Source organism: Cherax quadricarinatus, chromosome 14 (assembly GCF_038502225.1).
Source record: "Cherax quadricarinatus isolate ZL_2023a chromosome 14, ASM3850222v1, whole genome shotgun sequence".
Classification (NCBI taxonomy): Eukaryota; Metazoa; Arthropoda; class Malacostraca; order Decapoda; family Parastacidae; genus Cherax; species Cherax quadricarinatus.
In genome coordinates, this window is record NC_091305.1 from 22,531,438 (window position 1) to 22,675,616 (window position 144,179).

The 144,179-nt window shown below is 41.4% G+C and overlaps 3 protein-coding genes across 5 annotated transcripts in view; 2 read left to right on the plus strand and 1 right to left on the minus strand.

Moving 5' to 3' along the window:
• The window catches only part of LOC138851030 (uncharacterized), a 16,230-nt gene extending 10,691 nt beyond the window's left edge, over window positions 1-5,539 (plus strand). Inside the window, exon 2 of the mRNA XM_070084922.1 lies at window positions 1-5,539. This exon is cut by the window's left edge and continues 3,413 nt beyond it. Coding sequence (XP_069941023.1) covers window positions 853-2,688 — 1,836 coding nt within the window. The 5' untranslated portion in view covers window positions 1-852 and the 3' untranslated portion in view covers window positions 2,689-5,539.
• A 25,585-nt stretch (window positions 5,540-31,124) lies between these two features.
• LOC128695155 (monocarboxylate transporter 12) lies at window positions 31,125-55,449 on the minus strand. 3 transcript variants are annotated; one of them, XM_053785625.2, is made up of 6 exons: window positions 55,280-55,449; window positions 44,249-44,512; window positions 35,313-35,583; window positions 33,770-34,426; window positions 32,142-32,333; window positions 31,125-31,951 (listed from the first exon to the last, which is right to left on the minus strand). In XM_053785625.2, exons 2-6 carry the CDS (start codon window positions 44,507-44,509, stop codon window positions 31,806-31,808), a joined length of 1,527 nt encoding a protein of 508 aa, XP_053641600.2. In that variant the 5' UTR covers window positions 44,510-44,512; window positions 55,280-55,449; the 3' UTR covers window positions 31,125-31,805. The 3 variants fall into 3 exon arrangements, with proteins under 3 accessions (XP_053641600.2, XP_053641610.2, XP_053641620.2); XM_053785635.2 differs by lacking the exon at window positions 55,280-55,449 and adding an exon at window positions 35,690-35,822 and having other exon boundaries at window positions 44,249-44,378; XM_053785645.2 differs by lacking the exon at window positions 44,249-44,512.
• A 5,154-nt stretch (window positions 55,450-60,603) lies between these two features.
• Rbm13 (RNA-binding motif protein 13) lies at window positions 60,604-100,017 on the plus strand. Its single transcript, XM_053785659.2, has 8 exons — window positions 60,604-60,754; window positions 63,854-63,900; window positions 64,076-64,219; window positions 65,376-65,558; window positions 67,419-67,548; window positions 81,613-81,792; window positions 82,909-82,992; window positions 98,839-100,017. Exons 1-8 carry the CDS (start codon window positions 60,740-60,742, stop codon window positions 99,058-99,060), a joined length of 1,005 nt encoding a protein of 334 aa, XP_053641634.2. The 5' UTR covers window positions 60,604-60,739; the 3' UTR covers window positions 99,061-100,017.
• The last annotated feature ends 44,162 nt before the right edge of the window (window positions 100,018-144,179 follow it).

Genomic DNA, 144,179 nt, shown 5'->3' on the forward strand with positions numbered 1-144,179 from the left:
TCCAAGACTTGGTAGTTTGTTTTCCAAAATTCATCAAGGCTTGTGTTCTTGTGTGATTGTATTGGTCTGAGGAATTAGACCTGTCGGTCTTCTTCCTCAGACCGAACCTAATTACCCCCCAATTTCCCCTCCCCTATCCCATCCTCCCCTTTTTCCTTTCCTCCTCCTCTTCCCCACCCCTCCCTTTTGCCCTTCCTCTTTTTGGCCTTTGGGATTTCTCCCACAGGCTCGCTAGTTCCTAGGTAGGGGAAAGAATACCGGGGTCCATCCCATTCCGTTGAGGTTCTTGGCGGTGGTGTAGTTTGCCGTGGAATCTGGATCGCCTGGGGATGTCCCGATCCCTCTCCGGTATCCCGGAGTAGCTTTGGGTGTCTTTCGGGTGACGGGTGTATCTCTGGAAGCCACCTTTCGGATTCTGGGGATGGTGGCCGAAGGAGGTATGCTTTGTGGCGGATATCCGGCCACCCTCTCTTTTGTCCACCGAGGTAGCTTGGCAGTTCTGAGGTTGCTATCCCGGATTGCTGGTTTACTGGCACGAAGGGTAGGGTATGGCACGGGTTCCATGCTGCATCTGCGCTACTAGCGGTGCTGAGGTCCTCTTGGGCCCGGAGGGAGATTTCCGGCCCTTTCATTCCTCCTGGGAACTATTCCTCCCCGCTCCCCCCATTTTTTATTCTTTTTTTTATTTTTATTTTCTTTTCATCTTCCTTTTTTTTCTTAAAAACAAAAAGCAAAGGAGTAACCTAACCATGGAGAACCCAATCCATGAACCCACTACCCCCGGGCCCCTTCTTGATACTGCACCCCATTCTGACCCTGCCTTGTTTTTAGACCACTCTTCGGACACTCCTGATGCCCCCTGTACCTCTTGCTGGTGCTGTTTCCTCACCCGCTTCAGTTACCGGGGCTTCGACTGACTCCTTCGATTTGTCTGAACTCCACTCTCCTTTGACTATGCTTTCGGCTTCTCACTCTAGGGTTCGGCAATTTTCGAATCGCCCACCCATTTCATGCCGGACCAACTCCGGTCCTACTCCTAAACGCCAACGTCAATCTCCAGATGATGCTCCTTCGTTACCTTCCCATTCTACTCGGAAAAGACCGACACTTCATGCACTCCCTCTCCACGCTCAGTTTCGGACCACACAATGGACTAAATTCTTTACTTTAAGACCGACTTCTTCTTCTGCCTACCTTTCTGACCATAGTATTGGCAAAGCGCTCCTGCGTCATGTTGGTAGAGATATTTCATTTCATGCTCTCAAGAGCAGTATGCGCATCGTCACTGTCCAGAATGCTACCCAAGCTCATGATCTTTCTCTCCTTTCGAATATCGATACTACTCCTATCACTATTGAAAAACATCTTTCTCTCAATTCTTGTAGTGGTACTGTCATTCTGCCCCATACCATAGTCCAACAGAATTTCCAGTCATGTGGCAATGACATTCTTGAACAGCTGGAACTCCAGGATCTCCCAATCCTCAAAGTAGACACTTATGTCCTTCCTGCCCGTGGGCGGAGACGTTACCCTTGCAATGTGGCTCGTTTAACTTTTGACAGCCGAGAACTCCCGTCCTCTGTATATGTTGCGGGTCATCGGTTACAAGTTCGAAAGGTGATCCCTACACCGCAACAGTGTAGAACTTGCTGGCGTTTTGGTCACCCAGTAAAATATTGCAGATCTATGGCCGAATGCCCAGTCTGTGGTGCCGACAACCATTCTAATACATCTTGCAGTCAACCTCTATCTTGCCTTAATTGTAATGAGGCTCATCCTTCGTACTCTCGCCGTTGCCAGGTCTACTTGAATGAGCGTGAAATCCATTGCCTCAAAGAAGCAGAAGGTCTCCCTTATGCTATGGCAGTTACTCATCTCCGCCTCCAAGGGAGACTACCCCGTGTTTCTTATTCTCGTGTTTCAAAACGTTCCCCCACTCCTGGAGTCCCATCTTCTGCAGCCTCCTCTGTTGTTACCCCTCCCATAGCCACTCAGGCATCTAATCATTTTGCTGTCCTTGGCTCTGACGTCCCGACTACAACTCAGTCTGTTCTCACATCTTCACGTCCTTCCTCACAAGCCCCGGTATCGACAAGACCCCGTACGACACCTTCTACCAATCGCCCCTCTACTTCTCAGAAGTCCAAAAAAAACCCAGTGCTCAAATCTTCGTTGCCCCTTCCTTCCCTTCTTCCACCTCCACACTTTACCTTTCCAGTCTCTGTACCTAGTTCTTCCCCTCTATCTGGCTCTATTACAAGTGTGGAGGTTCACCCTCCTCCTCGTACTATGCCTTCCACCCTCGTCCCCTCCCAAGTTTCTCCCTCTTCTGCCACCTCCCAGGTTTCTGCCTCTTCTGTCCCCTCCCACACTTCTTCTCCAGTCCCCTACACTCTTTCGTCCCCCCCTACTTTGGTACAGTCCATTACTGCCCCAATCTTTACTCACTCTCCTCATCCTACCTCCAATATTGTCTCCCATACATCTTTGAATTCAGAAACACTTGAAGCCATTTCAGAATATATTGCAGAGACTAAACCTTCAATGGACACTGATCCACCTCCTGTTCCTTCTCTTCCCTCTCCTCCATCTCCACAACTCCACTCTTCGCAACGCTCTGTTCCTTCGCTACTTGAACGCCTTCCAATGCCACCACACGTTGACTTTTCTAACCCCTCTAGTCCATAGGTGCCCTTCCTTACGGATTCCTGGTATTTTCTTCATTGCCAATCATGGCCTATTTACAGTGGAATATCCGCGGCCTCGGGTAATCGGGGTGAGCTTCAGCTGTTGCTTTCCAGGTTTTTCCCTGTTGGTGCTTGCTTACAAGAACCAAAATTACACTCAGCTGTTTTCAAACCTCTCTCAGGCTATAATTTATTGTATTCTTCGGATCCTTTCTCAGATGGGACCTTTAATGAAAGTGCTCTTCTTCTACGCAATGATATTCCGTACTGTCAACTATTTGTCCATACCTCGCTGCATTACACTGCAGCCCGTATCCACTTGAATAAGTGATATACAATATGTTCTTTATATCTCTCTCCTTCTCGAGCATTTTCTATCCCAGATTTTGCTTTACTAGTTTCATCCTTACCACCGACACTTCTGTTACTTGATTTCAACGCCCACCATTTCCTCTGGGGGGGGTCTCATTGTGACTCACGTGGCATCTAGTTGGAGGCTTTTCTCGCCTCTCACCCCCTCTATGTTTTAAATACGGGTACTCCCACCCATTTTGATCCTCGTACTCGTACTCTCTCTTGCATCGATCTATCAGTCTGCTCTTCCTCCACTGCACTAGACTTCACCTGGTCTGTTCTATCGGATTTACATGACAGCGATCATTTTCCTATCATTCTTACTTCACCTTCCTATTCACCACCTTTCCGTAGCCCTCGCTGGCAATTTGATCGGGCAAATTGGGACCTTTACTCGAAACTCACTGCTTTTAGTGAGGTTCCTTCTTCATCCTCCATTGATGAGCTCCTACACCTCTTCTCGACGTCAGTTTATGCCGCAGCTTCTCATTCTATACCCCAAACCTCAGGCAGGCGTTCTCAGAAGTGCATGCCTTGGTGGTCTCCTGCTTGTGCTCGTGCAGTACGTTTGAAACGCGCTGCATGGGGCAGGTACCGGTACAGCAGAACCGATGAGAGACTTCTTGATTTTAAGCAGAAGCGTGCGATCGCTCGCCGTGTCATCAGTGACACTAAACGCACTTGCTGGCGAGACTGTTTTCACCATCACCTCTGCTTCCTCTATAAGTGCAGTCTGGAAAAAAGTGAGGAAATTGAGTGGTAAATACTCTCCTGACCCGGCTCCTGTTCTACGGGTCGCTGGTGTTGATGTAGCAAACCCTCTTGACGTTGCCATTGAAATTGGCACTCATTTGGTCCGTATTTCCCGGGGGCTCCATCTATGCCCCTCGTTTCTTTCCTCAAAGTCTGCCAGAGAGTTAGTGCCCTTGGACTTTTCTTCTCTCAGAGAAGAACAGTATAATGTACCTTTTACATTTCAGGAACTGGAGGCAATGCTCTCAGCTTGCCGATCATTGGCAGCTGGGCCTGACGACATTCATATTCGTATGTTACAACATTTACATCAGTCAGCCCTTGTAGTCCTCTTACACCTCTTCAATCTTATTTGGGCACAAGGAGTTCTTCCCCAGTTGTGGAAATCTGCCATTGTTCTCCCCTTCCGCAAGCCAGGTACTACAGGACATGATGCCTCCCACTATCGTCCCATCGCTCTTACTAGTGCAGTTTGCAAAGTGATGGAACGTCTGGTAAATCGACGTTTAATGTGGTATTTAGAGACAACAGTCTCTCCGCTAGTCAATATGGCTTTCGTAAGGGCTGTTCTACCATAGACCCCTTACTACGCTTGGATACATACGTTCGTAATGCCTTTGCGAATAATCACTCAGTTATTACCATATTTTTTGACCTTGAGAAGGCATATGACACAACTTGGAGGTATAATATTTTGGCCCAGGCCCACTCCTTAGGCCTCCGAGGCAATCTCCCATCCTTCCTTAAGACCTTTTTAACCGACAGATATTTCGGTGTTCAAGTCAATAATGTGCTTTCCCCAGACTTCATCCAAGCTGAAGGTGTCCCTCAGGGATGTGTTATGAGCACAACGCTTTTTCTCCTTGCTATAAATGATTTGGCCTCTGTTCTCCCACCCAATATTTGGTCATCACTCTATGTTGATGACTTCGCTATTGCTTGTGCAGGCGCTGACTGCCATCTTATTGCCGTTTCTCTCCAGCATGTGGTCGACCGTGTTTCCACTTGGGCCACCACGCATGGGTTTAAATTTTCCAGTACCAAAACTCACCAGATTACTTTCACTAGACGCTCTGTCATCTCCGATCATCCTTTGTATCTCTCTGGCTCCCGTATCCCCGAACGTGATAGTCAGGTTTCTAGGCCTTCTCTCCTCTTCAAGGGGGGCTCCTTGGCGTGGTGAAGAGGCTCTTGGTCTGAGGAATTAGCCCTGTCGGTCTTCTTCCTCAGACCGAACCTAATTACCCCCCATTCTCCCCTCCCCTATCCCATCCTCCCCATCCTCCCCTTTTTCCATTCCTCCTCCTCCTCCTCACCCCTCCCTTTTGCCCTTCCTCTTTTTAGCCTTCGTGATTTCTCCCACAGGCGCGCTAGTTCCTAGGTAGGGGAAAGGACACCGGGGTCCATCCCATTCCGTTGAGGTTTCTTGGCGGTGGCGTAGTTTGCCGTGGAATCTGGATTGCCTAGGGATGTCCCGATCCCTCTCCGGTATCCCGGAGTAGCTTTGGGTGTCTTTTGGGCGACGGGTGTATCTCTGGAAGCCACCTTTCGGATTCCGGGGGTGGTGGCTGAAGGAGGTATGCTTTGTGGCGGATATCCGGCCGCCCTCTCTTTTGTCCACCGAGGTAGCTCGGCAGATGTGAGGTTGCTATCCCAGATTGCTGGTTTACTGGCATGAAGGGTAGGGTATGGCACGGGTTCCATGCTGCATCTGCGCTACTAGCGGTGTCGAGTCCTCTTGGGCGCGGAGGGAGATTTCTGGCCCTTTCATTCCTCCTAGGAACTATCCCTCCCCGGTCCCCCCTTTTTTTTTCTTTTTTTTTATTTTTATTTTCTTTTCTTCTTTCTTTTTTTTTCTTAAAAACAAAAAGAAAGAAGTAACCTAACCATGGCAGCCCTAGTCCATGAACCTGGTACCCCCGGGCCCCTTCTTGATACCGCACCTCGTTCTGACCCCGCCTCGTCTTTGGACCACTCTTCAGACATTCCTCATGCCTCTGTACCTATTGCCGGTGCTGTTTCCTCACCCGCTTCAGGTACTGAGGCCTCGACTGACTCCTTCGATTTATCAGACCTTCGCTCTCCTCTGACTATGCTTCCGGCCTCTCCCTCTACGGTGCGGCAATTTTCAAATCGCCGACCCGTTCCACGTCGGACCAACTCTGGTCCCACGCCTAAACGTCAACGACAATTACCTGCTGATGATACTTCTCCACCTTCACCTTCTCGTTCTTCTCAGAAACGATCGACACGTCCTTCACTACCTTTCCACGCTCAGTTTCAGACTGAACAGTGGACTAAATTCTTCACTTTACGACCAACTTCCTCTACTGCCTATCTTTCTGACCATAGTATTGGCAAGGCACTCCTACGCCATGTTGGTAAAGATATTTCTTTTCATGCTCTTAAGAGCGGTACGCGCATCATTACCGTACAGAATGCTACCCAGGCTCGTGAGCTCTCTCGTCTTTCCCATATAGATACTGTTCCTGTCACCCTTGAAAAACATCATTCCCTCAATTCTTGTAGTGGTACCGTTATTCTGCCCCATACCATAGTTCAACAAAATTTCCAGACATGTGGCACCGACATTCTAGAACAGCTGGAACTCCAAGATCTCCCAATCCTCAAGGTAGACACTTACGTTCTTCCTGCCCGTGGGCGGAGACGATACCCTAGCAATGTGGCTCGTTTAACTTTTGACAGCCGAGAACTCCCATCCTCCGTTTATATAGCAGGACATCGGTTACAAGTTCGAAAGGTGATCCCTACACCACAACAGTGTAGAAATTGCTGGCGATTTGGCCATCCAGCGAAATATTGCAGATCTATCGCCGAATGCCCAGTCTGTGGTGCCGATGACCATTCTAATACGTCTTGCAATCGATCTCCCTCTTGCCTTAACTGTCATGAGGCTCACCCTTCGTACTCTCGCCGTTGTCAGGTCTATTTAAACGAGCGGGAAATCCGTTACCTCAAAGAGACAGAAGGTCTCCCTTATGCCATGGCAGTTTCTCATCTCCGCCTCCAAGGGAGACTCCCACGTGTTTCTTATTCCCGTGTTTCAAAACGTCCCCCCACTTCTGGTATCCCATCTTCTACACCCACCTCTGTGGTTACCTCTCCCATAATCACTCCTGTATCTAATCCTTTTGCTGTCCTCGGCTCAGACGTCCCTACTTCAACGCCTCAGTCTAATCTCGCTTCTTCGAGTTCTCTCTTACAAGCCTCAGTATCGACGAGACCTCGTACGACACCTCTTCCCAATCGTCCCTCTACTTCTCAAAAGTCAAAAAAAGGTCCGGTAACACCTCCTACCCATCTTCCACCTCCTCATTTTACCCTCCCTGTCTCTGTCCCTAGTTCTTCCCCTCTCACTGGCTCAGTTACAAGTGCAGAGGTTCACCCTCCTCCTCGTAATGTACCTTCCTCCCCTGTTCCCTCCCAAGTTTCTTCCTCTTCTGCCACCTCCCAGGTTCCTGTCTCTTCTGTCCCCTGCCACGCTTCTCCAGTTCCCTCCACCCTTTCGCCCCCCCCTACCTTGGTACAGTCCAATACAGTTCCAATCTTTACTCATCCTCCCCCTACCATTCCCAATATTGTCTCCCATACGACATCTCTGAATTCCGAAACACTTGAAGCAATCTCTGAATATATTGCAGAGACCAAACCATCAATGGACACTGATCCACCTTCCGCTCTTTCTCTCTCCTCTGCTCCATCTGCGCAACTCCTTTCTTCACAGCGCACCGTTCCTTCGCTGCTTGAACATTTTCCACTGCCTCCGCATGTGGACTTTTCTAACCCTTCTAGTCCGTAGGAACCCTTACCTGCGGATTTCAAGTATCTTTATCATTGCCAATCATGGCCTTTTTACAGTGGAATATACGCGGCCTCAGGGGTAATCGGGGTGAGCTTCAGATGTTACTCTCCCAGTTTGCCCCTGTTGGTGTTTGCTTACAGGAACCAAAATTACACTCTGCTGTTATTTCTCACATCTCAGGCTATAATTTATTGTATTCTTCAGATCCTTTTCCTGATGGGACCTTTAATGAAAGTGCCCTTCTTCTCCGCACTGATATTCCGTACCATCAGCTATTTATTCATACTTCGCTGCATTACACAGCAGCCCGTATCCACTTACATAGGTGGTATACGCTCTGTTCTTTATATCTCTCTCCTTCTCGGGCATTATCTATTCCGGATTTTGCCTTCCTTGTTTCGTCATTACCGCCACCGATTCTGTTACTTGGTGATTTTAATGCCCACCATTTCCTCTGGGGAGGGTCTCACTGTGATTCCCGTGGAATTCAGTTAGAGGCTTTTCTTGCCACCCACCCCCTCCATGTTTTAAATACAGGTACTCACACCCATTTTGATCCTCGGACTCATACTCTCTCTTGCATCGATCTCTCAGTTTGCTCTTCCTCCGCCGCATTAGACTTTACTTGGTCTGTTCTCCCGGACTTACATGACAGTGATCATTTCCCAATCATTCTTACTTCCCCTTCATATTCGCCACCTCTTCGCACCCCACGCTGGCAATTTAATCGGGCAAATTGGAACCTTTACTCACACCTGACTGTTTTTAAAGAGGTTCCTTCTTCGTCCTCCATCGATGAGCTTTTACACCTCTTCTCGTCCTCCGTTTTCACCGCAGCTTCTCATTCTATACCCCAAACTTCGGGCAGGCATTCTCAGAAATGCGTGCCTTGGTGGTCTCCTGCTTGTGCTCGTGCAGTACGTTTGAAACGCGCTGCATGGGGCAGGTACCGGTACAATAGAACCACAGAGCGACTCCTTGATTTTAAACAGAAGCGTGCGATCGCTCGCCGTGTCATCCGTGATGCTAAACGCACTTGCTGGCGAGATTGTCTCCACCATCACCTCTGCTTCCTCTATGAGTGCAGTCTGGAAAAAAGTACGAAAACTGAGTGGTAAATATTCTCCTGACCCGGCTCCTGTTCTGCGGGTTGCCGGTGTTGATATAGCAAACCCACTAGATGTTGCCAATGAAATTGGCAATCATCTGGTCCGTATTTCTCAGGGACTCCATCTATGCCCCTCATTTCTTTCCTCAAAGTCTGCCAGAGAGTTAGCACCCTTGGACTTTTCTTCTCTCAGAGAAGAACAGTATAATGTGCCTTTTACACTTCAAGAACTGGAGGCAACACTCTCAGCTTGTCGATCATCGGCAGCTGGGCCCGACGACATTCATATTCGTATGCTACAACATTTACATCAGTCAGCCCTTGCAGTCCTATTACGCCTTTACAATCTTATTTGGTCACAAGGAGTTCTTCCACAGCTGTGGAAATCCGCCATTGTTCTCCCTTTCCGCAAACCAGGCACTACGGGACATGAAACCTCCCACTATCGTCCCATTGCTCTTACCAGTGCAGTTTGCAAAGTAATGGAACGTCTAGTAAATAGACGTTTAGTGTGGTATTTAGAGACACACAACAGTCTCTCCACTCGTCAATATGGCTTTCGTAAGGGACGTTCTACCATAGACCCCTTACTGCGCTTGGATACGTATGTTCGTAATGCCTTTGCGAATAACCACTCAGTTATTGCCATATTTTTTGACCTTGAGAAGGCATATGACACAACTTGGAGGTATAATATTTTAGCCCAAGCCCACTCCTTAGGCCTTCGAGGCAATCTACCATCCTTCCTTAAGAACTTTTTAACTGACAGGCATTTCCGTGTTCGGGTTAATAATGTGCTCTCCCCGGACTTTGTCCAAGCTGAAGGTGTCCCCCAGGGATGTGTTCTGAGCACAACACTTTTTCTCCTTGCTATTAATGATTTGGCCTCTAGTCTTCCATCAAATATTTGGTCATCACTCTATGTTGATGACTTCGCTATTGCCTGTGCAGGCGCTGACTGTCACCTCCTTACAGTTTCTCTCCAGCATGCAGTCGACCGTGTTTCCAATTGGGCCACCACACATGGGTTTAAATTTTCCAGCACTAAAACCCACCAAATCACTTTCACTAGACGCTCTGTCATCTCTGATCATCCTTTGTACCTCTATGGCTCACGTATCCCTGAACGTGATACAGTCAAGTTTCTGGGCCTCCTCTTTGATCGTAGGTTATCCTGGAAACCTCACATTACCTCTCTGAAGGCAACTTGTCACAGCCGGCTGAACCTTCTTAAAACCCTTGCTCATCTTTCGTGGGGAGCTGATCGTCGAACCCTCCTTCACCTACATTCCACCCTTATTTTATCGAAACTTGATTATGGTGACCAGATCTATTCAGCGGCATCTCCTGCTACTCTCTCTAGCCTTAACCCCATTCATCACCAAGGATTACGTTTATGCCTTGGTGCTTTTCGCTCTTCCCCTGTCGAAAGCCTCTATGCAGAAGCGAACGTTCCATCCTTATCCGATCGCCGTGATGCCCATTGCCTGCGCTACTATGTACGCTCTCATGATCTCCGCAATCCTTCCATTTATAGAATGGTCACTGATATTAGTAGACATTCTTTATTTGTTCGCCGCCCCTGCTTACTCCGTCCCTTCTCTCTTCGCCTTCATTCGCTCTTGTCTTCTCTTCAACTACCACCTTTCTATGTACATGTAGCATCTCACTTTTCCCTACCCCCCTGGGAAGTTCCAGCTGTTCGAGTCTGTTCTTTCTCCCTCCCTTGCTCGAAAGCCCAACTGTCTACGGTCGCTTCCCGCTCTCTTTTTCTTGACCACTTTCACTCTCATTCTCATGCCATTGCTGTGTACACAGATGGCTCTAAGTCTTCTGACGGCGTAGGATTCGCAGCAGTGTTTCCGGACAGCGTCGTACAAGGGCATTTACTATCTTCAGCTAGTATTTTTACTGCTGAATTATATGCCATCCTTACAGCACTTATCCGTATTGCATCTATGCCTGTGTCATCATTTGTGGTTGTCTCAGACTCCCTTAGTGCTTTACAGGCTATACAAAAATTTGATACACCTCACCCCTTAGTCCTCCGTATCCAACTTTGGCTACGCCGCATCTTTACTAAGCATAAAGATATTGTTTTTTGTTGGGTCCCTGGTCATGTTGACGTACAGGGCAATGAACAGGCAGACACTGCTGCGCGGTCAGCAGTACATGACCTACCAGTTTCTTATAGAGGTATTCCATTTACGGACTATTTTGCTGTAATATCTTCCCACCTTCACACCCGTTGGCAACAACGTTGGTCTACTATGCTCGGCAACAAACTTCAGTCTATTAAACCGAGTATAGGTTACTGGCCGTCTTCTTATCACCAGTGTCGAGGTTGGGAGACTACTCTCTCCCGTCTTCGCATTGGCCATACTCGTCTTACTCATGGATATCTCATGGAGAGGCGTCTTGCTCCTCTCTGTGAGAATTGCCAAGCTCCATTATCAGTCAGCCACATTCTGTTGGACTGCCCACTTTATCAACGAGCACGCAGAATTTACCTCTGTCGTCGTCTTCGCTCCGCTGCTCTCTCTTTACCTTCCCTTCTCGCTGATGGACCCACCTTTCATCCGGACTCTCTCATTGACTTTTTGACAACGACTGACTTACTTCACAAATTCTGATACCTTCAGCCCTTTCTACTTGTATCTCTTGCTACCCTCTACCCCCGTACTATCCCCTGCCCCGCTGTTTTCTGTAACCTGTTGATCATCCCTCCTCCCTTCTGCCATCCAATACCCTTGCTTCCTTCCCTACCCTGCAGCACTGTATATCCCTTGTGGCTTAGCCCTTCTTTTTGATTATAATAATAATTTGACCGTCGGTTATCCTGGAAACCTCACATTACCTCTCTGAAGGCAACTTGTCACAGCCGGCTAAACCTTCTTAAAACCCTTGCTCATCTTTCCTGGGGAGCTGATCGTCGAACTCTGCTTCGCCTACATTCAGCCCTCGTTTTATCGAAACTCGATTATGGTGACCAGATTTATTCGGCTGCCTCTCCTGCTACTCTCTCTAGTCTTAACCCCATACATCACCATGGATTACGTTTATGCCTTGGTGCTTTTCGCTCTTCCCCTGTTGAGAGCCTCTATACAGAAGCGAATGTTCCATCCTTGTCTGATCGCTGTGATGCCCATTGCCTTCACTACTATGTACGCTCTCACGATCTCCACAATCCTTCCATTTATAGAATGGTCACCGATATTAGACATTCTTTATTTGTTCGCCGCTCCTGTTTGCTCCATCCCTTTTCTCTTCGCCTACATTTGCTCTTGTCTTCCCTTCAGTTACCACCTTTATATGTTCATGTAGCATCTCACTTTTCCCTACCCCCCTGGGAAGTTCCAGCTGTTCGGGTCTGTTCTTTCTCACTCCCTTGCTCGAAAGCCCAACTGCCTACAGTGGCTTCCCGCTCTCTTTTTCTTGATCACTTCCACTCTCATTCTCATGCCATCGCTGTGTACACAGATGGCTCTAAGTCTTCAGACGGCGTCGGATTCGCAGCAGTGTTTCCGGACAGCGTCGTGTGGTGGCATTTACTATCTTCGGCTAGCATTTTTACTGCTGAATTGTATGCCATTCTTACAGCACTTATTCGTATCGCATCTATGCCTGTGTCATTTGTGGTAGTCTCAGACTCCGTTAGTGCTCTACAGGCTATACGAAAATTTGATACGTCTCACCCCCTAGTTCTCCGTATCCAACTTTGGCTATGCCATATCTCTACCAAACATAAAGATATTGTTTTTTGTTGGGTCCCTGGTCATGTCGACGTACAGGGCAATGAACAGGCAGACACTGCTGTGCGGTCAGCAGTACATGACCTACCAATTTCCTATAGAGGTGTTCCATTTCTGTACTATTTTGCTGCAATTGCTACCCACCTTCATACCCGTTGGCAACAACATTGGTCAACTCTGCTCGGTAACAAACTTCATTCTATTAAACTGAGCATAGGTTACTGGCTGTCTTCTTGTCATCAGTGCCGAGGTTGGGAGACCACTCTCTCCCGCCTTTGCATTGGCCACACTCGTCTTACCCATGGGTATCTCATGGAGAGGCACCCTGTTCCTCTCTGTGAGCAGTGTCAAGTTCCCATATCGATTAGCGACATTCTGTTAGACTGCCCTCTCTATCAACAAGCACGCAGAATTTACCTCCGTCGTCGTCTCCACTCTACTACTCTCTCTTTACCTTCCCTTCTTGCTGATGGACCCTCCTTTAATCCTGACTCTCATTGACTTCTTGACGACTGATTTACTCCACAAACTCTGATGATGATACCTTTCGCACTCCCCTCAGCCCTTTCTAGCTCAGTCTCTTGCTGCCCTTTACCCTTTCACCATCCACTGCCCCGCTGTTCTCCATAACCTATTACTCATCCATCTCCCTTTTACCACGTGATACCCTCGCTTCCTTCCTGCCCTGCAGCGCTGTATAGCCCTTGTGGCTTAGCGCTTCTTTTTTATTATAATAGTCATTCACTGAAAGGAGTGGCTAAGGTTCAATCCTCTGTTATTTATGCAACCCTTGTTGGTTTAGCACTTAGTTTTGATTGTATTAATAATAATAATGATAATGCGTTCATGGGGAGTACTAAACCCATAGGAATCAAATAGCGCCTGGAGGGATGGAAAGCATTCAGACTTGATTAAAAACTGGTGCACAGGTTTAATTTCTTACATCAAGAGGCTCTCACCAGCATCAAGGATCTTCCCTTGAGGCAGTCCTCTTGCTTTCACTTGTTTAGAGCAACTACTTACCCAAATTAGTCACAGGAATTTACAAGAAGACTTAATAATAAGAGTGGCAAAGAAGTGGATTGACCCAGATAATTGACAAGACGTGTTCCTGAAAAATAATGTGTATCATTTCATTTTTTAACAAAATAAATATGTATTCAACTGAAATATGCTCCTCTTCCCTTCTTTACCACTTTCACCCCTTCCCTTCCAAGTCTCTGCATATAACACAATAACATACTTTACATGTGTTTCCCCCATCCCTTCCCTCACTGTTGTGAGGTTAGCCGGTGCCTGGGCATGTGGAGAGTTTAAACTTGGACCAGAGGGCAGCTTCATCCAGTAAGGATACAGGTCTACCTCCAGCCCTACACCTACCCATACCACTACTTTTTTTAACTTGATGGCTGTCGCCTGCCAAGGCAGTGACCAAAGAAAAGAACGAATACCATAGATATTAAATTTAGTCTTGACCAGTCTGCTAAATAAATGAGCCTTCTACATATGCACAAAATGAACATTCACACAATATTGATGCATTTTGTGAAATCAAGCATTCGGTTTCACCAAATCATGCCCATTCTATAGCTCTTCACCTACCTCTGCCAGATATGAGTCCACTACACATGCATAAAATATAGTATGCCAATAGTCATAGCATATGGTAAAAAAAAATAATCTCAATATTCACAATATTTGTATCTGCCACTTATAAGAAAATTGATTCCAGAGTGCCCTTATTGCAACTGCTGATCACCCAAACTTAAAAAAAAAAATCAAGTTGGTAATCCCCTGTAGAGAGTTACAGAAGTTATGACAAATGTTTTAAGCAGGTGTTAAAAATCTAAGTTATAGTAATGCTGTTAGTGGGGAGACCAAAGAATTCATTCACAGCTGCAAATTATGTAAAATTTTGTGAAAAAATGCTTATAAAATATTTTTAGACGAGTGGTATATTGAACAAGATGAGAGGACTTGTTGGAAAGTTAGTGTCTCTCTCTCTGTCTCTCTCTCTGTCTCTCTCTCTCTCTCTCTCTCTCTCTCTCTGTCTCTCTCTCTGTCTCTCTCTCTCTCTCTCTCTCTCTCTCTGTCTCTCTCTCTCTCTCTCTATTTATTTTTACAGAGGGTTTGACAAGGTTAAGGATCCCTAGCTTTTATTGATAAGCTATTTACAGGTTAAGGATTCCTAACTTTATTGGCAAGCTAAGAGCTGTTACCTACATCAGCTCATTTGAAAGCATTTTTATTGTTATGAGACATACAAGTAGGGAACAGGATGAAGTTGGAGCCATCTGTGGGCCAGCCTTTTCATTTGATCAACTGACTTTATCTCGTTGACGTCATTATGCTGTACGAATGTGTTCCATACTCGAGTCATCCTGGGTATATAGGATCACAGATGGAGTGATGTTCTGGAGAAGGGTACAGCCAGAGTGAAGTTGCTGCTTTCTGCCCGTCTTGTGGCATAAAAGCTTGTTTCACGCTGTCCTCGAAGTGGATCCAAGTGTGGTGCTTTGACAATATTGGCCTTGTACATAACAGTAAGGCCACCCACATCCCTCCTATGTTGAAGGCTCTGCTGAAATGACATCTATCCAGGATGGGTCCAGGCGAGAGATGAGACGTCTTGCTCTGTTCTCTACTCTGTCAAGTAGTCGCAAATGAGAGGGGGGGGCAGGCAAACCAAGAAAGTGGAGCATACTCAAGGTGTGAGTGTACTTGTGCCTCGTACAGAATCTTGCAACCCCTACTGTCAAGCAGATGCGAGATACGGCGAAGTGCTGTAAGCTTCTTGGCTGCCTTGTTTGCAAGATTTACAACATGGTTCTTCATGGTTAGTTTGGAGTCAAATTTCACCCCAAGGATATCAACTTCTCCAGGTGCCAACACCCTCCCATTCATCCTTACTACTGCACCAGCATTACCATCATGGTGCCTAGAGACGATCATTTGCGTTTTCTCAGGTGCAAATGTTACTTGCCATCTATTTCCCCAAGCTGATATAGCTCTCAGCTGGTGATTGATGTAGCTTAGAGCAGCTGACATTTCTTCTCTTGGAAAAGTGAATGTCAGTGTACAGTCATCTGCATATGCATGAGATTCTGGGACGAGATGAAGGTCGTTGAAGTAGACATTCCATAAAAATGGTCCCAGCACGCTTCCTTGTGGAACACTTGCCCCAATAGGATGTCTTGCTGATTCCATTCCATTGAGAAATACACTTAGAGATCTACCATGAAGGTAATCACTGAAGAGACATAGCGTAGAGCCTGCAATTCCCAGTGCTTGAAGTTTTGCTAAGAGGCCCTGGTGCCACACCTGGTCGAAAGCGCCAGCAATGTCCAGTGCTACCACACAGCTGACTTTGCATTCATCCAGTGACTGGTGCCACTTAGTGGAGAGGTTTAACAACAGATCAGTTGCAGAGTAACCTTTCCTGAAGCCATATTGACGATCACAAAGTAGTGAGTGGTAGTCAAAAAACTGTCATTTGTCTTGAGATTGTCTCGAAGATCTTGCCAGTGATTGATAGAAGTGACACTGGTCTGTAGTTGCTGATTTCTGCTCTGCTCTTCTTTTTGTGAACAGGGACTACATTTGCCTCTTTCCATAGAGAGGGCCATTTACACTGTGCTAGGCAGTGCTGCCCCTCAAGGAAGGTTCCTTGATGTTGGTGAGGGGCTCTTGATTTAGGAAATTGGATCTGTGCTCCAGTTCCCCGAATTAAGCCTGAATGCCTTCCACATCCCCCCCCCCCCAGGCGCTGTATAATCCTCCGGGTTTAGCGCTTCCCCTTGATTATAATAATAATAATAGGCAGTGCTGAAAGATGTGAGTTAGAGGTGCTGCTAGCTGGTCTGCACATCTCAGCAATCTTGGGCTCAACTTGTCTGGGCCCACAGCCTTTTCTTGGTCAAGTGATTTAAGAAGGAAATGCACCTCCTCCTGCCTTATTGTCACCACTGACAGTTTTGACACACTTCTTGCAGCTAGCCAAGGAGGGTCTCTCTCTGTCTGTCTCTCTGTCTGTCTGTCTCTGTCTCTCTGTCTCTGTCTCTCTCTGTCTGTCTGTCTCTCTCTCTCTCTGTCTCTCTCTCTCTCTGTCTCTCTCTCTCTCTCTCTCTCTCTCAAAAGGCAGGGTGACCCAAAGAAAAGAAACACCATCATTCACATATATCACTGTCTCTGCAGACACACTTAGGTATGACAGTTCAGATGTCACTCCAATCAGCAAATATCCCTAACCCCTCAAAGTGTAGGCATTGTGCTTCTCACCTCCAGGTAAAGTCCAGCTAACCAGTTTCCCTGAACCCCTTCACAAAATATTACCCTGTTCATACTTCAACAGCTCGTCAAGTACCCAAAACCATTCGTCTCAATTCACTCCCGAGATGCTCATATTTCCCTACTGTATGTCCAAGCCCCTTGCACACAAAACCTCTTTTACCCCCCTCCTTACATTTCCTGGGACAACCCCTACCCCTCCTTCCCTCTACTAAAGATTTATACACCCTCCAAGTCATTACTAAATACAGTGGTACATTGGGATACGAACTGCTCAAAACTCAAACGTTTATGTAAATGTATTTTTGTAAGTGTATTTTTGGGGGTCTGAAATGGATTAATCTAATTTACATTATTCTTTATGGGAAGAAATTAGTTCGGTATCGGCACTTGAACAGCCTTCTGGAACGAATTAAGTTCGTATCCCGAGGTACCACTGTACTGATTATTATTATTATCAAAAAGAAGCGCTAAGCCACAAGGGCTATGCAGCGACCACTGAAATCTGTACACTAAGAGAATAGCACATGTACCACCTGTTGTAGAATAACTAAGGGGATGATTGATCCAAAATACTCTAGGGCATAAACAAAGCTAGATTAGCTGTATAGTCCTTGTGGCTTAGCGCTTCTTTTTTATTATAATAATAATAATAATAAAGCTAGATTAATATGGAGGAATTAAGAGCAAGAGGCCCAAATAAACCAGATGGATATTTAAGAACATTATAAATAAGGATGTTGAAGTAGAATGAACTGGAAAGTGAAGTTTACTGAGCATGGGTTAAAAAGTAGTTTGACAAAGTATTTCACATCAGGCATTTGAAAGTTGGAGCTGGGATCAAGGGTGATATGCTCACCTGTGAACAGATCGTTAAACACATGCATTTTTTTTTTCTATTGCTTTAATAACCGCAAACATTTTTAGTGGGTAGGATAGCATCTGGCATAATCTCACCTGTTAATGGGCACTAGAAAATTAAATAATTTAGATCCTACGTGTATGAAAGTTGAAATTTCCCAGACAGACTTGAACTGTCCAGGTCCTGCCATTTGTTTGGCTGTTCATACAAAAAATATTACTGAATGTTTGAACAAATTTTTAATTTTAATTTTTCTGTATTTTTTTCTGTACCTACAGAGTCTACTTAACCTTTGTCATTTTATGTTCTCAGTCATTTATAGCATACTGTATTTAAATACTGGTTCTGTTAATGGTATTATTTTGGTTGGTATATGTATATTATTTAGCAGCAGATTTTATTCCCTAGTTTTACTTTTCACCCCTTTTCCCCACTAATTGTCACTTGTGGAAGTTAGTACACTTATTTTTTTTTTTCCTAACTTTTGCTTGCTTTACCTTTGCCTCTTATCTCAGTTGTGCTATCATTGGAATTAATCTGTTTATATATATGTATATACATACATATAATATCCATACACACACACACACTGTATATAAAACAAAAGTTGGAAATATGTTAGCAACAGTACTGTATACCATATTTAATCATAGTGTAAGATTACAATAGGTTGTACACCTTAAGGGTTTATTTATTGACTAATTTTATAGCAGTAGTGCATCATGATGCTGTATTCCAGTTACTTGGTTTTGCAGTCATAAACCATTTATTTTTTGAATTGTGCATCTGTACTTTGGGATGGAAATTTTTAAAACATTCTAGTGTTGGGGAATTAGTTGTGAATTTTTGTATATATGTATGAAGGTAATTGGCAATATTTGTTCATTTTTTGATACCAGTAGATGTATGTTATGTTTACCTGGAGAGAGTTCCGGGGGTCAGCGCCCCCGCGGCCCGGTCTGTGACCAGGCCTCCTTAGGTCAGTGTCCCAGGATGCGACCCACACCAGTCGACTAACACCCAGGTACCCATTTTACTGATGGGGAACATAGACAACAGGTGGAAAGAAACACGTCCAATGTTTCTACTCTGGCTGGGAATCGAACCCAGGCCCTCACCGTGTGAAGCGAGAGCGTTAACCACCAGGCCACCAGAGATATGTGAAGGAAAGAAGAAAATATTTTAAGAGTACTCTCAGCAGTGGCACTTCTGAATTCATACGGTCATAACATTGCAAATTTTTTTTTTTTTACCTGTAAAAAGTTTGCCTTCATTGTAATAGGATATTATTTCTATATTACATGAAAGAAGTAGGTTGTTGGTAGGACATGGCACAAACTGGTCGGTATCTTTATGCTAGGGATAACTAAATTTTCCGTGTAATTCCTAACCTACAGTGTCTCCAAAATCTACATTGACAGTTGAAAGTGTCTGAGGACTAACAGTTTGCTTTTTATAAAGAAATATTTCACATAGTGTGTTTTGTGATATGTATAGTATGATATAAGCCCATCCCAAGTATGGGCATTGTAAAAAAAAATACCAGTATATGTTCTTATATTACAATTTATTTATTAACCTAATGAAAAAAAATGCTGCGACTACTATTGGCTAATGCTTGGCTGTTTTTTGGGGGGAAGCATTAATAACCCTTTACCAGGCCGTCCCTCACATTTGAGGCACGGCCTAGCTGTAAGACGGCTGTAAGACCCCCATATGGGGGTCTTACAGCCTCTAGGGAGTTCCTTGATGCAGGTGAGGGGCCCTTGATCTTGGGAATTGGATCTGTGCTCCAGTTCCCTGAATTGAACCTGAATACCTTCCATACCCTCCCCTCCCCTCCATGTGCTGTATATTATTATTATAATCAAAAAGAAGGACTATACAGCCATGTGCTGTATAATCCTATGGGTTTAGTGCTCCCCCATGATTATAATATGAGGATTAAGTGTGTGCAAGTTTATATAACGGTATTGTCCCTTCCATGGGGGGTGCCTTAATGATATTGAAAGGCTCTTGACCTAAATACTGGAACTTCCATTCCTTTCTACAAAACCTGATTGTGCTTCTCCCTCTCGTCAGTCCCTAGGCAATGTTATCCTTGTGGGTTTAGTGCATCTTCATGAATATTGTAACAATGCTAAGTCAGACACAAAGGCAGGGTAATGCAATCCTTTGTTGACAGTGTTTTGCGCATACAGCAGGCTTTATTAACTCAAGACCTGGCTCTCGTTCTTACAGTTGCTGGTGTCAGCATTGCAGACACTGCTGAAGTTGCTGCAGAAATTGGACGTCATGTCTGTATATCCATGGCGCTCCATCTGTGCCCCTCGTTTCTTTTTCTCCAAAACTGCCAGAGATCATTTTTTACAGCCGAGTTGTAATATGTATAGTGGCCATGAAATTACATCACTGCCTATCTCAGCATTTGTAGTAGTTTAACACCTTTAGTGCATAGCAGTCTATCATTCCATCGTTCTTTGTATACAACTTTGGTTGTGCTTCATTTCTAGTAAACACAAAGACCATTTTCTGCTGGGTTCCTTGATGCTTGGATGTTTGGGGCAACAAGCATGATCTGTGTGGTCAGCTGTTCATGATCTCATTTCGTATGGGGACTATTTTGCAGTAATCAAGACAAGTTCACAACCATGGCAGTAATGGTGGTCTGAGTTGGTCCAAAATAAATTGCATTCTGGTCATCATTGCCATGTCTGGGAGACTGCTGTCTCGCTTACATCTTGGACACGAGTCTTTCTCATAGAGAAATGCTCAGCACTGTTCTGTAAAAATCACCAAGTTCACCAACTCCTAATAGACTGTCCTGTCTATCAGAGGGCACACACAATTCACTTACAAAGTCATCACTGCCCTAATACAATATGACCTCACAGAGCCCCAACTGTGAAGACTTCCTCTGATTTTTTGTCAGCAACTGCCTTATTACACCAACTTTGATTAAGGTATATTCTAACCTTTAGTGCCCCACCACCCTTTATAACTTGGCCTCTTGCTCACTCCTAACCTCTCAGCGGTCTCTGATCTTTGCATATTTCTTCTTTAGCACATCTTACCCTTCATCACTGTATGATCCCTGTGGGTTTAGCACTTCATTTTGATTTTATTAAGCAGCAAACTGATCTACCATGGAAGAGAGGACGTGTGTGTGTGTAATATATATATACTGTATATATATTTTTTTTTTTTTTTTTCAACAAGTCGGCCGTCTCCCACCAAGGCAGGGTGACCCAAAAAAGAAAAAATCCCCAAAAAGAAAATACTTTCATCATCATTCAACACTTTCACCACACTCACACATTATCACTGCTTTTGCAGAGGTGCTCAGAATACAACAGTTTAAAAGCATATACGTATAAAGATACACAACATACCCCTCCAAACTTATATATATATATAATGAAGCATAGTAATGTGATGAGTCTAGCAAAGTATGTTGAAACTAACTTTTGGGGAGACTTGTAACAGATTAGATGAATATATAGCTGACTAGATTATTACCATCATGGAGTGCTAAACCCATAGGTTAGCTGACTATAGGCTAGATTCGAGGATGACATGTATATACATACACAGTGCTGTATGACCCTTGTGGGTTTAGCACTTAGTTATAATCATTATAATAATTATATACACATCCTCTCTCCCCAGGTTGATATGTTTATAACTTTATCAAGTTCAGTGTGTGGACAAAACATCAAAGAATCACGTTATAAAGCATGTTTGTCAAGTTGGTGTTAGTATTTTATACCATTTCCTTCAACAATGCACAATTGAAATGACATGTTGCTGATAAGCAGAAATACAAAGGCCCAAGTTGCACAAGCTCTTATTGGGGCTGTTTGCCTCTCAATGCTGTTTAACCCATAGAGTTAAGCACAAACTGATTATAATACATTTGCCTCTGAAGTTTATTAAGTTATGGAGTTTCTCTCTCTCTCTCATATACATATATATATATATATATATATATATATATATATATATATATATATATATATATATATATATATATATTTTCAACAAGTCGGCCGTCTCCCACCGAGGCAGGGTGACCCAAAAAAGAAAAAATCCCCAAAAAGAAAATACTTTCATCATCATTCAACACTTTCACCACACTCACACATTATCACTGCTTTTGCAGAGGTGCTCGGAATACAACAGCTTAGAAGCATATACGTATAAAGATACACAACATATCCCTCCAAACTGCCAATATCCCAAACCCCTCCTTTAAAGTGCAGGCATTGTACTTCCCATTTCCAGGACTCAAGTCCGACTATATGAACATAACCGGTTTCCCTGAACCCATTCACTAAATATTACCCTGCTCACACTCCAACAGATCGTCAGGTCCGAAGTATCATTCTCCTCCATTCACTCCTATCTAACACGCTCATGCACGCTTGCTGGAAGTCCAAGCCCCTAGCCCACAAAACCTCCTTTACCCCCTCTTTCCAACCCTTTCGAGGATGACCCCTACCCCTCCTTCCTTCCCCTATCGATTTATATGCTTTCCATGTCATTCTACTTTGATCCATTCTCTCTAAATGAGCAAACTACCTCAACAACCCCTCTTCTGCCCTCTGACTAATGCTTTTATTAACTCCACACCTTCTAATTTCCACACTCCGAATTTTCTGCATAATACTTACACCACACATTGCCCTTAGACAGGACATCTCCACTGCCTCCAACCGTCTCCTCGCTGCTGCATTTACCACCCAAGCTTCACATCCATATAAGAGTGTTGGTACTACTATACTTTCATACATTCCCCTCTTTGCCTCCATAGATAACGTTTTTTGACTCCACATATACCTCAACGCACCACTCACCTTTTTTCCCTCATCAATTCTATGATTAACCTCATCCTTCATAAATCCATCCGCCGACACGTCAACTCCCAAGTATCTGAAAACATTCACTTCTTCCATATTCCTCCTCCCCAATTTGATATCCAATTTTTCTTTATCTAAATCATTTGATACCCTCATCACCTTACTCTTTTCTATGTTCACTTTCAACTTTCTGCCTTTACACACATTCTCAAACTCATCCACTAACCTTTGCAATTTTTCTTTAGAATCTCCCATAAGCACAGTATCATCAGCAAAAAGTAACTGTCAATTCCCATTTTGAATTTGATTCCCCATAATTTAATCCCACCCCTCTCCCCAACACCCTAGCATTTACTTCTTTTACAACCCCATCTATAAATATATTAAACAACCATGGTGACATTACACATCCCTGTCTAAGACCTACTTTTACCGGGAAGTATTCTCCCACTCTTCTACACTCCCTAACCTGAGCCTCACTATCCTCATAAAAGCTCTTTACAGCATTTAGTAACTTACCACCTATTCCATATACTTGCAACATCTGCCACATTGCTCCTCTATCCACTCTATCATATGCCTTTTCTAAATCCATAAATGCAATAAAAACTTCCCTACCTTTATCTAAATACTGTTCACATATATGCTTCAATGTAAACACTTGATCTACACATCCCCTACCCACTCTGAAGCCTCCCTGCTCATCCGCAATCCTACATTCTGTCTTACCTCTAATTCTTTCACCCCTCAAGGAAGGTTCCTTGATGTTGGTGAGGGGCTCTTGATTTAGGGAATTGGATCTGTGCTCCAGTTCCCCGAATTAAGCCTGAATGCCTTCCACATCCCCCCCCTCCCAGGCGCTGTATAATCCTCCGGGTTTAGCGCTTCCCCCTTGATTATAATAATAATAATCTAATTCTTTCAATTATAACCCTACCGTATACTTTTCCTGGTATACTCAGTAAACTTATTCCTCTATAATTTTTACAATCTCTTTTGTCCCCTTTCCCTTTGTATAAAGGGACTATACATGCTCTCCGCCAATCCCGAGGTACCTTCCCCTCTTTCATACATTTATTAAACAAAAGTACCAACCACTCCAACACTATATCCCCCCCTGCTTTTAACATTTTTGTCATGATCTCATCAGTTCCAGCTGCTTTACCCCCTTTCCATTCTACGTAATGCCTCACGTACCTCCACCACACTTATATTCTGCTCTTCTTCACTCCTAAAAGATGGTATACCTCCCTGGCCAGTGCATGAAATTACCGCCTCCCTTTCTTCCTCAACATTTAAAAGTTCCTCAAAATATTCTCGCCATCTACCTAATACCTCCCCTCAAGGAAGGTTCCTTGATGTTGGTGAGGGGCTCTTGATTTAGGGAATTGGATCTGTGCTCCAGTTCCCCGAATTAAGCCTGAATGCCTTCCACATCCCCCCCCCAGGCGCTGTATAATCCTCCGGGTTTAGCGCTTCCCCCTTGATTATAATATAATAATAATACCTAATACCTCCCTCTCCCCATCTACTAACTCCCCTACTCTGTTTTTAACTGACAAATCCATACTTTCCCTAGGCTTTCTTAACTTGTTTAACTCACTCCAAAATTTTTTCTTATTTTCATTAAAATTTCTTGACAGTGCCTCTCCCACTCTTTCATCTGCTCTCCTTTTGCACTCTCTCACCACTCTCTTCACCTTTCTTTTACTCTCCATATACTCTGCTCTTCTTATAACACTTCTGCTTTGTAAAAACCTCTCGTAAGCTACCTTTTTCTCTTTTATCACACCCTTTACTTCATCATTCCACCAATCACTCCTCTTTCCTCCTGCCCCCACCCTCCTATAACCACAAACTTCTGCCCCACATTCTAATACTGCATTTTTAAAACTATTCCAACTCTCTTCAACCCCCCCACTACTCATCTTTGAACGGCCCACCTTTCTGCCAATAGTCGCTTATATCTCGCCCGAACTTCCTCCTCCCTTAGTTTATACACTTTCACCTCCCTCTTACTTCTTGTTGCCACCTTCCTCTTTTCCCATCTACCTCTTACTCTAACTGTAGCTACAACTAAATAATGATCCGATATATCAGTTGCCCCTCTATAAACATGTACATCCTGGAGCCTACCCATCAACCTTTTATCCACCAATACATAAGCTAACAAACTACTTTCATTACGTGCTACATCATATCTTTTATATTTATTTATCCTCTTTTTCATAAAATATGTATTACTTATTACCAAATTTCTTTCTACACATAGCTCAATTAAAGGCTCCCCATTACATTTACCCCTGGCATCCCAAATTTACCTACTACTCCCTCTATAACATTTTTACCCACTTTAGCATTGAAGTCCCCAACCACCATTACTCTCACACTTGATTCAAAACTCCCCACGCATTCACTCAACATTTCCCAGAATCTCTCTCTCTCCTCTACACTTCTCTCTTCTCCAGGTGCATACACGCTTACTCTAACCCACTTTTCACATCCAATCTCTATTTTACTCCACATAATCCTTGAATAAATATATATATATATATATATATATATATATATATATATATATATATATATATATATATATATATATATATATTCAAGGCAGAGAGCATGCATAGTTCCTTTGTATAAAGGCAAAGGGGATAAAAGAGTGCAAAAATTATAGGGGGATAAGTCTGCTGAGTATACCTGGTAAAGTGTATGGTAGAGTTATTATTGAAAGAATTAAGAGTAAGACGGAGAATAGGATAGCAGATGAACAAGGAGGCTTTAGGAAAGGTAGGGGGTGTGTGGACCAGGTGTTTACAGTGAAACATATAAGTGAACAGTATTTAGATAAGGCTAAAGAGGTCTTTGTGGCATTTATGGATTTGGAAAAGGCGTATGACAGGGTGGATAGGGGGGCAATGTGGCAGATGTTGCAAGTGTATGGTGTAGGAGGTAGGTTACTGAAAGCAGTGAAGAGTTTTTACGAGGATAGTGAGGCTCAAGTTAGAGTATGTAGGAAAGAGGGAAATTATTTCCCAGTAAAAGTAGGCCTTAGACAAGGATGTGTGATGTCACCGTGGTTAATATATTTATAGATGGGGTTGTAAGAGAAGTAAATGCGAGGGTCTTGGCAAGAGGCGTGAAGTTAAAAGATAAAGAATCACACACAAAGTGGGAGTTGTCACAGCTGCTCTTTGCTGATGACACTGTGCTCTTGGGAGATTCTGAAGAGAAGTTGCAGAGATTGGTGGATGAATTTGGTAGGGTGTGCAAAAGAAGAAAATTAAAGGTGAATACAGGAAAGAGTAAGGTTATGAGGATAACAAAAAGATTAGATGATGAAAGATTGAATATCAGATTGGAGGGAGAGAGTATGGAGGAGGTAAATGTATTCAGATATTTGGGAGTGGACGTGTCAGCGGATGGGTCTATGAAAGATGAGGTGAATCATAGAATTGATGAGGGGAAAAGAGTGAGTGGTGCACTTAGGAGTCTGTGGAGACAAAGAACTTTGTCCTTGGAGGCAAAGAGGGGAATGTATGAGAGTATAATTTTACCAACGCTCTTATATGGGTGTGAAGCATGGGTGATGAATGTTGCAGCGAGGAGAAGGCTGGAGGCAGTGGAGATGTCATGTCTGAGGGCAATGTGTGGTGTGAATATAATGCAGAGAATTCATAGTTTGGAAGTTAGGAGGAGGTGCGGGATTACCAAAACTGTTGTCCAGAGGGCTGAGGAAGGGTTGTTGAGGTGGTTCGAACATGTAGAGAGAATGGAGCGAAACAGAATGACTTCAAGAGTGTATCAGTCTGTAGTGGAAGGAAGGCGGGGTAGGGGTCGGCCTAGGAAAGGTTGGAGAGAGGGGGTAAAGGAGGTTTTGTGTGCGAGGGGCTTGGACTTCCAACAGGCATGCGTGAGCGTGTTTGATAGGAGTGAATGGAGACAAATGGTTTTTAATACTTGACGTGCTGTTGGAGTGTGAGCAAAGTAACATTTATGAAGGGGTTCAGGGAAACCGGCAGGCCGGACTCGAGTCCTGGAGATGGGAAGTACAGTGCCTGCACTCTGAAGGAGGGGTGTTAATGTTGCAGTTTAAAAACTGTAGTGTAAAGCACCCTTCTGGCAAGACAGTGATGGAGTGAATGATGGTGAAAGTTTTTCTTTTTCGGGCCACCCTGCCATGGTGGGAATCGGCCAGTGTGATAATAAAAAAAAATATATATATGTATATATCATAGAATTGATGAGGGAAAAAAGGTGAGTGGTGCGTTGAGGTATATGTGGAGTCAAAAAACGTTATCTATGGAGGCAAAGAAGGGAATGTATGAAAGTATAGTAGTAGCAACACTCTTATATGGATGTGAAGCTTGGGTGGTAAATGCAGCAGCGAGGAGATGGTTGGAGGCAGTGGCGATGTCCTGTCTAAGGGCAATGTGTGGTGTAAATATTATGCAGAAAATTCGGAGTGTGGAAATTAGGAGAAGGTGTGGAGTTAATAAAAGCATTAGTCAGAGGGCAGAAGAGGGGTTGTTGAGGTGGTTTGGTCATTTAGAGAGTGTAGTGTAAAGCACCCTTCTGGCAAGACAGTGATGGAGTGAATGATGGTGAAAGTTTTTCTTTTTCGGGCCACCCTGCCTTGGTGGGAATCGGCCGGTGTGATAATAAAAAAAAATAAAAAAAAAGAATCAAAGTAGAATGACATGGAAAGCATATAAATCTGTAGGGGAAGGAAAGAGGGGTAGGGGTCGTCCTCGAAAGGGTTGGAAAGAGGGGGTAAAGGAGGTTTTGTGGGCTAGGGGCTTGGACTTCCAGCAAGCGTGCATGAGCGTGTTAGATAGGAGTGAATTGAGACGATTGATACTTGGGACCTGACGATCTGTTGGAGTGTGAGCAGGGTAATATTTAGTGAAGGGATTCAGGGAAACCGGTTATTTTCATATAGTCGGACTTGAGTCCTGGAAATGGGAAGTACAATGCCTGCACTTTAAAGGAGGGGTTTGGGATATTGGCAGTTTGGAGGGATATGTTGTGTATCTTTATACGTATATGCTTCTAAGCTGTTGTATTCTGAGCATCTCTGCAAAAGCAGTGATAATGTGTAAGTGTGGTGAAAGTGTTGAATGATGATGAAAGTATTTTCTTTTTGGGGATTTTCTTTCTTTTTTGGGTCACCCTGCCTCGGTGGGAGACGACCGACTTGTTGAAAAAAAAAAAAATATATATATATATATATATATATATATATATATATATATATATAGAGAGAGAGAGAGAGAGAGAGAGAGAGAATCACTATATCTCTCTCTCTCTCTCTCTCTCTCTCTCTCTCTCTCTCTCTCTCTCTCTCTCTCTCTCTCTCTCTCTCTCACACACACACACACTGCCTCACTCTCACACAGGCCAGGTTAGTTAGTTACCATTTTGTCCTAGGCACATGTCGATTAGACACCAGGCCTGCTGTATATATGTGTGTGTTTGTGTGTATAGTGTGTGTGTGTAGTGTATGTGTAGGGTGTGTGTGTATATAGTGTGTTTGTGTGTATAGTGTGTGTGTGTGTGTGTAGTGTATGTGTAGGGTGTTAGTGTCCGTGTGCGTGTACATAGTGTGTGTTTTTGTGTATAGTGTGTGTGTGTGTGTAGGGTGTGTGTACTCACCTAGTTGAGGTTGCAGGGGTCGAGTCCTAGCTCCTGTGAACCAGCGATTAATTGGTATTACTGGTAGCGGGGTGTATGAATGATACACGTCTTCGGAGGCTTCTTTCTTTATTTGCAAAGTCGTGGTGGGTACACAGGCTTGTGTGTTGTGTCCATGGCCCGGGAGGGCCATCCCACGAGAGGAGAGCTACTAGGCCTTGTGTCTTCCTGCTAGGCCGCTGTGTCAGAGTGTGGGACCAGCTTCCCAGACTTGGACAGGCCCAGAGGGCAGCACTTTAGTGGTGCGAAATATGAACTAAGCTGGCAGACAGCATGGGCTGTCTGTGCAGACAGTACAGGCTGTCTACATATGCTCGGCCACCTGCCATATGGTCGTCCCGGCCATGTCTGACGGTAAAAAAACTCAAGTCTCTCTCTCGTAGGAACAGGGCACAGAACACAAAATAAAAACATGTATATACATATGGACATGGAAAAAAGAAAACTTCCTACAGGTAGGGAAGAAAAATACATGTGGGGTGTGCTAAACATCGTGGTCATAGGCAGTGAGCGTAGAAGGGCATCACTGCATGCCTTCCTGCGTCTGGACAGATACTGCAACACAGGAGACATCGCTGCTGCTGAACTGTGACGTAACAGGGTACGGTGTTCTCTGGAACGGTGAAGCAGTCATTGTAGGAGTCGCTGCAGGTTTCATTCAACCTGGGGCACATGCTGGTGCCCTCGAGTGAGGCGTTGACAAAACTCAGCAACTGGGCAGGACTTCTGGCAAGTGACTCAGGAGGATACTTCTCGACTTGTACTGTCGCTGGGCTGTCACTGCTGGTGAGTGTGGAGAGAGTCGTGGCAGAGACGACTGGGCGAAACATCTGGGAGTCATAACATCATGCACCAGACTGCAGTGAGCGAGCTAGCAGTCAGTGACATCATCTTTGTGCAGGCTGCTCACTGAAGCTTGTGACACGAGGCTGACACACCGCCTGCCGACAGGGCTAACTGCGGCTTGACGAGTGTCATTCTCTCGGCAGTTGGAGTTATAGCAGAGGTTAGTCTAAGCATCCCCAGACTTTTCTCTACATATAACTGCACTCTGAAGGTCTGGAGGCGAAGTGAAACAAATCTCTATGGGAATCGTAGCAGGTACGATTCTGCAGAACATCACGGCGACGAGCATAAAAGCTTTCTATACAAGAGGGCTTGGGCTCAGAGCTGACTGATAACAGCTGTCAAACACTGGTCACATCAGGTGACTTAGCACAGTGGTGCTACTCAGGTCTGGCTCAGACCTCACTGGACACACGGAAACTACACACACCCGCAGTACATGTGGTAAAACATGGCTTGAACTAGCAAATGATGCTTTTCTGTGCACAAAACTGACACTAAGCCATACACTAACATGTGAGAACACTGACTGAGAGGAATTAACACATGTCATATATCTTCTCGACAATACTGAAATAATTACTAGAACACTGACGTGATGTCGCGAGGTGACGTCAGCAGACATCGTGACGTCATGAAGTCGGGCAGCATTGTCGGTGACGTCAATGTGATACGGGCAGCAGACCACAGCATGTGGCCTGGGACATCTGGCTCGGTAACCCATGTGGCTTGTAGATCCACGTGACATCGCCCACACCCCACATGGTGTCGGGATCCATGTGGCATGCTGATCTACATGACAAGTTGATCCACGTGGCTTGCTGATCCACGTGGCTTGCTGATCCACATGGCTTCGAGTGACCTCGGGCACTCGGATACACAGCTCTGGCAATGAATTCACATGGAAAACAGCAGAAAACACAGTAGAGGGAGTGTGTACATTGTGGTGGAGTGTGGTGGTAGGCTGGTGAGGTGTGAGTAGGGTGAGCATGGGTGAGTGTATGGCGAGGGAGGATCTGGCCACTTCCTCCTCTCCTACCCACAAACACAGGGAGACACACTGGATGCAGAAATCACCACAAAACTCACCTCTGGCTTGCTGAAACAGCTGTGCTGAGCTGAACAACAGCAACATACAAGTGACACTGAACACGTGACTTGAGAAACAGCGTGGGACGCTGTAGCGTGGAGTCACTGGGATGCCACTTACAATTCTCGAAGAAATTCGGCAAATTTTGGCTAGATCCTGCTTGTACCTGTGTCTGGATGCTCAAACGTGCAGACACGACATCAGGATAACTCGTTGAGAGACGGATGCTTTTTGTATAGGGTGATGAAGTGAAGATGACTTTCATACCTTCCTTCCTCTCTCTCTGCGCAAACACAATTGCTGCGACCACCGCTTCCCACCAATGTGAACCACGATTAATTGGCATTATGGTAGCGGGGTTCAATGATACGTTTTAGGAGGCTTCTTTATTGTTAAGTCGTGGTGGGTACACAGGCTTGTGTGTTGTGCCCATGGCCCGGGAGGGCCATCCCACGAGAGAGAGCTACTAGTAGGCCTTGTGTCTTCCTGCTAGGCCGCTGTGTGAGTGAGAGTGTGTGGGACCAGCTTCCCATAGACTTGGACAGGCCCAGAGGGCAGCTCTTTAGTGGCACAAAATATGAACTAAGCTGGCAGACAGCATGGGCTGTCTGTGCAGACAGTACAGGCTGTCTACACTCCTGGCCCTGCGTGTGTGTGTGTGTGTGTCTACTGATAAGTTCTTTTGACAACTAGTCGCTACTACTACTAACCTCTCACTCCTGTGAAGTAAGGTAAAATGCAATCATAAGCAAGGTGCATTATAATTGTTGGCTACCCTAGTCAGGACCATTGATGTGTGAAATACAAAGGTCTATACCTAGTCTCACATGCTACACTTACAAACACAAAATTAGACAGAGAATTTGAGGTATCAATCCTTCAGACACTGACTGATAATGATGCCACTAGCATCCCTCAGCTCTTTCTAAGTCTCCTGCTTGCTACCCTCTACCCCTGCCCTAATAATAATCCCTCTCCCTCTTGCTACCCAGTACCCCTGCACCCTTCCCTGCCCTGTTGCACTGTATGACCCTTGTAGATGTAGCACTTCTTTTTTATTATAATCAATCCTTCAATCTTGATAGGTAGTCAGTCCCTTAACATAATACAGAGGTACAAGACCAGAGACTGGAAGTGCAATAGCTGGAGATGCCACAAAGCAAGCAGGGGTCCATTAGTTGTAGTAGTCATGCTGAATAATAGAAAAGATATCCCTTGCACCAAGATGCCATAGTGTTGCTGAGCTGCACAAGCATCATAACTGATAGGACACGTTGACAAGACATACAATTTTTCAATATTATATACCATTTATATATTTGTGACACAGCATCACCATGGTATCTGGACACAGGGGATGTCTTCTCAAACTTTTGTCAACAACTGTTTAGCTTAGCCTACTTCCACTTTGCTTTCAGCTTTGGTATACAAATCTCTGGCCTTGTGCCTTTGCTTCTTATGTAGCTTCAAGTGTTCTTAATGTAGCTTCCAGTTCCTGTGCTCCTGATATGGCATCCAGTGTTTTTTTTTCCCCTTAACTTCTTGCTACTATGGTACCACCTCCATATTAGGAGAAATTAGGAGGTATAGCCATGAGAGAAATTGCCCATCTCTTATAAAAATGTTAACCTCTCATCAGAACTGTTTTACATAATTACTTAGCTGAAAAAAGAGGTTTTCAATGTGCCTAAATCACGTTTTCCACAACACTCCTCCGGGTATCGTAAGTTGAAGCAGCAGGCATGAATAACCAGAGGAAGAAGCTGCAAAATACTGTGGAGGCTAATACACACGTAGTAATTTCGTACCTCCCGGTGACATCATGTATGTACCCTGAGTGAAAGAGCAAAATGTGTTTTTTAATGATCTGCCAAATATACAATTTTCTAGCATGAATGACCAAAATGTTGGAGAAGTGAAATTGATATCGTGAATCAAAATGTTGATTTAAGAAAATAGCCGAGGCAGGATAACAGCTCTTAGACTGTACATGCAACAGAGTGAAAAACAAAAATATTTTTACCAATGAAAGGGCCAATTGTGAGGTATCCTCCAGCAATACACAACATAGTGGCCCCGAGCATTGCCATAAAGTTTTTGAGGCCCATGTAGTGAACCATAACCAAGTTGAAAATACTCATGAAGGCGCCCACGCCACAGCCCCACACGCCCATCACCACCGTCACCCACATGATGTCCCGCACATGAATGAAGGCTAAAGAAGAGCAACATACATTATATGTATTGACCACAATTATGATATTGACTTGTAATATTTTTCAAAACATTAATTTCAGTTATATTCAGGAAGCTCTAAAACTGTATGAGCCATGTAGCACTTGGGAAAATGGGAGCTAATCAATTTTGATTCATGGAAAGGGCAGGGTAGTTTTGTCATAGAATCAAGAGCCCTTACTGGTGTCAAAATAATCGTTCTTCCCCCCCATTCTCCCCAGGAAAGAATTTTTTCTTTGAAAGTTTCACCAAAGATTGATAAAATTAAAAACATCTGCCCTGCATGTAGTAGGAACATATTCGAAACTGTATTAGGGTGACCTTGTGTTTATCCCATTCACTGTCACAATCCCTGAAATTAAAAGCTCAGAATGTTGTGATCTTCAAAAAATAAAAAAAAAATCTAAAATGGTAAGAGTATATTTTTTCTAGAGGTAGTTTAGTGCTTCATCGAACCAATGTACGAACCACAGCCCGGCTAGTCAGGTACCGACTTTAGGTGCCTGCTTGAAGACAGCCAGGGGTCTATTGGTAAATCCCCCTGATGTATACTGTGTTGTCTCCTATCGTGCTAGTGGCACCCCTGCTTTTCACTGGTCTACGTAATCAATAGCTCCAAATGTCTTCTCATATATGTCCTCAGTGTCCGAGTTGCTCAAGGTGAACATGAGGTCCAATCTCGCTGGTTCATCCTCTCTCACTCTCTGGTAGTGTCCCTAACATGTTGGTGCACGAGGTTTTCCAGTGCCACATCCATCATCTTGGCTCTCCATGTTTTGGGACCCCCATGTGGCTCCAGGTTTTTCCCAGTCTCCCTGTGGCTGAAATACCCCATAACCAGTAACTTTGCTCTGCTCGAATGAGCCCTTCTGACCACCTTAGCTAGTGTGTCCACCATTGCTCTGTTGCTCTCTTCATATTCATCTCTGCCTCCTGCAGGTCTGTGGTGGATTATACATCACTGCAATGACGATAAGAATGCGTACTCTAACTCAAAGTGCTGACCGACTCTAGTAAATGTTCTTGGATTCCTCTATCCTGAAAAACAGCCACATACCAAACTATCTGGGAATTTGGAACCATCATTGTGCGCAGCTACAGTACGAACATGTAATTGAAAGAAGGTTTGTATTAAGCCTTCGGTCATGGAAGGTAAAAGGATCGAACTTGAATCATGGAAACCTCGCAAGCAGGGAGGGGACAAAAAAAAAAAAAACAAGATATGGAGTGAACATAAAGAGGGGTCTCTAGACCAAATTATTCATGTTATTTATATACTGCTGAATGTGAGATCTCAGAGTATTAGATAAGCAGTTCCTCTGAAGATGCATGTGTAGGCACATGAAATTGCTTGGGTTTTTCTGTGGTGAAAAACCTGATAAAAAGTATAAGCCAAAACATTGCATATATACTTACCAATCATAGTGATGGTGATAGTTAAGCTACCCATAAGGTAGCATGTTCGAAAATTGAAGAAACGAGTATCGGAGAGTGTAGAGACAATAATCCGTGTTAACATGTTGCATATTGCGGACACAGAAACACACCATGCAGCATTTTCCAGACTGAAGCCAGAATCTTGCATTGCAAAGGGGACGAAGGCCAGAAAATTTAGGTATCCATTGAAAATAAGAGCAGCACTCGTAGCTATGATGACCGCCCTTGCCGACCTAAGGATACACAGGTCAGCAATACTGGAATGAATCAAGCCTGTCAAGATTTCCCACTGACATTTTGAAAACTTGGGTGGACGACCTGAGCTGTGGCAACTCTCACCAACTCTTTCATGAACCTTTCCTATGTTTTCGGTTTCACAACCTTGAGATTTTAAGTGCCATTCAATGGGATGGAAGACTGCTGCCCCCAAACAACAGTGGAGGACTATACCGCCAAGTATGAGGGTGGCGCCTGAAAAGGCATACTCAGATTGTAAAAAATAAATCAATGGAGGTCCCAGCAGCTGGCCTCCACAATCCCAGGACATTATGATGCCATTGGCTAATCCTCTCCGCTTTCTGAAGTAGTAAGGCACAATCGTGTAGCTGATGTTTGATAATATACCGCAGCCAATTCCTGTAAATAATAAACTTAAATCCTGATTGGTTAAAAGGAAATGTATTAAGTTTTTGCTTTTATAATATAATATTCAATTTTAAATAACACTGGACATATAAGAGACTTAAAACATATATTATTATAATCATGGGTATGCGCTAAACCCGTAGGATTATACAGTTCCTGGGGGGGGATGGAAGGTACTCATGCTTAATTCAGGGAACTGGAGCACAGATCCAGTTATCTAGATCAATAACCCCTCACCAGCGTCAAGGAACCTCCCATGAGGGGTTAAAATGTGTAATGTAACCAAAAGTTTAAATTATCTAAGAAACATTTCATTTGCCCTAACATAACTATCTGTCGCCATGAAATATATATACTTTGCTTCAAATCTTTCAGTCAGTAAGAACAATAGATATTACAGATTAAGAAATCAGCTTTTTTATAATTTATTGCAATAAATTACCTTTAGAAGGTTATTTAATATTCAAAAGCTATTATTATAAGAAGCTACTTTGTATAATCTTACATAACCAGTGTTAGGATCTATGGAGACAAAAAGCAGTCAAAGGCACTATTTTATCACAATTTTTTTAGAGTAATTCAGAAATTTCAGGAAACGCCCACATAGACTTATATATTACCTACACTTTACGAAGTCTTTATTCTAAGTCTGATTTGTTATGTTCCATGAATAATGTCCTCTTGAACCTGCGATCTACCTCCGATGTATAAATGGCTATTAGTAGGTGTGATTGTCCTATCTTGGACTACTACAAAGAGCATATGCGGGTGCTCTTAGAGTTGCGTCTTATTTTGTCAATATGTTTGTGGCCTTTGAAAGTGTAAAGTCAGATACATTACAAAGTGTCATTCTGGCATGTACGAATAATATTCTCACCTCCTAGAAAAGAATAGGTGAAGAGGAGGGCCCAGGGAGAGGGGACGAAGGCTGAGGCAATGGTAGAGAAGGAGAGCATGATGGATGACACAAAGGTCACCTTCCTCCAGCCAAACTCAGACACCAACGGTCCCAAGACTGGCCCAGTCATGCACCAAGTGAAGCCAAACATGTTGAAGATCAAGGCGGTGATAGTGGAGGGCGTCTGTAGCTCACTTAAGAAGGTGGAGAATATAATTCCAAAGCACTGCCCAACTGTATCAACCATTACCTAGGACGTGAAGAAAGCGTCAGAAATTCATAGGTTATGGAAATGTATGTATGGTTTATGCTTTTAAAAATTATTCTTACAGAATTATTGTAACTTAAATATTTACCCTTTGGAAGCCAGGATTAACAGCTGCCACCACGAAATGATACAGGAAGCACTAAACCAATAGGGGTCAAACAGCTCTTGAAAAATGGGAAGTAATCAAGTCGAATCCAAGGAAGAATAGTAGATCCATTTACCTAGATTAAGAGATCTTAGTCAGCATCGTGACATCATCCTCGAAGAACAATAATGAATTTTATGGATCGCAACTTCTCCGCTGGTTATCTTAGGACAAACACCTGTGTGCAACAACCTGAGGAATGGAAGGCTATAAGATTCGATCTAAGGAAATGGAGGGTATTTTCAGTTCCTTTAATCAAGAACCCTTCCCCTTGAAGGGTTTTCTTGTATTTCTAAAACTGTTTGTGAACACACGATAGCGCTCTGTTTCCACACATCTCCTAATGTTTACCACTGAAAGTTGTAGGAAACGTAATATCTTTCTTTCTCTTAGGCCATGACAAATAAGAATGGAGGGAGGTCTACTGGGATAAGATAGAGTAAAAAGGAGAGTTGTGGGTAGAGAGGAAGAGGTAAGTTGTGGGTAGACAGTAAAAAGGGCAAGAATGACTGTGGATAGACAGCAAGAATGGTAGGAAAGGTTGTGGACAGACAGCAAGATATTAGAAAAGGCTGTGGATAGACAGCAAGAGTGGTAAAGAAGGTTGTGAACAGACAGGAAGAGTGTGGTAAAAAAAAGGCTGTGGATAGACAGCAAAATTATTATAATCAAAAAGAAGCGCTAAGCCACAAGGGCTATACAGATAGACAGCAAAAGAGGGGCAAGAAATGCTGTGCATAGACAGCAAGGGATGGGTAAGAAGGATTAAGTGGCCATATTACTTGTTAGGTTTTAAGGTGATTTTTGTCACACACTGAAGAGGATATTGACGCAGCTGAAAAATTCTTTATAATGTCAACCTCAACAAAGTGGGAATCTAATTGTAATTTTATTCTTGAAAAGGCCAGAGCTACTCATAAGCCTCCACTCAAGGGAGGTTCCTTGGCTCTGGTGAGGAGCTCTTCATCTAAGGAATTGGGCCTCAAGTACCCCCTCCTTAGCTCGAACCTGACTGCCTTTCATTACCCCATGCGCTGTATGATCCCTACGGGTTTAGCCTTCTCATGAATGTAGTAGTAGTAGTTATTATAATAAAAAAGAAACACTAAGCCACAAGGGCTATGCAGTGCTGCAGGGTAGGGAAGGAAGCGAGAGTATTGGGCAGTAGAAAGGGGGAGGGATGATCAGTAGGTTACAGAAAACAGCGGGGCAGGGGATAGTGCGGGGGTAGAGGGCAGCAAGAGATTGAGGTAGAAAGGGCTGAAGGTATCATCAGAGTTTGTGAAGTAAGTCAGTTGTCAAAAAGTCAATGAGAGTCCGGATGAAAGGTGGGTCCATCAGCGAGAAGGGAAGGTAAAGAGAGAGCAGCAGAGCAAAGACGATGTTGGAGGTATATTCTGCGTGCTCGTTGATAAAGTGGGCAGTCTAATAGAATGTGGCTAACCGATAATGGAACCTGACAATTCTCACAGAGAGGAGCAGGGCGCCTCTCCATGAGATAACCAGTATGGCCAATGCAAAGACAGGAGAGAGTAGTCTCCCAACCTCGACACTGGTGACAAGAAGACGGCCAGTAACCTATACTCGGTTTAATAGATTGAAGTTTGTTACCGAGCAGAGTAGACCAACGTTGTTGCCAACGGGTGTGAAGGTGGGTAGCTATTGCAGCAAAATAGTCCATAAATGGAACACCTCTATATGAAACTGGTAGGTCATGTACTGCTGACCGCGCAGCAGTGTCTGCCTGTTCATTGCCCTGTATGTCAATATGACCAGGGACCCAACAAAAAACAATATCTTTATGCTTGGAAGAGATGCAGCATAGCCAAAGTTGGATACGGAGGACTAAGGGGTGAGGTGTATCAAATTTCTGTATAGCCTGTAAAGTACTAAGGGAGTCTGAGACAACCACGAATGATGACACAGGCATAATTTTATGCAATACGGATAAGTGCTGCAAGAATGGCATACAATTCAGCAGTAAAGATACTAGCCGAAGATAGTAAATGCCCTCGTACGATGCTGTCCGGAAACACTGCTGCGAATCCTACGCCGTCAGAAGACTTAGAGCCATCTGTGTACACTGCAATGGCATGAGAATGAGAGTGAAAGTGGTCAAGAAAAAGAGAGCGGGAAGCTACCGTAGACAGTTGGGCTTTCGAGCAAGGGAGTGAGAAAGAACAGACTAGAACAGCTGGAACTTCCCAAGGGGGATAGGGAAAAGGGAGATGCTACATGAACATAGAGATGTGGTAATTGAAGAGAAGACAAGAGCGAATGTAGGTGAAGAGAGAAGGGATGGAGCAAACAGGGGCGGCGAACAAATAATGTCTACTAATATCGGTGACCATTCTATAAATGGAAGGATTGCGGAGATTATCATGAGAGCATACATAGTAGCAAAGGCAACGGACATCATGACAATCGGATAAGGATGGAACGTTCGCTTCTGCATAGAGGCTCTCAACAGGGGAAGAGCGAAAAGCACCAAGGCATAAACGTAATCCTTGGTGATGAATGGGGTTAAGGCTAGAGAGAGTAGCAGGAGAGGCTGCTGAATAGATCTGGTCACCATAATCAAGTTTTGATAAAATGAGGGCGGAATGTAGACGAAGGAGAGTTCTACGATCAGCTCCCCATGAAAGATGAGCAAGGGTTTTAAGAAGGTTTAGCCGGCTGTGACAAGTTGCCTTCAGAGAGGTAATGTGAGGTTTCCAGGATAACCTACGGTCAAAGAGGAGGCCTAGAAACCTGACTATCACGTTCAGGGATACAGGAGCCATAGAGGTGCAAAGGATGATCGGAGATGACAGAGCGTCTAGTGAAAGTAATTTGGCGAGTTTTGTTACTGGAAAATTTAAACCCATGTGTGGTGGCCCAATTGGAAACATGGTCAACCGCATGTTGGAGAGAAACTGTAATAAGGTGACATCAGCGCCTGCACATGCAATGGCAAAGTCATCAACATAGAGTGATGACCAAATAATGGAGGGAAGACCCGAGGCCAAATCATTTATAGCAAGGAGAAAAAGTGTTGTGCTCAGAACACATCCCTGAGGGACACCTTCAGCTTGGATAAAGTCCGGGGAGAGCACATTATTAACCCGAACATGGAAATATCTGTCAGTTAAAAAGTTCTTAAGGAAGGATGGTAGATTGCCTCGAAGGCCTAAGGAGTGGGCTTGAGCCAAAATATTATACCTCCAAGTTGTGTCATATGCCTTCTCAAGGTCAAAATTTATGGCAATAACCGAGTGGTTATTCGCAAAGGCATTACGAACATATGTATCCAAGCGTAGTAAGGGGTTTATGGTAGAACGGCCTTTACGAAAGCCATATTGACGAGTGGAGAGACTGTTGTGTATCTCTAAATACCACACTAAACGTCTATTTACCAGGCGTTCCATCACTTTGCAAACTGCACTGGTAAGAGCAATAGGACAATAGTGGGAGGCTTCATGTCCCGTAGTACCTGGTTTGCGGAAAGGGAGAATAGTGGCAGATTTCCACAGCTGTGGAAGAACTCCCTGTGACCAAATAAGATTGAAAAGACATAATAGGACTGCAAGGGCTGACTGATGTAAATGTTGTAGCATACGAATATGAATGTCGTCGGGCCCAGCTGCCGATGATCGGCAAGCTGAGAGTGTTGCCTCCAGTTCCTGAAGTGTAAAAGGCACATTATACTGTTCTTCTCTGAGAGAAGAAAAGTCCAAGGGTGCTAACTCTCTGGCAGACTTTGAGGAAAGAAACGAGGGGCATAGATGGAGCCCCTGAGAAATACGGACCAGATGATAGCCAATTTCATTGGTAACATCTAGTGGGTTTGCTATATCAACACCGGCAACCCGCAGAACAGAAGCTGGGTCAGGAGAATATTTACCACTCAGTTTTTGTACTTTTTTCCAGACTGCACTCATAGAGGAAGCAGAGGTGATGGTGGAGACAATCTCGCCAGCAAGTGCGTTTAGCATCACGAATGACACGGCGAGCAATCACACGCTTCTGCTTAAAATCAAGAAGTCTCTCTGTGGTTCTATTGTACCGGTACCTGCTCCACGCAGCACGTTTCGAACGTACTGCATGAGCACATGTTTGGGGTATAGAATGAGAAGCTGCAGTTAAAACGGAGGACGAGAAGAGGTGTAAAAACTCGTCAATGGAGGACGAAGAAGGAACCTCACTAAAAACAGTTAGTTGTGAGTAAAGGTTCCAATTTGCCTGATCAATTTGCTAGCATGGGTTACGAAGAGGTGGTGAATATGAAGGGGAAGTAAGAATGATTGGGAAATGATTACTGTCATGTAAATCCGGGAGAACAGACCAGGTGAAGTCTAATGCGGTGGAGGAAGAGCAGACAGATTGATGCAAGAGAGAGTACGAGTCCGAGGATCAAAATGGGTGTGAGTACCTGTATTTAAAACATAGAGGGGGTGGGTAGCAAGGAAAGCCACTAACTGAATGCCACGGGAATTACAGTGAGACCCCCCAGAGGAAATGATGGGCATTAAAATCGCCAAGTAACAGAAGTGGTGGCAGTAATGACGAAACAAGAAAGGCAATATCTGGGATAGATAATGCCCGAGAAGGAGAGAGATACAAAGAACAGAGTGTATACCATCTATGCAAGTGGATACAGGCTGCTGTGTAGTGCAGCGAAGTATGAACAAATAGCTGATGGTATGGAATATCAGTGCGTAGAAGAAGGGCACTTTCATTAAAGGTCCCATCAGGAAAAGGATCTGAAGAATACAATAAATTATAGCCTGAGATAGGATAGATAACAGCAGAGTGTAATTTTGGTTCCTGTAAGCAAACACCAACAGGGGAAAAACTGGGAGAGCAACATCTGAAGCTCACCCTGATTACCCCCAAGGCCACGAATATTCCACTGTAAATAGGCCATGATTGGCAACGATAAAGATACCTGAAATCTGCAGGTAAGGGTACCTATGGACTAGAGGGGTTAGAAAAGTCCACATGCGGTGGCAAAGGAAAACGTTCAAGTAGCGAAGGAACGGTGCATTGTGAAGAAAGGAGTTGCACAGATGGAAAGAGAAGGAACAGAGGGTGGATCAGTGTCCATTGATGGTTTGGTCTCTGCAATATATTCAGAGATTGCTTCAAGTGTTTCGGAGTTCAGAAACGTCGTATGGGAGACAATATTGGAGATGGAAGGAGGAGGAGTTTGAGTGAGGATCGGAGCTGTAATGGACTGTACCAAGGTAGGGGGGGGCGAAAGGGTGGAGGAAACTGGAGAAGTGTGGGAGGGGACAGAAGAGGCAGAAACCTGGGAGGTGGCAGAAGAGGAAGAAACGTGGGAGGGGACAGGGGAGGAAGGCACAGTACGATGAGGATGATGAACCTCCACACTTGTAACAGAGCCAGTGAAAGGGGAAGACTCAGGTACAGAGACCGGGAAGGTAAAATGTGGAGGTGGATGAAGAGAAGGAGGGGTTAAAGGAGATTTTTTGGGCCTCTGAGAAGTAGAGGGACGATTGGGAGGAGGTGTCGTACGAGGTCTTGTCGATACCGGGGTTTGTGAGGGAGGACACGAAGAAGTGAGGACAGACTGAGGAGTTGAAGTAGGGACATCTGAGCCCAGGACAGCAAAAGAATTAGATACAGGAGTAACTATGGGACTAGCAACCACAGAGGAGGCTGCAGAAGATGTGATCGCAGAAGTGGGGGGACGCTTTGAAACCCGAGAATAAGAAACACGGTGCAGTCTCCCTTGGAGGTGGAGATGAGAAACCGCCATAGCATAAGAGAGACCTTCTGCCTCTTTGAGGCAATGAATTTCCCACTCATTTAAGTAGACTTGGCAACAGCAAGAGTACGAAGGGTGAGCCTCATGACAATTGAGGCAAGAGGGAGTTCGACTGCAAGACGTATTAGAATGGTCATCAGCACCACAGACTGGGCATTCGGTTATAGATCTGCAATATTTTGCTGGGTGGCCAAATCGCCAGCAATTCCTACACTGTTGCGGTGTAGGGATCACCTTCCAAACTTGTAACCGATGTCCTGCTACATAAATAGAGGATGGGAGTTCACGGCTGTCAAAAGTTAAACGAGCCACATTGCAAGGGTATCGTCTTCGCCCGCAGGCAGGAAGGACATAAGTGTCTACCTTGAGAATTGGGAGATCTTGGACTTCCAGCTGTTCAAGAATGTCAGTGCCACATGTCTGGAAATTCTGTTGGACTATGGTATGGGGCAGAATAACAGTACCACTACAAGAATTGAGGGAATGATGTTTTTCGATAGTGATAGGAATAGTATCAATATGTGAAAGAAGAGAAAGATCATGAGCTTGAGTAGAATTCTGGACTGTGATGATGCACGTACCACTCTGAAGAGCATGAAAGGAAATATCTCTACCAACGTGGCGTAGGAGCACTTTGCCAATACTATGGTCGGAAAGATAGGCAGTAGAAGAAGTTGGTCTTAATGTGAAGAATTTAGTCCGTTGTGTGGTCTGAAGCCGAGTGTGGAGAGGGGGCCTTAGGAATGTCCGAAGAGTGGCCAAAAGACGAGGCGAGGTCAGAACGGGGTGCGGTAACAATAAGGGGCCTGGGGGTAGCGGGGTCATGGATTGGGTACTCAATGGTTAGGTTACTTCTTTCTTTTTGTTTTTAAGAAAAAAAAGAAAGAAAAGAAAAATAAAAAAAGAATAAAAAAAGGGGGGACCGGGGAGGGATAGTTCCTAGGAGGAATGAAAGGGCCAGAAATCTCCGTGCGTCCAAGAGGACCTCAGCACTGCAAGTAGCGCAGATGCAGCATGGAACCCATGCCATACCCTACCCATCATGCCAGTAAACCAGCAATCCAGGATAGCAACCTCACATCTGCCGAGCTACCTCAGTGGACAAAAGAGAGGGTGGCCGGATATCTGCCACAAAGCATACCTCCTTCGGCCACCACCCCTGGAATCCGAAAGGTGGCTTCCAGAGATACACCCATCGCCTGAAAGACACCCAAAGCCACCCTCCGGGATACCGGAGAGGGATCGGGACATCCCCTGGCGATCCAGATTCCACAGCAAACTACGCCACCGCCAAGGACCTCAACGGAATGGGATGGACCCTGGTACCCTTTCCCCTACCCAGAAAGTAGCACACCTGTGGGAAAAATCCCCAAGGCCAAAAAAGGAAGGGCAAAAGGGAGGGGTGGTGAGGAGGAGGAGGAAAGGAAAAAGGGGAGGATGGGATAGGGAAGGGGGGATTGGGGGATAATTAGGTTCAGTCTGAGGAAGGAGACTGACAGGTCTAATTCCTCAGACCAAGAGCCTCTTCACCACGCCAAGGAGCCCCCCTTGAAGAGTAGTAGTAGTAGTAATAATAATACATGTACTCGTAAACCTAGAAACTGATAGGATATATAGTGTGTGGTATAAGTCACTTGGGTCAGTCTTGTCACGAAACAGGACAAGTGTTTCCTGACGCAGAATTCTTTAGTAAATATATATATATCTTTCTTTCAACACACTGGCCATATCCCACCAAGGCAGGGTGGCCCAAAAAGAAAAACGAAAGTTTCTCTTTTAAATTTAGTAATTTATACGGGAGAAGGGGTTACTAGCCCTTTGCTCCTGGCATTTTAGTCACCTCTTACAACACGCATGGCTTACGGAGGAAGAATTCTGTTCCACTTCCCCATGGAGATAAGAGGAAATAAACAAGAACTAGAAAGAAAATAGAAGAATACCCAGAGGGGTGTGTATATACATGCTTGTACATGTATGTGTAGTGTGACCTAAGTGCAAGTAGAAGTAGCAAGACATACATGTTTATGAGACAGACAAAAGACACCAGCAATCCTACCATCATGTAAAACAATTACAGGTTTTCGTTGTACACTCACTTGGCAGGACGGTAGTACCTCCCTGGGCGGTTGCTGTTTACCAACCTACCACCTAGGAAATATATATATATATATATATATATATATATATATATATATATATATATATATATATATATATATATATATATATATATTATATATATATATATATATATATATATATATATATATATATATATATATATATATATATATATATATATAATATATATATATATATATATATATATATATATATATATATATATATATATATATATATATATATATATATATATATATTATATATATATATATATATTATATATATATATATATATTATATATATATATATATATTATATATATATATATATATATATATATATATATATATATATATATATATATATATATATATATAGATAGATAGATAGATAGATACACTGGCACAGATTTAGCAACAAATACTTGGGCACCCTGGTTGCAGCAATGAGTTGACATACATTTTAATAGAAATTCCATTCCGTGCAGTGTTAATTCTTTGTATTGCAGAACTGTGGGATGAACTAAAAAAAAATATTACTAGTAAAGCGACTCACGCCACACCCTGTATTTTGAAAAAAAAAAAAAATCAAAGATGTTAGGTCGCACCAGAATGAGGGAAGCTCCGGTAACGACCATCCAACCCCATCCACCGTCTGGCTCCACTTTTTCCTTCTTAGCCTCTTCATTTCTTAGTTCCGATCCGTTTCCGCTTATATCCTCATTTGAAACTTCACATTCATTGACGTCTTGCAACTTCGAGTCTGCCTCTTGCAGACTTAGCTCGTTCTCATATTTTTCTGAATTGGATGTAAGGTACTGGTATGTTTGAGCCTTCACACTATGTGACCCAGTGCTGCCATGTGACATCTCCTGAAATGGAACATTTTATTAAATATATTCATGTTGTTTTGACAAAAAAAAATAAGAAATGGACGCGTTTGTGTTCATTTAGACTAAAACGTGGCCAACAAGTGGTTATAAAAAGAGTTTGAAAAAATGAGATATTGTGATTTTTCACATATACGAAACTTTACAAATAAAGTAATAAAAATGTCTTTTTTCGTAAGTTTCTTTTTTTTTAACCTGTAAAAAAAAGCACAACACTAAATAATTTCTTTAAAAAATTTTTATAAATGGTTTACAATATCTACAGGTTGATGAGTAAGACGTATACCACTTACGTATCCTTAATTAATGTCGAACCGGTTCTCCTGGACAGCAGGCTTCAGTCAAGTACGTAATTATAACATGCGAGACAGTAGAAGTAGAGGTAATTTTTAGGTGATCAAGAAACCCAAAATATTTCTTTTCTTACGCCAAATCTAAAGCGAAAATAACATCCAGTATTGGACCCCTGCTTAAACGAGATTGATACACGGAGCAAGGAAATGAGTGAGAGAATTAAAGTCCCAGTATGACTCGATGCTTAGTGAGCCGCTAACCAGAGAGTCGACAACCTAAATAATTTTTTTCATGAATTTGGTCAATTCAAACTTCTCTTATATTATCCTAACATCACATGATTTCGAAAAGATAATAAATGACATGCCCATGCACTCTGCCCGAGGCCTAGACTCGTGGAACTCAGTGTTCATCAAGAACAGCAAGAAGCTCCCATGACGTGCATTTAGCATTCTATGGTGAGGGAGTATTACCTGGAGAGAGACCTGGAGAGAGTTTCGGGGGTCAACGCCCCCGCGGCCCGGTCTGTGACCAGGCCTCCTGGTGGATCAGCGCCTGATCAACCAGGCTGTTGCTGCTGGCTGCACGCAAACCAACGTACGAGCCACAGCCCGGCTGATCAGGAACTGCCTTTAGGTGCTTGTCCAGTGCCAGCTTGAAGACTGCCAGGGGTCTGTTGGTAATCCCCCTTATGTGTGCTGGGAGGCAGTTGAACAGTCTCGGTCCCCTGACACTTATTGTATGGTCTCTTAACGTGCTAGTGACACCCCTGCTTTTCATTGGGGGGATGGTGCATCGTCTGCCAAGTCTTTTGCTTTCGTAGTGAGTGATTTTCGTGTGCAAGTTCGGTACTAGTCCCTCTAGGATTTTCCAGGTGTATATAATCATGTATCTCTCCCTCCTGCGTTCCAGGGAATACAGGTTTAGAAACCTCAAGCGCTCCCAGTAATTGAGGTGTTTTATCTCCGTTATGCGCGCCGTGAAAGTTCTCTGTACATTTTCTAGGTCGGCAATTTCACCTGCCTTGAAAGGTGCTGTTAGAGTGCAGCAATATTCCAGCCTAGATAGAACAAGTGACCTGAAGAGTGTCATCATGGGCTTGGCCTCCCTAGTTTTGAAGGTTCTCATTATCCATCCTGTCATTTTTCTAGCAGATGCGATTGATACAATGTTATGGTCCTTGAAGGTGAGATCCTCCGACATAATCACTCCCAGGTCTTTGACGTTGGTGTTTCGCTCTATTTTGTGGCCAGAATTTGTTTTGTACTCTGATGAAGATTTAATTTCCTCATGTTTACCATATCTGAGTAATTGAAATTTCTCATCGTTGAACTTCATATTGTTTTCTGCAGCCCACTGAAAGATTTGGTTGATGTCCGCCTGGAGCCTTGCAGTGTCTGCAATGGAAGACACTGTCATGCAGATTCGGGTGTCATCTGCAAAGGAAGACACGGTGCTGTGGCTGACATCCTTGTCTATGTCGGATATGAGGATGAGGAACAAGATGGGAGCTAGTACTGTGCCTTGTGGAACAGAGCTTTTCACCGTAGCTGCCTCGGACTTTACTCTGTTGACGACTACTCTCTGTGTTCTGTTAGTGAGGAAATTATAGATCCATCGACCCACTTTTCCTGTTATTCCTTTAGCGCGCATTTTGTGCGCTATTACGCCATGGTCACACTTGTCGAAGGCTTTTGCAAAGTCTGTATATATTACATCTGCATTCTTTTTGTCTTCTAGTGCATTTAGGACCTTGTCGTAGTGATCCAGTAGTTGAGACAGACAGGAGCGACCTGTTCTAAACCCATGTTGCCCTGGGTTGTGTAACTGATGGGTTTCTAGATGGGTGGTGTCATCCCACTGTCACTTAAAACAGACATAGCCCCACTTCACAAAGAGGACAGTAAAACGATAGCTCTATCTTGACCATCGCTACTGGGTCAGCTGGCTACACGAGTCGGTACAGAGTTTTACGACTCGCTCGCCATGAGTTTAGCTCCCCCCCCCCCGTACCATGGTTTGTTTTCTATTGTGTCATTACGATTTCGGGAGACTCATAAGTACGATAAAGCACCTAAACTGCCTAGATACCCATCAGTTGCACAAGCCAGAGCAACATGGGTTTAAGAGGAGGCCGCTCCTGCCTGTCCCAGCTACTGGATCACTATGACAAGGTCTTGGATGCTCTAGAGTCTAGAGGACAAACAAAATGCAGATGTAGTATACACAGACTTTGCAAAAGTCTTCAACAAATGCAACCATGGTGTAATAGCCCACAAAATGCATGGTAAAGGAATAACGGGAAAAGTTGGTAGATGGATCAATAGCTTCTTAACAAGTAGAACACACAGAGTAAAGTCTGAGGCGGCTACAGTGAAAAGCTCTGTTCCACAAGGCACAGTACTCCCCCCCATCCTGTTCCTCATCCTCATATCTGACAAAGATAGATGTAAGCCACAGCACCATGTCTTCCTTTGCGGATGACACCCAAGTTTGCATGACAGTGTCCTCCATCAAAGATACTGCAAGACTCCAAGCGGACATCAACCAAATCTCTAAATGGGCCGCAGAAAACACAAGCTCAATGAAGAGAAATTTCAATTACTCCGATATAGAAACCTTGAGGAAATTAAAACTACATCGGAGTATAAAACAAATTCCAACCACACAATAGAGAGAAACTAATGTCAAGTACCTGGGAGTGATAATGTCAGAGGATCTCACTTGCAGAGATCACAACAATGTATCATCCACCACATGTGCTAAAAAAATGATAGGATGGATAACGAGAACCTTCAAAACTAGGGATGCCAAGACCATGATTCTCTTCAAATCACTTCTCTCTAGGCTGAAATATTGCTGTACATTAACAGTGCTATAGAAAGCAGGCGAAATTGCTGACCTGAAGAATGTACAGAGAACCTTCATGGCACACAAGTATAATCCACGGTACGGGCAGGTATTGAGCTCGTGATGGGCGGGTATTGAGCTCGTGGCGAGCGAGCCATAAATCTCCAGACCGACGCTTTAGCCACTGGGCCAGCTGGCTACACGAGTCAGTACGGAGTTTTAAGATTCACTCGCCATGAGTTCAGTCCCCGCCTGTACCATGGTTTGTTTGCTATCGTGTCATTATGATTTCGTGAGACACACAAGTATAACAAAACACCTAAATTACTAGGAATGGTTGAAGTTCCTTGACTTGTATTCCCCGGAATGCAGGCGAGAAAGAGACACGATAATATACACTTGGATAATACTAGAGATATTAGTACTAAATTTGTACACGAAAATCACTCCCCACGAGAGCAAAAGACTCAGCAGGAGATGCAACATCCCCCCCAATGAAAAGCAGGAGCAGCATGAGTGAGCTAAAAGAGAACACAGTAAGTGTCAGGGGCCCAAGACTATTCAACAGCCTCCCAGCATACGTAAGGGGGATTACCAATAGATCCTTGGCCGTCTTCAATAAGGTGCTGGACAGGCACCTAAAGGCAGTACCTGACCAGCAGGGCTGTGGTTTGTATGCCAGTTTGTGTGCGGCCAGCAGTTATGGCCTGGTTGATCAGGTCCTGATCCACTGCGATGCCTAGTCACAGACCGGGCCGTGGGGGTGTTGACCCCCGATACCCTCTCCAGTCCCTGAGCCTTGATAGAAGGTAGTCATTTGTTAGTTAAGGGACTGATCAGGCAAGTAATGATTTGACCTGCTGCAAGTGATTAGAAGTCATACTAATCTTGTTACGTGTGAGCATTGTAAACTCATTTCATTTAGTAGTGATGTAAATCTTATTTCATGCAAGTAGTAAATGTATAAATATTGACAACGTATTAAATATACAGAATTCCAGGTAACTTCTGATTTGCAACCATAAACAGTGTAGGACGAATCTTACCTTTAATTCCACTAACACCTTCCCTTCCCTTCTCGTTTCCTCAAACTGGTTTTACTTTCAAAATGATAGAATATTTTTCATGCATCCAAGTATGATATTTCTAGAACTTATCAACCATCAGTAAACGAGCAACAACGCTGGTGTTATAAAACTGACAGAGTGTAAGAACCAAATTATCATTCAGCGCTCCTTGCAGTAAACGCACATTCCAGTAAAGGGGATGGAGAGGAAGAGCACTTTCATGCTGGTGAAGGCTGTTGAGAAATGGTTTACCAGCTAAGTTTAAAGATAGGGAAAACTTAGCTTAGAAAGACAGCTCATCACCTGCACAGCCGCCCCTGCAGACGAGGTCTTGAAAAGCTATATCATCCATTTCACAACAGGATGTAAAAGATTATATTATGTTATGTATGATAAATTACCCCTAGGGGTGTTATGTCAGCATATTTCATTCACTGATGGCTGACGTACATACTTGTGTGGACTCAAAAGTCCGCACCTCACTGCCGACTATAGGTCGATTACAAACTCCTTGCGACACAAGAACTGCGCAGTCCCCCGTTCTACAAGAAATCTGTAACCTATCTTGCTCTTGTAGCGTGAGCTATGGTGTTCTTCACACCCTCGACAGGTATCGGTGACTTGATAGAAGCTGAAGTGTCCTTGGATGTCCACGTCTTCCATAGTCTAGGAATACGCACACTGGTACACTATATTCCACAAGGTTTGTCTTTATTGTTCACAATCTTATCACTGAAGAAGCTGATCACACTTCTCTGTAAGTGTTTATTGTGTTTTGTGAGACACTTTGTTCACACTAATGCACGGATCAGTGTTCTTTGTTGATTATCCTGGCGTCAGTGTGACTCAGTATAGTCAAAAGTAATCTGACCTCACAGCATCCTATGCCACTCCATGCCCCTCAACATAAAGGAAAAGCTGACCTAGTATTTTTTGCTTCCTTTGCCAAATTTCCTCCATGAAGCAAAGCAGAATGCTTGATTCTTGCCGTCTTAAGCATAGACAACAATGTACACTATCTTTACCAAGGTAATAAAGTGGGAGCAGGATTTTCCTTAATTGTCCTGCTAAGGTAAGAGATGTACTGTCTTTTATTAACTTACACTTTGCAACACTGGAGTCTTTTAAGGAGCGTCGGTCGCTTGACCACGTCGTATACTTGTACTGCATCTGGGATCAATTACTTGCTGTAGCAGTAAACAAGATGCTTGCCCCTTCTGAGAGGGCTGGGCCCCTCAGGGCTGAAAGGGGCTGAAACCCCCCTCCTGGAGAAAATTTCTCCACAAAGGCCTTGCGAGTCATGAAATTAGCGCTTCCCCACGAATATAATAGTAGTACAATATACAAAGTCACACAAGCATTTAAGCTAGTCATTCACTGAAGTTAAAAGTTACACATAAGACAACACGAGTACAAGCAAATGAAACAACATTGTAGTAAGTTATACAACATGTTGTTTATACATGTCTGAAGATTGATACGCCATTACTTGGCTCACACTCTTGGCACACTAACGCTTTCAGCACTAACACTGAGCACTGGCAAACTGTCGGCACCGACAAACATGGACGTGTGTCAGCTTGACGTAGAGTCGTAGGTGATGCTACTACGTAAATGCATTTTTTCACGTATACCGTTATTTCATGATACGTAATCCGACTTAATATTAATATATAATAAATGGAAATCTCCTTAGTAGACACTAATCTGACTTTTCCTGTAGCTTCCTATATACACACATACAGAAACCTTACCACATTTGTCTCCCCTCACTACAGATTTGTCTCCTTGCTATTCATTTCTACTCCTTAGTATCTATTTATGTCGCTCTATCACACGTCTGTCTCCTGCACGTGTCTCTTCCTTTACCATGTGTTTGTTTCCCTATTACCCACCTGTGTTTCCATACTGAAAGAAAAAGTAGAAAAACTGTATATGGTTTTAACTTCTCTGCTGTTGAAAGATACCGTGCTAAGGTAAATGTAAATGGTTACTTCTAAGTGGTCATGTTCGTAATTATATGGGACATGAACAAACAAATTTTCTAATTTCCTCTTAATCGATCTGTTAAAATACATTTTTATTAAGGTTATATAGCTCGGAAATTATGTACATCAAAACATTCACTGTTAAAAGTAACGCCACCCACATCTCAAGATTTTAAACATCTTAATAACTTTAAATAAAATGGTTAAGATTTTTTACAAAAAAAAAAAATAAATAAAAAACTGTATAGCTCTGCCTATGAATGCCATGTTCATCGCTCTTCCTCGGCTGCCATCCGAGTAAGAGAGTAAGTGCCAAGTAGTCTGGATTAAGTGATACGATTAAATACCGCGTCAGAAAACCGTCCTGTTTTGTTTGTGGCATTCATTTGTCTCACTGTGTTAGTTGCGAGCAGCAACAACTCTACGCACCAGAGTACCAGCAGCAACAGCTCTACGCACCAGAGTACCAGCAGCAACAGTTCTACGCACCAGAATACCAGCAGCAACAGCTCTACGCACCAGAGTACCAGCAGCAACAGTTCTACGCACCAGAGTACCAGCAGCAACAACTCTACGCACCAGAGTACCAGCAGCAACAGCTCTTCGCACCAGAGTACCAGCAGCACCAGCTCTTCACACCAGAGTACCAGCAGCACCAGCTCTTCACGCCAGAGTACCAGCAGCAACAGCTCTGCATATCAGAGTACCAGCAGCAACAGCTCTGCATATCAGAGTACCATCAGCAACAGCTCTGCTTATCAGAGTACCAGCAGCAACAGCTCGGCTTATCAGAGTATATCAGAGGTGAGTACAATTAGGTGAGTACACACACACACACACACACACACACACACACACGTGTGTGTGTGTGTGTGTGTCTAATCGACATGTGCCTAGGACAATATGGTGACTAATACGTATAGTATGCAAAATCATGGAGAATATTATCAGAAGAGTAGTGGAGCACCTAGAAAGGAATGAGCACAGATTCAAGGACGGAAAATCCTGTGTCACAAACCTATTGAAGTTCTATGATAAAGTGACAGCAGTAAAACAAAAATGAGGGGTGGGTAGATTGCGTTTTCCTGGACTGTAAAAATACTTTTGATACAATTCCACACAAAAGACTAGTGTAAAAGCTGGAGGACCAGGCAGGTATAATAATGAAGGCACTGCAAAGGATCAGAGAACACCTGATGGGAAGGTAACACAGTCATGGTACGTGACGAGGTGTCAGTGGGCGCCTGTGACGAGCGGGGTTCCACAGGGATCCGTCCTAGGACCGGTGCTGTTTCTGGTATATGTGAATGACTTGATGGAAGGAATAGTTTCAGAAGTGTCCCCATTTGCTGACGATGTGAAGTTAATAAGGAAAATTCAATCGGAGGAGGACCAGGCAGGACTACAAAAGGATCTGGACAGACTACAGGTCTGATCCAGAAACTGTTCCCGGAGTTCAACTCGACCAAGTGCAAAATCATGAAGACTGGTGAAGGGCAAAGAAGACCGCAGACAGTACAGTCTAGGGGGCCAAAGACTACGAACCTGCCTCCACTACATCACTTTCTCGATTGTTCCCCTTCCTGACAACTCTATGGCTGAAGAAATACTTCCTAACATCCCTAAGATTTATCTGGGTCTTTAGCTTCCAACTGTGACCCCCTTGTTGCTGTGCTCCATCTCTGAAACATCCTGTTTCTTCCCACCTAGTCAATTCCTCGGTTTTATGTCGTTATCATGTCTCCCCTATCACTTCAGTGTCGTCAGGTTGATTTCCCTTAACCTCTCCTGGTAGGACATACCCTTAGTCTCGGGACTAGTCTTGTTGCAAACCTTTACACTTTCTCTAATTTCTTGATGTGCTTGACCAGGTGTGGGTTCCATACTGGTACTGCATACTCCATTATGGGCCTGACATACACGGTGTACAGTCTTTGAATGATTCCTTACTCAGATGTCAAAATGTTATTCTTAGGTTTGCCAGGCGCCCATATGCCGTGTCTTCCTTTGCAGATGACACCCGAATCTGCATGACAGTGTCTTCCATTGCAGACACTGCAAGGCTCCAGGCGGACATCAACCAAATCTTTCAGTGGGCTGCAGAAAACAATATGAAGTTCAACGATGAGAAATTTCAATTACTCAGATATGGTAAACATGAGGAAATTAAATCTTCATCAGAGTACAAAACAAATTCTGGCCACGAAATAGAGCGAAACACCAACGTCAAAGACCTGGGAGTGATTATGTCGGAGGATCTCACCTTCAAGGACCATAACATTGTATCAATCGCATCTGCTAGAAAAATGACAGGATGGATAATGAGAACCTTCAAAACTAGGGAGGCCAAGCCCATGATGACACTCTTCAGGTCACTTGTTCTATCTAGGCTGGAATATTGCTGCACACTAACAGAACCTTTCAAGGCAGGTGAAATTGCCGACCTAGAAAATGTACAGAGAACTTTCACGGCGCGCATAACGGAGATAAAACACCTCAATTACTGGGAGCGCTTGAGGTTTCTAAACCTGTATTCCCTGGAACGCAGGAGGGAGAGATACATGATTATATACACCTGGAAAATCCTAGAGGGACTAGTACCGAACTTGCACACGAAAATCACTCACTACGAAAGCAAAAGACTTGGCAGACGATGCACCATCCCCCCAATGAAAAGCAGGGGTGTCACTAGCACGTTAAGAGACCATACAATAAGTGTCAGGGGCCCGAGACTGTTCAACTGCCTCCCGGCACACATAAGGGGGATTACCAACAGACCCCTGGCAGTCTTCAAGCTGGCACTGGACAAGCACCTAAAGTCAGTTCCTGATCAGCCGGGCTGTGGCTCGTACGTTGGTTTGCGTGCAGCCAGCAGCAACAGCCTGGTTGATCAGGCGCTGATCCACCAGGAGGCCTGGTCACAGACCGGGCCGCGGGGGCGTTGACCCCCGAAACTCTCTCCAGGTAAACTCCAGGTATGCTGCAGCAGTTATCTGGTTGTGTGCTTCCGGAGACGTGCTCGGTGTTATGCTCACCCCAAGATCTTTCTCCTTGAGTGAGGTTTGCAGTCTTTGGCCACCTAGCCTATACCCTGTCTGCGGTCTTCTTTGCCCTTCTCCAATCTTCACGACTTTGCATTTGGCAGGGTTAAATTCGAGAAGCCAGTTGTTGGACCAGGTGCTCAGCCTGTTCAGGTCTCTTTGTAGTCCTGCCTGATCCTCATCGGATTTAATTCTCCTCATTAACTTCAAATCTGCGAACAGTGACACTTCTGAGTCTATCCCTTCCATCATGTCTTTCACATATACCAATACCAAAAATAGCATTTTTCCTAGGACTGACCCCTGTGGGACCCCGCTCGTCACAGACGTCCACTGTGATACTCATCACGTACCTTACCTCCCTGTCAGGTATTCTCTGATCCACTGCAGTGCCCTTCATGTTGTATGCGCCTGATCCCCCAGCTTCTGCACTAATCTCTTGTGTGGAACTGTGTTGAAGGCCTTCCTGCAGTCCAGGAAAATGCAATCAGCCCACCCCTCTCTCTCATGTCTTACTTCTGCTACTTTGCCATTAAATTCCAGAAGGTTTGTGACACAGGATTTACCTTCCATGAATCCATGCTGGTTGTCGTTTATAATCTTGTTCCGATTCAGGTGCTCCACCACTCTCCTCCTGATAATCTTCTCCATGACTTTTGTGTGTGAGAGAAAGAGAAAGAGAGAGAGGAGGGGAGAGAGAGGAGGGGAGAGAGAGGAGGGGAGAGAGAGGAGGGGAGAGAGAGGAGGGGAGAGAGAGGAGGGGAGAGAGAGGAGGGGAGAGAGAGGAGGGGAGAGAGAAGAGGGGAGAGAGAAGAGGGGAGAGATATTAGGGAGGGAGGGATGACTAGTCTGGAACATGTTTGTACATCAACGAGATAAAGTCAGTTGATCAAATGCAAATGTTGGCACACAGATGGCTCCAACTTCATCCTGTTCCCTACTTGCATGTTTCATAACAATAAAAATGCTTTCAAATGAGCTGATGTAGGTAACAGCTCTTAGCTTGTCAATAAAGTTAGGAATCCTTAACTTGTAAATAGCTTGTCAATAAAGCTAGGGATCCTTAACCTAACCTTGTCAAGCCCTGTGGAGAGAGAGAGAGAGAGAGAGAGAGAGAGAGAGAGAGAGAGAGAGAGAGAGAGAGAGAGAGAGAGAGAGAGAGAGAGAGAGAGAGGAGAGAGAGAAATGAGTTCTTGAAAGGCAATGCTAACGTGGGCCAGTGCAGGAAGCTAATTCATTGAAGCGAAGTAAGTGAAAGTGCTTGCACACTTGTAACATTTCACACAAAACTTGTGCGCTAAGGTTATCATCACGATTGATTTCTGCTGCATCTTATAGCTAAGCTTTAAATAAAAAGATTTTACAGGGACCCTAACAAAAATAAGTCACGTTGTCTGATTTTATCCGGGGTCATCCTAGGTAATTTACACATATATTTTACTATGCGAAATAATTGTAACCACCTAAAATTATATAACTGCTTGTGTACCTGTATCTAAATACACTTACCTGTCAGTGACCTCACAGTAGTATCCTATATGGCACTCGGAGCGCTGTATACATGAAGAAGGACACAACAATGAGATGCAACTCCCATGTCGCGAATGTTAACCTTAGAGCGTTTAATGTTCACTCCCCGAATGTGGTGAGTCTGACCTGCCTTCACCTGATACACAACACTGAGCAACTGATGCATACCCACCAGATACCACTTTCTAATTTTGAGAACAAATTAATTTTCAAGTATTTACCATGATATTTAATCAATTAACACGTTTCGATAGTTTTGTACCTTTTTTTTTTATTGATCTACAAATATAATGCTTGGATTGAAACCTCAAGCACAATGAAATTTTATATTGATTATTTTGTGTCCATATCAGAAAACGTTTCAGGCAAATAATACTATAGAAAACTTAGTAGACCAAAGGTAAACCAATATATTCAGTGGTTGTGCACATGCACGCTGCACAGCCCTCAAAACACTCACCTCAAGCTTCCTAAAAAGACAGGTGTGGGGCCAGATTTAGGCATACGCTAAACAAGTCACAGCTAAGGACATTTCAGTTTGAAGGGGCCTCTCAAAATGTCAATATTTAATTCTCATTTCCTTATGACTAGATCCACAGCTGAACCCATAGTTCATACACTTCTTACATAAATTATCAACAATATTTTTATTTTTTTTCATAAAGTTTAATATGGATCTGTTGTATATGTTCCCCATCAGTAAAATGGGTACCTGGGTGTTAGTCGACTGGTGTGGATCGCATCCTGGGACACTGACCTAAATTGCCCGAAATGCTGAGCATAACTAGGGGTTTCCTATATAGCAGTATGTCATTGTTGTCAGTTAGGACTGTATACCATGTACATGTACTTGTAGTAAATAAAGATATTATTATTATTATTATATTATTATTATTAAACTGATTAACCCTTTCACTCCTCCACTGGTTGTTAGGCAAATCGGTGGAATTCTTGCCAGATTCAGTTCTTGCCTATTATTACAGTCATAGGAGGAGTGCTAAACTAGTGTGGGGTCATACGGGGTCATATGGGGTCATACATTACTAACAGGTATCAGTACGTCACCATTAAAGACACAGCATCAACAACACGGCCACTTGATACTGGAGTTCCGCAGGGAAGTGTCCTTGGTCCCCTGCTCTTCCTCATATACATCAATGACCTTCCAAACGTATCCCAACACCTAAAACCCATTATCTTTGCTGATGACACGACTTTTGTCATCTCTCACCCTAATCTTGCCACCCTCAACACCATTGTGAATGAGGAGCTGATTAAAATATCGACTTGGATGACAGCCAATAAACTTACGCTTAACACTGACAAAACCTACTATATTATGTTTGGTAGCAGAGCAGGAGATGCACAAATTAACATTAAGATTGACAAGACTCTAATTACCAGAAATAATGGGGGAAAATTCCTAGGCTTATACCTTGACAACAACCTGAATTTCAGCACCCATATCCAGCATATAGCCAAAAAAGTATCCAAAACGGTTGGGATCCTCTCCAAGATACGATACTACGTGCCGCAAAATGCCCTTCTCACACTATACCACTCATTTATCCATACCTCACCTATGCTATTTGTGCTTGGGGATCAACTGCAGCAACACACCTAAAGCCAATAATAACCCAACAAAAAGCTGCAGTAAGAATAATCACTAAATCCCATCCCTGGCAACACACCCCCCCCACTCTTCATAGATCTAAACTTACTTCCAGTTCAGTACATCCACACTTACTACTGTGCAATCTACATCTACAGGGCCTTAAACTCTAATATCAACCTTGACCTAAAACGCTTTCTTGATAGTTGTGACAGAACCCACAGGCATAACACCAGACACAAACATCTCTACGACATTCCCCGTGTCCGACTAAACCTTTACAAAGGCCCTAAAATCTGGAATACCCTACCTGAGAACTCTAGAACTGCAGACACATTCATCACCTTCAAAACTACCATTAGAAAACATCTTATCTCCCTGATACACCCTGTCAACTAACTGCACGAATACCACCTGGTGGTTCACACTTACACTCACTCACTCATTTGACCATAAACAGAAATATTAATCTCAGTCTTAAAATAATGAATCCTGTGATACTCCAATACTGAAACTATGTACTGTGCCAAAACAAAAGCATTCACATTGCTAAACTCACAAACTAGTATTTAGTCACTTAGCCATAATACCAACTTACCTCATAATTTGTAATATTTTACAATTAAGAATAAAACTAAGTATGCCCGAAATGCCTAGCCATGCTAAGCGTTCTAGTGGTACACTCTGTAATCACAATTTTACTACATGTAAACCAAACAATAACCAAATTTCTGTAAACTCAGCATTGTAATCCTTATAGAGAATAAACTTTGAATTTGAATTGAATTTGAATAGGAGTGGGAGGTATTTAGATTCAATCCAGGGAAGGGAAGCACAGATCCAGCGTTGTTACACAACCTTATTCTCTGTTAACACCTTCCAAATACAGCCTCTACAACTTCCCATAGTTTAGGGCCTCACCATGCCTAAATCCGCCCCTGGGGGTAGATACTTTGATCCCAAGTAACTGAAGCTACTCTTCCCTTTCTTGGATCAAACCTGATTACCTCTCATTTCCTTGGCGCTGTATGACCTCCCAATGTTTTAGTGGTTCCCCATGAATAATAAAATAAGACACCCCTTCATTCTCTACTAGTTAAAGAGCAGTGTGGGGAAAATAGTGGTTCCCCATGAATAATAAAATAAGACACCCCTTCATTCTCTACTAGTTAAAGAGCAGTGTGGGGAAAATAGAACAGTATAGTGATAAATATAGTGACTAGGATAGTAAAGCTATTTATTTTAATACCTTTGGTAACTTATTCTTGGTCCCCTACGTCAGATTTGCTTAAACAAGTTTATTTGGGAATAATTACACATATATACAATGAAACAAGTTCTGGGTGATTACAATTGTCTTACATAATAACATATGGATAAATTACCAAGGATAACCCCCCCCAAAAATCCAAAGTAACTTATTTCCCTTGGAGTTCCTTGTAATACATTACTATTGGCACCCTAACTATTAGATGCAGGAGTAATCAGTCATGATTATAACCACACAAATGAAATGAGCTAAATCAATCAACTGCATGAACTCAGTCACAATAAAATGAGTTACAATAGGGATAACATGAAGTGAGTAGTTTACATGAACATTAGAGAAACTCAGCTTAATAACGTTAACTTTACAAAGAATCACTCTTCTTTTCTGTAACTACATTCGTTAGGAAGCTATTAGCTCTCTTCCTGAACTGGTTCATATTAAGACTGATCTTGACATGTTCAGGTAATTCGTTCCACTCCTTTACTGCTGTGTAATAAAAAGTGTTTGATGCCTAACAACCTACTGTAGGCACTACAAAACTGCTCATATCCACTAGACCAATACTGATTTTGGTTCCTAACCTTGACCAAAATTTGCAGCAAGACACTCTCGACACTTGCCAGCAACTTCTTAAATATGATTTAGTTTCAGATGCCTTACTCTATCGTCAACATACAGCAATTCCAGTTGTTGTAATTCATCTTGGCCTAGGTGTTCTCTTGGGCATAGGTTCAAGACGAATTTTGCCATCTTATTCTGAATAATATTGAGGGGAATGTATTAGAGTATAGTTATATCAACACTCTTATATGGGTGCAAGGCATGGGTGATGAATGTTGCAACAAAGAGAAGGCTGGAGGCAGTGGAGATGTCATGTCTGAGGGCAATGTATTATGTGAAAATAATGCAGAAAATTCATAGTTTGGAAATTAAGAGAAGGTGCAGGATTACTAAAACTATTATTCAGAGGGCTAATGAGGGATTGCTGAGGAGGTTCGGGCATGTAGAGAGTCTAGAACAAAATAGAATGACTTCGAGAGTGTATAAATCTGTCGGGGGCGTTGAACCCCGGAACTCTCTCCAGGTAATATATATATATATATATATATATATATATATATATATATATATATATATATATATATATATATATATATTTATATATATATGTCGTGCCGAATAGGCAGAACTTATTATTATTATTATTATTAAAGATTAGCCGGTATTCTCCCGGCCCGGGCCTTTTCCAAGTGGTGGCCCGGCCTTGGCTCCCTCTTTAGGGAGTGTCTGAGACCTAAGTCTCCCATGGGAGGAGGCACAAGTACCTCCTCATCTTTGGGACCAACTGTCCCCAGGCCTAGCCACACGCTAGGCCTCTCTGGTCTGCCATCCCCACCCCAAGGGGGTAAATAGGAATGACAGTCTTATGAGCTAAAGGCTTGGGCTCAGGCACCTACCCTACCCTAGAAGGGCTGGGCATGGTGTCGATGAGGCAGAACTTGCGATCTTGGCTTAAATAGCAACGTTCATCATGCCATATAGGACAAGTGAAAATTTGTGTAGGCAATAATGTCGCCAAAATCATTCTGAACCTAACGAAAAAAATATCTTTCACTGTGTTTGTTTAGTATTAAATTACTGTAAACAAATCTAAAATATATTTAGTTGGATTAGGCTAAAACAAATTGTTCTTGTTATAATAAGGTTAGGTACGTTTTCTAAGATTCTTTTGGTGCAAAATAAATTTTTTTTACTTTAACTTTGATGAAAAAAAATATGTCTTAAAACGTATAAGGAAAAAGTTTAGAAAGGACTTAATTTTAAATGAGTTCTTGCTAATTGACCAGTTTTACATATTCGGCACGACATATATATATACATATATATATATATGTCGTGCCGAATAGGCAGAACTTGCCATCTTGGCTTAAATAGCAACGTTCATCTTGCCATATAGGACAAGTGAAAATTTGTGTATGCAATAATTTCACCAAAATCATTCTGAACCTAACGAAAAAAATATATTTGATTGTGTTTGTTTAGTATTAAATTATTGTAAACATATTTAAAATATATTTAGTTGGGTTAGGCTAAAATAAATTGTTCTTGTTATAATAAGGTTAGGTAAGTTTTCTAAGATTCTTTTGGTGCAAAATTATAAAAAATTACATTAACATTAATGAAAAAAATATATATTTAAACGTCTAAGAGAAAATTTCAGAAAGGACTTAATTTTAAACGAGTTCTTGCTAATTGACCAGTTTTACATATTCGGCACGACATATATATATATATATATATATATATATATATATATATATATATATATATATACATTATAATACTTTCATGCAATTATTTCTTTATACAGATTGACCATTAAAAAATGTAGCACTTTCCAAATGTTCCTAGAGGGAAATATAATAAGCTCGTAGTTGTGGAAGCTCAGGTTGTCAACACGGTGGTCCATGTGCTACCCAAACCTCACATCAAGACTCACTCAGTATATATAAGCAAACTTACATCTTTAATTACATCCTTCTTTGAGACTTTAAAAATGCAGAGTGACGACGTAAGTTGTTTTTCTTTGAGTTAAATAGTTTTTAGGAGGACCTGTGCCAGATCTAGGTACGCTTAAATTTTTGTTTCATTTTCACGAGGAAGCATTAAATCTGTAAGGGGTGAGTTAGCTCCTGGGGAATGGGAAACATTCAGGTTCGATCCAAAGAAGGGGAGATTAAGACCAGTTCCTTGGATCAAGAGCGCCTCACCGAATTTTTTTTTTAGATTTTGCCACCGAAGTGGCTAGTTTATTGTGCACTCCACATCCATCCTGTGGACGGTAGCGCGAGAGCATATGGATACACAAAAGGCCTAGGAACTAGGCCCCAAAGGGTTAACTGGAATACATATGGATTTATATCTACATATCTATAGTTCACTTATGTTACAAGCAAATTTAGGAAATTTGCTTAGTATATCACCGGCATCAGGGAAGTTACCCCTCATGGAAGGTTCCTTGATGTTGGTGAGGGGCTCTTGATTTAGGGAATTGGATCTGTGCTCCAGTTCCCCGAATTAAGCCTGAATGCCTTCCACATCCCCCCCTCCCCTGGGCGCTGTATAATCCTATGGGTTTAGCGCTTCCCCCTTGATTATAATAATAATAATCAGGGAAGTTGGGTTAAGATGTTAACTACTTGTATCCTCTTACCTAACATATTGTTGGTGATTCTACCAACATTACAGTGTTACCTTAGTTTTGTTCTCCCTTTAGGGGAGTTGCTGGTGCAGGGCTCTTGATCAGAGGAATTGAGGTTACTCTCCCCTGACTCGGATCAAGACTGATTACCCCCTGACCCCTTATTTCCCAGGCACTGTATGGTCCCTAGGGTTTTAACTAATAATACCAATAATTTTTATTTCTACAAGTACATAATACAATTATTCCAGACCTAGCTGACATCATTGGCATAATATATAAAAGCCCCTGATTATACAGATCATTTTGGGCAACGTAGGTTCTCTTGTCCCACAGGATGCGACCCACAATAGTCAGCTAACACCCAGGTACTTATTTACTGCAGGTTGAATAGGGGCAGCAGGTGTGAAAAAGCATGCTAACATTTTGCATGTGCTGGAATCCTGGACCCTTCAGTGTGTGAGCTGAGGATGCTATAAGCCAAGCCATGAGTACCCCCATGATTTAATTAAAGTACAAATAGTGGTAAAATTACAGAAAGTACGTTTGGAAAAAGGTCAAAAAATAAATTAATGAGTTGGGCTAAATTCTTTTTTCTTTTTTTTTTTTTTTTACATTTCCGCAAATAAAAATCATCTTGAATACACATCTACATCAGTCTTGGATGCTTTATGACATTTTTGGAACTTTGAGTAAAACAGTTTAGCATAATGTTTGTGGTGGTTATTATGCTATTCAAGCATAAATACAAATTCAAATCTGTATTTCAGCATTACTGGACAAAATTTGCAATAATCTGAAGGCCCATAGAATGCATAACATTTCAAGAAATCTTAGACTATACTGTACTTAGAATTTACATAAAATTTATTTGGAATTTTAACCCAGAGGATTGGCGGCCCAAGAAAGTCAGTGCATCATCAGGGACTGTCTTGTCTTATTTCCATTTAAGGTCCTTTAATCTTGTCCCCCAGGATGTGACCCATACCAGTTGACTAACACCTAGGTGCCTACTTACTGTTAGGTGAACAGGGACAGCAGGTGTAAGGAAACATGCTAGGTGAACAGGGACAGCAGGTGTCAGGAAATATGCCAGGTAAACAGGGACAGCAGGTGTAAGGAAACATGCCCAACATTCCACCCATGCTGGGAACTGAACGACGGAAATTCAGTGTGTGAGGCGAGTGTGTTGCTAACTGAGCCACGGGACACTGTTAAATTGATTTTTTCTAAAAGGGTCATGATATTAGTAGGAACTTAGAAAATAGATACAGGTAACAAGTTAATTTGTAAAGTAACACAGTTAAAGATATAATTGTCTGGTTCTAACAGGGTGTAGTACCAGTTAATTAAATTACAATACAAAATATAAGATATGGTACATATATGTTCTGAGAGTTATTTATGCAGATATGTATATAAGAAGTAGGTACAAAGAAAATACTATGTAAAATTATCAGTGCAATAGCTAGTTATGTCTGAAAGAAGGGAGTGCAGGCTGTCTAATTATACATACATGGGAGTTGAAAGAAATTGCTGAAACAAGAAGAACAGTGATGGGATTGGATGAAAACAAGCAATTTTCAGAATTTGTTTAACATTGTGTTGTATATTACTGTCAAGAATCACGTTAAGGTAAGGTGCATTATCACAGTAGCTTTCAACCTTTGCAGTCTTCAGGCAGAGAGTTCCAAATTTTAGGGCCTTTTACACGCATTGAGATTTTACTTGGGTTGAGCCTTGTATTATGCCTAGGAGTTGTACATCAACTTTTTGTTGAGTTATGTTTTCCTGTATACTTTCTAAATTTAAATTTTTCATCTTGAATCCATTGCTTTGAGTCCTGTCTTGGTTAGATATTTTTAGCATGTTCTTTATATCCTCTTTGTTTATTCCTGTCTTCAATTTATACACCTTAGTTATATCCCCCTAATTCTATGCCTTTTTAGAAAGCATAGATTCAGTGCCCTCAGTCTATCATTGTAGAAAAGATTTCTGATACATAGGATCAGCTTTGTCATCGTTCTTTGTATGTTTTCCAGTGCATTTTGTCCATTCAGTAATATGGTGACCAGAACTGCTAAGCACGATCTAAACAAGGCCATAACAACAATAGCATATAGAGCTGAAGTATAACCTGAGGACTCTTGTTAATATATGAAGCCAAGAATTCTATTAGCTTTATTGCGAACACTTGTGCACTGTTGTCTTGGCTTTAGGTTACTACTAACCAGAACTCCTAAATCTTTTTCACATACAGAGTGATTGAGATCTACATTATTAAGGTTATAAATGCCATCATTTTGAACCCTTCTCTTGATTTTCTTGACATGTAAAATTTTCTAATGGTACAGTATACACTAGTGCAGTGAGAAATGTTTTGCATCATTGCATTAAACTGTTGATACAGTTTCACACATTTGACAAACTGTAACCATAATATATCTTAATTTTTACCTCTCTTTTCAGATTACATGGAGTATCATAAACAAAACATTTTGTTCTTTTAAAATCCAGTAAGTAAACAGTGTTTAACTTCAATTCTTTTTCATAAAAACTTTACATTTCATTATTGTACATATGGTATAAGAGTTGGTACAATATTTTCATTTAATGTTTGCTTGTATTATATCTTAATGTTATACATAAACAGGGATTCAGAATCTAATACATTTTTTATTTTTTTAACAGAACAAAAAGCCAAAGGTTTTGCAGAAATGAATTCAACCTAACTGGGTTATGCAGTCGCAGCTCCTGTCCTCTTGCGAACACCCAGTATGCTACAATTAGAGAAGAGCAAGGAATCATTTATCTGTATATGCGTACTGCTGAAAGGTGTGTTGATTGCCTCAATGGTTAATGGAGTACAGTACAGTAGGGTATTTTATTTCCTTTGTTTTTCTCTGGTGGCATATACTGTAGTTTTATTTTTATCTATAATGTATGCATGACTGTCTGTCTAGCCATTCTATCTCTGCACATACAGTTTTGTAAGTTAGGTACTGATATCAAAATGCTAAGAAGATATTTCTGGTTAAGAATATGCAGTAATTCTCCAGATTTAGGTATACATTTCTGAAACAGTTAATGGTTTACAGTACAGTATTCTAATATTTATATTGAAAATACTAGTTGCCAAATCTGTGCATAATAAGAGTGAATATAAAGTTAGGTAGGAGTGAGATATACTTGATGAAATATAAGTAATGAAAAATAAGATAACCTTGGCAGCATCAAATGCCATATCTGCAAGTTCGTGACATCAATATAGGCTTGCATGCCACAAGAAGCAAAAGTTTAGTTGTTGAAATAGCCACCATTTAACCTTTAAACGGTCCAAACGTATATATACGTTCACTTGCGCACCACCCCAAATGTTTTGACAAAAAAAATAGTTTTCTTTTATAGAAAAAAAGAGCACAAGGCACTAAGTGGTCCCAGATTTTTTTAATATGGTGCACACCGAGTGTTAAAACCCATTCTATGCTGACCAGGCATTTCAGGGCAATCGTGCCAAATTTGGAGGCAGGAAAATTAAACTGTATATATACGTTTGGGCGCTACACGTAAGAACGTACATATACATTTGGACTGTTTAGGGGTTAAGCCTAGCCTCAGGCTAGGTTTCTAGAATAGAAAACTGGAAAATGGTCACAGGTAACCCACAAGTCTTCAAAATATATATTTTTGGCCTGTACATACATTGGTTTCAGTATCTTCTACCTTCATACTTCGCATTTGAATTTAATCTGTTAAGATTTACTGGCAACTCATTATTTTAATTGATTAATAATGTAACATTGATGACAGCTTCAACTATGTCTGACTTTGATGATAGCTTGAATAATCATGTGATACTTTAATTACAGCTTAAAATCATGTACCATCATAACATAACTAATATTCACCCATTTTGTACTTTTTTTATTAGTGCTGCTATTAATGTCATAATTTTAAAGATGTAATGTTCCATAAAGTTTCTGTTCTCCAGGGCATTTTTCCCAGCAAGGCAATGGGAAAAAGTAAAACTATCACGGAACTTTGTTAAAGCATTGCAACAGATTGATGAAAATCTGGTATTTTGGAAGAAATATTTTCGTCAAAAATGTCGTCAACGTCTGCTCAAGATCACACAGTACCTGACGCGTATGAGGAATCTTAAACTAAGAAGACAGTAAGTCTCATTATTAGCTAGGTACTGTGCTAACTTATATTTTTTGTTTATAACTCAAACTTTATACCTCAGTTAGTCTGGAGTGAGTAAAAACAAGTGATTTTGAGATTTGTTGTTCTGCCGGAGTGTGCAAGCTAACATTTATGAAAGGTATAATGGAAATTGGTTATCCTAACTCGAGTTCTGAAGGTGGGAAGTACAGTACTTGAGCTCGGGTGGATAGGTGGGTGAGAATGTTGCAATTCAGAGGGTCATTTGAATTGTCATGTCCTCTCACTTCTGAAAAGATAGCTGTTGAATGAGTGATGGTAAATGTATTTCCTTCTTTGGGTCACCCTGCCTTGGTGGAAAACTTCTAATGTATGGTAGTATATGCTTATGAATTTTTGTACTGTAAATGTTACTTAGCAATATTATTATTGTAATCAGCGCTGCTTCTTAGCAATAGCTTGTATTCATTTGCTTAGTGTACAAAATACATCTGTGGTATATACATTATACAGGGATTTGCATGGATTAAGCTCAGTTATTTTAAGAGATATCAATAGTTCAGTTATAATTGGTTTAATATTTATAGTTCATACAAATATCTATCTGCATTGATAGATATTGCAAATGTATGTTGTTTCAGCCATAAGAGGGCTTATCAAGTACAGGAAATATGCAAAAGATAATCCATCAGGTGTAGAAGAGGAGGTATCAGGTGAGGATGAGATGAAGTATGTTGTATCTGAGGTCAGGTGACATTAAGTAAGGTTTTGGCTAGGGTAGGTCAGGCCCTGATAGTCTGTGCACAATAGGATAACATGTTTCAGAAAAGGCTCTCCCTATGTAGGTAGTTTTGTTTGGCAAGACAGTAATTACTGCTGCAGATCCTGAGGGCACATAAAGAAACCTATGTCCACGTATTTCCATTTGGATCTTTAGGTCCTTCACTTGGAAGCAGTCCACATTAGTTAAAACTTTTAAGTATCTTATGTGTTTATTGCTAGGTGAACATGGGCAGAAGATGCTAGGAGACCTAATGTACCCATATTTCTCACTTCAATCATGACTGAATTAGGGTTCATTCATTTGTGAACAAATGCTCTACCATTGAGGTGCAAGGTACCCTATTGAAGATCTTATGATTAAGTACTGTACTTGACAACCTGTTTCTTATAATTTTATCATAATAAACAGGTCATAGGCTATTGTTAGAAATAAGTAATATAACACATTTTAGTAAAATAACAACTCTTTCAACAAGAATGTCATTAAAATAAATTCATTGGCACCACCCACATTCTTTATCTCCCCATTTCCCTTCCTTTGACTCCTTCCCTTTTCTTTCAACTCCCTCAACATTTCTCCCATATACTGTATTTAATAATTTTAATATTTTTTGTATAAAAACTTTGAGAAGTAAATTTATACATTTTATTGAAGTAAAACAATAATATTGGAGGCATGGTCTGAGATGGTTGCAGGGGCAATAATCTCTGGAACCCTCTATACTTAATCTACAGGTAGGTCTGTGGATAGGGTCATCAAATATCTTATTAAGTACAGTGGACCCCCGGTTAACGATATTTTTTCACTCCAGAAGTATGTTCAGGTGCCAGTACTGACCGAATTTGTTCCCATAAGGAATATTGTGAAGTAGATTAGTCCATTTCAGACCCCCAAACATACACGTACAAACGCACTTACATAAATACACTTACATAATTGGTCGCATTCGGAGGTGATCGTTATGCGGGGGTCCACTGTACTATGTAACATATATTTGCTCTGTGAGATCTTGTGAAAAAAAACTACTTGCTTTAGCTAAAACTACAAGATACATAGTAATAGCTTTCATTATATTTTTATTCACAGAAAGAAATTGATTCCTATAAGGAGAAAAATTGATTTGCGAATCAAAAGACGTGAGGAAAAAGCTCTTATTGCAGCCAGGATTGACAATGCAATTGAAAAACAACTTCTACAGAGACTTAAAGATGGAACCGTAAGTATGAAACTATTGAATAATTTATGAAATACAGTTCTTATTAATAGAAAAAATACATTTGGGCAGAACCAGAGACAACTTTGCTGAACAAAGTAAGTCACAGCAAGGTGATATTAAGAAAATTCTAGCGAGAGTTGAACATGTGCCAATGACCTAGTGGTAAAGATGTATAAAAGTGTTTGAGAAGGTACATAATGACCAGTAGATAGGAAAAAAAATACAAAGAAATAGCTGTTGAAAAGGAGGGGAGGAGGAAATGTATTAAGATTGCCAAGAGAATGATTGTGAATTTTATGCACAGTAGAGGATGTGTAGTCAGTATAGGTATTGATTTTTGTTTTTAACACATCGGCCATTTCCCACTGAGGCAGGGTGATTCAAAAAGATAGAAAAAACTTTCATCATCATTCAACACTTTCATCATCACTCATATATAATCGCTGTCTTTGCAGAGGTGCTCAGATATGACAGTTTAGATGTCCCTCCAAACTGCCAATATCCTAAACCCCTACTTTAAAGTGCAAGTATTGTACTTCCCATTTCCAGGACTCAAGTCTGGCTAACCGGTTTCCCTGAATCCCTTCACAAAATATTACCCTGCTCACACTCCAACAGCTCGTCAGGTCCCAAATGCCATTCATCTCCATTCACTCATATCCAACATGTTCATGCATGCTTACTGGAAGTCCAAGCCCCTTACCCACAAAATCTCCTTTACCCCCTCCCTCCAACCTTTTTGGGGACGACTTCTACCCTGCCTTCCTTTCCCTACAGATTTATATGGTCTCCAAGCCATTCTACTTTGTTCCATTCTCTCTAAATGACCAAATCACCTCAACAGCTCCTCTTCAGCCCTCTGACTAATACTTTTATTAACTCCACACCTACTCCAAATTTCCACACTACGAATTCTCTGCATAACATTTACACCACACTTTGCCCTTAGACAGGACATCTCCACTGCCTCCTCGCTGCAGCATTTACAGCCCATGCTTCACACCCATACAAGAGTGTTGGTACCAATATACTCTTGTACATTTCCTTCTTAACCTCGATGGATAACTTTTTTGGTCACCACAGATACCTCTATGCACCACTCACCTTTTTTCCTTCATCAGTTCTGTGGTTAATCTCATCCTTCATAAACCCATCCGCTGACAAGTCAACTCCCAAATATCTGAAAACATTCACTTCTTCCATTCTCCCTCCCTCCAATGTGATATCCAATTTTTCTTTATCTAAATCATTTGATACCTTCATCACCTTGCTCTTATCTATGTTCGCTTTCACTTTCTACCTTTACACACCCTCCCAAACTCGTCCACTAACCTTCGCACCTTTTCTTTAGAATCCCCCAAAAGCACAGTATTATCAGCAAAGAGTAACTGTGTCAACTCCCATTTTGTATTTGATACCCCATAATTTAATCCCACCCCTCCCCCCAACACCCTAGCATTTACTTCTTTTACAACCCCATCTATAAAAATGTTAAACAACTATGGTGACATTACACATCCTTGTCTGAGACCTACTTCAACTGGGAAATAATCTCCCTCTCTCCAACACAGCTTAACCTGAGCCTCACTATCCTCATAAAAACTCTTTACAGCATTTAATAACTTACTACCTATTCCATATGCTTACAACATCTGCCACTTTGCTTCCCTATCCACTCTGTCATATGCCTTTTCTAAATTCATAAATGCAATGAAAACTTCCCTACCTTTATCAAAGTACTGTTCACATATATGGCTTCAGTGTAAATGCTTGATCTACACATTCCTGACCCATTCTAAAGCCTCCTTGCTCATCTGCAATCCTGCTTTCTGTCTTACCTCTAATTCTTTCAGTAATAACCCTACCATACACTTTACCTGTTTTACTCAGTAAACTTATTCCTCTATAATTTTTACAATCTCTCTTTTTTCCCACTTCCCTTTATATAAAGAAACCATAGATGCTCTCTGCCAATCCCTAGGTACCTTCCCCTCTTTCATACGTTTTTTTTTTTTTTTTCTTCAACAAGTCGGCCGTCTCCCACTGAGGCAGGGTGACCCAAAAAGAAATAAAATCCCCAAAAACAAAATACTTTCATCATCATTCAACACTTTCACCTCACTCACACATAATCACTGTTTTTGCAGAAGTGCCCAGAATACAACAGTTTAGAAGTACATTCTTTCTTTCAACACACCGGCCGTATCCCACCAAGGCAGGGTGGCCCAAAAAGATAAACAAAAGTTTCTCTTAAATTTAGTAATTTATACGGGAGAAGGGGTTACTAGCCCCTTGCTCCCGGCATTTTAGTCGCCTCCTACAACACGCATGGCTTACGGAGGAAGAATTCTGTTCCACTTTCCCATGGAGTTTAGAAGTACATTTTTTTTTTTTTTTCAACAAGTTGGCCGTCTCCCACTGAGGCAGGGTGACCCAAAAAAGAAAGAAAATCCCCAAAAAGAAAATGCTTTCATCATCATTCAACACTTTCACCACACTCACACATAATCACGGTTTTTGCAGAGGTGCTCAGAATACAACAGTTTAAAAGCATATACGTATAAAGATACACAACATATCCCTCCAAACTGCCAATATCCCAAACCTCTCCTTTAGAGTGCAGGCATTGTCCTTCCCATTTCCAGGACTCAAGTCCAGTTATTTAAAATAACTGATTTCCCTGAATCCGTTCACTAAATATTACCTTGCTCACATTCCAACAGCTTGTCAGGTCCCAAATACCATTTGTCTCCATTCACTACTATCTAACAAGCTCATGCACACTTGCTGGAAGTCCAAACCCCTCATCCACAACACCTCCTTTACCCCCTTCCTCCAACCTTTTCGAGGACGACCCCTACCCCGCCTTCCTTCCCCTACAGATTTATACACTCTCCATGTCATTCTGCTTTGATCCATTCTCTCTAAATGACCAAACCACCTCAACAAACCCTCTTCAGCCCTCTGACTAATACTTTTATTAACTCCACACCTTCTCCTAATTTCCACACTCCGAATTTTCTGCATAATATTTACACCACACATTGCCCTTAGACAGGACATCTCCACTGCCTCCAACCACCTCCTTGCTGCAGCATTTACAACCCAAGCTTCACATCCATATAAAAGTTATTAAACAGTTATTAAACAAAAATACCAACCACTCCAACACTATATACCCCCTTGCTTTTAACATTTGTCATGATCCTGTCAGTTCCAGCTGCTCTACTTCCTTTCATTCTATGTAATGCCTCACGCACCTCCCAGACACTCACATCTTGCTCTTCTTCATTCCTAAAAGATGTTATACCTCCCTGGCCAGTGCATGAAATTACTGCATTCCTTTCTTCATCGGGTTTTAACTCTGAAGGTCGGTCACGTACTAGTACGTCATTGTAGCCAGGGTCGGTCACATACTAGTACTCGTAAATTCTAGCACCTTCAGATTGAGCGGGAGAAAGCTGGTAGGCCTACATGTGAGAGAATGGGTCTGCGTGGTCAGTGTGCGCAGATGGAAAAATTTTGGGCACCCAGTGGAGCATTGTGGGAATGCCATTTTAGTTCACCTTGTCCACCATGCCTTGCAGTAAGAAGCTCCTCACTCCTCTGCGAATTGGGACTCTTTTTTTTTTTTTTCTTCCCAAGTGACAGTTCAAATACACATGGAAGTGTCAGTGAAGATGATTTCCAGGGTTTTGGGGAGTTTGTGACTGAGAATAATGAACATAATAGTGGTAATGGTGATGAAAATCCAGACGACCCCAAACCTTCCACATCTGGTGCTAGGCCGTCTTGTTCACGTTCAGTTGCACCAGAACGAAAGAGGAAACTCGTATGTATTTGCCAGTGCTGAGGACACAGATGTGAGCAGTGGTGATGATAGTGATAGTGAATATGAACTCCAAGCTCTTGAAAACAGTTCCAGTAGCGAAAGTGAAGCAGAATATTCTCCAGTGAAGCGTCAGTATATATGACGCTACATGCGCTCTGGTAGTGTGCCATATGCTGTTCCAAGGGTAAGGAGTACATCTCGGAGTACATCTCGTGGCCGTACAACAGGAACAGATAGTGAAAATGAAGATGGTATTGTTACAATGGAGATAAAAAATGTGCAGGCATCAGAAGATAGTTGTGGTGCCAGCCATGAGGCACCAGCAGTGGCCCATGCTGTTACCCATGCTGCTGAGTCACCTCAGCTACAACAAAGACCACCCTCACCCACCAACCCACCACACCAACCTCCACAACTACAACCTCCACAACCACCTGTCAATATCCAGTATCCACCAGCAGACCACACTTGGGATTGGCAGGAAGCTGCCAATTTTGTTCCCAATCCCCATCAGTTTGATGAAACTCAAAGTGGACTATGGCCATCTTGTACACTTGGGAACAATGCCACTGAACTGGAATGTTTCGAGTTATTCTTCGACGAACCCCTGATGGGAATTATTGTCAGGGAAAGCAACAGATACTACGAGTACACCATGGCAAACACAGTTCTTTCACCAAGATCATGGATACACCAGTGGATGGAGACAACTGTGGTTGAGATGTATCTTTTGTTTGCCACAATAATGCTTATGCCACATGTGTATAAGCACATTGTCAAATTATACTGGTCAACAAACCGCCTCATTGCAACCCCAGCTTTCATTGATATAATACCAGTGAATCGATTTGTGCTACTGTTACGTAGCTACACTTCTCAGACAAAACCAGGTCTGTCAGATAAGACAGGTTATATAAAATTAGAAATGTGTTTATGTATCTGAAACAAGTTCAATATGCATTTTTATCCCTTCAGGAAGCTTGTTATTGATGAGTCTTTGATTTTGTTCAAAGGCAGACTGTCATTCAAGCAAGAGGAAACGCTTTGGTATAAAGGTATTTGTACTGTGTGATTGCTACAGTTGTCTTGTATTGGATATTATTGTGTACACTGGAAGTAATACATTGCAAGATACCAGGAAGCTGTTGGGTATCTCTGGTGATGTGGTTAGAACAATGATGGAACCATATCTTGGTAAGGGGGATATATTATATACTTATAACTGGTACACAAGCCCCTCACTCAGTGATTTTTTTGCGAGTGAATATGAAAAATGTGTGTGGCACAGTGCGTGGAAATCGTAAACATATGCCCAGGTTTGACGCTGGGACTCGTAGAGGTGAGGTGCAGGCGTTTGCTGCTAATGACATAATGGCATTTCGGTGGCATGACAAACAAGATGTCACACTGTTGTCATCAGTTCACCGAAATGAAATGACAGACACAGGCAGGCAGCATAGAGAGACCAATGAACCCATTCTAAAACCTGCAACTGTGATGGACTACACCCTCAACATGCGCTCAGTGGACAAATGTGATATGCAAATTGGGTTTGCCGATTGTGTTCGCAAGAGTTATAAGTGGTACATAAAACTCTTTTTTCATCTTGTGGACATTTCCATGCTGAATGCTTACAATACGTATAAGTTGAAGACCAGAAACAAACCACCATATGGTCAATTTTGTTTGTCTGTCATCAGACAAATATTATTCAGGTACCAAGTAACAACACCTGCAATAGAACAACGCCTGCGAACTGATCATCAACTACCCTCTCGTCTGAGGCATGGTGATCACTTCCTAATACAACTGCCTGCTACTGCTTTGAAGAAAAAGGCTCAGAAGAGGTGTTTTGTCTGTGCACATACAAAAAACACCCACAAAAATGCAGAGACGCTCGTTTTATGTGATGAGTGTGAAACCATTGTGCATGACACCATGTTTGAAAGAGTTCCACAGGCTGCAGAACTTCTAGAAACATGTCCAGTGACTGTGTTGTGTATATATTGTGTATATAAAATTTAGAAAACTAGTAATAAACAACAATTCATGTTGTTCATTTGTGTAAACATGTTTTGTAAACATAATGACAACAGTGTTTGTGCAGTTATTGTGTTGTATATAAAATGTAAATACATACAAAATAGTGCTCATATTGGTCTCACAGGCCACAAAAGTTACTTGAAAAGAAAAAATATTAAAAATAATGGAAAAAAATTGAAAAAATTAAATAAATGATTACCGGGTGACTGGCAGTTAGCAATGATGCCGTATGCAGTTCAGTTTCTGTCAACTTCACGCCTCCATATCTCGGTAAGTATTGATGGTAATTTTTTTTTTTAGTCTAAAATGTTTAGAAAATATTTTTTCATAAGAAAAAATAATTTTTTTTTTTCGAATATTTTTCGACCCTGAGAACAAGTCTGGGAGAAGGCCTGTCGACCCTCAGAGGGTTAAAAGTCTCTCAAAATATTCCTGCCATCTACCAAATACCTCCATCTCCCCATCTACTAACTCCCCTACTTTGTTTTTAAATACAAATGCATTCGTTCCCTAGGCTTTCTTAACTTGTTTTTCTCACTCCAAAATTTGTACTTGTTTTCAGCAAAATTTCTTGACAATGCATCTCCCACTCTATCATTTGCTCTCCATTTGCACTCTCTCACCACTCTTCACCTTCCTTTTACTCTGCATATACTCTGCCCTTCTTATATCACTTCTGCCTTGTAAAAACCTCTCGTGAGCTGTCTTTTTCTCTTTTATTGCACCCTTTACCTCATCATTTCACCAACCATTGATTTGCAGGATAAGATGTGCATGTGAATGTAGTTACTGATTTCTAGTAGAGGATGTGTGATTGAGATAGCTTCTGATTTCTCTTTATTAATCTTGGTATGGTAGTGAATAATAATCATCTGTAACTTAGTGAAAGAAACTGGTTGCTGTAACTCACTTTATATAATGATTCACATGAATGAAACTAAAGGATTATTTGTTCTTGAACAACTAATTTCTTTGGTATAGAAAGCAAATAGATTGGCATGAAAAATAACTTATATGGTTTTAGAAATCTGTAGTACAGGTTGGCCATCACTAATCTGGCAGTCAGGAATCCAGTTCCATCAGTAATCCTGCACTAATTTTAGCTAGCATAATTTCAAATTTCCAGGGTTGCCACACCAACCTGCTGCTACTGTTTGGTGATGCTACTTGCTGCATTAGTCATTCCAATTTCTTCTTCTCCATTTATTGTTATAACCTGCTCACTTTTAGCCCTAGCCATGGTTCCAATGAATAAAAGAAATGCCTCTCATTGTGTAAAGCACGTACACTGTACATTGTCCATAAAAGATAAAGTGGGTTTGAAGCCACTGTCGGTCACCATGAGCTTAGCTCACTCAGATAAGCTGTGACTGGTTAGGTTAGGTAAGGTTAGTGAGGAAACAGGACAAATGTTTCCTGACGCAGGTCTTAGTCAGATGATGACCCGCCTTTGGAGCTTTGGTCACCTGACCGAGGCCTTCCGCTGGCTTACCGGTCCACCCCTTTAAAAATAATGGTCATTTATAACCAGTTGATTATTATGTCTCGCTGTGACTGGTAAATTTGGGCCTATATATGAAAGAATAGGTCTGTATGGTAAGTATGCACTACATAAAAAAAATCCTGCAGCATGCAGTGCATAATGAGAGAAAACTGCTGTGAGACCTTTATCCACTCTGCCTGAGGTATCCCAGCAAGTGAACACTTCTGTATTATCCCAGTGCATATAGCATAAGAGGGTACAAATAAAAATGGGAACTATGCTATTACATGTATTTACTTAATCTTTTGACTGTTTTGGTCATATATATATGTCTTACGAGCCAATGTGTTTGACGTGTATGTACTCAAAAATTCTAGTGGCTTCAAATTAAGCAGGAGAAAGCTGGTACACCCACATGTGAGAGAATGGGTCTGTGTGGTCAGTGTGTGCAGTATAAAAAAAAATCCCACAACAGGCAGTGCATAATGAGAAAAAAAAACTCCAACCGTGTTTTTGGATTAATACGCCGACTTTGAGGTGTATTTTCATATAGTATTTATGGTTGTGTTCTTGTTTTCTTCATCTCATTTGATAGAATGGAAAACATATTATCGAAATAAAAGTGATTTTGATGGGTTTTACTATGAAAAGGATCTTGAAATGGAGCTCAAAGTGACAGAAATGTTGGATTTTTTGCCGATGTTCAAGAGTAAACAAATGACGTCATTATCCAATAAATGTCCATCTACCCATTCTGATACACAGTCACAAATGGGGTGACGTTATTTATACAATTACTATTACAATATTGCAGTAGTCTGCATAACAGTAAATCTTCTATTTTTTGTGTAAATAAAAATTCAAAATAGAAAGCAAGAGTATTATAACAGGGACCTGGAGATGTGACTGATGAACAGAGAAAATGTTATTTTAGTGCCAGGAATGTCTGTATTGTTCATTCTGAACCCTATTTTGAAATTGACATATTTTTTAATTTGCATGAAGTTGGCCAAATTGCCAATTTCTGACCACTTTATTGGGTAGTTGAAATTAGTAAATGGGTGGTTTCTTGTACTCAGTCGATAGAACAGATGGAGTTCTAAAGAAATAGCTGAGTTTGGTCAACTGGAACAATGGAATTGGCCGAAAATAGGTCTCAGAGTGGGTGAAATCGCCGATGCGTAAATGTTACTTAGGTTGCTAATTTCGTGAGAGCATAATTCCATAAGTTTTCCATCAAACTTTGTACTTTTGGTGTCATTATCACTGGGAAAAGATTCTCTGTCATATCATGAGAAAAAATAATATTTTTTTTTTTTTTTTCAAATATTTTGCGACACCAGGAGACACTTCAGGATTTGGGGTTGAAACAGCCAAAGGGTTAACCCTTTGACTGTTTTCGACGTATAAATACGTCTTACGAGCCAACGTTTTTGACGTATATATACTCAATAATTCTAGCGGCTTCAAATCAAGCGGGAGAAAGCTGGTAGGCCCACATGTGAGAGAATGGGTCTGTGTGGTCAGTGTGCACCACATAAAAAAAATCCTGCAGCACACATTGAGTAATGAGAGAAAAAAAACTGATCATTTTTTTTGGAATAAAACGCCGACTTTGAGGTGTATTTTCGTATAGTATTTATCGTTGTATTCGCGTTTTCATGGTCTTAGGTGATAAAATGGAAAACATATTACAGAAATAGAGATGATTTTCATTACTTTGACGATGAAAATGACCTTGAAACTGAGCTCAAAGTAGCGGAAATGTTCGATTTTTACCAATGTTCGGGAGTAAATAAATCACACCACACGTCCAATACACGTCAACTGGGGAGTCTAATATTCTTTCACTAGTGCACTGATATTATTTATACCATTTTTACAATAATGCAGTAGTCTGCATAACAGTAAATTTTGTATTTTTTTGTATGAATAAAAAATCAAAATAGAAAGCAATAATAATATAAGAGGGGCCTAGAGATGTGACTAATGAACAGAGCATATGTTATTTTAGTGCCATGAATGTCTACCTTGTTTATTCTGGACCCTATTTTGAAATTGGCATCTTTTTTAGTTTGCGTGAAATTGGCCAAATTGCAAATTTCTGACCACCATATTGGGTAGTCCAAATTAGTAAATGGGAGGTTTCTTGTACTCAGCTGATAGATAAAATGGAGTTCTAAAGAAATAGCTATGAGTTTGGTCAACTGAAACAATGGAATTTGCTGAAAATAGCGCTCAAAGTCGGCGAAATCGCCGATACGCATATGTCGCCGAGACCGCTAACTTCGCGGGAGCATAATTCCATGAGTTTTCGACCAAATTTCGAACTTTTGGTGTCATTACCATCGGGAAAAGATTCTCTATCATTTCATAAGAAAAAATAATTTTTTTTTTTTTTTCAAAAATTGAGCGACATAGAATGACAGTTTCAGAAAGGGGCCTGAAACAGTCAAAGGGTTAATAACAAGAGTGAGAATACAGCATATCCTTACAGAGAATACATGATATAATAATTGACCTATGATACTTATTACCAAGGGGAAGGGTACCTGTTATCAGTAACATGGACTTGTACTCACTCTTAACCCTTTCAGGGTCCGTCCCGTAGATCTACGGCTTTACGTTCAGGGTCCAAACCGTAGATCTACGCCATGAGCTCAGCTCACTCTGATAAACTGTGAGTGGTACATTTGGGCCTAGATATGAGAGAATGCATCTATGTGGTATGTATGCACCACATAAAACAGATCCTGCAGCACACTGTGCATAATGAGAGAAAAAAAATGAAATCATGATTTTTCGATTAAAACAGCAACTTTGCAGTGGTTTTTCGTATGTTTTTTATAGTTGTATTTGCGATTTCTTGGTCTCATTTGATAGAATGGAAGACATATTACAGAAATAGAGATGATTTTGATTGGTTTTAGCATTGGAAATGGCTTGAAACTGAGCTCAAAGTAGCGGAAATGTTAAATTTTTGCCGATATTCAAGAGTAAACAAACGACCTCACACGTCTAATACACATCAGCTGGTGGGTCTAATATACATTCACAAATATGGTGATGATATTTATACAATTATTACAGTATTGCATAACAGTAAATCTTCTATTTTTTGGTGTGAATAAAAATTCATTATGTGAATAAAAAATCAAAATGGAATTTATTTGTAAAGCCTCAAAACATAACTAATGAACAGAGGAAATGTTAGTTTAGTGCCAGGAATGCCTACATTGTTCATTCTGGACCCTATTTTGAAATTGGAATATTTTGAACTTTGTGTTAAATTGGCCAAATTAACAATTTCCGATCACTTTATTTTGTAGTTGAAACAGTTGACTTGGCGATTTCTTGTGCTCAATCGATAGAATAGAAGTAATACTAGTGAAATAGCTAAGAATTTGGTTGATTGGAATAATGTAATTGGCCTAAAATGGGAGTCAAAGTCGGCAAAATCGCCGATTCGTAAATATCGCTGACACATCAAAATTCGCGAGAGCATAATTTCGTCAATTTTCCACCAATTTTCGTACTTTTTGTTTTATTACCTTCACAAAAAGATTCTCTACGATTTCATAAGAAAAAATAACAAATTTTTTTTTTTAAATATCTTGGACACTTGTGCGTGACTCCAGATTTGGGCCTTGGACCCTGAAAGGGTTAATTCACCGACAAGCTGACCCAAGATTCGCAATGTGTAGTCCCCTAAACACACGGCTGTCCAGGGCTCCTGCTCACCGAACCTGTCCCGACCTCTCTCTTCCCTTCTCTAGCTGTTTCCTTGACCTTATATGGTCCTTAAAGCACCTCCCTTCCTTATGAGGAGTACTACACCACGTTTTAAGACCTGACACCCGTCAAGAACAAAAGACCTTAGACTTAAGCCAAGAGGCGTGTCTGACAGCTATTTGCCAAGGCAAGGTGTATGACAATTTACTGGTTAATTAGGTCTCCTTCAGAGACCTTAGAAGCACAGTGACCTACTTCACACTGTGATCATGTTTATGGTGCAAACCTGATTTTGTGGTGTATTTTCGTATGGTTTGTATGGTTGTATTCTCGTTTTTTTTTATCTCATTTGATAGAATGGAAGATATATTACAAAAATAGATATAATTTTGATTGGTTTCACCCTTGAAAGTACCTTATAATTGAGGACAAAATAGTGGATATGTTTGATTTTTGCAGATGTTCAGGAGTAAACAAATATTGCCATCCAATACGTGTCCAACTGGCTGGTCTAATACGCAGTCATGAATGGGTTGACATTATTTATGCAATTATTACAATAATGCAGTAGTCTGCATAACAGTAAATCTTCTATTTTTTGTGTGAATAAAAATTCAAAATGGAAAGCACGCATAATATAAGAGGGGCCTAGAGACATGACTAATGAACAGAGAAAATGCTTTTTTAATGCTAGGAATGTCTGCATTGTTTATTCTGGACCCTGTTTCGAAATTGGCATTTTTGGAATTTGTGTGAAATTGGCCAAATTACCAATTTCTGACCACTTTGTGGGTAGTTTCTTGTACTCAGTCAACAGAATAGAAAGAATACTAGCAAAATAGCTATGAGTTTAGTATACTGGAACAATGGAATGGGCCAAAAATAGGGCATTAAGTGGGTGAAATCGCTGATGCGTAAATATAGCTGTTGGGTTAAGTGTATTCTAACCTAACCACTCTGTAATGCAGCAAAATCCCTAATCTGGCACCCTACAGGTCTCAATGATGCCAGATTAGTGATAGCCAACCTGTACAGTGAATTCTTACATCACAAGTGTTATGTTCTTGAAATTGATGCTGTGTGTAATTTCATTATATGTAATGAAAATAAGAGTTAGGTCCCTGACAAGTCTGAAGAAGGCAAATTTTTTTTTAAATGGTCTTATTGTCAAAATAATGGGACTTTTGATACCTTACATTGTAGAGGTTGCTGCTTGTTAATCTGAAAGGTATGGAAAGGCATGCTGTGGCATTACTATGCCAAGCTAAACAAAGTGGGCATAATACAATACCCGTACAAACAACAGGCAGGCATCACCACCTCTTGCCAGCACTATCACCTGTTACTACCTACCAAAACTTTGTTCTTGATGTGATCCTGAGGGCATTTTGTCAGTGGAAAATGGGCAGAGGTCAGTACTTCACCAGTGACTATCATGCCTTTGATAGAATGAATGATGGTGAAAGTGGTTTCTTTTTTAAGTCACCCTGCCTCAGTGGGAGATGGCTCGTATGTTAATATTTTTTTTATTGTAGTTTAAATTCTGGTTGCTGATGTCTGTTGATCTGGACAACAGTGGAGAGGGTTACCGTGGCCCTGCTGGGCTGAGGAGACTGGGTGTTGTGTGCAAGAAATGAGGTGGATGGCTGAGGTTGGTGTAGAGTTGTTACTTACTGGAGTTTTCAGGAATTCTGTCACGCTTTTTCCAGCAGCACTTTATACAACTGACAATAAAACATAATCACCTACTTCACAACAACGCTTCTGGATGAGTCAGGATCCTTTTCAGTGAAAGCATCTAATTTTACATATTGTACACAATGCAATATCTCACATAGGTCTTGAAGATTGTCGAACTGTTTCAGTTAGTGTTCTCATGTTCTGTTATCTACGTCCCTTCTGTCTGGAAATTGAGTTCTTCCACATTTCCTCTGCAGTTTGTTTGACATCTAAGAGTTCATTTACATCTTCTGGGTGCAAATCTTCTAAGCTCTAACTTGGCACATTCCTACCAGATCCTGGACCTGAGTACCAGTGGACAATCTGTGAAATTATTAACCACAGTAGGCTATAAATTTTCCCAGCCTGCATTTAATGTTGATTGTGGCAAATGATCTCATTCAACTTTAATGTTGGCTGTTGCATCTGTACTGTTTAAATTTATGCTTGGATTTGAGCACGCCAGGTTCTGCCTCAGTTATTGCAGCAAGAAGTTTCTGCACCTTCTTGCATATGTAGTGGCATTTAAATCTAATCACTCCAGTGGTTGCAATAAGATATTTGGCAGTAAAAACACAACCTTCAAAATGTGGAGCAATAAACTATAGAGAATGATAAGGGACATATCCACATACTGACTACATGGGGTAACTGTACAGTAAACAATGAGGGGGGGATGGGGACCAAGCTAAGCCTCCTCCTAAAACTATTAACCCTTAAACTGTCTGAACGTAGATCTACGTTCACGTGCGTAGCGCTCTGAATGTAGATCTATCTACTTTTTTTTTACACCTGAAAGCATGTACAATAATACATAGATCTACATTCAGAGCGCTACGCACGTGTACGTAGATCTACGTTTGGACAGTTTAAGGGTTAATAGCGACATCCAAGGCAGAGAAAAGTTTTTCATGCAGGAATCAGCCTGATTTCACATTTTTTCCTAAGGTTATGATGTGAATGTTCAGTCAAAATTGTGAAAGAATATTTATGCAAAAGAAATATGAACTACTTGTTATTAAAAATGTGATAGTTAATCCTGTGATATGAGAGAATTTACTGTATTTAACACTGGCAAGTATTACTTGAGCAAGGGGCTAGTAACCTCTTCTCCTGTATATATTACTAAATGTAAAAGGAGAAACTTTCGTTTTTCCTTTTGGGCCACCCTGCCTTGGTGGGATACGGCCGATGTGTTGAAAGAAAGAAAGAAAGTATTACTTGTTCTGTATACAAGAAATTATTTTTATTTTAGTATGAGCGCATCTACAACTTTCCTCAAGAAGCATTTAATGTTCGACTTGAAGATGAGGAAGAAGAAGAGAGCGATATTGAGGAAGAAGAGGTGGATGAGAAATTGGAAGAAGTTGAAACTGATGAAGATGTTGAGCAACAGCTTGAAAAAGAAGTTATGAAGGAAGAAAGAAGACAAGAGGTAAGAGAAGGTTGATTTATACTTTTTTAATAAATGTTTATGCAGGAGATGAGTAGGGCCAGTGTAGGAATTTTGAATAAAAATTAGTATTATCAGTTGTTTGGACATCATTGGAGTTGCTTTTACCAAGAAAAAAAAAAAGTCATCCCGAGTCAAATTCACAATTAATGAAGGCTTTTGCTTCATTATTACGTACATCTTGAACAAATGTAACAATAGTGAATAGGGTGAATTGTGAAAACTAAGATTGTGTATTTGTGCTAAAACAAGTAGATATAAATGTCTTGGCAGATTGACTGAGGGAGAAATTCTGGCAGCATGCATGTTTTTACCACAGTTTCTATATTTTTTCACAAATATGGATCATTATCATAATCGCTAGACCTAATATCACTGGCAAGTGTAAACTTACACATGAAAATAAAGGATAGATTGAATTGTTAATGAACAGAAAAATCTCAAATACGTAACACCATAGTTAAATTCCTCGCAATATATGGCACAAAATGGGTGATGTTTTGGCATCTCCAAAAAAAACCTACCCATGCAAGTTGTAATTCAAAAACAAATTAATAATATTTCTCACAACTTGCATTGTAGTTGAATTATGTTTACTGGTACATGGTCTTGAAAGGTGTGGAGAGGGTTGGCTTGACCCTCCTGGTCTGAGGTGAACGGCTGTTGTTCCTCAGTTAATGTCAGTGCTAAGTCAATACAAAACAGGTACTGAAAAAAAAGTGAAATTTTCACCTTTTTATGCAGGAGCCTTTTGAGGAAAAATTTTGAATAATTTAAATCTGAAGATGTAGAGGGCTGATTGTACAGTACAGGATAGTGTGTATTAACTGTGGTAGAATTACCGACAATAAAATGTCACATTAATTGCACTTGTGTCCTTTTACCTAACACACTGTAGTATTGTATTTCGTAAAAATATTGATTTTTGGTGTCATACATATTTTTAGGAATTTCTTCATTTATATAAATGAGTCCCACCTGATATATTTAATCTTTTTTACCCGTTTCCATTGAGCTTTGTAAAGTATAAAGTTTATTAAGAGTGCAGGCTTTTATTTGTAATTGATCATGCATTATTTCATAGTCTTTAAATTACAGATGGATAGCGATGATGAGAGTGAGGTGGAGCGTGAGTTTGTAGTAGACTTTGAAGAAAGTGATGATGAAGAAATGGATTTAGAGGTAATACAGTCCACTGATAAAAAATGGTTTTTACTTTTATTATTTATAAATTGTATTTGATTGCCATTAATTATATTTATGAGTGTTCGTAATAACTAGAATGCACATCTAAATAAAAACACTATTAACATGTTAACTTGGGGCAAATTATAGTGTAACAGCATTGTTCCATAGCATACAGGTACCTTGTTAGGAAAACCAGTCTTCAGTCCCTTGTGATGTTATTATTATTCTTCTTTCAACAAACTGGCTGCATCCCACTGAGGCAGGGGGGCCCAAAAAGAAAACAAAGTTTCTCATTTTAAATTTAGTAATTTATACAAGAGAAGGGATTACTAGCCCCTTGTTCCCAGCATGTTAGTCACTTCTTGCAACATGCATGGAAGAATTCTGTTCCACTCCCCCATAGAGATAAGAGGAAATAAACAAGAACAAAAACTGGTAAGAAAGTAGAAGAAAACCCAGAGGGGTGTGTATATATATGCTTGTATATGCATGTATTGTGTGACATAAGTGTGAATAGAAGTAGCAGGACGTACCTGAAATCTTGCATGTTTATGAGACAGAAAAGACACCAGCAATCTTACCATCATGTAAAACTATTACAGGCTTCCGTTTTACACTCACATGGAAGGATTGTAGTACCTCCCTGGGTGGTTGCTGTCTACTAACCTACTATCTAGGTGTGATATTATTATGTTTTTTTTTATTGTAATACCCTTTTTTATTATAATGCCCTGTGTGAAGCTCTGACTTCACATGGTGAGGGTCTGGGTTCGATTCCCGGCGAGGGTATAAACATTGGGCGTGTTTTCTTACACTGGTTGTCTGTGTTCATCCATCAGTAAAAAATGGGTACCTGGGTGTTAGTCGACTGGTGTTGGTCGCATCCTGGGACAAAATTGACCTAACTTGCCCAAAATGCTCTACATAACAAGCAGCTTTCTATATAGTTGTATGCCATTGATGTCAGCTAGGCCTATATACTTTGTACATGAATTTGTAGAAATAAAGATATTATTATTATTAGGTAACAGGGAAAGGAGACTAAAGAGAGAGTGCCATCTGATTTAGCACTCTCTCTCCACTAATGTTGCATTTCACAGGGGTCATCTGAATTCTTATGTTGGCACACTTCTGGTGAGAGTGATTGAATGATTGAAAGGGTGACTTAAAAGAAGTGGAAGCGCATTTTACATCATTTATTCAGTTGCTGACGTGCCAGAAGCGTGTTGACGTCACAGATCAGATGGCCTTCTGAACTGCATCATCCTCACCCCTCCTTCATAGCACAACACAGTAGGGCCCCGCTTTACGGCGTTTCACTTTATGGCATTTCGCTTTACGGGATTCCACTAATACGGACATTTCAAATTATGACCAAAACTCGCTGTACAGCTCCCCATCTTTCTAATATGGTCACTGCACTCCACCTGGTTTGTTTGTGTTCTCTGTGAGCACGTCTCCATTATGTCTGGAAACTTTTCAAAATTTCAAAGGTTTTAAAGTTATTGCATATTTTATATGTACACCTACCATCCAACTTACGACTGAGTTCGGTTCCGAGAAACCGGTCGTAAGTCGAAATGGACGTAAGTCGAACTTTACTACTGAATATCAACATCACATTTTTGTAATGACTTTATTTTATTGTTTTATTTTGGTATTTCATGTTTTACTTTACTTTTTATGCTGTTAGTACTGTATTTTATACTGTCAGGTTTAGGATAAACACTGTGTACAACACAAATAGTTGTTTATTTCCCAGAAATTTGGCAAAAAAAACACGGTCGTAAGTCGAGTGGTCGTAAGTCGAGCAGGTCATAAGTCAGATGGTAGGTTTACTCTCATAATTACATTTTCTCCTCACCTAGCGATGTACTCGTTTACCAACGACTCAGACGTATGACGGGCTCTCTGACCAGTATGCATACCTAAATAATGTATATTAGAGCTGATTTCCTCTATTCTGTTTATTACAATATACAGTACACTACTGTATAAACATTTAAAAATACAGTGGAACCTCCACTCACAAGTTTAATCCGTTTGTGTCAGTCATCTTCGATATTGTTTTAATGTCACCTTTGCACCATTTATAACATTTCTGGTATCTTTTTAACCTGTAAACGGTCCAAACGCATATATATGTTCACTACCCCAGTGTCCTGAATATTTTGAAAAATAAAAAAATAGTTTTTTTTTTATAGAAAAAAAGTGCACATTTTTCTAAGTGTTATAGGATAAAAAAGTTTTTTAGGGTCAGTACTTACCGAGATATGAGGCCGTGAAGTTGGCACTTGGCAGTCACCTGACAGCAACATGGAGTGCTGCCGCTTGCAGAAACTCTGCATATTTACCGTTTTTTTTTTCCATTTTTTTTGTTACTTTTGTTGGTTTTCATGATATGATTCTTATGTTTTACAGTAATTCTTTTGATTTCAATGTTAATTGTTGCTTATACACCAATAATATATACAGAATTATCATATTGTCACAGACACACATGTACACACTGACAGGTGATTTTGCACACCTGGCTGAATCACTCATTATTATCTACAACTATATACAAGTATTTACATGTCCCACTTATGTTTCTAGAACTCCACAATTGTATGATACTCCATGAAGCATGGATTCATACAGAGTGCCACCCCACACTGGTTACAAATGTATTGTGTGTCCTTCCGCTGTTGGGGTAGTTTTGTGGTGGTAGCACACACAACACACTTCTTCTGGGAATGCTTCTTCTTTGGGGTAGGTGGTATTGGTACCAAGTAGTGACAGTTAGGGATGATTCAGTCTGGCACTTCCCCCACTGGCTGTGGTTGTGGTTGGGGGACAGGTTGTGGTGTGACAGGTCACTGTTGAGGGGCAGGTACAGGTGTGGTACCATACTTTTTTGCTATCTGTTTTACGACATTCAGGGAGAATTTTGCAAAACGTTGTCGTTTTCCAGTCTTTATTTCGTACATATTGAATACATTGAGCACTGCAATGTCTACAAGGTGAAAAAACAGTTTTATATACCACTTGCGACTCCTACGCACACAGTCAACGAACCCTATCATCATGTCACACTTGTCAGCGAGTCACATATTGTTTGTATAGTTGACAACAGCAGATGGCTTGACAATACATTCATTGGTCTCCCTGTTCACTTTGTTTGTACCATTTCGTTTCTGTGGTTGGTTGACAGCAATGTCACGTCCCGTTTGTCATGCCACGTCAGTGCCATGATGTCATTGGCACTTGCACTGCACCTTCAATACTGCCTCCACTGAACCTTGGCATATGTTTTCTATTCCTTTTCACTGTTTCACATATATCAATATTGTTCACACATAGGAAATCAGCGAGCATAGGGCTGGTATACCAGTTGTCTGTGTACAATGTATGGCCCTTGCCAAGGTATGGTTCCATCATTTTTCGAACAACATCACCAGAAATGCCCAACATGCGCCTGGTATCGTCGAGTGTGTTTTTCCTGGTACTGTATATACAGTCACGTCCAACACAAGACCACTCTCACAGTCACACATAACAAAAAGTTTTATACCAAAGCGATGACGTTTGCTCGGTATATATTGTTTGAATGACAAGCGTCCCTTGAACAGAATCAAGGATGCGTCAACAACAATGTTCTTGAAGGGATAAAAGTAGGCACTGAATTTCTGCTTCATATAGATAAACATTTCCTGGCTTGACTTAAGAAATCGTAATGACACGATTGCAAACAAACCATACCCCCGGCCGGGATTGAACCCGCGGTCATAGTCTCAAAACTCCAGCCCGTCGCGTTAGCCACTAGACCAGCTAGCCACAATAAGATTCATCCAACTAGGTATATTTCTACACCATAGGAAGGTTAGCACAGGCACCTCTGTGACCACAAATGCAAGTTTTTACAGACGAATCTCCAGCTAGCATGGCCGTGACGAACTGTAGCTCAAGTCCCTTCACTGCCGTCAACTTTTTATCCTCTTAACCTTACTCTTTCCTGTACTTTTAAGAAATCATCCACCAACCTTTGTAATGACACGATTGCAATCGTGTCATTACGATTTCTATTCAACAAATCTACATTATTTGAGCTGCAACTTACAAATGCTAGGGTTATAACCCCAGGGTTATGGACACTCCCGAGCTTCAGAACCTTGCATTTATCTACATTGAACTGCATCTGCCACTTTTCTGACCAAGAATAGAGTTTGTCTAAATCCTTCTTAAGTTCCCTAACATCTACGTTTGAATCAGTTATCCTACCTATCTTTGTGTCATCGGTGAATTTGCTCATATCACTAGTAATTCCTTCATCAAGATCATTGATATATATTATAAACAGCAACGGGCCCAAGACTGATCCCTGTGGAACGCCACGTGTTACTGATCCCCACTTGGATTTAACCCCATTTATGGATACACTCTGCTTCCTGTCTGTGAGCCATGATTCGATCCACGAGAGCACCCTTTTCCCAAAGCCATGAGCTGCCACTTTCTTTAACAGTCTTTGGAACTCTATCAAAAGCCTTACTAAAATCTAAGTAAATAATATCAAATTCTTTATCATGGTCAACAGCCTCAAAAGCTTTACTGAAGAAAGTTAATAAATTAGTTAGACAAGACTGGCCTCTTGTGAATCCATGCTGAGTATCATTAATCAAGCTATGCTTATCGAGATGGCTTCTTATAATCTCAGCTATAATTGACTCTAGTAATTTGCCTACAATTGAGGTCAGGCTTATTGGGCGGTAATTTGATGGTAATGACTTTTCCCATTTTAAAAATAGGAATTACATTAGCCATCTTCCACATATCAGACACTACACCTGTTTGAAGAGATAAATTAAAAATATTAGTTAATGGTTCACAGAGTTCCATTTTGAATTCCTTAAGAACCCTCGAAAAAACCTCATTAGGACCCGGTGACTTATTTTGCTTCAGTCGGTCTATCTGCTTCACAACCATTTCACTAGTGACTGTGATGTTACATAATTTATCTTCTTCTGGCCCACTATAAAAATTAATTACTGGAATATTGTTAGTGTCTTCCTGTGTAAAAACCGAGAGAAAATAATTATTTAAAATCGAGCACATTTCATTCTCTTTGTCAGTAAGATGCCTATAGTTATTTTTAAGGGGACCTATCTTATCTCTAACTTTTGTTCTATATACCTGGAAAAAACTTTTTGGGTTAGTTTTAGAATTCCTAGCAACTTTAATTTCATAGTCCCTTTTAGCTTTTCTTATCCCCTTTTTAATGTCCCTCTTAATGTCAATATACTGATTCATAAGATGACCCTCACCTGTTTTGATACACCTATAAATTCCTTTCTTATGCCCTAGTAGATATTTCAGCCTATTATTCATCCATTTTGGGTCATTTCTTTTTGATCTAATTTCTTTATACAGGATAAACGTTCTTTGAGCAGCATGTATAGTGTTCAGAAAACTGTCATATTGATAGCTCTCTTCGTTACCCCAGTCAACAGATAAGTGTTCTCTAAGCCCATCGTAATCTGCTAAGCGAAAATCTGGGACTGTTACTGAGTTATCCCTACTATCATACTTCCATTCAATGCTAAATGTAATTGATTTGTGGTCGCTAGCACCCAGTTCCTCTGAAATTTCTAAATTATTAACAAGGGATTCATTGTTTGCCAGAACTAAGTCAAGCAGGTTATTACCCCTTTTAGGTTCTGTCACAAACTGCTTCAAAAAACAATCCTGAACTACTTCTAAGAAGTCGTATGATTCTAAATTCCCAATCAAGAAATTCCAATCAATATGACTAAAGTTAAAGTCTCCTAGAATTACTACATTATCATGCTTTGTGGCCCTAACAATTTCCTCCCATAGTAGTCTCCCCTGGTCCCTATCTAAGTTTGGGGGACGGTATATCACACCTAAAATCAATTTTTCATGCCCCTCTGAAAATTCTATCCAAACAGACTCTGTATGTGTTACTTCAGACTTAATACCCATTTTTATGCAACAGTTCAAGCGATCTCGGACATACAATGCCACCCCTACCCCTCTTCCTGATACTTCTATCTACTTGGAACAATTTAAAACCCTGAATGTGACATTCCGCAGGCATGTCCCGACTTCTTGAATTAAACCACGTCTCGGTTATGGCAAATACATCAATGTTACCTGCACTAGCAACTAGTCTCAACTCGTCCATCTTATTCCTAGCACTACGACTATTTGTGTAATATATATTTAAGGACCCTCCTTTCTCTTTACCCTTCCTGCTCCTTTCTGTTATTCCACTAAACCTATTACTGTCCTTGTCAATTAGTGCCACTGGCTTTCCAATATCCACCTCATTTTGCCTATTACTAGTTCTCCTAGTACTCGTATTACTACACTGCGACTTCACTGTTTTCCCGCCAAAACCCATACCACTAACTATTCCTAGTTTAAAGACCTAACAGCTCCCTCCACTGCATTACCTGGAGTTTACCTGGAGAGAGTTTCGGGGGTCAACGCCTCCGCGGCCCGGTCTGTGACCAGGCCTCCTGGTGGATCAGAGCCTGATCAACCAGGCTGTTGCTGCTGGCTGCACGCAAACCAACGTACGAGCCACAGCCCGGCTGGTCAAGAACCGACTTTAGGTGCTTGTCCAGTGCCAGCTTGAAGACTGCCAGGGGTCTGTTGGTAATCCCCTGGCCAGTGCTCCCACCCCACACCTAGATAAGTGAACCCCATCCCTGGCATACATGTCATTTCTGCCATAGAAGAGGTCCCAGTTGTCAATGAATGTTACCGCATTTTCCTTACAGTATTTGTCCAGCCAGCAATTGACACCAATTGCTCTGGACAACCATTCATTTCCAACTCCTCTCCTTGGCAAAATACCACATATGACAGGGTTCCCACCCTTCCTCCTAATTATCTCTATTGCTGACCTATACCTTCTAATCAGGTCCTCACTCCTACGTCTGCCAACGTTGTTGCCTCCAGCACTGAGACAGATAATAGGATTGCTCCCATTACCTCTCATGATATCATCCAAATTGCTAACAATATCCTTCATCCCAGCCCCAGGAAAACACACACTCTGCCTCCTACTCCTATCCTTCAAGCAGAATGCCCTATCCATGTACCTAATCTGGCTATCCCCAACAACAACAATGTTTTTACCTTCCTTGGCGACGTCCGTCATGATGTTCCCGGTAGTCGACTCGCATTCTTTAGGTAGCACTACACCTTCACTTGTGGAATTCGTCAAGACGTTCTCGATGGTTTTCGTTGGGGTTTCCAGGGATGTCTCACTCACTTCAGCCAATGCTTCCTTGGTGCTCGTTGTGACATTCCCAGTAGAACACCCACATTCGTCAGGTAGCACTGAAAATGGGTTGGAAGTTTCCACAGCAGTCTTCTGGGTCCTCGTTGTTTCTGCCTCTCCAACAGTCTTCTTGATCCTCAGCTTGGTTCCATGTTGCCCGGCCACTGACCAAGCTCCCCTCTTAACCTGGGGACTCACAATAGGAGGATTACTTCGAATCCTCTTGTTCTCCTCCGTTAATCGCCGTATCTCCTGCTTAGCAACCCTAAGCTCTTCTTTCAGCTGCTGGTAAAGTTGCTCAAGAGAGGGCATCCTGGTTCAGATTCACAGAGAGCACACAAACAGGTCTTCACAGAGCTAAGTACACGTCACCACTGAGCTAAGTACACGTCACCACTGTCACAGTTACCTCATCCTACATTAAGACTACACATATTTTAAGGTAAATAATGAGTGTACTGTATGTGTATTTTATCTCTCTGGGCTGCTTTAAATATCGTATATTAAGTTTGGGACGGGGAGCCAGGGCTACCTACACCTAACTTCCTATTAATAAGTACTGCTCACCTCTCACCCAACATTAAGACTACAAATATTTTAAGGTAAGTAATGAATGTATTGTATATGTATTTTACTTTTTATTGTGTTTTTTGATGCCTAGTTCTATTACTAACTTAATAAAAGTTAGTGTAAACTTGTCTGACATTTATATGCATTTATAAGTGGAAAAAATGGCGTTCTGCTTTCCGGCAGTAGCCTGGAACCTAACCTGCCATATAAGTGGGGTCCTACTGTACAGACTTTTCTCACTTAATGACTGAGTTCCATTCCTAAGACCACATTGTTAAACGAATTCATCGCTCAGTGAGGAGAATACGTACTATAATGGTAGTGGGTTGTGTCAACCATCTTTGATATTGTTTTAATGTCACCTTTGCACCATTTATAACATTTCTGGTATACTTTTAAATGTTTATACAGTAGTGTACTGTATATTGAAATAGACTGAATAGAGGAAATAAGCTCTAATATAAATTATTTAGGTATGAATACTGGTCAGAGAGCCTGTCATAAATTCGAGGCATCGGTAAACGAGTACATCACTGAGTGAGGAGAGGCAGTACTGCTCTTTACACTGCTTTCCACTTTACATTTAAATACCTTGGCAAATGTTACATTGCTCACACTCCAGTGTTTGCCCCGATCTAGGTCACACAAACCTTTTGGATGTTCAAGCCCTAATCACTCTTAACTTCTTTTACCTCCTTCCCTAGCCCTTCCTAGAATGACCCCTATGTCTCCCACCCTACATTTATATACAGTACCCTCTTAGTCAGCCTGTCCTTTTCCATCCTCTTGAAATGCCCGAACCACGTAATCAGGAAGATTTATTAAAATATAGTGTCATTTGATAAAGTATAAAGTTTACTAGTATATTCAGACTGGTGCCTGATTTGAGGAAAGTGAAAACTAGGCCTTATGTAACTGGAGGAAGGAAAAAATGTAAGGGATATGATCATTACATAAACAGTAAATATTAGGCATAGATGAAAAAGGAGCAAGAGGATGATTGGAAATTTTACACCAAAATGAGCTAGAGAGATACTAGAAAATTTTTCTTCAACCTTTGAGTATTAAAGAATTAAATTAACTTGAAGAAATGCAGTGAAAGTAGTCTGTAAAAGTTATATGACAGCTGTTTCACATTGCGAAAAGGACTTGGGGGTTATGGTGAGCAGCAACCTTAAACCAAGACAGCAATGCCTAAGCGTACGTAATAAGGCAAATAGATTACTGGGATTTATATCAAGAAGTGTAAGCAACAGAAATCCAGAGGTCATACTGCAGCTTTATACATCATTAGTAAGGCCTCACCTAGATTATGCAGCTCAATTCTGGTCTCCATATTACAGAATGGACATAAATTTGTTAGAAAACATTCAGCGTAGGATGACTAAATTAATACATAGCATTAGAAATCTTCCTTATGAAAAACGATTGAAGACTTTTAAGTTACATTCACTTGTTAGATGAAGAATGAGGGGAGACCTGATCGAAGTGTATAAGTGGAAGATAGGTATTAATAAAGGGGATATTAATAAGGTCTTGAGGATATCTCTCCAAGAGAGAACCCGCAGTAATGGATTTAAATTAGATAAGTTTAGATTTAGAAAGGACATAGGAAAGTATTGGTTTGGAAATAGGGTAGTTGATGAGTGGAACAGTCTACCTAGTTGGGTTATTGAGGCTAGGGCTTTGGGTAGTTTCAAATTTAGGTTGGATAAGTACATGAGTGAGAGGGGTTGGATTTGAGTGGGACTTGCACTTTCTTTCTTTCAACACACTGGCTGTATCCCACCGAGGCGGGGTGGCCCAAAAGGAAAAACGAAAGTTTCCCCTTTTACATTTAGTAATATATACGGGAGAAGAGGTTACTAGCCCCTTGCTCCCGGCATTTTAGTCGTCTCCTACAACATGCATGCCTTACGGAGGAAGAATTCTGTTCCACTTCCCCATGGAGATAAGAGAAAATAAACAAGAACAAGAACTAGTAAGAAAACCCAGAGGGGTGTGTATATATATGCTTGTACATGTATGTGTAGTGTGACCTAAGTGTAAGTAGAAGTAGCAAGACGTACAGTGGACCCCCGCATACCGTACGCATCACATAACGTTCAATCCGCATACCGCTCGCTTTTATCGCAAAAATTTTGCCTCGCATACCGCTCAAAAACCCGCTCACCGCTCTTCGTCCGAGACGTGTCCAATGTGCGCCCTTAGCCAGCCTCACATGTGCCGCCGGTGGCATTGTTTACCAGCCAGCCTCCGCGGTAACATCCAAGCATACAATCGGAACATTTCGTATTATTACAGTGTTTTTGGTGATTTTATCTGCAAAATAAGTGACCATGGGCCCCAAGAAAGCTTCTAGTGCCAACCCTACAGCAATAAGGGTGAGAATTACTATAGAGATGAAGAAAAAGATCATTGATAAGTATGAAAGTGGAGTGCGTGTCTCCGAGCTGGCCAGGTTGTATAATAAACCCCAATCAACCATCGCTACTATTGGTGGTACAGCTGCTGCTGCTGTTGTACTACTGTCAGCTGCTGCTGCTGCTGCTGCTGTAGTACCATCTGCTGCTGCTGTAGTACCGTCTGCTGCTGCTGTAGCATCGTCTGCTGCTGCTGTAGCACTGTCAGCTGCTGCTGCTGTTGTACCACCGTCAGCTGCTGCTGCTGTAGTACCGTCTGCTGCTGCTGTAGTACCGTCTGCTGCTGCTGTAGCATCGTCTGCTGCTGCTGTAGCATCGTCTGCTGCTGCTGTAGCACTATCAGCTGCTGCTGCTGCTGTAGCATCGTCTGCTGCTGCTGTAGCACTGTCAGCTGCTGCTGCTGCTGTAGCATCGTCTGCTGCTGCTGTAGCACTGTCAGCTGCTGCTGCTGCTGCTGTAGCACCATTGTTGGTGTGGCTTATTGAGAATACCAAGAAACAATTAACCCCAGAGGATTTGCCACCCAGGATAACCCAAAAAAGTCAGTGTCATCGAAGACTAACTTATTTCCATTGGGGTCCTTAATCTTGTCTCCCAGGATGCAACCCACACCAGTCGACTAACACCCAGGTGAACAGGGAAAAATGCCTGGAACTAGTGCTCATATTGGTGAATTTAAAGCCAGCAAAGGTTGGTTTGAGAGATTTAAGAATCGTAGTGGCATACACAGTGTGATAAGGCCTGTTCTGGAAGAAAATGCCAAACAGGACCTACAGTACTCAGGAGGAAAAGGCACTCCCAGGACACAGTGTCTCATCAGTCATTGCTGCATCTTCAATAAAGGTAAGTGTCATTTATTCTTCATTTAGTAGAGTAGTACATGCACAATATATATTGTGCATGTACTACTCTACTATTGTGCATGTATCCTTCTCTTTGTGTGTAGGAAAATGTATATTTCATGTGGTAAAATTTTTTTTTTCATACTTTTGGGTGTCTTGCACGGATTAATTTGATTTCCATTATTTCTTATGGGGAAAATTCATTCGCATACCGATCATTTTGCATAACAATGAGCCCTCTTGCACGGATTAAAGTCGCTATGCGGGGGTCCACTGTACCTGAAACCTTGCATGTTTATGAGACAGAAAAATGGACACCAGCAGTCCTACCATCACGTAAAACAATTACAGACTTTCGTTTTACACTCATTTGGCAGGACGGTAGTACCTCCCTGGGCGGTTACTGTTTACCAACCTACTACCTAGGTGGGACTTGCACATCAGAGCTTATTTCTTGGGTAGCATTGAAAATCGAGTTGGGCAAAGGTTTTGTTAGTGGGATGAATTGTAAAGGACCTGCCTAGTATGGGCCAACAGGCCTGCTGCAGTGATCCTCCTTTCTTATGTTCTTAATTCGCTCAGTTGTTAAAAGGCGAGACCAAGAGCTACAGGTCACATCCTACAAACTCACATGAGTAATTATAACATTCCTGGGGTTGAACATCAAAATGGTATACAATACCGACAGGTTGTTAGGTAAAACACATATGCAACAGTTAGGCAACTTTATTCCGAAACGTTTCGCCTACACAGTAGGCTTCTTCAGTCGAATACAGAAAGTAGGCAGGAACAGTAGAGATGTGAAGATGATGTAACCAGTCCATCACCTTTAAAGTCGTAGAATTTGAGGTTGTCAGTCCCTCAGCCTGGAGAAGTTCAGTTCCATAGTCAGGTACTATCTGATAGTTCCTGACTATGGAACAGAACTTCTCCAGGCTGAGGGACTGACAACCTCAAATTCTACGACTTTAAGGGTGATGGATTGATTACATTGTCTTCACATCTCTACTGTTCCTGCATACATTCTGTATTCGACTGAAGAAGCCTACTGTGTAGGCGAAACGTTTAGGAATAAAGTTGCCTAACTGTTGCATATGTGTCTTACCTAATTCCTGGGGTTGTAGAGAGCTAGCCTCTCCTTTATGAGATAAACCAGGGTTTCACTGCTTAACATGTCACTGACAAGGTGTGATGGGAAGAGGAGGAATCTTTGATTTCCCAGATCAACCAGGCTGTGATGGATATTTGGGCAAAACAGGCCACCAGTAGTAATAGCCTAGTTGACCAGGCAAACACCAGATGAACCTGGCCCATGACTGGGCTCTGGAAGTAGAAAAACTCTTGGAACTCAAAAAAGGTATATCGAAGGTAAAGGTGCTCTCACTGAGTGGTGCAATCATTAAGACAGCTATAAAGCATTGCAAAGAGAGGTGCTGTTCACCTCCAGATTAGATATGAGAACATCAGGGGTCATTATGTGGCTTTGGGTGTATTTTTGCTGCCAAAGCAGTGGTTATGAATTTATTCCTAAAGTTGTCAGTGTTTCATTTGATTTGATTACTTTAGAAGTCATTAGCAATCTGTGAGAGATGATGATTATTATTATTTTTCTTTTTTTTAACACATCGGCCGTTTCCCACCGAGGCAGGGTGACCCAAAAAGAAAGGAAAACCCAGAAAGAAAGAAAAAACTTTCATCATCATTCAACACTTTCACCATCACTCATACATAATCACTGTCTTTGCAGAGGCGCTCAGATGTGACAGTTTAGACATCTCTCCAAACGAACTGCTAATATCCCAAACCCCCTCCTTTAAAGTGCAGGCATTGTACTTCCCATTTCCAGGACTCGAGTCCGGCTAACCAGTTTATCTGAATCCCTTCACAAAAAATTGCCCAACTCACACTCAACAGCTCATCAGGTCCCAAAAACCATTCGTTTCCATTCACTCCTATCTAACATGCTCACACACGCTTGCTGGAAGTCCAAGCCCTTCGCCCACAAAACTGCCTTTATCCCCTCCCTCCAACCTTTTTGGGGACAACCCCTACCCTGCCTTCCTCAACAGATTTATATGCTCTCCAAGCCATTCTACTCTGTTCCATTCTCTCTAAATGACCAAACCACCTCAACAGAACCTCTTCAGCCCTCTCACTAATACTTTTAATAACTCCACACCTCCTAATTTCCACACTACGAATTCTCTGCATAATATTTACACCACACATTGCCCTTAGACAGGACATCTCCACTGCCTCCAGCCATCTCCTTGCTGCAGCATTTACAGCCCATGCTTCACACCCATATAAGAGTGTTGGTACCAATATACTCTCCTACATTCCCTTCTTTGCCTCCATGGGTAACGTTCTTTTTCTCCACAAATACCTCGATGCTCCACTCACCTTTTTTCCTTCATCAGTTCTATGGTTTACTTCATCCTTCATAAACCTATCTGCTGACAAATCAACTCCCAAATATCTGAAAACATTCACTTCTTCCATACTCCCTCCCTCCCTCCAATGTGATATCCAGTTTTTCTTTATTTAAATTGTTTGATACCCTCATCAGCTTACTCTTATCTATATTCACTTTCAACTCTCTACCTTTACACACCCTCCCAGACTCGTCCACTAACCTATGCAACTTTTCTTTAGAATCCCCCGAAAGCACAGTATCATCAGCAAAAAGTAACTGTCAACTCCCATTTTGTATTTGATTCCCCATAATTTAATCCCATCCCTCTCCCCAAAACCTTAGCATTTATTTATTTTACAATTCTATCTATAAATATGTTAAACAACCATGGTGACATTACACATACCTGTCTAAGGCCTACTTTTATGGGGAAGTAATTGCCGTCTCTCCTTCAGATATTTGGGAGTAGATTTGTCAGCGGATGGGTTTATGAAGGACGAGGTAAACCATAGCTACTTCTTCTTCTGTTCACTTGCAACATCTGCCACATTGCTCCCCTATCCACTGTATCATATGCCTTTTCTAAATCCATAAATGCAATGAAAAACTATTAAGATAACCAGTAATCATTTTTGGACAGTGCTAATATATAAATAAATAAAATATATATACATATACAGTGGACCCCCGCATACCGTTGGCCTTACATAACGTTAAATCCGCATACCGCTACATTTTATCGCTAAGATTTTGCCTCGCATACCGCTAAAAAACCCGCTCAACGCTGTTCGTCCGAGACTCGTCTATGTGCGGCCTGAGCCACGCTCACATGTTCTGCCGGAGGCATTGTTTACCAGCCAGCCTCCGCGGTAACATCCAAGCATACAATCGGAACATTTCGTATTATTACAGTGTTTTTGGTGATTTTATCTGCAAAATAAGTGACCATGGGCCCCAAGAAAGCTTCTAGTGCCAACCCTACAGCAGTAAGGGTGAGAATTACTATAGAGATGAAGAAAAAGATCATTGATAAGTATGAAAGTGGAGTGCGTGTCTCCGAGCTGGCCAGGTTGTATAATAAACCCCAATCAACCATCGCTACTATTGGTGGTACAGCTGCTGCTGCTGCTGCTGTACCACCATCAGCTGCTGCTGCTGCTGTAGCACTGTCAGCTGCTGCTGCTGCTGTACCACCGTCAGCTGCTGCTGCTGCTGTAGTACCGTCTGCTGCTGCTGTAGCATTGTCTGCTGCTGCTGTAGCACTGTCAGCTGCTGCTGCTGTTGTACCACCATCAGCTGCTGCTGCTGCTGTTGTAGTACCGTCTGCTGCTGCTGCTGTAGTACCGTCTGCTGCTGCTGTAGCATCGTCTGCTGCTGCTGTAGCATCGTCTGCTGCTGCTGTAGCACTCAGCTGCTGCTGCTGCTGTACCACCATCAGCTGCTGCTGCTGCTGTAGTACCGTCTGCTGCTGCTGTAGCATCGTCTGCTGCTGCGGTAGCACTGTCAGCTGCTGCTGCTGCTGTAGCACTGTCAGCTGCTGCTGCTGCTGCTGCTGCTGTAGCACCATTGTTGGTGTGGCTTATTGAGAATACCAAGAAACAATTAACCCCAGAGGATTTGCCACCCAGGATAACCCAAAAAAGTCAGTGTCATCGAAGACTAACTTATTTCCATTGGGGTCCTTAATCTTGTCTCCCAGGATGCAACCCACACCAGTCGACTAACACCCAGGTGAACAGGGAAAAATGCCTGGAACTAGTGTTCATATTGGTGAATTTAAAGCCAGCAAAGGTTGGTTTGAGAGATTTAAGAATCGTAGTGGCATACACAGTGTGATAAGGCCTGTTCTGGAAGAAAATGCCAAACAGGACCTACAGTACTCAGGAGGAAAAGGCACTCCCAGGACACAGTGTCTCATCAGTCATTGCTGCATCTTCAATAAAGGTAAGTGTCATTTATTCTTCATTTAGTAGAGTAGTACATGCACAATATATATTGTGCATGTACTACTCTACTATTGTGCATGTATCCTTCTCGTTGTGTGTAGGAAAATGTATATTTCATGTGGTAAAATTTTTTTTTCATACTTTTGGGTGTCTTGCACGGATTAATTTGATTTCCATTATTTCTTATGGGGAAAATTCATTCGCATAACGATAATTTCGCATAACAATGAGCTCTCTTGCACGGATTAATATCGCTATGCGGGGGTCCACTGTATATACATACATACATATATATATTTTTTCAAAATTGTTTTATACTCTCTTTAAAATATTATCTCGTTAAAATTTTCAGGATGCTGCAGATAAACTGGCCTTAACCTCTGAAGAAGAGGAAGAAGATTCTGGTGATGTTGATAAGGAAAGCAATGAAGATCTGTCAGAATTTTCCCTTAAGCGCAAGAAATCAGTAAAACCAAGCAGAGCCCCAAAAGTTGTAAAGCATCGTAGTAAAGCACGACTAGAAGTGGAATATGAAGAACCAGAAACCTCTGATAAAGTCAAAATTACATCTTGAGGGAAAAGCATTAGGAGTTTCATTAATGCTAGTTTATATATTCAAATTGAAATATACACATCATACATTATTGTTGTATATTTAAAATGTTTCATGATTAAGTTTCATGGACAAAATCTGTGAATAACTAAATTTTATTAAATTTCATTGTTATTTGTAGCCTTTTAATTTAATGCTGTTAATGTCCCATGCCTAAAGAAGACCATTAAATTGTAGAAAGGCTCTTGTTGCAGAGGAGACCCTTTTAGATAACATTTCACTCAGACAGTGGGCTTTATTAAGTCATACTAGGAATACAGCAGCAGGTGGAGAAGTGAGGTTAGGTATCATTTGTGGTTGTGATCTTAGAGGAAATCCACATCACCTCTAGGATGAGAGTGAATTTTGGATTCAGGAGTTAGGTTTTCCCTACACAAATCTTCCAATATTCTTTGGGGTTTCCTTAATGATTTCTACATATATCTGTTCCATGAGGAGTGTGTGTTTGTCTCTGTATAACAGGCATAGTTCTAATTGTATATTTTCCTTTCATACTTGTGTTCAAGTGATGTTCCACCGTGTAGAATCTGTTGTTAATGTTTCTGAAAATTAGTAAGTTTGCATGAGTCATACAGCTGTAGACTAGTGTTTTGCCCACCTTTTGAGATCTTGTACATGCCTGATGGTTGACATTTGATCTGGTAAGTTTGCAGTGCATATGGTTTTCCAGGATATAAGACTCCTGTTAGTTTTGATGAGTTGGAGAACCTGGGATTGGTTGTCAGCTACACTACCACTAAATGAAAAGATTTGCTGGATGTTCCCAGTGTTCCCAATCAGATTGTTGAGTATCTGCAGCTTTATTTCTACAATTCAAAATGAACTAAGAGGGAAAAGGTGTGTGTATAATACTTTGTTGCTTTATTCCTGGAATGTCTTAATAAAGGCCCTTGTGTGGGTGAAAAGTTAATAATAAAAGGCTTTCTTTGCACCAAATGTCTTCCTACCATAGCCGTTAATTATACCTGCCATATAACATGACCATTTTATGTACAGTGTAACTAATGGAAATTTACATGTCAGTATTTTTTTTTTTCTTACACGTCAGCCGTCTCCTACCACGGTAGGTGACCATCATTCACACATACTCAGTCTTTCCAGAGACATCCAGATATGACAGTTTAGATGTCACTCCAAGCAGCCATTATCCCAAACCCCTCCTTTAAAGTGCAGGCATTGTACTTCGTGTCCAAGACTCAAGTCCGGCTAACTGGTTTTCCCGAATCTCTTCACAAAATATTACCCTGCTCACACTGCAACAGCTCGTCAAGTCCCAAAAACTATTTGTCTCCACTCCTGTTTAACACTATCACATATGCCTGCTGTATGTCCAAGCCCCTTCTCTACAAAAACCTCTCTTATCTTCTGTCCTTTCCTAGGATGACTCCTACCCCTCCTTCCCTCCACTACAGATTTATTTGCCCAAGTCATCCTAATGTGCTCCATCCTCTCTAAATGACCAAGCTACCTCAACAAGCCCTCCTCAGCTCTGAATAATACTTTTAGTAACTCAGCACCTCCTCTTAATTTCCACACTACAAATTCTCTGCATAATATTTACACCACACATTGCCCTTAGACACAGAATCTCCACTGCCTCCGGCCTCCTCCTTGCTGCAACATTCACAACCCATGCTTCACACTCGTATAAGAGTGTTGGTACCACTATATTCTCATACATTCTATGGTTTACCTCGTCCTTCATAAACCCATCCGCTGACAAATCTACTCCCAAATTTCTGAACACATTCACTTCTTTCATACTCCCTCCCTCCAATCTAATATCCAATTTTTCTCTAACTCATTCAATACCCACATCACCTTACTTTTATCTATGTTCACTTTCAACTTTCTTCCTTTACACACCCTCCCAAACTCGTCCACTAACCTTTTCATTACTTACCTTAAACTATTTGCATCCTTAGCTTGCAGTTAGTAGTGAATGTATGTGTTGTAGGAAGTCTGAATAAATGAAGAGTGGGTATAAATGAAAACCACTGTATTAGTGAAACGGTGTATTATGAAATGCTGTAAAGCGGGGCCCTTCTGTATAATAATGTTATTTGTCCCTCATTAAAACATTTTGTACATGTACTTAAATTACAATATTTTTATGTATCCTAGGCAGTAGGTTGGTAAACAGCAACCATCTAGGGAGGTATTACCATCCTGCCAAGTGAGTGTAAAATGGAAACCTGTAATTTTTTTAAATGATGGTAGGATTGCTGGTGTCTTTTCTTTTCTGTCTCATAAACACAGGGATAACGGGTTTATCTTGATACTGCTACTTAAACTTATGTCACACTACATATTCATGTTCACTCATATATATTTACACACCCATCTGGGCTTTCTCGTATTTTATTAATAGTTCTTTTTCTTCTTTATTATAATCTTATCTCCTTGGGGAAGTGGAAAAGAATTATTCCTCTGTGTTGTAAGAGGCAACTAAAATGCCAGGAGCAAGGGGCTAGTAACCCCTTCTGTATAAATTACTAAATTTAAAAAGAAAAGCTTGTATTTCTTTTAAGGTCACTCTTCCTTGGTGGGATATTGCCGGTTTATTAAAAACAAAAAAATTGTATCTAGTATTCTAAATTTAATGTTATCTTGCCAAAATTAAATTTTTAAATTGTTGTTCAGCAGTACAAACTATCCTTACCTATGTTATTACGTTAATGGGGAGGTACTAAATCAGATTTGGTCCAAGGAAGGTAGGGTACCTCCAGTTCCTTGGACCATGATCCTTCAGCATCAGTGTATCCCCCCCTGAAAGGAAATTTACCTATTAAAAAACAGTGGCTATCAGATTTATATTTTGTCTAAAAAGTTTGTGTGATAGCTCAAGAATTCTCATCAGATTGAAACTTAATTCTGGTGTATTTCACTAGGAAGTAGGCTCAGACTGTTATTAGGCTTTAAATATTATTGACTGGTGGTGCACAGGTGGGCCTACATGCAGCTTTAATGACCTTTATGTAGTCAACAAACTAAACCCAATAAATCAACCTGCTTATGCCATAACAAACACTTTGTACACAACAAGCACAATATCTACAGATTATGGAAATCAACTGATAGCCAGAGTATTCAGATATGGACACACCAAAGATTATTAAAGAGTGTATACTCACTCAATCTGTCTGGTTCTTGATTGGGAAAATCTGACTGCAAGAGTATTATTATTATTATTACTATCAAAACCAAGCACTAAACCCACAAGGGTCATACAGCAACTGCGAGAGTAGCTTTGTTCGCACTTAGGGGATGATGGATTGAACTTCAACCCTTGTGTTGAATGAACCACAGGAATTTTTGCTTGACACATCTAAAGTAATAGCATTACTGTTATCAATAATATATAATAATGGTAAGCCATTATCTTTAAATGCTACAACCACACCAAAATTGTATTACAATTCTTAGTTAAGAATGACAAGGTAAAACTTGCACTTCAGTGCCTTGATGTCGATGAATGGCTTTTGATTCAAAGAATGAGAGCTGCCCTCCCTTTCCTCAGATCAAATATGATTACATCCCATTCCCCAGGCGCTGTGACCCTGATAGGATTAACGCTTCCTCATAAATACAATAATGATCCCACCAGGGGATATTATGTTAAACTTGCCATGAGACCCAAAATTAACTTAAGTTTGAAGGAGCCCTTGTCAGCTTGCTGCCAACTTAAACTTAATCTGCTTGTGTAATTCACTTCACAACACTTATTATTAATAAAAAATAAGCACTAAACCCACGAGGGTCGTACAGTGCTGCATTGCAGGGTGTGTGGCTGGAATAAAAAATAGCCAGGGGTGGAGAGGATGACAAAGAGGTAGTTAGAAACGGCTGTGAGGAGTACTAAAGGAAGTACAGTGGTACGTCGGGATACAAACTTAATTCGTTCCAGAAGGCTGTTCGAGTGTCGATACCAAATGAATTTGTTCCCATGTGGAATAATGTAAATTAGATTAATCCGTTTCAGATCCCCAAAAATACACTTCCATAAATACACTTAGTACATAATTGCTCGAGTTTTCAGCTGTTCATATCCCAAGGTACCACTGTATAATCAAAGTCTGTGTAATAAATCAGTTGCTGTCAAAAAGTCAAATAGGGAGCCTGTGTCAAAGGTGGGGCCCTCACCAAGGAGGGAAGATAAAGTAAGGGTGTTAGAGTGGTGACGACGTTGGAGGAAATGTGCATTGTATTGTCGGTATTGTATACCATTCGTGAACAGCCTGTCAGACACTGCAACATCATGGAATCTTGGTTCAGAGGACATCTCCACAATCTTCTTCACTACTACTAACTCGTCTCTTGGGTATGACCTACTTCCACTGGGGAATCCTGCCTACCAGTGACAATGCCTCCACCGCTGAAATGGACCAATCAGTGATCTCACTCAACTGCACCAACTATCAGCCAAGAGCCAACCTGCTGAAGCAACAGGAATATCCAAGGATAGAGGAAGTTTTGACAGCCTGGCTATGCAAACTGGCCAGGTGTAGAGCTCTATACAAGTGCCCCTCACAGTACTGCAATGTCCTGCAAAGAACTACAGCCTCTCCTCACTTAACGATGGAGTTGCATTCCTAAAACCATGTTGGTAAACGAATTTGTCACTAAGTGAGGAGCATACTATGTATAATGGTATGCTCCTCAGTGACATTTTAATGTCACCTTGCACCATTTATAACATTTCTGGTATATTTTTAAATGTTTATACAGTAGTTTACTGTATATAGTAATTAGAATAGAGGAAATCAGCTCTAATATACATTATTTAGGTATGCATACTGGTCAGAGAGCCTGTCATAAGTCCGAGTCGTTGGTAATAACGAGTACGTTGCTAAGTGAGGAGAGGCTGTACACTCGACTACAAAATGGGACTGTCGAGTACACCACTGATTACAAAGACCCATCCACACTTCAAGACCTGCTGGAAGACACTGAAAAATATCTAAGCAACACCTGCAGAAAGATCAAGATAAACCAAGTCTCCAGAACAAGATTCAGGTCCATAAAAAATGGCTCCACAACTAGATATAACTTCACCGACCATTCAGCATGAAGCTTCCTGTCAACCAATCATCATGAAGCTGAGCTTCCCCAGTGCTTGGTCTAAAGCTGGGGTGTAGCTCCAGATGGACCCTGTAGCGATTGCTTCCTCTGCCCTTCGTGATATCGCCTGCTGCTACGCAGCTGACATGCCTTTCAAGACACTCTCGTGACAGAGAGCCAAAACCTGGTCATCAAATGAAAAAGACCCAGGCCAGGACAGTACCGCCAAACTTGGAATAATAATCACCTGTGCTCCAGATTCTTCATGACTACGGTGCTCTTCACAACAACTTCAAGGCTGAGGGACTGATTACCTCATCTTTTGTATATAGTTCTACTGTCTTCCAGTTATGTCCTTGAATTTGTATTGAAAGCGACTGGATGGTGAAACGTCACAATAAAGATACCCACATGTTGCACGTGTCTAATTTTCAACCCGAAGAATGGGAGCCGGATCTGGAGAGTACTTGCCCCTCATTTTCTGTACTCTTTTCCAAACTGTACTCATAGAGGAAGCCGAAGTATTGGTAGAAACATAATCCCGCCAACAAGTGCGTTTAGCTTCACAGATGACACGTTGGGCAACAGCTCTCACCCATTTAAAATCAAGGAGTCACTTTGGTCCTATTGTAATGATATTGGCCTCATGCAGCACGTTTCAAATGTACTGCACGAGCACAAGCAGTAGACCACTAAGGCACGCATTTCTGAGAGTACCTCCTCAAGGTTTGAGGGATCCTCACTCTAAACAGTTTGACGCGAGTACAGGTACCAATTCACTTATTCAAACTGCCAATGCGGGCTTTGAGGAGGGTGAGAATACGAATGGGAAGTAAGGAGGATAGGAAAATGATCGATGTCATGTAAATCTGGAAGCACAGACCAGGTAAAGTCAAGTGCAGTTGATGAGCAAACTGAGAGATCAATGCAGAGATAGAGAGATTGAGTACGAGGGTCAAAATGGGTGGGACTACCGGTATTTAAAACATGGAGGGGAAGAGAAATGAGAAGAGCCTTTAACTGATCGCCACAAGTCACAGCGAGACCCCCCCCCAGAGGAAATGATGAGCATTAAAATCTGCTAATAACAGAAGAGGTGGCGGTAACGCAATATCTGGAATAGATAATGCTCGCGAAGGAGAGAGATACATAGAACAGACTGTATACCATTTGTTCAAGTAGATGCAGGCTGCAGTGTAACGGTGCGAAGTATGAGCAAAGATGTGGTGGCATGGTATACTGGTGCATACAAGATGTGCACTTTCATTAAATGTTCCTTCGGGAAAAAGATCCGATGAATGCAATAAAACAAAGCCCAAGATGGGATGGATAACAGCAGAATGTAATTTAGGTTCTTGCAAACAGACACAAACGGGAAAACTAGGAGAGCAACACTTGAAGCTCACCCCGATTACCCCTGAGGCCTCGAATATTCCACTATAAATAAGTGATGATTAGCAAAGAGAAGTATACCGGTAACATGAAGTAGGAGGTGTCTACATGTGGAGAGACGATAAAAGTTACCAAAGAAGGGGGGATTTGAGAGGTTAGAGTCAACTTGGGAGGGGACAGGAGAGGAGGGTACTGTACGAGCGAGAGGATGAACCTCCACACTCGTAATAGAGCCAGTAAAAGGTAAACAACTAGGCACAGAGACTGGAAAGGAAAAATGTTTAGGAAGGATAAGTGAAGGAGGGGTTAAAGGTAATTTGAACTTTGGGAATGTTTTAAATTTTGGAGAAGTAGAGAAGGGGAGGAAAGGTGTAGTTGTGGGAGGTTTTGTAGACATAGAAACATGCGAGCAAGAAGATGAAAATTCAAGGATAGTATGATGCAACGAGGTAGGGACCTCGGAGTCCAGGACTGCAAAAGAGTTAGATACAGAGGTGACTGTGTAAGCTGTGACCACGGAGGAGATTGTGGAAGCAGGTACCACCGAGGATGGAGGCCTCTTAGTAACTCTAGAATAAGAAAGTCGTGGAAGTCTCTTGGAGACGGAGATGAGAGACTGCCAACAGCGAGAATAACTCAGGTGAGCCTCATTACAGCTGAAGCAAGAAGTAGGTAGGCTGCATGATGTATTGGTATGGTCGGCAGCCTCACAGACTGGGCATTCTGCCATGGACCTGAAATATTTCACCGAGTGGCCGAAGCACCAGTAATTTCTACACTGTTGTGGTGTAGGGGATCAACTCCCGGACTTGTAGACGGTGTCCCGCAATATAAACTGAGGATGGAAGCTCTCGGCAGTCAAAAAATAAGCGAGCTACATTGTAGGGGAAGCGTCTCTGCCCGCGGGCAGGTAGTACATAAGTGTCCACTTTGAGAATTGGGAGGTCTTGGAGCTCAAGTTACTCCAGAATGTCGGCATCACTTATCCGAAAATCATGCTGAACAATGGTTCAGAAAGATAGTGGGAGAAGTCACTTACAGACTGAAAAGCTTAGTCCATTGTGTACTTTAAAACGTAGTGTGTAAGGCGATCTCTGTGATCGTAAGAAATCACGAAAGCGCTTGGAATTCTACTATTTTTTCACAGTGGTTGCTCTGCATATTGTGATATCACCTGTTTACCTATCGTGTCGAATAGGTAAAACTTGCGATTTTGGCTTAAATGGCAATGCTCTTCTTGCCGGATAAGACAAGCGAAAATTTGTGTATGCAAATTTAGTTGGATTAGGGTAAATATTTTGCGCATTTTATAATAAGGTTAGGTAGGTTTTCTAAGGTTCATATGGTACAAAATTATTGATTTTTACATTAACATAAATGAAAAAATATACATCTTTAAATGTATAAGATAAAATTTTAATAAGGACTGATTTTTAAATGAGTTCTGTGCCTATTCGGCACAATATACAGTGGTCCCTCGTTTTTCGTAATTAATCCGTTTCTGGAGCCGTTACTAGAAACGAAATTTACGATTTACGAATCAATTTTCCCCATAAGAAATAATGTAAATACAATTAATCCGTTCCTGAAGTATTAAAACAAAAAAAATTTTAACATGAAATATACATGTAGTACATAAACAATACAATGGGAAATGATGAATGAAACATTAACAGCATAACACTTACCTTTATTGGAGATTCTTCTTAGTGTATTGGAGACTGGAGGAGGAGAGAGAGTGAACTGTTTATAGTTTGGAAGGGGAATCCCCTTCCATCAACACCTCAGGTACCATTTGCTTTTCTGGGGTTGCTTCTCTTCTCTGTTTCTTAATGCCACTAGGACCACCTTGAGAGTCACTGGAGTCCTGTCTCACAAAATAACTGTGGAGAGAGCTCTGTTTCTGGCGTCACTTTAACACTTCCCTAAAATGGCCCAAGACTTTGTCACTGTACATGTTGCCAACCTGGCTTGCAACAACCTTGTTAGGGTGATGTTTCTCCATAAAGCTTTCCATCTTACCCCACATAGTAAAAATCTCTTTAATTTCTGAAGAAGGCACATTCTTCCATCTCTCTTCCTCCTCCTCTGCAGCAAGATCCTGAGCTGCGATGTGTTGCTCTTCCTGCTGAAGCTCTTGCAGCTCCTCAGTGGTGAGCTCTTCATTGTGGTCTTCCACCAATTCTTCCACATCCTCCAAACTCACATCCAACCCCATGGAACTCCCCAGTGCCACAATTGATTTTACAACAGACATAGGCTCATTAGGGTCAGTCCCAAATTCTTCAAAATCCCTCTTGTCGACACAATCTGGCCACAATTTTCTCCAGGCAGAGTTCAAAGTCTTGGTAGTCACTCCCTCCCAAGCCATACCTATAAGGGTTATGCAGTGGAGGATGCTGAAGTGTTCTCTCCAAAATTCCATTAGAAATGCCGGGAGCAATGGGCTAGTAACCCCTTCTCCTGTAGACACTTACTAAAAAAGAGAAGAAAAAAAACTTTATAAAACTGGGATGCTTAAATGTGCGTGGATGTAGTGCGGATGACAAGAAACAGATGATTGCTGATGTTATGAATGAAAAGAAGTTGGATGTCCTGGCCCTAAGCGAAACAAAGCTGAAGGGGGTAGGAGAGTTTCAGTGGGGGGAAATAAATGGGATTAAATCTGGAGTATCTGAGAGAGTTAGAGCAAAGGAAGGGGTAGCAGTAATGTTAAATGATCAGTTATGGAAGGAGAAAAGAGAATATGAATGTGTAAATTCAAGAATTATGTGGATTAAAGTAAAGGTTGGATGCGAGAAGTGGGTCATAATAAGCGTGTATGCACCTGGAGAAGAGAGGAATGCAGAGGAGAGAGAGAGATTTTGGGAGATGTTAAGTGAATGTATAGATGCCTTTGAACCAAGTGCTGTATAGCCCTTGTGGCTTAGCGCTTCTTTTTGATTATAATAATAATAATTTGAACCAAGTGAGAGAGTAATTGTGGTAGGGGACCTGAATGCTAAAGTAGGAGAAACTTTTAGAGAGGGTGTGGTAGGTAAGTTTGGGGTGCCAGGTGTAAATGATAATGGGAGCCCTTTGATTGAACTTTGTATAGAAAGGGGTTTAGTTATAGGTAATACATATTTTAAGAAAAAGAGGATAAATAAGTATACAAGATATGATGTAGGGCGAAATGACAGTAGATTGTTGGATTATGTATTGGTCGATAAAAGACTGTTGAGTAGACTTCAGGATGTACATGTTTATAGAGGGGCCACAGATATATCAGATCACTTTCTAGTTGTAGCTACACTGAGAGTAAAAGGTAGATGGGATACAAGGAGAATAGAAGCATCAGGGAAGAGAGAGGTGAAGGTTTATAAACTAAAAGAGGAGGCAGTTAGGGTAAGATATAAACAGCTATTGGAGGATAGATGGGCTAATGAGAGCATAGGCAATGGGGTCGAAGAGGTATGGGGTAGGTTTAAAAATGTAGTGTTAGAGTGTTCAGCAGAAGTTTGTGGCTACAGGAAAGTGGGTGCGGGAGGGAAGAGGAGCGATTGGTGGAATGATGATGTAAAGAGAGTAGTAAGGGAGAAAAAGTTAGCATATGAGAAGTTTTTACAAAGTAGAAGTGATGCAAGGAGGGAAGAGTATATGGAGAAAAAGAGAGAGGTTAAGAGAGTGGTGAAGCAATGTAAAAAGAGAGCAAATGAGAGAGTGGGTGAGATGTTATCAACATATTTTGTTGAAAATAAGGAGGTTTTGTGTGCGAGGGGCTTGGACTTCCAGCAGGCATGCGTGAGCGTGTTTGATAGGAGTGAATGGAGACAAATGGTTTTTAATACTTGACGTGCTGTTGGAGTGTGAGCAAAGTAACATTTATGAAGGGATTCAGGGAAACCGGCAGGCCGGACTTGAGTCCTGGAGATGGGAAGTACAGTGCCTGCACTCTGAAGGAGGGGTGTTAATGTTGCAGTTTAAAAACTGTAGTGTAAAGCACCCTTCTGGCAAGACAGTGATGGAGTGAATGATGGTGAAAGTTTTTCTTTTTCGGGCCACCCTGCCTTGGTGGGAATCGGCCAGTGTGATAATAAAATAAAATAAGAAAAAGTTTTGGAGTGAGATTAACAAGTTAAGAAAGCCTAGAGAACAAATGGATTTGTCAGTTAAAAATAGGAGAGGAGAGTTATTAAATGGAGAGTTAGAGGTATTGGGAAGATGGAGGGAATATTTTGAGGAATTGTTAAATGTTGATGAAGATAGGGAAGCTGTGATTTCGTGTATAGGGCAAGGAGGAATAACATCTTGTAGGAGTGAGGAAGAGCCAGTTGTGAGTGTGGGGGAAGTTCGTGAGGCAGTAGGTAAAATGAAAGGGGGTAAGGCAGCCGGGATTGATGGGATAAAGATAGAAATGTTAAAAGCAGGTGGGGATATAGTTTTGGAGTGGTTGGTGCAATTATTTAATAAATGTATGGAAGAGGGTAAGGTACCTAGGGATTGGCAGAGAGCATGCATAGTTCCTTTGTATAAAGGCAAAGGGGATAAAAGAGAGTGCAAAAATTATAGGGGGATAAGTCTGTTGAGTGTACCTGGTAAAGTGTATGGTAGAGTTATAATTGAAAGAATTAAGAGTAAGACGGAGAATAGGATAGCAGATGAACAAGGAGGCTTTAGGAAAGGTAGGGGGTGTGTGGACCAGGTGTTTACAGTGAAACATATAAGTGAACAGTATTTAGATAAGGCTAAAGAGGTCTTTGTGGCATTTATGGATTTGGAAAAGGCGTATGACAGGGTGGATAGGGGGGCAATGTGGCAGATGTTGCAAGTGTATGGTGTAGGAGGTAGGTTACTGAAAGCAGTGAAGAGTTTTTACGAGGATAGTGAGGCTCAAGTTAGAGTATGTAGAAAAGAGGGAAATTTTTTCCCAGTAAAAGTAGGCCTTAGACAAGGATGTGTGATGTCACCGTGGTTGTTTAATATATTTATAGATGGGGTTGTAAGAGAAGTAAATGCGAGGGTCTTGGCAAGAGGCGTGGAGTTAAAAGATAAAGAATCACACACAAAGTGGGAGTTGTCACAGCTGCTCTTTGCTGATGACACTGTGCTCTTGGGAGATTCTGAAGAGAAGTTGCAGAGATTGGTGGATGAATTTGGTAGGGTGTGCAAAAGAAGAAAATTAAAGGTGAATACAGGAAAGAGTAAGGTTATTACCTGGAGTTTACCTGGAGAGAGTTCCGGGGGTCAACGCCCCCGCGGCCCGGTCTGAGACCAGGCCTCCTGGTGGATCAGAGCCTGATCAACCAGGCTGTTGCTGCTGGCTGCACGCAAACCAACATACGAGCTACAGCCCGGCTGATCCGGAACTGACTTTAGGTGCTTGTCCAGTGCCAGCTTGAAGACTGCCAGGGGTCTGTTGGTAATCCCCCTTATGTGTGCTGGGAGGCAGTTGAACAGTCTCGGGCCCCTGACACTTATTGTATGGTCTCTTAACGTGCTAGTGACACCCCTGCTTTTCATTGGGGGGATGGTGCATCGTCTGCCAAGTCTTTTGCTTTCGTAATGAGTGATTTTCGTGTGCAAGTTCGGTACTAGTCCCTCTAGGATTTTCCAGGTGTATATAATCATGTATCTCTCCCTCCTGCGTTCCAGGGAATACAGGTTTAGGAACCTCAAGCGCTCCCAATAATTGAGGTGTTTTATCTCCGTTATGCGTGCCGTGAAAGTTCTCTGTACATTTTCTAGGTCGGCAATTTCACCTGCCTTGAAAGGTGCTGTTAGTGTGCAGCAATATTCCAGCCTAGATAGAACAAGTGACCTGAAGAGTGTCATCATGGGCTTGGCCTCCCTAGTTTTGAAGGTTCTCATTATCCATCCTGTCATTTTTCTAGCAGATGCGATTGATACAATGTTATGGTCCTTGAAGGTGAGATCCTCCGACATGATCACTCCCAGGTCTTTGACGTTGGTGTTTCGCTCTATTTTGTGGCCAGAATTTGTTTTGTACTCTGATGACGATTTAATTTCCTCATGTTTACCATATCTGAGTAATTGAAATTTCTCATCGTTGAACTTCATATTGTTTTCTGCAGCCCACTGAAAGATTTGGTTGATGTCTGCCTGGAGCTTTGCAGTGTCTGCAATGGAAGACACTGTCATGCAGATTCGGGTGTCATCTGCAAAGGAAGACACGGTGCTGTGGCTGACATCCTTGTCTATGTCGGATATAAGGATGAGGAACAAGATGGGAGCGAGTACTGTGCCTTGTGGAACAGAGCTTTTCACCGTAGCTGCCTCGGACTTTACTCTGTTGACGACTACTCTCTGTGTTCTGTTAGTGAGGAAATTATAGATCCATCGACCGACTTTTCCTGTTATTCCTTTAGCACGCATTTTGTGCGCTATTACGCCATGGTCACACTTGTCGAAGGCTTTTGCAAAGTCTGTATATATTACATCTGCATTCTTTTTGTCTTCTAGTGCATTTAGGACCTTGTCGTAGTGGTCCAATAGTTGAGACAGACAGGAGCGACCTGTTCTAAACCCATGTTGCCCTGGGTTGTGTAACTGATGGGTTTCTAGATGCGTGGTGATCTTGCTTCTTAGGACCCTTTCAAAGATTTTTATGATATGGGATGTTAGTGCTATTGGTCTGTAGTTCTTTGCTGTTGCTTTACTGCCCCCTTTGTGGAGTGGGGCTATGTCTGTTGTTTTTAGTAACTGTGGGACGACCCCCGTGTCCATGCTCCCTCTCCATAGGATGGAAAAGGCTCGTGATAGGGGCTTCTTGCAGTTCTTGATGAACACAGAGTTCCATGAGTCTGGCCCTGGGGCAGAGTGCATGGGCATGTCATTTATCGCCTGTTCGAAGTCATTTGGCGTCAGGATAACATCGGATAGGCTTGTGTTAATCAAATTTTGTGGCTCTCTCATAAGGATAACAAAAAGATTAGGTGATGAAAGATTGAATATCAGATTGGAGGGAGAGAGTATGGAGGAGGTGAACGTATTCAGATATTTGGGAGTGGACGTGTCAGCGGATGGGTCTATGAAAGATGAGGTGAATCATAGAATTGATGAGGGAAAAAGAGTGAGTGGTGCACTTAGGAGTCTGTGGAGACAGAGAACTTTGTCCTTGGAGGCAAAGAGGGGAATGTATGAGAGTATAGTTTTACCAACGCTCTTATATGGGTGTGAAGCATGGGTGATGAATGTTGCAGCGAGGAGAAGGCTGGAGGCAGTGGAGATGTCATGTCTGAGGGCAATGTGTGGTGTGAATATAATGCAGAGAATTCGTAGTTTGGAAGTTAGGAGGAGGTGCGGGATTACCAAAACTGTTGTCCAGAGGGCTGAGGAAGGGTTGTTGAGGTGGTTCGGACATGTAGAGAGAATGGAGCGAAACAGAATAACTTCAAGAGTGTATCAGTCTGTAGTGGAAGGAAGGCGGGGTAGGGGTCGGCCTAGGAAGGGTTGGAGGGAGGGGGTAAAGGAGGTTTTGTGTGCGAGGGGCTTGGACTTCCAGCAGGCATGCGTGAGCGTGTTTGATAGGAGTGAATGGAGACAAATGGTTTTTAATACTTGACGTGCTGTTGGAGTGTGAGCAAAGTAACATTTATGAAGGGATTCAGGGAAACCGGCAGGCCGGACTTGAGTCCTGGAGATGGGAAGTACAGTGCCTGCACTCTGAAGGAGGGGTGTTAATGTTGCAGTTTAAAAACTGTAGTGTAAAGCACCCTTCTGGCAAGACAGTGATGGAGTGAATGATGGTGAAAGTTTTTCTTTTTCGGGCCACCCTGCCTTGGTGGGAATCGGCCAGTGTGATAATAATAAAATATATATATATGCACCACACTCAGGAGATTTCCTGTTAGCTGTTCCCAATTCCTCCCTGGGCACCCGTCTCGACCCACAGGCCATTCGGATTGGTGTTGCTCTTCGCCTAGCCGCCCCCATCATCACCGAACATAGGTGTATTTGCGGCAGGGCGACAGCTGATCAATTCGGACTTCATGGTCTCGTGTGTCACACAGCAGAAGGGAAGTATGCCAGACATGAGGAGGTCAATGATATAATAAAGAGAAGCCTCGCCACAGCCCGTTGCCCAGCTCAACGGGAACCCCAAGTACAGAGGTCTGATGGATGTCAAAAGCGTCCTGATGGAGCCACTATGCTACCCTGGAAGGATGGAAAGCAGATTGCCTGGGACTACACCTGTGCTGCCACATTGGCAGACACCTACTTGCCCTACTCTGTAGTGGAAGGGGGTGGAGCTGCCAGCCACAGGGAGACCCAGAAGATCCGAAAATATGAAGACCTTCCCCCTTGCTATAACTTCATTCCAATAGGGTCGGAGACCCTTGGAGCATGGGGCAAGTGTGCTCTAAAGTTCCTCAAAGAGCTAGGTGAAAAGCTCATCATAGAAACCAAGGACCACAGGGCGACCAGCTTCCTCTTTCAGAGACTCAGTGTTGCGATCCAGAGAGGAAATGCTTGCAGCATTCTGGGCCCACGGCCCACCACAGGGGAGCTGGACGAAGTATTCGAGATGTAGCTCTGAGTTACCTATGAAGTTTTACTTTCTGTTGTATTTTTGTGAATGTTTTGCCTATATATATATATATATATATATATATATATATATATATATATATATATATATATATATATATATATATATATATATATATATATATATATATATATATATGATATATATATATATATATATTAATACAAACATTTCGAAAGAACATAGCATAAGAATATTTTTGAAAATTTTTTATTCCAGTCAAACAATACACAACAATGGTAAATATATGAAAGTAATCCCCTTCAAAGGTTTACAGACAGTTTAGATATACAATTCCCTTTTCAGTCGTGGACTTGCGTTAACTCCCCGGTTAAAGCCGTCCATTATTAAGCAGCTTCCGTGGGACCCAATGTTTTGCAACTCTTGGCATGTTTATACTTCCGTTTATGTCTCTGTATAACCGAGTGTAATCTTTATGTAATCGTGTATATACCTTTAATTGTGCAGATTATGATGTTGATGATTATGATGATTTGATTCTGATTAGCCGGAGGATAAGTAACCCAGGATAACCGACGTCAAGCAGGGTGGCTTATTGCTATATGGGTTGCATCCTGGCAATGCAACCCACAATAATAGTTAGGTTAACAGAGGCAAATGACGTAGAGAAACATGCCGAGCTTTTCTACTCATTACAGGCTTGAACCAAAGTCCAGGACGGACCGAAACGTCATCTAAAACAACCCTTCCTAAATGTGGCTTAGTTAGGAATTTCATTTCAACGTCATAAAGATGGCGTGTATAAGCTCATAGCATAGCAGAACACACACACACACACACACACACAAACACACACACACACACACACACACACACACACACACACACACACACACACACACACACACACACACACACACACACGCAAGACTGAGGGACAAACAGGGGTACCAGAGAGTATACCTCGACCGCGACAGAACACAAGATGAAAGGACTACACTGAAAGAGAGGATACAGAGACGCAAGGAGGAACGAGAGGCAATGACGAAGATGAGCAGGACCCACACACAGGAGGAAGGGCAAACACACCCCACAGAATCTCCCACCAAAAGACTCCAACCACGACATTCCCAACGCAACTGAGCAACCTATACTACAACCCACTCACTGTTCCCTCTGCCACCAACCCCCATATCACAAACCTCACCCCAACAGCTGTCCCTTATGGGCATTCTGACCCCACCCCCATCATCACAAACCCCACCTACACCACAGCCCCATATAGGCCCCCACCAAGGCTCTCGCTCCCCCAACCCCAATATTCTTGCATGACCACAATGATAGAAAAGAAACTGAAAGTTTGGTACACAAACGCGGATGGAATAACGAATAAACATGAGGAGTGGAATGAAAGAATCAGTGAAAAATCCCCAGACATCATAGCAGTCACAGAAACAAAACTCGCTGAGACAATAACAGACACAATCTTCCCAATGGGATATCAGATCCTGAGGAAAGATAGAAGGAGTAGAGGGGGAGGAGGGGTTGCACTGCTCATAAAACACCGATGGGGATTTGAGGAAATGGAAGGCATGGACATGATTGGAGAAAGAGACTACATTGTAGGTACAATTCAGTCCGGAGAACATACAGTAGTCATTGGAGTGATGTATAACCCACCACAGAACTGCAGGAGGCCAAGAGAGGAGTACGAAGAAAACAACAGGGTGATGGTGGACACACTGGCTGAGGTGGCAAGAAGAGCTCACTCGAGCAGAGCAAAGTTACTGGTAATGGGCGATTTCAACCACAGGGAGATCGACTGGGAAAACCTGGAGCCACATGGGGGTCCCGAAACATGGAGAGCCAAGATGATGGATGTGGTACTTGAAAACCTCATGCATCAACATGTCAGGGACACAACCAGAGAGAGAGGGGAGGATGAGCCAGCAAGACTGGATCTTGTGTTCACCCTGAGCAGTTCAGACACTGAGGACATCACTTACGAGAGGCCCCTTGGAGCTAGCGATCATGTGGTGCTGAGTTTTGATTATATAGTAGAGTTACAAGTGGAGAAGGTAACAGGAACTGAAGGGGTCAGGCCAAACTATAAAAGGGGGGACTACACAGGTATGAGAAACTTCCTGCAGGAGGTTCAGTGGGACAGAGAAATGGTAGGAAAATCAGTAAACGAGATGATGGAATATGTGGCAACAAAGTGCAAGGAGGCAGAGGAAAGTTTTGTTCCCAAGGGAAACAGAAATAATAGGAAGACCAAAACGAGTCCTTGGTTTACCCGAAGGTGTAGGGAGGCAAAAACTAAGTGCAACAGAGAATGGAAAAGGTACAGGAGGCATAGGACCCAGGAAAACAAGGAGATTAGTAGAAGAGCCAGAAACGAGTATGCACAGATAAGGAGGGAGGCCCAGCGACAGTATGAAAACGACATAGCATCGAAAGTCAAATCTGACCCGAAACTGCTGTATAGCCACATTAGGAGGAAGACAACAGTCAAGGACCAGGTGATAAGGCTGAGGAAAGAAGGTGGAGAACTCACAAGAAACAATCAAGAGGTATGTGAGGAGCTCAACACGAGATTTAAGGAAGTATTTACAGTAGAGTCAGGAAGGACTCTGGGGGGACAGACCAGATGGGGACACCAGCAAGGAATACACCAACAAGTGTTGGACGACATACATACAGATGAGGAGGAGGTGAAGAAACTGCTAAGGGACATCGATACCTCAAAGGCAATGGGACCGGACAACATCTCCCCGTGGGTCCTTAGAGAGGGAGCAGATATGTTGTGCATGCCACTTACCACAATCTTCAACACGTCCCTGGAAACTGGGCAACTACCTGAGGTATGGAAGACGGCAAATGTAGTTCCCATTTTTAAAAAAGGAGACAGAAAAGAGGCACTAAACTATAGACCTGTGTCATTGACGTGTGTAGTATGCAAAATTATGGAGAAGATTATCAGGAGGAGAGTGGTGGAGCACCTGGAACGCAACAAGAGTATAAATGCCAACCAGCACGGATTCATGGAAGGCAAATCCTGTGTCACAAACCTTCTGGAGTTTTATGATAAAATAACAGAAGTAAGACACGAGAGAGAGGGGTGGGTTGATTGCATCTTCTTGGACTGCAAGAAGGCCTTTGACACAGTTCCTCACAAGAGATTAGTGCAGAAGCTAGAGCATCAGGCGCATATAACAGGAAGGGCACTGCAATGGATCAGAGAATACCTGACAGGGAGACAACAACGAGTCATGGTACGTAATGATGTATCACAGTGGGCACCTGTGACGAGCGGGGTCCCACAGGGGTCGGTCCTAGGACCAGTGCTATTTTTGGTATATGTGAACGACATGATGGAAGGGTTAGACTCAGAAGTGTCCCTGTTTGCAGATGATGTGAAGTTAATGAGGAGAATTAAATCTGATGAGGACCAGGCAGGACTTCAAAGAGACCTGGACAGACTGGACACCTGGTCCAGCAAATGGCTTCTCGAATTTAATCCTGCCAAATGCAAAGTCATGAAGATAGGGGAAGGGCACAGAAGACCACAGACCGAGTATAGGCTAGGTGGCCAAAGACTGCAAATCTCACTCAAGGAGAAAGATCTTGGGGTGAGTATAACACCGAGCATGTCTCCGGAAGCACACATCAATCAGATAACTGCTGCAGCATATGGGCGCCTGGCAAACCTGAGAACAGCATTCCGATACCTTAGTAAGGAATCGTTCAAGACACTGTACACCGTGTATGTCAGGCCCATACTGGAGTATGCAGCACCTGTTTGAAACCCGCACTTGATAAAGCACGTCAAGAAACTAGAGAAAGTACAAAGGTTTACGACAAGGTTAGTTCCAGAGGTAAGGGGAATGTCCTATGAAGAAAGATTAAGGGAAATCGGCCTGACGACACTGGAGGACAGGAGGGTCAGGGGAGACATGATAACGACATATAAAATACTGCGTGGAATAGACAAGGTGGACAAAGACAGGATGTTCCAGGGAGGGGACACAGAAACAAGAGGCCACAATTGGAAGTTGAAGACACAAATGAGTCAGAGAGATATTAGGAAGTATTTCTTCAGTCATAGAGTTGTAAGGCAGTGGAATAGCCTAGAAAATGACGTAGTGGAGGCAGGAACCATACACAGTTTTAAGACGAGGTTTGATAAAGCTCATGGAGCGGGGAGAGAGAGGGCCCAGTAGCAACCGGTGAAGAGGCGGGGCCAGGAGCTAAGACTCGACCCCTGCAACCACAAATAGGTGAGTACAAATAGGTGAGGTGAGTACACACACACACACACACACACATACACACACACACCAGTGAGGTGGCGGGGCCAGGAGCTGAGTATCGACCCCTGCAACCACAAATAGGAGTACAACTAGGTGAGTACACACGCAAAAAAAAAAAAAAAAAAAACACAAGCACGTCAAGAAATTAGAGAAAGTGCAAAGGTTTGCAACAAGACTAGTTCCAGAAAGGTTAAAGGAAATTGGCCTGTCGACACTGGAGGACAGGAGGGGTCAGGGAAGCCATGATAACAAAATACAAAATACTGCGAGGAATTGACAAGGTGGACAGAGACAGGATGTCCAAGAGATGGGACACAGAAACAAGGGGTCAAAATTGGAAACTGAAGGGATGTTAGGAAGTATTTCTTCAGTCAAAGAGTTGTTAAGAAGTGGAATAGTCTGGCAAGGGACGTAGTGGAGGCAGGAACCATACATAGTTTTAGGACGAGGTATTATAAAGCTCATGGAGCAGGGAGAGAGAGGACCTAGTAGCGACCAGTGAAGAGGCGGAGCCAGGAACTATGAATCGACCCCTGCAACCACAAATAGATGAGTACACACACAAAGAAAACACTGCATGTGAAGCTGGAAAAAGTGTAGATGTTTGCAACGAGACTAGTCACAGAGCTGAGGGGTATGAACAATTAGGAGACTCGAGGAGCTAAACCTGGCGACACTAGAGGACAGAAAGACCAAAGGTGACATGACAGTGACGTACAAAACACTGAGAGGAATCAACAAGGTGGACAGGGTGTGTGAGGTGGGTCTCAAACATAGGAGGGCACAGCTGAGACACAGGGATGGCAGAGCGGCCAGGAAGTGGAACGACCTAGACATGGAAGGGGTGCTGGCAGGATTCACACATAGTTTAAAGAGTACGTATGAAAGGATTCAAGCAGCTAGGCGAAAACCTGGTAGCGGCCAGCGGAGAGGTGCGGCCAGGATCTGAGATAGACCTCTGCATTCAAAAACAGGTGAGTACACACACACACACACACAATGTTAATTACGAGAAACATGTGATGGATAATTTAGTAACTAATTATCACCAGCTAACTACACACGCACTAGCTCATACATATATACAACATATATTATTGATGAAAATACTACTATATGCCTCGTTTAGGGTTTTAATTATCTTTTAGAGCACAGTTATCAGGCGACTGACATATATGAACACACATAACGTGCCGTGATAATTACATACGTCATTAACGGTGTCAGTTATTACAATATACATCAACTATGGTTTCCGTTTATAATATACATCGTCAAGGGAACAGTGACAAACATCGTTTAGGGTTTCGACTAAAGTATTTTCTCCTCACAGATATGTCCTATATAATAACGATAATAATAACTAATATTTTTTCATGACAAAGTGCTAAACCCGTCGAAGTCATACAGTGCTGTAGTTAGGACTGATTCAAGGAAAAGAGAAGTAGCTGCAATTCATTGGATAAAGAGCCCTATGTCAGCATAAAAGACACTCTCTGAAGGGGCCATGGTCCGCTGACGAAGACTTAATTAATGACAGGAACCGTTCAACAAGTGAAAGAGCTAAGCTTGCGACAGTTTCAATATTTTCCTAGTCTTCAGTTTCCTTAACTAAATTGGTTTACCAGTTAAAGTTTTAATGGTATTCGTCAGGTGATCAGCCTGTTGGATCATGGCTAAAAAGTCTGCTTCTCTCAGCCAGAACTAATGGCTCTCTTCACTTTTCTGTTGACTGCTCAAACTCAAACTATTTAATTCGAAATGAAGTAGCAATTGAACGCTTTTACTCAGAAGCATTCTAATTATTTCCACTTTACCCGAAGTAATACGTATCTTAGAGTAAAGTGAAAATGGTACTAACCCAAGCACATAAAGAACAAAAAGGTAGTAATGTATCTTACCAAGAAGATTATACTCGAACAGTATTTGGAATAGCAACTCTGGAGGGTAATCAGAATATTCCCCGAAAAGCCAAGTAATGTGTTTTACTTTGCTAGAATATTTAGGTGATTTCCTAGGATCTGACCCACACACTTTAATAAACTCTCTGGTGTCTATTTACTGTGAGATGGACAGGTAGCAGACGTTGCGACACTTGCTTAGTTATACGTCTCCCCCTACTCGGGATTTTACCCGGGCCCTTTCGGTTAAATGCGGAACGCTTTACTAAGAAGACTTCCACGTCAATAATAACACAGAGAGCAAAATAACAAGTTTACCACCGGGAGGAACGGCAGACGGGAGGGGATGAGGGTGGCATTTTATTTCTATTTAAGTGAAGCACTAAACCCGCTTGTATTATTCAGCATAAGTCTCCCAACACCTGCTGCCCCTCTTACCTAGCAGTAAATATATATGAACTTGTCAACTGATTTGGGCAGCATTCTATAAAGGGACCTAAAAACGACTGCAGTGAAAAATAACCTACACTGCTACGCTGTTTTGGGTTTATCCTGGGTTATTAATCCTCTCTCTCTCTCTTTTTTTTTTTACACAGATTAATTTTATAGGTTTACAGCTGTTATCCTACCCCAGCTTATTTCAAATTTTGCAATGCATTTTTTCCTTAATTAGTTAAAAAAATATTTTGTACTAACAAATCCAAACAACCGAACCTAGCCTTGCTAAGTTTATGTACTGTGACACGAAATCGTAATGACACGATTGCAAACAAACCATAACACGGGCGGGGATAGAACCCGCGATCAGAGTCTCAAAACTCCAGACCGTCGTGTTAGCCACTGGACCAGCTAACCACAATAATATTCGTCCAATTAGGTATATTTCTACACCATAGGAAGGTTAGCATAGGTACCACTGTGACCACAGTGGTGCCTATGCTAACGCGACGGTCTGGAGTTTTGAGACTGATCGCGGGTTCTATTCCCGCCCGTGGTATGGTTTGTGTACTATATAATAAACATTTGTCCATCCACGAATTCGCATAATAAAAATGACTTATTTTCCTTGGGGTGCGTATCCTTCAGGTAATTATTCAATTGATATACAAACCATACTTATTATTTTGGAAGTTTGCTGCTACATCATCACCATAGGTCCGTAAGATTCCAATTAAAAAAATGACATAAATGCATATAATGCATCAAGAAAACCACTCGTCACCCGAGCCAGCAACGACCCTCCCTTGTCACCCGAGCCAGCAACGACCCTCCCTTGTCACCCGAGCCAGCAACGACCCTCCCTTGTCACCCGAGCCAGCAACGACCCTCCCTTGTCACCCAAGCCAGCAACGACCCTCCCTTGTCACCCGAGCCAGCAACGACCCTCCCTCTGGGAACCCAAGACTGGTGACCATCTGAAGACCTTAGTGAACTAGATGTATTTCGGTCGCTGCGCGATACGGGAAAGGTATCCCAGTATTCCATAACACCAGTCTCCAGTGCCTCATTGCACACGACTGGAATGGTGCAGTTTGTGGCATAAGTTCATAATGTAGTTAAATATTAGAACTGGAGATTTGAAGGGAATCAGAGGAGAGCTATTCACAAGCCATCATCAGGAAACTAATATCTAAATTTCAATAAAAATGGTAAACTGGGATTTTACACAGTGTAAAAGAGACCAATATCGTAGAGTACACAAGCTCATTAAGCTCGAAGCAGCTCAGAAATTGCATTATTAAGTTATCAACATGGATGAGTTGAAGTTAATCAGATACGACACTCAGAAATTATCGCATGAAAAGCCGTAGTTCAATCTTTTAAATTTTTCAAAAAAGCAAATATGGCCCTACACACAGGCCTAAATCAATCCAAACCTTTCAACGAGCGCGACTGACCACCTTTTAAGTAAGTACAGTAAGTCTTTGTAAGTTTAGTGTACATAACATTCAAATTTTTAACAATGGTGTCAAGGTCACGTAGATTTTATAGGCACATAAAAGAACATTCAGCTGATTTAACCTACGATTACTAGATAAAGTTAAACACCGACTTGTTTATGATCAGAAGAGATGTTCTATTATTTTTTCTTATTCGCCGGTACATACTTATTTCACTGACACGTTGATAACTTACACAACATAACATCAAGAAATTGTTTTTCTTTAATAATAACATCTTTATTTCTACAGGTACATGTACAAGGTAGATAGACTTAGCTGACATCAATGACATACTACTATATAGAAAGCCCCTTGTTATGCTTTCAGAGCAATTCGGGCAAATTAGGTCAGTTTTGTTCCAGGATGCGACCCACACCAGTCGACTAATACCCAGGTACCCATTTTACTGATGGGTGAACATACGCCACCGGTGTAAGGAAACACGTCCAATGTTTCTACCCTCGCGGGCAATCGAACCCAGATTCGCCGTATGAAGCGACAGCTTTGGCCACCAAGCCACGGGACACATCAACACTAAAACGTTTAAAGACGACCAGAAGAAGCATTTTCCAGTTACTGCACAAAATCCAATAAAATTTGTTCCTACACATCCATAACACAAGAAAATATTTCATCCATTTTATACGATATATCAGTTAGTGAAGATTGTTGGCATTCACAGTTACTTACTTACTTATATTTTTTAATCAAAGGAAAGCGCTAAACCCGTAGGGGCCATATTGCGCCCATGGGATGAGAGGCATTTAGATTCGATCCAGTTATATGGATCAAGAGTCCCTCATCAGCATCAAGGCAAAAATAATTCAATAAGGTAAAATAACACTGTACCATTTAAAGGTTAAAAGTAACAAAAAGCGTCAACACATTCCATTAATTATATCAACTTTTTTCTAAGTAGGAAACACCATTGTTGAAATTACGGGAACAAAATTTGGGAATTATCTAATGTGTCCTATGGGCAAATTGCCCATAGGACACCTAAGCTTGCAAATAGTCCCATGAATCTTCCCCAAGATGCATTGCATAAGCGTTGAAAATTTGAAGCCGATTGACTGAGGCGTTTTCGAGTAATAAACGAAAATTTCCGAGAACGCTAACGATAATGTTCCCGAAAAGAGTAGTTTCCTTTTGTTAAATTTAGAAGACAGAGTAAAACTGCAAATTTTATTTTTTCCAATTTTCTTTTTTCATTTACATTACATTTAAAGTTCTTTGCAATCATGTAAGAAAAAAATAATGATGGTTACAATATAAAACGCTTAGATAGGAACAGAAAGGGTGGTGGAGTATGTGCCTACATTAGAAATGACTTAGCTTACAACCCAAGACCTGATTTAAATAGCAATAAACTGGAGATTCTATGGTTTGAAGTGCTGCTTCCTAAGACCAAACCCATCTTAGTAGGAACTAGTTACCACCCTCCTACCCAGGACCAGTTCTTAGAAGACTTTTCCAGAGTCTTGTCCGGAGTTGAAAACAATTGCGAGACAATAATACTGGGCGACTTCAATATCTGTTTTCAGCAGTAAAATAACGGGCTATGCAAAAGGTATAAGCAAATTCTAGGATTAAATAGTTACACTCAACTAATTAATACTCCAACCCGGATCACACAGTTCTCAGCCACCCTAATTGACCACATACTTTGTAACCGCGCTGAGAACATTAGTCAGTCAGGCGTCATTACCACAGGTCTTAGTGATCATTTCATCATTTACTGCACCAGGAAAATCACTAGGGATAGGATAGGCCTACACAGGACAATAAAAATGAGGTCAACTAGAAACTACAGTAAAGAAACACTGGTAAATAGGCTACACAATTGTGACTGGACAGAGATAACAAGTTGCACGGACGTAAACGATGTCCGGGAAAAATTCAAAACAATGTTCACTACCATCCTTGATAACATTGCACCAGTTAAAGAGGTTAGGATTAAACGAAGAACTGAACCCTGGATGAATACTGAGATATTAGATAATATGAAATTCAGAGACCAGCTGCTAAAAAGATTTAAACCAAACAAACAGGATATTGCAGCACTAAATGAATTCCAAAGGGTGAGGAACAGAGTACAGAGACTTATAAAAGGAGCAAAGGCAAAGCACTACTGCTCAAAAATTGAAGAGTATAAGCATAACCCCAGAAAGCTCTGGCAACAACTAAAACAGTTGGGGTATAGCCATAAGCCAGTAGATAGGTCTAACATAGTACTCACTATCGATAATGATGTATGCCACGAAACATCTAGGTGGCAAATTACTTTAATTCATACTACACATCTGTTGCATCAACACTAGTAAGTAAACTACCAGCTGCATCAAATACCTTTAACACAGACTCTGATAAGTTTCAAACATACTATACCAATAAAGGGGTAACCCCAAACAATTGTCAACTAGTAAGTGTATCTCATGACTTTATTCAAAAAGAACTAAGCAGGTTAAACCCAACTAAGAGCACAGGCCTTGATAACATCCCGTCTAAGTTCCTAAAAGATGGTGCTTCTGAACTGTCAATCCCTATTACTCACATAATAAATCTATCAATCACCACTAATACCGTACCGGAGGGGTTCAAGGAGGCCAGAGTTACTCCTATCTTCAAGAAAAATAGTAGGTCTGATGTAAGCAACTATAGGCCTGTTAGTATACTCAGTATAATATCTAAAATTCTAGAGAGGGCGGTGTATTCTCAAGTAGTTAAGTACCTTAATGACAACAACATTCTCCATAGCTATCAATCGGGCTTTAGAAGATCCTACTCAACCGACACCTCCCTTATTAATCTGATGGATTACCTGAGAACTGAAATGTCAAAGGGGAACCTCATAGGTATGGTAACCTTAGACCTGCAAAAGGCCTTCGATACTGTCAACCACAATATATTATGTAATAAACTTCAAGCTATCGGTATAGGTTCTGTAGACTGGTTTAAGTCCTACCTTAGCAACAGGAGACAAATAGTCAAAATCAACAAAACAGAATCAGAACCCCTGCCGATAACATGTGGAGTTCCCCAAGGTAGTATTCTGGGTCCCTTATTATTCTTATGTTATGTCAATGATATGCCTATCAGTGTCAAGTGCAAACTCCTACTGTATGCAGATGACAGTGCTCTGTTAGTGTCAGGTAAAGACCCACAAGATATTGCTAATGTTTTAACACTGGAACTGGAGTCCTGCAGCAAATGGTTAGTAGACAACAAACTATCATTACACCTAGGGAAAACTGAAGCCATTCTCTTTGGCACGAAACATAAACTGAGAAGGGTAAATAATTTTAATGTTCAATGTAATGGGGAGCCCATCACTTTGGTTTCATCAGTAAAATATTTGGGAATCTCCTTTGACCCATGCATGTCAGGAGAATTGATAGGGAACAGTGTAGTAAAGAAAGCGAATGCCAGACTGAAGTTCCTGTATAGACAAGCACAGTGTCTACCTACTGAGGCTCGCAGGACCCTATGTCTAGCCCTTATAAGATAAGATAAGATTTCGTTCGGATTTTTAACCCCGGAGGGTTAGCCACCCAGGATAACCCAAGAAAGTCAGTGCGTCATCGAGGACTGTCTAACTTATTTCCATTGGGGTCCTTAATCTTGTCCCCCAGGATGCGACCCACACCAGTCGACTAACACCAAGGTACCTATTTGCTGCTAGGTGAACAGGACAACAGGTGTAAGGAAACGTGTCGAAATGTTTCCACCCGCCGGGAATCGAACCCGGGCTCTCCGTGTGTGAAGCGGGAGCTTTAGCCACCAGGCCACCGGGCCTGGATTACGCTTGCTCTTCTTGGTACTCTGCCTTGACAAAAAAACTGAAAGATAGACTGCAAATCACCCAGAACAAAATCGTAAGATTCATCCTGGGGCTGGGACCAAGAGAACATGTAGGCCAGGATGAATTACAGCAGTTGGATATGCTGAATGTTGAAGACAGAGTAAAATAACTGAAGCTAAATCATGTTTATAAAATTGCTCACAAACAATGTCCAGAATATCTTGCTGTCAATTTTGTCAAGGTTGGGAACCAAAGCAATCATAGTACTAGGGGGAGAGAGCACAACTTTGTAGTACCCACAGTCAGTGGCCAGGCTTCAAACACCTTTTATTGTACAGCAATAAAGGAATGGAACAGACTGCCCGCACATGTCAAAGCCAGTCACAGCATGAACCAGTTCAAGAAGAGTGCCAAAAAGTGTCTGATGAATGTAGCTACAGAAAGGGAGGGGAATGATTTTCTATTTTTTAGCTAACATACGTGTAAATTTTACCTTATTCTTAGTAATGACCCTCGTATTATAGATAGTCTTAATGACCTTGGTGTAGTAGATAGTCTTTTTAGTATGATAATAAGATGTTATCTTCATTGTAGAATAATAAGAAAATATTATAACCTTTATATTATAATAATAAGGTAAAAGGACCCCAATGGAAATAAGTCACTCTGTCTGACTTTTTTGGGTTATTCTAGGTTCTCTACACATATGCTGCTATGTATGATAATTCTATGTAACTGTATTTGTGTATACCTGAATAAACTTACTTACTTACTAAGAAAATTCACTTGATTAAACTGGGAAAAAATGGGAAATTGGCACCCACACAGTCCATATCTGGAGGCTGTTCCAGGGGTCAATGCCCCCGCGGCCCGGTCCATGACCAGGCACACCGGCATTTAGGGTTAGAAGTTGATAAGAAGATATTTTCTAGTTATTACATGAGAAACAATTTGCTAAATAAAAGTGGCAAATTGAAATTTACACAACTCACAGTGACAAGATGTGGTCTAATAAAGCCCACCTGGAGTTTACCTGGAGAGAGTTCCGGGGGTCAACGCCCCCGCGGCCCGGTCTGTGATCAGGCCTCCTATGGCCACCTGTGGAAAATTTTGAATTCTCCTAAATTCAGCATGTATAAATTTGAATTATATAATAATTGTATATTAAAATATGATGCTGATTTGACCCTTCGAGAAATTTTGAGTGAGGGGGGGATGTGGAACAGCCGGGTAGTGACGCAGGTGAGGGGGGATGCTATTTGAAATTTGTGGGCACTGGGTGTTGTGGGAAATTCAGCTAATACTCCGGCATCTTTGTTGCCAAATTTGGGTTTTACAACCTGAATTTGTAATAGGAACCCATGTTAATGTCCACTGCTGAAGAATTGGGACAAGAAATTTGTGGGACTTCAAGAATTACTTGTGGATGGCGGAAGATAAGGGATACGACCATCACTCACAGAGAAGTGCACCATTAGTCCTTTCACTTAGATCTCTAACTGGCCAGTGCAGGGTCTAGGTGTCAGACAGATGTTGTGGTGTGATCCATCTATAGTAATTAAATGGTAAGTGGTACATAATACGAATTTCTTTTGTGTACCCAGCAAGCCTAATAATATAGCCTACAATTTTAATTTACCAGAGTAGACGGTTTTAAAATTGTAATTATTAATTTAATGTCAGGTCTAACTTTTTGTGAGAGTGGTGAAGAAGTGGGCATCGAGGGAGTTGCAGTTCAGCGATCTACTGTGACTGAAGTCCCACTTATCTCACCCAAATTACTTGCAGGTAATAATTCAGGTTAATACTGTAAACTTCATACAGGTAATTTATTCACATAATAATAATTCAAACCACCTATAAGTTTGAAGTTGATCAGAAAATGCATTCTCTAGTAAATGATCTGATTCCAATGATTCTATTAACCATTTCAGTAAAATTTAAAATCTGCACCAGCTCAGACTAAATCTATAGGATATCACCCTTCATATAGACTATGCCGTCAGTAACATTTTGAAGCCAATCACAAGAGGTAATATTTAGTTGAATAAAAAAATGTTACTACTTATTCAATAAAAACTGGAAATTGGGACTTACATCATCCAAAAACTGGAAATTGGGACTTACATCATCCAAAAACTGGAAATTGGGACTTACATCATCCAAAAACTGGAAATTGGGACTTACATCATCCAAAAACTGGAAATTGGGACTTACATCATCCAATGACATCGTGAACAATGTATTGAGGAAACTACACCAGTGATGAGCAGTTGAAGCCGATCACACGACTCATTCTCCAGCTATGACACAGATTCCAACGATTCCAAGATATTTTTTTTTACTATTTTACTATATAACAAAATTAACCTACACGCAAATAAAATTTAATAGGTACTATCCTGGGGCTAAGAAAACTGAAAATTATTTAAGATGATTTAACGGAAATACAAATTTTACACATTTTTTTTTGCACATATAATGGTCAGATCTGCCCCAATATACCTGAATTTCACTCTCCGCCATCGTCTATTTTTTTTTTAGCACGTTTTTGATCCTTTGAAGCTATGCCACTGATGATTATGAAAGTTATCCAAGTTATTCCAGAAGGATGGGAATGGGCTACGCAACTCTGGTCATGGGCTATGTGAACATGTCAATTCTGCCAAGAATTTGGGCCTCGTGACCGTACACGTGTTGAAAATTTGAAGCCGATTGGATGAGGCATACTAGAGTTATGAACGAAATAAAATCGAAAAAATAGGCAACCTCTTAAAAGCACTACATCGGGGGTTACCTAATGAATGTATGAAGTGATATATTTAGCCCATATCCTAGGCATGAATGTTTTGGTCTTCATGTGTAGAAATTTTTTTTTTATATTTTATTTAAAACCAACAATATACAATAGACAAAAGGAAAACCATAAAGATGACAATATATGAACAATAACTGAAAAAACATTACATTAGATATTGAAACATTAACGAATAACATAACAATATAACAAATATGACCACCATTACCTACATATAAAATCAGATACCGAAGCTTAAAATTGTCCTAAACTAGCTACATGTGGATAAGTTAACTTTCGCAAAAACATGCAAACCTATATTAACTCTTCCTCAAATTAATCATCCTTGCTCTTAATTTACACTAGAATAATAAAATACAACTATAATAAAGAGCAGTTTGAATCAAAGAACATTCCACAATTATCATAAATTTACCCTAACCTAAGCCTAGTATTCCATCTGTATTATAAATGTCTAATCAACACGAAAATTTTACCACATTCCCCTAACCATATTTGTTGGTGTACATAATACAACCTTGTATTACCATAAAGAGAAAAAAAGAACAATAAAAAAAGAAAACCCATTCTTCACCTTCAAAATCAGACTTCAATTTACCATTAGGTACATACATATAAATAAGTATATAAAGTATATTGTCACATTGAACACAATCACTTACAACGTCAGTTATAATATTACGTCAACTCAACCACGAATAATTCATCTATTCTTACAACTTCAAGGTTCGTAAAACTCTTAAACTACATACATAGTATTGCCACCATCTAGACAAATTAAAAAGAAAAACAATACTCAAATATATCAAAACACACTATGCTTCTATTGGCACCAAATCAATTGTGCTTACAAAAATACATTGTAAATTAAACTGAAACATAAAAAAGCCATTTTGACATTTACACATTGTATCAAAATCATAAATACGCATAGAAAATATGTATTGAATATCATTGAAAATGTTCATGAGAAAAACCATTAGAGGTATATACAAGAAAGTAAACATACATACAATACATACATATACATATATATTATATACATACACCTACATACATACATACACATACATACATACATACACATACACACACATACAACACATGCATATATATATACACATACATAGTTATAAGTCGATAATTCCAAATATAACTGAATTGTACTTGAAACACTCGGAACAAATAATGTTAAAATTGCACCCCAGACATACCTCATATAACATTCATCAAACTCATCATGCTACCGCCCATTCTAGGAAACCAGCCCATTTCATCCCCCTTACCTGCCTTTCAACTCCCGTAAATCCCGTAAAGTGAAATTCCTATAACCCTCACTTAAATCCCTCTCCCATCTCCCCCCATACACCTCCTTATTTCTACACTTTGTCCTATAAAAAGTTGCTGTTAATGCATTAATTCTTTCACACACGTTCGCTCCTCTCATAGCCCAAGACATATAAATATAATCCGTAATTATATACCCTACCGCATTCTCTACCATCTGATTCACCCCACCTATGTCTAAGCTTAAAACCCTCAACACCTGCAAACCCCCCCCTCCCACTAACCTTATTACCTTACCCAACCAAACCCTTATTAGTTCCATACATTCGCAAAAATACACTATATGGAAAACAGTCTCCCATCCACCACAAGCCTTGCATATCCCATCCTCCCGTATTCTCTTATGGAATAAAACCATTCCAGACGGTAAGATCCCATGTAAAAATCTATACATTACTTCTCGTACTTTAGGTTTTAAACGTAATTTGTTCAAACGCCCCCAGATATTACGCCAATCATACATCGGATAAACACCTTCTACCACTGCTACCACTGCCTTACCTTCCACCCCATCAAGGTTTCCCAATTTAATATGTGAAGGATCGCTCATGTTTATGATGACCCGTAACATTGCCTCACCGATTATGAACTCCCTACCCACCCACCACCGTTGCATATCCTGACGTATCTTATGAAGTCCGCCTTCCCTCGCCCCCCCCTCCCGCTTATAACTACGTTTCAAATACACACTCATAATCCTCTTTTCAACAGCTATAAGACCCAGCCCTCCTCGGCCAACCGGGAGTGTGACAACCGCTCTACCTAACCATTCGCTTCCAGTACCCCAAATGAATCTAAAAACGCGCTTTTGTAGCCTTTGTATCTCACTACGAAGTATCGGATATATTGCTGCTACATGCCAAAGTTTACTATATAATAGGACATTCGTTGTAATTACTCTTTGATGCAAAGTTAAGTGTGCAGCTCGTAAACCACTGAGGCGCTTCAGTACACCATCTACAATACGCACTGAATTTATTTGTTGTGCTAACTTGATATCACTTACATAAACGATTCCACATATCAGTAATTGGTCCACCTTTTTCCACCTTTCAACTACTTCACATTCCTCATTTAACCTATCCCCAAGATCCATATACTTCGTTTTCTCCTTATTAATTGACATGCCAGAAGCCTTTTCAAAAACATTTACTAACTTTTCCACCCGAGGCAAATCCCTGTTACCACTTACTAAAATCGTTGTGTCATCAACATATCCAACAATGCCAGCCCCCCCACCCCTTTCGTCACCAACCCCATTTGCTCCCAATAAGACCCTAATTCCTCTATAAAAGGGATCCTGTAAACACGCAAAAAATATTTGTGAAAGGGGACAACCTTGACGTAGACCCCTGCTCATCTGAATTTGTTCTCCTAACCTTCCATTTACCTGCACCCGCAAGGATGCATCTTGATACATTAATTTGGCCCATGATATAATTTCCTCTCCAAACCCCTGCCATCTCATAATCTTCCATAACGCTTCCCTTTCTACACTATCATATGCCGCCTCCCAATCTATAGCCAACACCCCCCCCACTCCCAATTTTACTCTTTCTTCAATAAAACTTCTAATCAAACCATGCCCGTCATACATAGACCTTCCCGGCACCCCATATTGTCCCTTATCGATCACTTTACCCAGGACCTTTTTTATTCTGTTAGCTAAAATTCTTGCAAAAATCTTATAATCACCACACAATAACGAAATAGCACGATAGTCTTTAACTGTTAATGGCTCACCTTTAGGCACTAAAACGACCACAGCCATCCGCTGCTGTGCCCCTAAAACCCGATCCCGCTTAAGGATATTGAATAATCTTACCATAAATTCTTTTAAAACGCTCCAATTTTGGAGATAAAAGTCACTGGGCAACCCATCAATTCCTGGTGCCTTACCTAATTGAGCCCCAGATAAAGCTTCCCATGTCTCACACTCCGTTATCGGCCCTTCCAAAACGAATCGATCATGCTCTGTCAACTCACACTGCACAAACCTTCCAATTGACTGTAATGCTATTTCACTTATTCCCACACTTTGCGTTTTCAACTTAACCCAAGCATCAATATACCCACTCATACCCTCAGTCGTCGTCAACACCTGGTCCACTTTATACCCTTGCATACCTACCTGAACATTCAACCCCATTAACTCCATTGCCTTGCGACGTGTGTGTTGACTCCGCAACACACACGCCGACGGCCGATCTCCCCACAAAACCTCCTCAATCCCGCCCTTAAGCCTTTCCCCATCAAACCTCTCATTTTGTAAATTCCGGATATGTTCCTTCAAACTTTCAATTTCAATAACAGGATAATTAGCATTAATTTGTGCATAACAGTCGCGCAACTGCCCCTCTAAATATTTTTGAAAACCGTATTGTAACTGATTATATCTCTTCCCTCGATTAATATAATATTCCTTAATACGTTTTTTAGCTATTGTTTCCCACCAATTAACCATGGCAACATCCCCTGGTGCTTCTACCACTAAACGATCCCACATATGTCCAAAAGACAAAAGACTATCCTCTTCCTTTAATAACTTTACATTCAATTTCCAAAATGATGGACCCCTCCGAGGCACACCCTCAATATCCACATCTATTACCACTCCTCTATGATCCGAAAAAACCACATCTATCACATCCACCCTCCGCACAGTAACCGCACAAGGCACGTACATTCGGTCCAACCTCGCCGCATAACCTCGTTTAATGAAGGTATGCTCTACCATCCCTCCCCCCCCACACACATCCTTTAACCCCACCCCGGTCAATATATCCCCCAATATACTCAAACAACACCCCGCACCTCTAGGCTCCACATCTTTACGACGTATCACGCAATTCCAATCTCCGCCTATTATTGCAACATTCGGTAAACCACGTAAAAAATAGACCAGCACGTCCCGAACAAATTTAGTTTTAATACTCACGTCACCCTCAGCTGGGCCATATACACATACTAAACTAATGGGAACCCTACCCCAAGTTCCATCCACTCTAATTACCCTCCCCTCCCCCCCTTCACTACGCCTTACTATAAATGGGCTAGTTTCCTTTACCAAAATGGCAGCCCCACCTTTCAGACGTGTCGCATGTTCCATGTACACATTATAACCACTCATATCCAACTCATAACCAGGCCTAAAATTATGTTCCTGTAAGAATACCACATCCACACCAAGTCGCACCAAATACTCATTAAACCACTTAAGCTTCCTCTCAGCTCTCAACCCGTTAATATTTATAGTAAAACACTTGAATTCAACAAATGGGTTTTCCTTTTGTCCCCGGCATTGACTTTACCCCAGTTCGTTTTGCAACACCTCTGTCCCTCCCCCCTTTGTTGGGAATCACCTTTGCAATCCCTTGATCCTTGGGTTCACCATTCCCTCTCTTCTGTACCTCCACCCAAGACTTTTTCCCAGGGCGTTGGGCAGGAGTTAGCACATCATCAGAATCCGATGATGCTGCAGTCCTCTTTCGTGTCCCGCCCTCCACCTGCATTTTGACATCTGAAGCACCGTCCTGATGCACCTCCACCTCTACTGCATGCACCTTCAGTCCTTTAGACTCTCTCGTCGCCAAACCGTCATCTTCTGCCATACCATCATTCACAGCCTTCCCCAGAACTAAGCCTGGGTCTTCCACCTGATCTAGGACCGATTCCTCTAACAAGTCATCCAACGCCTTTACCAAAGACGCCGCCACTTCTTCACCCATATTAGGTAGTTTCTCCTCAAAAACCTTATGTATGTCCAATGACTGAGATTCTCCTTGAAGAGTTACAATTGGCGATTCGAGCTCCTTTTCTTTGTCCACCTCCTCACTCCATGACAACCGTTGTTGGGGCGGTGTAGCAAGAGACTGTTCTCGCTCATCGCCAACCTCGTCCACTGGCTGCTGTTGCTGCTGTTGCCGTTGCTGTTGCTGTTGCTGTTGTGCCGGGTACCCACTTCGTTTCCCACACTGCGCCGCGATGTGGTCATATGACCCACATAGCCGACACGTACGTTGTTGCCCCGCATACGTTACATAGACTTGAGTCCTTAATTCTTTCAACACAATATATGAAGGAATAGGGTGTCTAAGAGTCATTTTAACTGTATACGCGCCTTCCAGCGCACCTGCATACGGTCCAGTTGCCCATCTCCCTGCTGTGGCTACGTGAACCGTCCCATAAGTACGCAGTTCACTGGTAATATCAAAATCAGTCGCCTCAAAAGGCACATTCCTTATTTTCACCCAGGTGTAATGTCGAGATACATCATGAAGTCTCACCGACACAGCTGTATTAACCGGTATGATGGTCTCCTGATACTTGTCGACCACTGCCTCGTAGACTTGTGCAGACGTCATTTTAACGAAGATTCTTGTCATTCCATTTAATGCGACACCACATATCTCCTCATTTGCTATACCATAGGTATCGCGAATGATCGCTGGTAATAATAAATCCATGTTGGATCCTGTGACAGCACCACGGATCATCTCAATGCAGACAGTGTTGATTCTTCTTCTGCTATTCAGCGCCATGTTGGAGAAAATAAAGTTTCCACCAACCAACGCTAGGGGCAGCTCAATCAGGTAAACTGCGCAAAACAAACTCAAACAGGAGCGTCTGCGCAGCTCGTCCACACGGCTCGGAGGCGATGAGGACAATGACATGTAGAAATTACAGGGACACGTGTCGGAGTGCTGTGGAGAAATAAGACTTCTCGTCAATGATTAAGTCCCCTTGTTAGACAAAGTTTCGTCCACTGTCCAATAGTATTCTCCACAAACAGCCCGTCCGTCCCAAACTCATCGAATTGTATTCTACAGATGTGTCGGTAAGTTTGTTTTTTTGTCTCTCTGTATTACAACTGTATTCGTTATGCCATTACATCAACGAGTCTAAACAATAAAGTTTCTGCAAGTCAGCCTTTGAGGCATGGCATTCCTCGTCCTCTGTGATGCTTCCGGCTTTGAACTACACAAAGAAAACGCAGTAAACGTAATCCCACTTTTCTGTTCCAGGGATTTTACAGAGGAACCTTGTTACCGAATTCCGATTCACTGTCGAATTGCAGATAACTCTCATTCCAGAAGAGTTTTATTCGATTTATGAGATTTCTTCATGCATGAAGTTTCAAGATGCACCTTTGTATGTCAAAATGCTTATTTTTTTTTTTTGTTTTTTTTTAATGTAAGCATTTTTCGACCATAGCGAGCAAGTCTACTTCAGAGTATTTTCTTTATGCCAAGAATAGCAACAAAACTCAGATATGAGTTAATTAACGTACCAAATGTTTAACTCAAAATAGTGGAAACCTATTTAATGATTTTCTTTTAATCTTAATTAAAATGTACACTGAAAATAATGCTACTAATGAACTTTAAGAAGTAAGTTTCCTTACAAAGTTCTTGAAAGTTCAATATGAATTAACAAACGGATTAATGGGCAATGAGATGTAAAAATAAACAATCACTTGTACATCACACTGGTAGTTGCAGAGGATAAAGTTAATAAACTTGTTGAAAAGACTCCCATTTATAAAATTCTCTCTCACTCTCTTTCTCTCTCTTTTTCTCACACACACAGAAGAGATATGATAAAGCTCATGAAGCAGTGAAGAGGCGGGGCCAGGAACTGTGAATCGACACCTGCAACCACAATTAGGCGAGTACACACACACACACACACATATATATATATATTTTCAATAAGTCGGCCGTCTCCCACCGAGGCAGGGTGACCCAAAAAAGAAAGAAAATCCCCAAAAAGAAAACACTTTCATCATCATTCAACACTTCCACCACACTCACACATTATCACTGTTTTTGCAGAGGTGCTCAGAATACAACAGTTTAGAAGCATATACGTATAAAGATACACAACATATCCCTCCAAACTGCCAATATCCCAAACCCCTCCTTTAAAGTGCAGGCATTGTACTTCCCATTTCCAGGACTCAAGTCCGACTATATGAAAATAACCGGTTTCCCTGAATCCCTTCACTAAATATTACCCTGCTCACACTCCAACAGATCGTCAGGTCCCAAGTATCATTCGTCTCCATTCACTCCTATCTAACACGCTCATGCACGCTTGCTGGAAGTCCAAGCCCCTCGCCCACAAAACCTCCTTTACCCCCTCTTTCCAACCCTTTGAGGACGACCCCTACCCCTCTTTCCTTCCCCTATAGATTTATATGCTTTCTATGTCATTCTACTTTGATCCATTCTCTCTAAATGCCCAAACCACCTCAACAACCCCTCTTCTGCCCTCTGACTAATACTTTTATTAACTCCACACCTAATTTCCACACTCCGAATTTTCTGCATAATATTTACACCACACATTGCCCATAAACAGGACATCTCCACTACCTCCAACCGCCTCCTCGCTGCAGCATTTACAACCCAAGCTTCACACCCATATAAGAGTGTTGGTACCACTATACTTTCGTACATTCCCTTCTTTGCCTCCATAGATAAGGTTTTTTGACTCCACATGTACCTCAACGCACCACTCACCTTTTTTCCCTCATCAATTCTAACACACACACACACACACACACACATATATGTATACACACACACACACACACACACACACACACACACACACACACACACACACACACACACACACACACACACAAACATATATATATATATATATATATATATATATATATATATATATATATATATATATATATATTCTTTCAACAAACTGGCCGTATCCCACCGAGGCAGGGTGGCCCAAAAACAAAAACAAAAGTTTCTCTTTTTAACTTTAGTAATGTATACAGGAGAAGGGGTTAGTAGCCCCTTGCTCCCGGCATTTTAGTCGCCTTTCACGACAACCATGGCTTACGGAGGAAGAATTCTGTTCCACTTCACCGTCAAGATAAAAAATAAACCAGAACAAGAGCTAGTAAGAAAATAGAAGAAAACCCAGAGGGGTATATATATATATATATATATATATATATATATATATATATATATATATATATATATATATATATATATATATATATATATATATATGTATATATATATGCAAAACAACCACTTTGAAAGAATAGAGAAATTCCAAGCGCTTTCGTGACTACTCACATTATCAAGGAACTATGAAAGTGAAGCATCCAAGGAAGCTATATAAGGGGTCCGGCCAGCACCTCACTATCAGATCCCACAACGGTTAAACACGTGACGCGCGGCGAGCCAACTTGGATAGGTCCTTTGCACAACTCACCCCCAAGCTATTCTACCCAAGAAAATTTAAAAATTATTTGTCCAGTGTATTATTAAATTCTTCCCAAATTCTATTAATTATAAATGGATCTAATTTATATAAACCAAAGGAAATATTCATATTATTGTCAAAACTGCTTTTTATGAAACAAGATTCAATTATATTCCTGTCGACCATGGACTTGCTTGATACTACTTTCTCAACTTTTTGAAAATCAATTGGATGGTTAAAATCTCTTACATGAATAAATAGAGCATTGGAATCTTGTCCAGTTCTAATGCTATATTTATGTTGTTTTAATCTTAGTTCGAGATTTTTACCAGTTTGACCGTAATAAACTTTATCGCAAATTTTACAAGGAATCTTATAGACACATCCATCAGCATTTTGGGGGGAATTCTTTATCAAAAGTTTTTTTTACTGTATCAAGATTTTTGAATACAACTTTAATATTAAAAGTCTTAATATTCACCTTTAATTTTCTTCTTTTGCACACCCTACCAAATTCATCCACCAATCTCTGCAACTTCTCTTCAGAATCTCCCAAGAGCACAGTGTCATCAGCAAAGAGCAGCTGTGACAACTCCCACTTTGTCTGTGATTCTTTATCTTTTAACTCCACGCCTCTTGCCAAGACCCTCGCATTTACTTCTCTTACAACCCCATCTATAAATATATTAAACAACCACGGTGACATCACACATCCTTGTCTAAGGCCTACTTTTACTGGGAAAAAATTTCCCTCTTTCCTACATACTCTAACTTGAGCCTCACTATCCTCGTAAAAACTCTTCACTGCTTTCAGTAACCTACCTCCTACACCATACACTTGCAACATCTGCCACATTGCCCCCTTATCCACCCTGTCATACGCCTTTTCCAAATCCATAAATGCCACAAAGACCTCTTTAGCCTTATCTAAATACTGTTCACTTATGTTTCACTGTAAACACCTGGTCCACACACCCCCTACCTTTCCTAAAGCCTCCTTGTTCATCTGCTATCATATTCTCCGTCTTACTCTTAATTCTTTCAATTATAACTCTACCATACACTTTACCAGGTATACTCAACAGACTTATCCCCCTATAATTTTTGCACTCTCTTTTATCCCCTTTGCCTTTATACAAAGGAACTATGCATGCTCTCTGCCAATCCCTAGGTACCTTACCCTCTTCCATACATTTATTAAATAATTGCACCAACCACTCCAAAACTATATCCCCACCTGCTTTTAACATTTCTATCTTTATCCCATCAATCCCGGCTGCCTTACCCCCTTTCATTTTACCTACTGCCTCACGAACTTCCCCCACACTCACAACTGGCTCTTCCTCACTCCTACAAGATGTTATTCCTCCTTGCCCTATACACGAAATCACAGCTTCCTTATCTTCATCAACATTTAACAATTCCTCAAAATATTCCCTCCATCTTCCCAATACCTCTAACTCTCCATTTAATAACTCTCCTCTCCTATTTTTAACTGACAAATCCATTTGTTCTCTAGGCTTTCTTAATTTGTTAATCTCACTCCAAAACTTTTTCTTATTTTCAACAAAATTTGTTGATAACATCTCACCCACTCTCTCATTTGCTCTCTTTTTACATTGCTTCACCACTCTCTTAACCTCTCTCTTTTTCTCCATATACTCTTCCCTCCTTGCATCACTTCTACTTTGTAAAAACTTCTCATATGTTAACTTTTTCTCCCTTACTACTCTCTTTACATCATCATTCCACCAATCGCTCCTCTTCCCTCCTGCACCCACTTTCCTGTAACCACAAACTTCTGCTGAACACTCTAACACTACATTTTTAAACCTACCCCATACCTCTTCGACCCCATTGCCTATGCTCTCATTAGCCCATCTATCCTCCAATAGCTGTTTATATCTTACCCTAACTGCCTCCTCTTTTAGTTTATAAACCTTCACCTCGCTCTTCCCTGATGCTTCTATTCTCCTTGTATCCCATCTACCTTTTACTCTCAGTGTAGCTACAACTAGAAAGTGATCTGATATATCTGTGGCCCCTCTATAAACATGTACATCCTGAAGTCTACTCAACAGTCTTTTATCTACCAATACATAATCCAACAAACTACTGTCATTTCGCCCTACATCATATCTTGTATACTTATTTATCCTCTTTTTCTTAAAATATGTATTACCTATAACTAAACCCCTTTCTATACAAAGTTCAATCAAAGGGCTCCCATTATCATTTACACCTGGCACCCCAAACTTACCTACCACACCCTCTCTAAAAGTTTCTCCTACTTTAGCATTCAGGTCCCCTACCACAATTACTCTCTCACTTGGTTCAAAGGCTCCTATACATTCACTTAACATCTCCCAAAATCTCTCTCTCTCCTCTGCATTCCTCTCTTCTCCAGGTGCATACACGCTTATTATGACCCACTTCTCGCATCCAACCTTTACTTTAATCCACATAATTCTTGAATTTACACATTCATATTCTCTTTTCTCCTTCCATAACTGATCATTTAACATTACTGCTACCCCTTCCTTTGCTCTAACTCTCTCAGATACTCCAGATTTAATCCCATTTATTTCCCCCCACTGAAACTCTCCTACCCCCTTCAGCTTTGTTTCGCTTAGAGCCAGGACATCCAACTTCTTTTCGTTCATAACAACAGCAATCATCTGTTTCTTGTCATCCGCACTACATCCACGCACATTTAAGCATCCCAGTTTTATAAAGTTTTTCTTCTTCTCTTTTTTAGTAAATGTCTACAGGAGAAGGGGTTACTAGCCCATTGCTCCCGGCATTTTAGTCGCCTCATACGACACGCATGGCTTACGGAGGAAAGATTCTTTTCCACTTCCCCATGGACAATAGAAGAAATAAAGAAGAACAAGAGCTATTTAGAAAAAGGAGAAAAACCTAGATGTATGTATATATATATGCATGTGCGTGTCTGTGAAGTGTGACCAAAGTGTAAGTAGGAGTAGCAAGATATCCCTGTTATCTAGCGTGTTTATGGAAAATACTGTATATATTTTCCAGAAATACAGTAGTTATATGTAAATAGATATCCATACTGTATTTAAAAGAATTATATTATGGAAAATGGTAAACTGGACCTGCGCCTGCGCAGACAGGAAGAGTCGCCATTGTTAATTTGAATTGAATACAACGTTAGTGTAATGGGAAGGAATTTTCGTGCTCTAGAGGTTAAAATTGGGCTGACACCTCTCAAATAGGAGGCGAAATTGTTGGATGCGCGTTCCTGCATAACTTGAGATATCAGACGACTGGACAAGACAGCTCCAGGAACCTCAGATAAGTCTTATGTAGTAACCTGGCCAGTGTTATTTTCATAGATAGACAGTGAGGTTTTCTGAGTATGATACACATTAATCTCCAGTCAAATTGGTGAGTGATATTATGATATTTTCCTTCTGTTATATAAATGTGTGTATATATAATCCGTTTTTTAATTTTAATATACAGTCCACAAAATTTATATATTTACCAGTATTCCTGGTTATACATATTTCACTGGTAATTAATAAGTCCAAAGCAACTTGCGGTTATGACAGTGGTAGGTATCGAAGGGGGACATTTTTTGCGACCTAGGTGTCCCAAATTCCTACTTGTCTAACTGATAAATAATAATTATCTGTGTATATTTACTGTTATGTACATAATGATACATTCAGATAAATGTAATTTTCCACATTTAATTTGCCCGTTGGTCCTTCTTGAACCGGAGGTAATTAGTGAAGTCATTAATTAGTTAATTACTTAATAATTATATGTGAAATAACAGTAGGAGGTGGATGTTAAGTTCACAAATTTACTTAATGTGTAGTGGATTATAATAATTACAATATTAATTTTGATAAGTTAAGCTCAAGGGTGGCTAAAGATTATATTAATGTGTATAATATTAATTTTGCAAAGCCAAAGTGGCTAGGATTTATATTAATGTATTTGTACAATATTAATTTGATAAGACAATTCTGGCCAAGATTTATATCAGTGTATGTGTAATTGATAAGCCAAGTGCTGCTAATTATATTAATGTGTATAATATTAATCTTGCTATGCCAAATTCTGGCAAGGATTTATATTTTTATAATAATTTTGATGAGCCAAGTCTGGCTAAAGGTTTGTATTAATCTACATTTAAAATTTATATTACAGTTTTTTACATGTAATTGCCGAGCTCAAGTAGCTGGGATTTATTCAAAGGTAAATTGTATCAGTGTTGTAAGTTGTAATCAGTGTTATTGATTGAATTTAATACATTGCATCATGGCTGAAATTGAGGAAATTAATGTAGAAGACAAACATATGGAATATAGAGCAAAGAAAGCATCACTGCAAGCTAGAAAGGGTCATGTAACCAAGGCATATAATAAATGTTTGGAATTAATGAATCAAGAAACTGTGAATACTGATGATTTAAAATTGTATTTAGATGCTTTAGGTAATAGATATGATTCATACAAATTATATTACAACAAATATGAAGGAGATTTGTTAGTAAACTGTGTAGATGAGACTGAAGTAGATCTTATGATTAATCAGTGTTATGAATTAAAAAGATTCTTTCTTGTAAAAGTCAGGCCTTGAATAAATTAAAATGTGTAAACCAGGCAGTTAATCACTCTGCTCCAACAAATAAGATGTCTTTGCCAAAACTCCCAGAATTATGTTTACCTGTTTTTAATCCTGGAGAAAACTGGGAGGAGTTTTGGGCAATTTTTAAAGCAGCTGTGCATGATAGGAGTGATCTAGCCTGTGTAACTAAATTATTTTACCTCAAAGGACAGGTAAGAGGAGATGCTCACATAGTCATACAAGCCTTTCCCAATGTAGATGACTCTTACAAGGAAGCAGTTGACTTGTTGAAGGTCACTTATGGTATTATAGAACAAAGTAGGTTGGATCTAGTGAATATCATTGTTAATTTAAAATCTCCAGATCACACTTACAAAGGTTTACAGCAGTTCAGAGTTAAACTGGAGAGCACTCTCAAAACTTTAAGTAATAAATATAATCTGAAGGAATCAGACTCGTTATTGAGTGTCATGGTACGGAATAAATTAAACTTTAAAACACTTGAATGGTTCTTGAACAAATATCACAAGGGTTATTTTGGTCTGGAGGAAATAAGACTAGGTCTACAAGAATTAATTGTGCAGTTGCAGACCAGCCAACTAACTCATTTTAAAGATGCAACACATAATAACTCTGAGGTATCTGTCAAGTTTCACAAAGGGAAAAATTATCCCAATGTTGTTAATCAAAATTAATTTCCTAAAAAGAGTTGCATAGGTGCATATCAAGTAGCAGGAATCAGAAATAATGATTCTCCACAAGGTAAGAAGAATAAGTACCCTCCTAAGAGTAGCCCAGTTAATAAGAAACCAGTCAGAGAAAAGAGAGGTTGTCTTTTCTGCAAGGGTACTAATTTTTCTAAGAATTGCAATGCGTACAATTCGTGGAATGATAAAGTTGAAAGATTGGAGGAACTTGACAGATGTATCAGGTGTTTAGGTAATCACAATGTAAAGGATTGTCATGCTAAATTAACAACTGTTATCAATGTCACAAAGGAAGACACCATATAGTCATGTGTAAGGGCCTATATGACAATGTTGATAATAATGATAATGTTGACAATCCTGACACAACAGTAGCTAATGTAAAAATTGCTGCTAATGTTAATAATGATGGTTTTGCTGAAGTAGCCTTACCTGTGTTACAGGTAAAAATTGATGATAAAAGGCATAAATGTAAAAGTGTAAATGCATTATTGGACCAGGGATCCCAGCGTACTTTCATAAAACGTAAATGTCTTGATGGTATGAAAGTACAGATGGGAGATTCCACAACTTTAAAATTATCTGGTTTTCTCTCAGTTAAAAGAGCTCAATTGTATGACACTGTTTATGTAACTGTCAGGCTGGGCAATGAGAAAAAACGTATTAATGCAGTAATTGTAGATAGACTTCCAGATAAAATATCTACAGTAGGGCTTAGTAAAGCAACAGAAAGACTTTCACATAATGTAAATTTAGCACCTTCTGGTGTAAGTGATGATTCTGTAGGCCCAATAAATATTTTGATAGGTAGTGACTATTATGCCTCCTTTGTAAAGGGTATGGTAAAGAAATGTGGTGTCACTCTTTTGAAGACTGCAGGAGGCCATGTAATGTATGGTAGGATTCCTCGTAATAATAATTCATGACTAGAGGAAACTACAAATACCATAACTGTGTGTCTTACTCATGAAATCGTACCCCAGTATAATTCTTCCATAGAGGATGGTGTTGAGCCAGCGCATAAATTGTGGGAATTAGACAGCATTGGAATAAATGTAAATGAAGAAAGTCCAGACGATTCTTTTACTCAGGAGCAATACCTGAGAGATGTAAAATTTGAATCTGGACAATACTGGGTACGACTTCCGTGGAGACTGAACCATCCAGAATTGCCCACTAATTACAGAATGGCATATGGACAGTTAAAGGCTCAGCTCCGCGAACTGAGTAAGACACCAGAATTGTTAACTGCCTATAATGATATAATTGCTAATCAGTTAATTAATAAATTTATAGAAGAGGTACCTCCTGAGCAAGCCAAAATTTATGGTCACTATTTGCCACATCACAGAGTGAAGAAAGATTCTAAGACCACTCCTCTGAGAATTGTGTTTAACTGGAGTGCCAGGAGTAACAAAAATGTACTTAGTTTAA

Excerpts from the sequence above, each read along its gene's own strand:
- Rbm13 (XM_053785659.2), top strand. Across the intron at positions 65,559-67,418 it reads AATCTTAAACTAAGAAGACA|AAAGAAATTGATTCCTATAA; the intron begins GTAAGTCTCATT and ends TTTTATTCACAG. Across the intron at positions 81,793-82,908 it reads AGGAAGAAAGAAGACAAGAG|ATGGATAGCGATGATGAGAG; the intron begins GTAAGAGAAGGT and ends TTTAAATTACAG.
- LOC128695155 (XM_053785625.2), bottom strand. The coding sequence starts at position 44,509 with ATGTCACATGGCAGCACTGGGTCACATAGTGTGAAGGCTCAAACATAC. Across the intron at positions 35,584-44,248 it reads CCGGAGCTTCCCTCATTCTG|GTAATGGTTGATACAGTTGG; the intron begins GTGCGACCTAAC and ends TTCACGTCCTAG. Across the intron at positions 34,427-35,312 it reads CACCTATTCTTTTCTAGGAG|GAATTGGCTGCGGTATATTA; the intron begins GTGAGAATATTA and ends TATTATTTACAG.